This window comes from Gracilinanus agilis, chromosome 6 (genome assembly GCF_016433145.1).
Source record: "Gracilinanus agilis isolate LMUSP501 chromosome 6, AgileGrace, whole genome shotgun sequence".
NCBI lineage: Eukaryota > Metazoa > Chordata > Mammalia > Didelphimorphia > Didelphidae > Gracilinanus > Gracilinanus agilis.
The window spans coordinates 244,997,751-245,118,215 of NC_058135.1; the positions used below are offsets into that span (position 1 = coordinate 244,997,751).

Here is a 120,465-nt window from a genome sequence, read left to right on the forward strand (position 1 = left end):
GAGAGAGAGAGAAAGAGAGAGAGAGAGAGAGAGAGAGAGAGAGAGAGAGAGAGAGAGAGAGAGAGAGATGGGGGAAGGAAGAGGGAGGGAGGAAAAGGGAGAAGGAAATGGGGAGGGGGAGAGAAAGGTCCACAAAATTAAAGTTGAATAGCATATGTGACATGTAGTCTTAGATCAGGGGTTATTAACTTAGGGGCCATAAACTTGTTTTTTTTAATTAATATTTGTATTTTGATATCATTTGTTTTCTTTGAAATTGTATTTCATTGTATGAATTTTAGCATGTGATTCTGAGAAAGGGACCACAGGCTTCATCAGACTGCCCAAAGGGTTCATGACTCAAAAGTTTAGGAACCTCTTATTACCTAAAGTATAGAGAAAAGAAATGAGCTGTCCAGGGTCATGAAAAATAGGCAAAGGAGGCAGTAGTTGAATTTGGAGCTTTCTGACTCCAAGCTCAAACCTCTACCAACAATGCCTGACTGACATCTGTACAATGGGGGTAATAACTGCTGCAATGTTTGCCTCACTGGATTGTTATGAGGGTCAGATGAGCTTTGCAAAGCTTAGAGTACAATGCAAATGTCAGTTATTATAATTCCCTTCCCTGAAGATTCAGAGACGCATTCATTGCTTTCGGCTAAAGCATCCTAACATGTTTTTCCCCTTCGTTTCTTTTGCCAGAGCCTGTAACCCAGAGACTGCACAGCAGGCACTCCATGCCTTTGCTTGCCTGGCACCTGGGAAAACAACTCTCCTGAAGCACAGCGGGCGCCTGCTGTTCTCTTTTCCTCTCACCTCCAGCAGTCGGGCTTTGTCTGCAACACGGCAATCATTTCTATTGCCCACGCTTCCTCTGTCATAAACAGGAGATTATGGCTTGGAGAATGTTGTAAACAGTTGGAGTCAACAAACTGTTAAGCCCGCTGTCTCTGCCCCAGAATCCTCTCTCGCATCAAATCTAATTGCTAAGGTATTTGCTGTCTGGCAGTCCTCATCTACCTTCTGAGCATCCTCTCTCCCTTCCCTGATGCCTACGGTGATGTTACAGTTCATTACCGCCCTGGCTATTGTGAGAGAGCTGTCACTGGCTTGTGATATCCACTAGGGAAAGAGCCCGGTCCAATGAGGAGGAGGGCTGTAAAGGCCAGAGTGTGTTAGATAATGATGTGCCTGCTTAAGGCTATCATTTGGTTTCCCAGCAGTTAGAGGTAGGCAATGGGCTAGAAAATGTCACTGTCTAGCACTGGCCATGGGAGCTCCATTCATCAGGGTACACCAGGGTCTTAATGTGAGTGCCCAGCTTTTCCACAGAACTAGGCACTCTTGAATTCCCAGCAACAGTGGGGAAAGGAGCACAGGGATAAGAAGTCTGGACTGTGCCAAAGTAAAGTGGGATTTGGAAAGAGATGCACTTTTTGGAATGGGGCATAGAGGCACTGTGCAACAGTGGAAAGGTCTTTCAGAACTTTCAGCTATAAGACTTAAATTCACACATATTTTGGCTCTGCTGCTGATGAACTGTGTGACTGTGGGTGAGTCACTTAACTTCTATATGTCTAAGTCTTCCCATCTGTAAAATGGGCAGGTACAATTCAATGACCTAACAGGTCTCTTTCTGTATCATCTACAATGCTGTCAATGTTAAATGTTTGTACAAAAGATCAAGGTTCTTCCAACCCTTCCCTTCCTGAGTCATGGTTTCAAGAGAACTGACTTACAGTTAAAAAAAAGTGGACACACAGTATTTTATGGTTATCTGTGGTCATGTCTTCTCTCCTCTATACTCCTGAGCACCTGGATTGGGACTGGGTCTTACTTTAGTTTGTATCCTGAGTATCCTGACCTAGAACCTTACATAGGGAGGTAAACACTTGTCTAATTGAATTGAATTATTTGGGTAAGTAGATGGAGTAGTGGATAGAGTGCTGGGAGTCAGGAAGACCTGATTTCAGACACTTGCTAGCTGTGTGACCTGGGCCTCAGTTTCCTCCCCTGTAAAATCAGCTGGAGAAGGAAATGACAAACCACTCCAGTATCCCTCCCCCCCCAAAAAAAACAAAACCCCAAATAGGAGCCATGAATAAACCATATATGTCTGAAAAATGACTGAACAATAGCAACAAATTTGATACTCACCATAGCCCTGGGTTTTTAGATGGGAACAATGTTTCAGAATAATATAGGATCATTTTTAATTGAATTGAATTATTTGATACATCAGTTCTGGGCTTAAACAGCAGCTATGTTTCACAACAATGTAAGATCATAGAGAGATAGAATGGATTGGGGGGGGGCAACTAGTGTACATTTTGTGCAGAAACTGGGATTTAGATTAGGTGATTTATTTACAGATTGTAAACATCAGAGGGCTTATCGGCTCCTCTCTAGAACCAATTCTCTCCCATTGCACTATACACCTGAGATAGGAAGTTCAAATATTATTATTCCCATTTACCAGATGAAAAAGCTGACACTCAGAAGCAAGTGGAAGCATTAGGGTCCAGAACATAAATCTTCTGACTCCCAAACTGGTCCTCTCTCCTTTACCTGATCAGTTTACCTCTTGCCCTTTGCATCCTCCTGTACTCTGGGGTAGTCACTCTCTGTGACTTGCACAAGGAACAAAATGCAGAACTCTGGATATTTCATTTGACTCCCACTTCCTTCGGGGCTCCTAAGAGGAGCAGCATTTTTTTTTTCTCCCACAGCAGGCTGGGAGCAGCCGGGGGAGCATGTGGCAGCACCTGGAGGGGTTCTGCAGGGACAGCGGCCCAGGTCTCAGGAGAGGCCAGCTGTGGAACATTGTAGCTCTGCAGCTGCCACATTCTCTCTCCTCTGTTCTCTTCCTTCCTCGGGCCATAGACTGCCGTTGTTTGTCATGGCTCAGTGGAGGACTATGAATACCAAAGTCCATTTTCAAATAAATGTCTGCAGTGTTTTTTTCTTTTTTTTTTGGTAGTGATGGTGGGGGCTGGGAGGCTGTGGGGTTGATGCCTTGCCTCTTTAGAGACTGAGCTAATTGCATTCATTTTGGTGTGAGAAAAAGAAATCCAAATGTTTAAAAACCAAGGTGAATGCCATTGCTTTAATTAGCAAAGCAAACACCCGATTCAGAACTGGCACATTATTCAGAGGAGATATGTAGTGAAACACACACACACACACACCACACACACACACACACCACACACACACACACACACAGAGAGAGAGAGAGAGAGAGAGAGAGAGAGAGAGAGAGAGAGAGAGAGAGAGAGAGAGGACAGAGTTTTCTGGATTGCTCCAGCTGCATGATATAACTCATATAAATCTAGTTAAGATTCAGAAAATAATCCTCTTTCTTTCATTGTGCCTTAAAGTCTTCCTAAAAGCAGAACTACAGTCCTAGAAACTTGCTTGGGTTTTAAAGCGGACCTTTCTGAAGTTATGGGATAGGAATGGCAATCTTGGAATATTACTGGAGGGAGATTGGCTGTAGTGGGCAGAGAACTGAACCTACAATTGTATGATCCAGGTTCAAATCCTTGGGCAAGATCTCAGTCTCCTCAACTGTAAAAAGAGGGACTGCAAGGGGCAGCTGGGTAGCTCAGTGGATTGAGAGCCAGGCCTAGAGAAGGGAAGTCCTAGGTTCAAATCTGGCCTCAGACACTTCCCAGCTGTGTGACCCTGGGCAAGTCACTTGACCCCCATTGCCTACCCTTACCACTCCTGCCTTGGAGCCAATACACAGTATTGATTCCATGACAGAAGGTAAGGGTTAAAAAAAAAAGAGGGACTGCCACTTGGAAAGGAACAGGGAAGGGAATAATTACATATAAAGCACTTACTTTATGCCAGATATTGCTCTAAGCACTTTACAAATATTCTTTCATTTGTTGACTTCTATTATTTCTTTCAGCTATGCTTTCTATGATTTCAATAGATTTATGATTTTTAAAATCTATGATTTAAAAAAACCCACTAGCATATGCTTCATATATATTATCTCATCTGATCCTCACCACAAGTAGAGGATATTCTTATTTCCATTTTATAAATGAGGAAAGTGGGACACAAAGGTTATGTGACTTACTTGCCCAAGATCAGACAGCTAGAGGTAGAATTTGAACTCAGGTCTTCTTCATTCGGATCTTGCTTTGTTATCCACAGTGCCACCTAGCTTCCCTGTAACATTTCTACAATTTATAACACAAGTTGGTTAAATAGTGCAGCTCTGCATCCAATCTAGGAATCTCTTGTGCAATGGAGAATCACTTAATCTGAGTTGGAAGGAACCTCAGAGATCATCTTGTCTAACTTAGATACAGATCAGAAGCGAAAATCTTTGTCACTCACTTGCCCTACTTCCTAAGTCCTCATAAGAAGTTCCTAAAATAATGCCTCCTGGAATTTTTCCAGTAATCTACCTCCAGGTCACTAGTCTATAGTTTAAAGAATCTAGCTTATTCCCCTTTTGAAAAAAGTTTTACCTAGGATTTTATCTAGTCCTATGGAATCTCCCTCATCTGCCAAGGTTTTTCAAAAATAACCAGGACTCAGCAATCACATTTGGAGTTTCTTCAGTGATCTTTAATCTAGACTGGGTGAGTTGACCCCATTGAGGGTATCCAGGTCCAATTCCCTGCTAACTTTTTTTGTTGTTGTTCTGCCTAGAGAAAATTCTTCTTAGGAAAGAAAACTGAAATAAAATAAGACAACTCTGTCTTCTCTCCATTTCCTTTTATCATAGCTTTATCCTTACCAAGCAAGGATCCTATACTGTTGGGGATCCATAGGTGAGGAGGATTTGCAGAACTGGGAATGGAAATAGTGTTGCCTTCTAAGAACAGTTCATAGATAATACAAATACTGAGTTCATGAATTAATCCACCAACCCCAACACCCTTCATTTTGAAACCTGCGTTGATTCTAGCATTCATAGGGTACTGGTATTTTGTATTTGTTCTCTCGTTTGTTCTTTATGATAACTGAGAAGTAGGTGGTATTATTGTCCCCATTTTGACTTGTCTATGACAACACAGCCAGGAAGTATCTGAGGCAAGATTTGAATTCAGGTCTTCCTGTCTGAGTCTAGCATTCTCTGTACTGCCCTCTATATTAAATCTTGCTTTCTTGATCCATGGTCCTCTTTCCATTTTCTAGATCTCTCACTCTAATTAATTTTATCCTCACTGCATTTCCTACTATGACTGATTCCTTTGTGTCTGGATTCCATGATTCTTATTTACCACATTTAATCTTTTAGTGACACACTCCCCCTACTAGGGGCTAGCATAATGCTTTGCTTGGTGCTTAATAGTTGTTGAATAAAGAAATTAGGTTTCTTGCCCCCTAATCCTTGTGACTACACTACTCTGGAAATGCTCCTGTTTGTCCATTTTCCCCCAGAGTGCCCATTATTGAATAAAGTATGATGATGTTGAACCTTGTGGAGCTTTTCCTTCTTTTGGACACTGTACTTCTATTAATGGCATCTTACACTGTTAGAGACAGAACATAAGCTCCTTCAGGGCAGGGACTTTCATTTTTTGAAATTTTGTATCCCCACTTCCTAATAAAGTCCATAAATACTTGCTGATTGATTGATTAGCCCAGTGATGGAGGAAGGATATCTGAGCTGTGGAAATAGAGTGGCCACAGCTGCTAATGATAGCTTTAATGAAAGCATCAACCTCACCCCTGTTCTGGGAGGATCTGTAGGCAGTGTACAAAAGGAGAGAATTGGTGACTTTTAGATTACGGTTGGAACAGAAGAAGAAGAGAAAGAGAATCGAGTAAGACCTCTTTATGGCAAAATATTGCATGGCTAGGAACACCGAGTGTGTCTTTGTTCTCTGCTATTGTGTGGGGCTCAGGCAAAGCCTCAGACGTAGAGCTGAGCTGTAAGTTTCCTGACATCTCAGGAACAGAGCAAACCAAAGGACTGGTGAAGGCATTGCAGTGTCATCAGCCTGGTTGCTGCTTTGACCATTTCTGAATCCTCTCCAATCTTTTGGGCTTCCTTGTAGGAACAGCTGTAGAAGTCTGGGAGACAGAAGCCATGAGACCTTGAAAATTGCACCCTCTTTTCTATATCTTCCCTTCTTTTACCTCTACAATGTGTGATGGGGAGTTGTTAACATATTGGTCTGATATAGTGGCTTGGAAGCCAACTAACATGGGCCAGACCACGATTCTGCCACTGCCGCTACTTTAACGGTATGATCATGGGCAAATGATCTCAACTCTCAAGACATTAGTTTCCTTGTTTGTAAAACAACAAAAAAAGTTGGACTAGATGATGTCTGAGGTCAGTTCTAGCTCAAAAAATTATGATCCTCTGATTTTACCCACACATACAGTAGCCAAGTAGAAGAAAATAAGCTAGATTGGAATCAGGGTTTGATTCCAATCTAGGGTTTGAACTGAACTCTAATACTAGCTTTGACCCTGAATAAGTCTCTAAGCCTCAGGTTGCAATTTGGAGACAGTAACACTGTCATTATCTATCTCAGGGGGTTGTGAGGAAAGGACTTAGAGCATTAAAGATATGTCAGTACCATTATTTTAGACATATATAAATATGTACGTTGCAGGAGGCCAATGACGTCCAATGTAATGGAATTCTCTAGTAGTTTAGCTACAGAAATCAGTTCATGGGTTATGGGAAAGTGTATTGTTATCCTGGGAACGTGCAAGTCATTGAAATAAAACTATGGAGTTTGTGGGCTTGATGGATAAAGGGAAGGGAATATTTGGGTCTGCAATGTGATTGGTTCCCAGCTTAAAACCAGGGCTCCCCAGGTTCAGTTCATCAAGAACTTATTGAATACCTACTGTATCCTATGCACTGGAGCTAGAAAAGCAAAAATGAAACGGTTCTCACCGTAAGGAGTTTATGTTCTATTGGGAAGACAATATGTACATATAAGGATATGTGTATATGTGCAATATCTGTATAATGTAATATATGTGCATATGTATACATACACACATAAACAGTTATATCTATCTCTTCCGCAAAGAGGTCATTGTAGACATTACTAATCCTGTGCCTTAGATATAACAAAATAAAGATGAGTGGAGGATGGATTGGAGAGGGGAAAGATTGGCAGTTAAGTCCAGGCCATATAGGATGAAGGCCTGAAATTATTAATTAAAAAACCCATCATGTTTTAGCTCCACTTGGCTTTTCTAGACTTATTTCTCATTGTTCTCCTTCATCTTCTATTCTATATTCCAGTCCAAAAGCTAATTTGGTGGTATTAAAACTTAACCATTTATCTCTAGCCTCCATGCCTTTGAAAAAACTGTCTGCCATGCTTGGACTACATTCTTTTCTTGGCCTTAGAAATTTATTTCTTTTCAAGGTACGTTTAAGGTACCACCACTGAGAGTAAAGCCTTTCCTGATTCCTTCTTCAAATAGTCTATATTTTACTTATTTCTTTCTACCTCCCTTCCCATTATCAGATGTTCTCCTTGAAGTCAGAGAACAGATTTTTTTGTTTTGTCTTTGAATCCCTAATAGGTAATTAAATGCTCCTTGAATCAAATCTGTTTCCCAACTCTCCAGCCTCTCATTTGGCTATGAACTCCTTGATCTGAAGAATCTGAGATGAGCAGCATCCCCAGACAACCATGTCAGGGGAAAGTGATGCTTATCACCTCCCTCCTTGCTGAGCATTTATTTTTAACACCTAGGACATAAAGATTCTTCTCTCAGGAGATACTTGCCCACTATTCTTTAAAATATATACTGTTCCCAAACCAGGTCGTCTTTTTCTTTCTTCTGGAAACCTCAGGTAATGAGCCCCAATTTAGGGGTAGATAGAATAGCAATTAAAATGGAAGCAGCTGGGGGGCAGCTGGGTCGCTCAGTGGATTGAGAGCCAGGCCTAGAGACGGGAGGTCCTAGATTCAAATCTGGCCTCAGACACTTCCCAGCTGTGTGACCCTGGGCAAGTCACTTGACCCCCATTGCCTACCCTTACCACTCTTCTGCCTCAGAGCCAATACACAGTATTGACTCCAAGATGGAAGGGAAGGGTTTTAAAAAAAATGGAAGCAGGTTTCTCTCTGTTTTGTAGCTTCCCTGGCAACTTGGTGGTTTTCTTTTACTCCATATTTGTTGGAAGAAATTACTCAAAACTTTGCCTTCTAAATAAGTCTTTTTTTCTGAGAGTAAAAGAGGACATGGAGGTGGGGCATGCCAGATAGAGTTCAATGGGGTACACTTTTTTTTGCCAAGACAATTCTCCTTGCATAGACTGCAAGAGGCAGTTGAGGGAATATTCTTTAAGGGGCGTCTGTAATTTTAACCACTTGACACCCATTAGTGATAATAAGAACTTCTTAATTCCACTCCTCATCCACCTCTGGATTGCTTTCTGAAGCTAGTGTCATCAAGAACACTCCATTCCAAGAACACCAGTTACCAATTTTTTTGAATATACTAAAAAAAAAAAGCCCAACAGGCAGTGGCAACCACCATCTTTATATTTCATTGGTTACTAGATGTTATCATGCCTAGATCCTGAATATTAATAGGAGAAGAGGACAAGCATCACTTTTCAGAACAGACTGGGATTCTACTCCATTTATCTCTCCTCTGTTATGACCACCAATGAAGACTAATTACTTAGTTCCTGAGACCTGCTTTCATTAGGGATTTTTTTAGGATGTGATTGCCTACTAAGGAAAAAAAAGCTTAAAATAAAATACTTTATTAGGAGCTTTAAACTCCAATGGAGTCCTTGCTTAGCAGTCCATATTGCAAATATAAGATAAGATCATTGGTTTAGAGCTGGGGGAGACCTCAGAGGACATTATACAGATGAGAGAATTAGGGATGAGAAAGGTTAAGTGATGTGTCCAACGCCACACACTAGGAAATGTCTTAAGCATCCTTTCAACTTATCTTCCTGACAACTCCAGTCTGAATGTTCCCAGTACTCAGAGTATGTCTAAATGGATGCAAAGTGGATAATTACTACTATAAGCAATTAAAATATTAACCAATCACATTTGTTGCTCCACCCCCAAATCACTGGGGTGATAGAGGCTTGGAGAGATCTCTGTGTGCTCTGAATGTGGGTACTATTTTGGGTGGTGCAGATAGGAACCCATTAATTCCCTCTCACTCTGTGTAACTCTTGTCTATTCTCCATAAGGAATTGGTTCAACATGTCTGGAAAGTCTAAAGTCCTTCCTTCAGTTCTCCTGACATTGTGTCAGTACCATTGCAGCATGTGACCCATACACTGGTTTGTCTCTCAGTCTCATCACATGGCATGTCTTTGTGTGTGTGTGTGTGTGTGTGTGATTTATATATACATGATTTACTTCAGGCCACTTGTCTTGGCCAGTCCTTTGTTGGCTATGTGTTACAACCTCCTTGTGACAAGTATTTCTCCATTGTACGTTTGGTGACATTCAGTTTTTCATCTTTACCACCTATGGGGAATCCCATGACTCCCATAGATTTCCACTCTCATAGATCACCATTAAGAGAATAACTTTATTAAAAATAATGAATCTAGGGGGCAGCTGGGTAGCTCAGTGGATTGAGAGTCCTAGGTTCCCTAGATGGGAGGTCCTGGGTTCAAAGCCTGCCTCAGACACTTCCCAGCTGTGTGACCCTGGGCAAGTCACTTGACCCCCATTGCCCACCCTTACTACTCTTCCACCTATGAGCCAATACACAGAAGTTAAGGGTTTAAACAAACAAACACAAAAAAAAACATTAAAAAAATAATGAACCTAAACAAATTAATAAAAAATGTCCAGTGAAGCCTTTTCTCCCTCTCTGATGTTGGGAGGAGAGGGATGAATACATCTGGGAATTCTGGTGCAGCCAACAAATAAATTAATTTAAAAAAAAGAAAAAGAATGAACCTTTGTTTCAGAGAGAGAAATTGGGGTCATTAAAAGCACTATGAGGTATCCCCCCAAAAAGTCAATCCAGGTTTCTCTCCACGTCTTGTTCAAGTACAGGTCCAGTTTGTTGTTTCAAAAATATATGTGTTTAGAAGACTCATTTGCCTTTAGGGTGACTATATGGCCCCAAATCTTAAACAACATCACCAACTGGGTCCATTCACAAAGTCAGCATCTGACCTTTTGAATATCAGTCTTAGAGAAGTAATGTATGGACATTTCACCATTTTATTTTTCTCAGTTGTTGGAGTTGTTAATAAAAGCTAGTCTGGGGGAAATAGCCATAAATCAGAGCTCAGCTCCAGGAGATAACCATCTTCCAATAGCTTTCTAGTTTTTACCTCTCTAGTTCTAACTTGATGGTCTAGTATAACTCATCCTTTCCCTTTATCCTCATCTCCCACCAGATAAGAATTTTATTTGGGGAGTTCAGAGGAGTAATGAAGTCTGAGAAGTGTTGGAAAATTTAGAAAAATGTATGTACTTGGTACTTTTTGGTTATGTTGCTATAAACACAGTATATAACTTTGTTTCCCACTTGTCTGACAGGTGAAACTTTACTCTGCAGAAAGTTTTGTGCAATTGATCTCTGTGATATTCCAGCTTATCTACACCTATCTCTTCTATTTATAGATAATGCCATTTTTTCTAGCAATCTCTTAACAACTGTGGAATATTACCTTCTGAATCTGAGAGAGCTTTTTTTTTCTTTCTGAGAAACTAGGAGAAAGAACAAATTTTTGTAACATACATTGCATTTCTGATCTAGAAACAAGTTTAGTCCTCTAGGAAAATAATGAAATAGCATGGCACAGTGGACAGAAAGATGGTTTTGGAGTCAGGAAGACCTGGTTCAAATCCTGGCCTTCTCGCATACTGTCTGTGAATGACTTTAGGTAAGTCATCCAACCTCTCAGTGTCCCCAGACAACACTTAGGACTGAAAAAAGTTGCCTGGTGGTTGCTGATGTACATTGGTAAAGGAGTCCCCTAATTAAGGGTTTTCTACATCAGTGAAACCACAGGTCAGGGGAAAAAAGCATAAGATTAGAGCCGTCTAGTGAAAAAATTTCTTAGACATAAAATCACCAGTTTTATCACCTGAATGCCTGGCCCTAAATGTCACACTTAGCTAGTCACTAGCTTCAGTGACATGGAGAGAATTTACCTTAAATTTGAGAGTATGTGCTCTAGCACACTTGACTTCTGACTTCAGAGACAAAAGAAAATAGAGACCTTGATGTACTGAATAAAGAAAATGGATCCAGCCTATTTCTCCCCATTGCTATGGAGGAGGGCTAAAATGGAATTTTTCTTCTTTTTTTCTCAATTACATGTAAAAATAAAAAAATTAAAGCCCTTACTTTCTGTCTTAGTAACTGAGGAATATTCAAACAGTTAGTGACTTGCCCAGAGTCACATGTCTAGGAAGTGTCTGAGGTCAGATTTGAATTCAAGTCCTCTTGACTCCAGGCCTGGTAGCCTATCTACTGTCCACCTAGTTGCCCCTCAATTACATGTAAAAATAATTTTTAGCATTAAAAATTTTTTGGAATTCTAAATTATCTCCTTTCTTCTGTCTTTCCCCCCTCCTTGAGAAGGAATGCCATTCGATTTTAGTCATGTCTGATCCTTCTTTACCCCATTTGGGGTTTTCTTGGCAAGAACACTAGAGTGGCTTATCATTTCCTTCTCTAGCTCATTTTACAGATGAAGAAAAATGAGGCAAACAGGGTTAATTGACTTACCCTGTGAAACCACTGTATCATCTAGCTGCCCAGTGATTATAAATGTGTAGTCATGCAAAACATTTCTATATTAGCCACGTTGCAAAAGAAAATGCAGACCAAAAATTTTTTTAAAAAGAGTAAAAAATATGATTCAATTTGCACTCAGACTCCATCAGTTCTTTCACTGGAGATGGACAAGCATTTTTCATCATGAATCCTTTGGAATTGCCTTGGATTATTGTATTATTGAGAATTAGTAAGTCATTCTTAGTTGATTATCATAAAATCTTTTTTTTTTGGTACAGCATACAATGTTTTCCTGATTCTACTCACTTCACTTTTCATCAGTTCATATAAGTCTTCCCAGGTTTTTCTAAAAGCACCCTGCTCATCATTTATGATGGAATTATTGAAGCAACATTTCTCCAGCCATATGAGAGTTAGACTGAAGGGTTTCACAAATGTGATTTATGTTAGAAGCTGGATCTCCCTGAGGGCCATGTGCTTATTGTTCAAATGACTGCTATTTCTCAACAGCAAGAGGGTGGGGAAAGAAATGCAGAAGCATAGACTGCCACATGCTAATGAAAACCTAATTATTGTCCATCTGGCCATACCTCAAATTTAGTATAAAGTATTTTAAGGTTTGTAAAGTACTTTTATAATTCATTTTTGCCTGTGAAGGCTCTCTAGAAGAGATGATTGCTTCATTGCAATTATCAGTATTTGTAACAACCAATCATATCTCCAAAAGACCTATATTAAAGCATGTCAGAGTGAAAGAGTGGTAATGGACATATTTTATGAAAGAGTAGTAATGGACATAAGTTACAGAGACATACACTTTTGGACATGGCCACTGTGTGGATTGATGTTTCTTGATTTGCGTATTCATTTGAAGTTCCTGCTCTCTTTCCTTTGGTCAATTTAGGAGGGAGTAGTTAAGAAAGATGATAGCCCCAGAGAGAGGCTCATTCTATCACTTGTAAAAATTCACAGAGGACAATAGAAGAAAATTCAGAAGGAAATAGACAAGCAGGATAGTTTTGAAAGTAATGTGGAACATTAACTATATAATTTTTTAAAAAATAAGTAGTATGAAATGAAGAACATGGTTTCATAGAGCATTTTCTTTTTTTTTTTATTCTACTATGCATATAGAAAGGACAGCTAAATGGCATAGTGGATAGAATGCTACGCCTGGAGTCAGGAAAACTCATCTTCCTGAGTTCAAATCTGGCCTCAGATACTTAGCTGTGGGACCCTGGCATGCTTTAATTCATTGTCTGTAAATGAGCCAGAGAAGAAAATGGCAAACTAACTACTCCAGTACCTTTTGCCAAGAAAACCTTAAGTGAGGTCATGAAGAGTTGGAAATGACTGAGAAATAACCCAACAACAAAAATATGTATGGAAACGCTTGCTTTTTGATGTTTGTGTTCAAAATGAAAATACAAAAAACCCCAATACTTTTTGCCTCACCCTGAGGGACAGACAGTCTGACAGAATCTGAGAACTAGAAGTTCTGGAATTATCTACCCAACTCCTACCCTAAGAGAAGCCCTATTATAATATAGCCAACAAATAGTTGCTAGGCAGGTTTAATATTGATCATCTAATAGCAAGACTCAAAGAGTGGTCATTAATGAGTTGATATGAAAGTGGAAGGAGATACTTAGTGAAGTACTCCTATGGATCTGTCCTTGTCCCAGTCATACTGAAATTCCTTATGGATGACTTAGAAAAAGGAATAGTTTGGAATATTTTTTAGATCTCTAGGTAACATAGAACTGGGATGGATGGATAGCATGTTAGATGACAGGTGGATCGAAAAAGATCTTGACAAGCCAAAATGGTGAGAAATCTACATTTATCCTTATGAAATCTCATCTTAAAGTCCAACTTTTGAGTTCACAAAATTAATTCGTACAGGCAGAAGATAGAGAAAGCATGATGATGGCAATTTGCCTAAAATGATGCAATATACAAGAGCAATAGCAAAAGAAGTTCATGCATATTCATATGTATAAAAAGGTTTAATATGTAGTGTGATAATGTTCTTGCTGTACTCTTTTTAAAATATTTTTATTGTCATGCAAAACACACTTCCATATTGATCATTGTTATAAAAGCATATTCATGCATACCCCAAATCTCCAAATAAAACCATAAATACAATGATGTGAAAGATGATTCCAACAGTTCTTCCTCTGGAGGTGGATAGCATTCCCCATCATAGTTTTTTAGGATTGGAGCAGATCATTGCATTATCGAAAGTAGCCATGTTTTCACAAATATTCTTCCTATGATTTTGCTGTTATTGTGTATGATGTTCTCCCAGTTCTGCTTTTTTTTTACTCTCTTTGCATCAATTCCTGCAGATCTTTCTTGCTGTAGTCTTATAGTTAGATCACATCTGGGGTATTGTCCAGTTCATCATTCCTTTCAACAGCACAATAGTATTCCATCACCATCAGATACAACAATTTGTTCAGCCATTCCCCAATCAATGGACACCCTTTCATTTTCCAATTTTTTGTTACTACAAAGAGCATGGCTATAAATATTTTTTGTATAAGTATTTTTTTCTATTATCTCTTTGGGGGTATAAACCCAACAGTGGTATTGCTGGATCAAAGGGAAAATATTCTTTTAAAGCCCTTTAGGCATAATTCCAATTTGCTTCCAGAATGGTTGGATCAATTCACAACTCCACCAGCAATGCATTAGTGTCCCAATTCTGCCACATCCCCCCCAACATTTATCACTTTCTTTTGCTGCCATATTGGCCAATCTTCTAGGTATCAGGTACCTCATAGTTGTTTTTATTTGCATTTCTCAAATCAAGAGGGATTTAGAACACCTTTTCATGTGCTTATAGATAGTTTTGATCTCTTCATCTGAGAACTGCTCATTCCTATCCCTTGACCATTTCTCAATTGGGGAATGGCTTGATTTTTTTGTAAATTTGACTTAGTTCTTCATATATTTGGGAAATTAAACCTTTGTCAGAGTCTTGCTATAAAAATTTCCCCCCAGTTTGTTGCTTTCCTTCTAATTTTGGTTGCATTGGTTTTGTTTCATTATATCAAATTAAAAAGGCTTTGTACATAGTCATTCATTTTACATTTTTCCATATTTTCTATCTCTTGCTTGGTCTTAAATTCCTTGCTTTCCCATGGATCTGACTGGTATACTATTCTATGTTCATCTAATTTATTTATGATTTCACTCTTTATATTTAAGTCATTTACCCATTTTGAATTTATTATGGTATAGGGTGTAAGATGTTGATCTAAACCTAATTTTTCCCACACTGCTTTCCAATTTTTACAGAAGTTTTTGTCAAATAGTGAGAACTGTTGTGAGGAAGATTAGTTAGTATCTTCCTCACAACAGTTTCACAACAGTTCTTATTCCAAAAGCTGGGATCTTTGAGTTTATGGAACACTAGCTTGCTGAGGCCATTTACATTGGTCCACCCTTCTGTCTCTTAGCCAGTACCATATTGCTTTGATGACCACTGCTTTATAGTACAGTTTAAGATCTGGTATTGTTAGGCCCTCATCCTTCACACTGTATTTCATTATTTCACTTGATATTCTTGATCTTTTGTTCTTCCAGATGAACTTTGTTATAATTTTTCTAATACTATAAAAAAGTTTTTTTGGTAGTTTGATAGGTATGGCATGGAATAAGTAGATTAATTTGGGTAGGATTCTAATTTTTATTATATTAACTCATCCTACCCATGAGCAATTAATATTTTTCCAATTATTTAGATCCAGTTTTAATTGTGTGAAAAGTGTTTTGTAGTTGTGTTCATGTAATTCCTGTGTCTGTCTTGGCAGATAGATTCCTAAATATTTTATGTTGTCTAGAGTGATTTCAAATGGAGTTTCTTTTTCTAACTCCTGCTACTGAATTTTGTTGGAAATGTTGATGATTTATGTGGTTTATTTTTTACCCTGTAACTTTGTTAAAGTTTTAAATTATTTCCACTAGCCTTTTAGTTGATTTAGTTGATTTTCTAGGATTCTTTAAGTAGACTATCATATCATCTGTGAAGGGTGATAGTTTAGTTTTTTCATTGTCTACTTTAATCCCTTCAATTTCTATTTCTTCTCTAATTGCTACAGCTAGTGTTTCTAGAACAATATGGGCATCCTTGCTTCACTCCTGATCTTCCTTTTCCTTTATCGAGATCACTTCTTATAAACCTATTCCGAGAATATATTCTAACCAGCTTAAAGGACAGGTGCTGCTGTCCTGTTAGCATTAGCAGTTATACCCTCTGTTTCTCTACTTTATTGATTGGTTCATGTGTCCTACTTTATGAGACTCCTTTTCCTTTTCCTCCTATGATTTGCTCCATATTTATTTCTTTTTGCTTGGCTGTGATTCTGACCCATGCAGATCTCTAAATGTAAATCACAGTCTTGCTTATCGCTCCTGTTAATATCAGACATGTGGATGCTAGTCTCCAGTCTGAATATGCCTACTGTACTTAAAGCTCTGTAGTTAAACATTTTCATAGAACTAAATTTGACTTGCAAAACTTTCCTATAGAAAGCCACAGTAGAAGAATAAAATATCGGATGCAGAAAAGTGAATCAGTTTGAGAATGATTGTAAACCTCTTGAGGGCAGGGACTATTTTTTGCCTCTTTTTTAAAAAATCCCCAGCACTTAGCACAGTCCCAGGTACATAGTAGGTGCTTAATAAATGTTTATTGAATGAAAGTCAAAGAGATCTCCATTCGGACCTATTAATCATTGTGTTATTTCACCCCATTTGGGTTCCCAGATTCCTTATAATCCTTTTTCCTTTTGCAAAAGCAGAACCTTTCCACAAAACCCTCCACTTTCCACAAAAACTTTCCACAAAAACTTTCCACAAAAACTTTCCACTAAAACTCAGTGATGTTAAGGTGTTAGTGATTAGTGATATTCTTTGCCATAGTCTAAGGGCTTTGATACAGAAGACAGTCTCCTATGACAATGAGGTAACTCATGCTATGGGACCATTATCAGGTGGTGCAGGAGATTTTGTTCCATTTCAGCTTGAGTTGAGAGGCAAATTATACTAAAAACAAAGGGAATTGGCTTTAAGGGGAAAGACAAGAGGCATATCTGTAGATGAGGTGTATGTAGCATCAAGAGAGCAATAGGATTCAAAGGACTTAAGCTAGGGTCAATAAAAACTAGATAGCAGCAGATTCAAAGAACAGAATTTGAGCTCAGGCAAGAGATCACATGATTTGTTATGGAACTCATCTTTTCCTGTAACCTGCCCTCCCTCATTACTGTGAAGACTAACACTGTCCTCCCAGGCCCTCATGTTTATAAACTCATATTGTACTAATTCCTCACTATTTCTCATCCCCAATATCCAATCTGTGACCAAGACCTGTTCATTTCACAGTCACAACATCTCCTGAATATGCTTGTTTCTCTCCTCTGACATCACCACACTGGTAAAGGCCCTTATTTATTATTTCACTATTGGACTATTTCAGTAACCTGCTGGTGGGTCTGCTTGCCTCAAGTCTCAGTCCATTCCTATCTGTCTTCCATGTAGCTATTATATTGACTTTTCCTAAAGCATGTTCTGACCATGCTCTCCCTCCTCTCTCACTCAATAAACAACTTCATTAGTTCCCTTTAGCTTTCAGGATCAAATAAAAAAAATTCTGTTTGGCATTCAAAACCCTTCATTAACATACTCCCCTCCTATCTTTTTTTGGTACTCCCCACCATGTACCAGCAACACTGGATTCTTCAATGTTCCATGAACTAGATGGCTCTAGGTTTTATCTCTGGCTGTTCCACATGGAATTATTTCCTTCTTCATCTCTACTTACTAGCTTCTTTGGCTTCCTATAAGTCCCAACTAAAATCCCAGCTTGAACAGGAAACCTTTCCCAATACTTTTTAATTTTAGGATCTTCCCTCAGTTAATTATTTCCTATTTATCCTATATTTGGATTGTATATATTTTTTGTTGTCTCCCCACTGCATTATGAACTTCTCCAGGGTGGAGACCATACTTTCCTATTTTTGTTGCCCCCAATACTTGGTACGATGTCTGACACTTAATATATGTTTATTGGTTAGTTGATTGATTGCTACACTTATGAGCTGAGTATACCTGAATAATTTTACGCTAAAATATGCTTACTCCTTACTTGTGAAAAGGTGAAATCAATAGGACTTGGCCACAGATTAGATATAAGGGATGAAAGATAGTGAGGAATCAGTATGACCAATGCTTACTCCTAGGATCAAGGTTCTTAATTTGCATTCCATGGTTAGAGTTCAACATGGCCAGAAACATAGAAGGGAATAAAAGACATCTTTATTTTTACTAATTTCTAACTGAAAATTATAATTTCCTTCAATTATTTAAAAATATTATCCTAAGGATGGGTCTATAACACTTCACCAAACTGCCCAAAGGGGCTGTGACACACAAAAAAGCATTAAAACCTCTTCCTGGATGGATTTTAGCAATTACCAACTCCCACCTACGATCTCTTCCCTCAGAATGGAAGGTACCCGTGTGAGGTGACTTTAGATTTTCATAATTCTAAGGGTACTTATAACACCAGTAGTATCAATGACTTGAACTAAAGAAAGGAATCTTTAAAGGTTTTTGAAGTGAGGAAAATTTAGGGACAGGATTATTTAGACTGCTTGCTCCCTAGATAAAGGATGTGTAAAAAAGTCAGGCTGAATAGAAAGAATGAAATGAGAACACAATGAAGGAAAAAGACTGTGATTTGTTTTCTCACTTGCATCTCCAAAGTATGTTCTCTTTCTCTCAAGTGACCTCCATGTACAGAACTGGCAGAGGAAATGGCTTCCTAGAAAAATGGCTCCTCAGTTTTGAAGTAAATCACGGTGATGTACAATCCTCAAGCTTGCTGACATAGAAACTGCCTGAGATTTGTTAAGATTTTTTTTTCATCCTTAAAGAGGCAGTTCTAGACAAATAAAGAAAACTACTTTTTAAACTGAGTTTATTGGGGGAAAGTTGCAGACCAGATTCTCCTCTTTGTCTTGTTGAGTGGGAGAACTTGGAGCAAGACATGGTCTAATCATCGTCAGTGAAAAAAAAAAGGAAGAGACTTAATTCACTTGGAGAACTAGAACCATTGGATTGAAGTTATGGGGAGGTAGATTTTGGCTTAATATTAGGAAAAAAACCTATGTCTTGTAAACATTGATTCCCTGATGTTACTTCTGTCTTGGAGGATGTCTCAAAGGCATCAGTATGCCTCCCTCTTTTGTAATTCCCATATCAATAATCTTCTCTACATCTAGAATTCATCAACTGGTCAACTCAGCATGAGGTAGGTCATCAAAAGAGTCTTAGAAAACTCTCATGAACTCTTCAACGTAAATTCAACAGTGTGCTACCAGATTGAGCCACCCCTTTCCTGCGCTACCGGTTTGAAGACTATAAGGAAAACTTCCTTGATGGGATTAGTGTGGATCCCTTGGCATGGAAGATGGGGCTTGGGAAGTGGGTGACATTCATGAACAGCTCAGTGGAGCCTGAGAAGGCATCGCCCAGCTGGCAAAACTCACTAACCATTTTACTGAGCTGCTAGTTAAAGCCAGAGGAGGGTCCAGCTGGCCCCATAGTCAGGCAGTTTCCTTTTACAAGGTAGCAACCCATCCCCCAAGAGTTTCCTATTTGGTTCTTGTCTCTCTCAAATGTTACCGGAGCATGTCTGTGCTTCCCTTATGGTCCCTTTTTCGCCTCCCCAAGCCAGGGAACATGAATTTGCTTGGAGCATGATAGTCCTGCCCAAAAGCAGCATGAGAGGGAAATGAACAATGAAAAGACCAAAAGACACAGGCTGCAAGAGGGGTAATGAGCCTTATAAGGTAAAAAGCCTCATGCAGTTCCTAAACTGGATAGTCCTGGAAGCTGACTATATCATTTTTGAAAAAATGGGGAACCATATTCCCTTCAGCATTTGATACCATTAAAAAATGTGTGGGTTTTCCCCTAGTTTTCTACTTCATTGCTTTAAATGGCTCCATACTTGGGAAGATGTCGATATTTCCAGGACCTTCTAGGACTAATTGCTTTGGTCCTCATTTTCTTCTTTTGTAAAATGAAAGGTTTACTTGTTATTATCTCAGGTTCTGTTCCAGCTCTGACCTTTTATGGGGGCAACTGAATGGCTTTTAATGGTTTCTACTTTGCCTTTTCATTGTCAGTATCAAAATTCTCTCTCACTGTAAGAGCCCTTCTAACATTATTTTCTTCCTCTGAGTAGTAATCACTTCTTTCAGGTGCTCTTCTTCCATCACTTCTGATGCCCAGATCCTCCAGGGAGAGGCCATATTGCCATGCCCAGGGGTTGGAAAGATTGAAGAGAGGGGAGACTGGGGTTTTCATACTAGGTTACTAAATTTAGAGAGCTACAACAGTACTTATTGTTCTTATGCATCATAGAACCTAGGGTTAGCTCTTAGCAAGATAACCTGCTAAAATAGGATGCTATAAAATGGTAGTCTGGGATGAGTTCATGCTCCCCTTACCTGGCTCTCTCAGAAATAGCTAGACTCTAATATTCCTGAGTCTTTTTCCTTCCTATATATACTTCTGCTCATTCAACTGTGTACTCTGTTCTGCTTATCCCAAAGCAAAGATACCGAAGTGGCTTGCCATTTCCTTTTCTAGTGGGTTAAAGCATATAGAGGCTAAAATGACTGGCTCAGGGTCACACAGCTAGTAAGTATCTAAGGCTTGATTTGAACTCAGGTCATCCTGACTCCAAACCCAGTGGTCTATTCATTGGGCCATCTAGATACCTACTTATGGCTCTTATTTCTCTCCTATCAAAACCTTCTCTCAATTATCTTTCAGTTGAGATACATCTCTTGTGACAGTGTTGCCTTACACCTACCATTTTCTGTTTCCTGTAATTCAAAAGGCAACTAGTAAAATGTCAGGCTGATGTATAGAAAATAGGCTTGGATTGGGATGGAGGGAGAGGAAAAAGGAAGAAAAATTCAAGTTTAGTAACAAAAATTTATTAAGCACCTACTATGTTCCAGGCATTATACTAAACAGCGAAGTACAATTAAAGTAAAAGATAGCTCCTGCTCCTCAAAGCTCACAGTCTAATAGAGGAAACAACATGCAAAAAACTATGTACAAACAAGATACATACAGGGTAAATTGGAAACAATTCACAGAAGGAAGGTGCTAGCTTTAAGGGAGAAGAGGAAATGCTCCTCGCAGGAGGCAGAATTGACTAGGACTTGAATGAAGCCAGAGAAGCTAGAAGACAGAGATGATACAGTTCTAGGAATGGTAGACAGTCAATGAAAGTGTTTATAGTTGTGAACTGGAGTATCTTGCCTAAAGAACCATAAGGAAACCAATGCTGATGGATAATAGAGTATGTTTGTGTGTGTGTGTGTGTGTGTGTGTGTGTGTGTGTGTGTGAATGCATGTGTATAGAAAGTATAAGAAGAAAAGAAAGATAGGATGAAGCCAGGTTAGGAAGGGGTTTAAAAGCTAAACAGAGGACCTCCTATTGATTCTGTAGGTAATAAGGAACTACAGAAATTTACTGTGTTGTAGATAACATTGTCAGTTCTAAGCTATAAGAAAATCACTTTGGTGACAGTGAAGGATGGATTGAAGTAGAGAGAGAAATGAGAAATGGAGATGGCCCAAAAGGCTATTGTAGTAGCCCAAGTGTGATTTGATAAGGACCTGCACTGTCAGTGGAGAGGAAGGGGGAAATATACAAAAGAATTTTATTTTATTTTTTAATTAAGTTTATTTGAGTAATTAATTTAGAATATTTTCCCATGGTTACATGATTCATGTTCTTTCCCTCCCCTCTTCCCACCCCCCTCCTGTAGCCATTAAGCAATTCCACTGGGATTTACATGTTTCATTGATCAAGACCTTATTTCCATATTACTAATATTTGCACTAGGGTGATCATTTAGAGTCTACATTCCCAATCATATTCCCATTGAACCATGTGATCAAGCAATTGTTTTCTTCTGTGTTTCTGCTCCCACAGTTCTTTATCTGGATGTGGATATTGTTCTTCCTCATAAGTCCCTCAGAATTGTCCTGGATCATTGCATTGCTGCTAGTAGAGGAGTCCATTACATTTGATTGTACCACAGTGTATCCCTCTCTGTGTACAATGTTCTCCTGGTTCTGCTCCTTTCACTCTGCATCAATTCCTGGAGGTCATTACAGTTCACATGGAATTCCTCCAGTTCATTATTCCTTTTAGCAGAAGAATATTCCATCACCAACAGATACCACAACTTGTTCAGTCATTCCCCAATCAAAGGGCATCCCCTCATTTTCCAATTTTTTGCCACCTCAAAGAGTATGGCACAAGAGTATTTTAATAGATAGAATAGACCAGTCTTGGCAACAGATTTGATATTGGGGAGTGGGGTTTTTGAGACAGAGTGAAGAGTTGATGATGACATCTAGGTTGTAAGCCTGGGTGGCTGGGAAAATGCTGATGACCTTGGCAGTAATAGGAAAGTTAGAACATGGGATTAGTGGAGGGGGGGGGAAGGACAATGAGTCCAATTTTGGCATGTTGCGCTTTAGAAGTCTATGGGACATCCATTTTATATGTTGGTTAGGGGAGACTGAATATTAGGAGAGAGGTTAGGGTTGAATAAATGGTTCTGAAAATTATCTGCATAAAAATGATGATTAAATCCATGGGAGCAGATAATGTCAACCATCCAAATAGCATAGAGAGAGAAGAGGAGAGGGTCAGAGACATAGCCATGGGAGTCACCCATCATTAGTAGGTATGAGCTAAATAAGGATCCAGCAAAGAAGACTGAGGAGTGGTCCAACAGGAGGAAAGCTGGGAGAGATACTAGGCAACCAGATGATATACTGAATAGAGCCCTGAACCTGAAGTCAGAAAGACTTGAGTTTAAATATGGCTGTGGACACCTACTAGCTGCGTGACCTTGGGCAATTCACTTAACCTATTTCTGCCTCAATTTTCTCATCTATAAAATAGGACCCATAATAGCGCCTCACACCCAGAATTGTGAGGATAAAATTGGATAATATTTGTAAATTGTTTCATATACCTTAAAGCTCTTTATAAATGCTATCTATTACTATCATGAAAGCCTAGATAAAAGAGAATATAAAAGAAAAGAGAGTGATCAACAGTATAAAAGGCTTCAGAGAGGTCAAGAAAGATGAGGGAGGACTGAGAAAAGATCATTAGATTTGGTGATTAAAAGGACATTGGTAACACTGGAGAGAGCAATTTCAGTTGGATGATGAGATCACAAATCATCCTGTGGAGTTAACTAGAGAGAGAGAAGAAATGAAACAGAAGAACCAATTGTAGATGGTCTTCTGAAGATTAGCCACAAAGGAAGGGGAATCCAAAAGAAAAAGAAAAAGAAAGAAATTTCAGCAGAGGTATTTCAAAGAATCTCCAGAGATGAATATAAGTAATCAAATAGCTTCTTGACTGCTGTACCAATCTAGTTTTTGATTTCATGTAATTTGGTATGCATAGTAGCTACTTTCCTTTATTCATACTAATAAGAACAATTAGTAGCTATAAAAATCTAGGTGGTACAGTGGGTAGAGCTCTGAGTATGGAGTCAAGAGGAACTGAGTTCAAATGCAGCCTCTAATACTTCCTGGTTCTGTGACTCTTGGAAAGTCACTTAACCTTCGTCTCAATTTCTTCATATGTAAAATGGGAATTATCATCGCACTTACCTTCTGGAATTGTTGCGAAGATCAGATGAAATAATATTTGTGAATCTCTTTGCAAATATTAAAACTCTGTATAAATGCCACCTAATGATAATATCATTTTTTCAAGGAGAATCCAGGTTCTCTCATTTCCTGCAAAATTCGAAAGGCTTTGAATATAGTGATGTACTGTTTCTAATTTGTGTGGACCAGACTAATTTGTGTGTAGAGAGGGTCATCATCATGAGGCTGGCTACAGGGAGCTGAATATTTTAGTCACAGCAGCTCTGGAAAATTATCTACAAACGAGCAGATGAGTTGGTAGAGTAAAAAAAATCACCCAGTTTGAAGTATGGTTGCAGGGACAACTTTAACTGGGCCCATAAGTTTTGTGCCTGGTATTAAATACTAGCTCACACTATGCCAGGAAGGCCAATATTTCTTGAGATAGTGGGAAGCAATTAAAGCCTTGGGAAGGAGCAAGGTGTCCCAGACAGGGGTGCTGTTAGAGTTGGAAAAATCCCTGGTCGGTACCATTGTCATAAGCTGAACTACTCTCTCCCTATATTTTTGTAGCTGGCTTATCATACCCTTGTTAGAGCCTGAGAGATATACAATAGCATCCTTTGTGTTGTTGTTATTGATAGGAATCTATAAACTCTTAAACAGGCCTATTTGGGAGAACAGAAAAAGTTGTCAAAGATGCTATTGTCACTGACTTTGTGTCAAAACTTGTGGCCCAGCTCTTGAGTCAACCTTTTCTCCCCTAAGATCTCAAGCACAGCCTAGTACAAGAAACCTTTCCTACTTTCACACATAAGTGGGAGGAACCTAAACAAAAAACCATGGGGAAAGCCAACCCAGAAATTCAAACTCTAGATGATATCTTGCATGGTTTCCTTATTCTTTCTCCTTCCAATGAATGAATGAATAAAGCATTTCATATTCTCTTACTATCTGTAAGTATAATATTAAGTACTAGGCATAGTTAATCAAAAAGTTAGATTCTAATCTCAAAGAGCTCACACTATAATGAAGGAGATAACACCTGGAGAAGGTGTAGATATGCTTCAAGTCAGATGAAATGATCCCATGATCTTTTGGGTACAGCATCAAAATGAATGATAATCAATCTTCTTTAATGTCATTTCTACTAGAAGAATCATATCTGATTTGGATGTTGAACCATTTGATAGTGGTAAGTACTTTGGTGGCAACAACTTCCTTTTCTGGATCTTCAGTAATTGTGGCTGTAGGTCTAGAAAGATCTATTGCCAGGTTGTATCTCCTTGCTTCTTAGGATGATGGCTGAGAACAGTAGGCTGGAAACATGGATATTCCCAAGGTGTCTTGGGTTCAGAGTCCCAGGCTTTCCTAGGCAGGGTCTGAGGGGAGCTGGTGGTCAAGGTGGTGTTGGTCATAGTTTGATTTGTCTGACGTGTATTGCTTCTTAGCTCTCCTTCAGGGAGTTTTTACTACTGTTCAAGATAAGGTGGCTTGCCTGCCCTGTGTATGGTGGTTGTTTGGCTGTTAGTAGAGATGGCTGGCCCTTTCTTCACAGGAGTTATTTCTCCTCATGATGTCTAGAAGAAGAACTGGTGGTCTGGAAGGGGCTCCTATGCCATCTATTCATTAATGACAGTGGCCAGCAGTTGTTGTTAGCAATGATGAAGAGGGCTCTTCCTTTATATTGATTTCTTCTCTCAGTGATGGCAGTGAGGACAAGGGCTTAGAAGTAGGTTTAGTGGTTTATGGGGCAAAGCTATTCCCAAAGGTCTTAAGTTCAGAGTTGCCTGTTATCTTCAGTCTGAAAGGAGAAGGTGATTAAAGGTAGTGGTGGTTTTGACTTTCCTGGTACATGCTTTACAACACAAGCATCTTGATAGCCTCAGTATAAAAACCATTTTGGAGGCAGTTAGGGGGTAAAGTAGATAGAGTGCCAGACCTGAAGTCAGGAATATTTATATTTATGAGTTAAAATATGGCCTCAGAAACTTACTAGCAGTGCAATCCTGGGCAGCTCATTTGACCCTGCTTTCCTTAATTTCCTCATCTATAAAATGAACTGGAGAAGGAAATGGCAAACTGCTCCTGTATCTTTGCTAAAAAAAACCCCAAATGGGGTCATGAAGAGTTGGACGTGACTGAACAACAAATAAGGGCCAATTTAGAGAGCAAAAACTGAGAGCCTGGACAATTGCTTCTATATTCAGCCTCTAGCTAGCACTGAAGGAAGAGAAAGGCTGATGCCCTCATTAAAGCCATTGGCAGCAGCTGCTGTCTTCTTGCTCTCACAGCTCAACAGCTCTGCCTCCTCGATTTTGGTAACAACCGACTGCACCCAACACACTGTAACTGTTCCTTAGGGAGGTCTCCTAATTACACAACCTCCTTTTACAGATCAGATTAGAATGGGGCCCTGAATTTGTGTCTCATTTTTTTTGTCTACTCTGTTCACTAACTTTCAGGTTAAAATTCATTTCTCTTATTGCTTTTCTTCAATGATCTGATGGCCAGTTGCCAAGAACTTACCAAACACTGTGGCACATTTGGTCATGAATATGGCTTCCCATGGTGAAATTTGCTATGATAAAGGTATGTATTCCCTTCATTGAACAAGCTTTACATGAAAACCATGTTTTCATCTTAACTCTTTTTCTATACTCACAATCTCTACCATTGTACTAAAGATAGATGACTTCCTGGCAGAACTAGAAGTGGCCAAGGCAGAGCTACAGAGAATATAACAAGTTGTCAATGACACATGGAAACAGAAGGATGACAACCATAGAACCTTGTGGGGGCCCCTACTCAGAGCAGATCAGATATGGTTCAACATGCAGAAACCACACATAGACCCTGGAGGATACTAGCAGACTGAGTCATAGGTCATTTCCCTACTCTCCAGATGGTAAGTCTCGTGGTCTGTTGACTCCTAGTCTCACTACAAATGCATCTGGTCTCCCACCCAGTTCTTGAAAGATCTGGACTTGTATCCCCCTACTATTTCCTCTCCCTATCTCCCTTCCTCCCTCTCTTGCCCTGATACTTATGAAAAGGGAGGAAGATTTTCTTAGCAAAAAAATTTTAAACTCTAAAGACACTGGGGTCCTGGGGCTATCTCCTGATATTCTTTGTAGGATGGCAATAGTTTAACTGAAGGAAAGCTTCTGGAAGTTGTCTACTATTTTCATGCCTCCTCTTGTTGGAAGTGTTACATTGGCACTGTTTCTCCAGATCTATTCCTCACAGTAGTCCTGGGATGAGAGGAGGGAAAATATTCCCATCCTCAAGTACAACTACTCTTCATGCTCAAAGTGCTGAGTGTCTGGGAGCTGTCCAGAGCTGAAGCCCCTTGAGAAACATGAAGACCAGAATAGTGCCATACATTAGACAGAGTAAGGGAAGGGAGGTAAAATTGGAAGTAATTGAGTTAATTTCTTGTTGGTATATCTGGTAAAGTTTAAAGCTTGTATAAAGGACTGAATTTAGATGAAACTGTCTTTATTTGGGATGGTTCTGGCTTACAATCTCTAGTAATCCCTTATTACTTACTGTCCTCTGGTGACCTGTATTCCCTGGTGTGTTCTGGAAAGGCAAATACCACCCTAATTATTACCAAAGTCAATATTCTCAAGAATATGTTTGCTATTTTAAAAATTTACCCACAATGTTTTGAATATTGGGAAAATGAAAATATATGTTTGGAGGTCAATGGATAAAACATTCCTGTTTATTTTCTTTATTTTCAGGTGCCATGCTTAGAGAATCAATGATTACCTGAGAGAGAAGAGAAAGAGACAAGAGACAGATAAAGAGACAGAGAGATTAGCCTAGGATTTTAAAATAGGTGAATGGGCTCCATCCACTGCATCCATTCCATGTCTAGTGAAAAGATATTCTGAGTTTTAAATTCATTTTTGGTTCAGATATAGCAAAATTAAATATTCTTTTAAAAAACCCTTATCTTCCATCTTGGAATCAATACTGTGCATTGATCCAAGGTAGAAGAGTGGTAAGGGTGGGCAATGGGGGTCAAGTGACTTGCTCAGGGTCACACAGCTGGGAAGTGTCTGAGACCAGATTTGAACCTTGGACCTCCTGTCTCTAGGCCTGGCTCTCAATCCACTGAGCCACCCACTTGCCCCCAAAATTAAATCTTCTTAAGGGTTAGCCATCCATTCTCTGTTTACAGATACCACTATATGCATTTATAAATGCTCATAACTCTATGGTCATATTTTATTATTATTCTTTCCTCAGAAATCAAACTCTAAAAAAAATACATTTAGCTTGGATAACATATAGCTGAAAGGTAGATGCAAGAGTCAGGAATTCAGATGTAATAGTAGTGGTGGTGGATGATTTAAAACCCCAGCAATAATAGTGCCCTCCCTTAGAGCCAATGTTCAAGGAAGCAAATCTTGTGCAGGTTTGGCCTAACAGCTGCCTCTTCAGGGTCTGCATCTCCTGCCTCCACCACAGTTACTGAAGACTGGCAATTTTCATTGCCAAAGTCTAAGGGACCAACAAATGCTTTGACACTTTGTGGTTTTATTAACAGAAGCAACAATAAAGAAGAAGTGTTATCATCTGCTTTGTCACTGCACCCAAAGGACCACTGGGCCTTTCTATCTGATTTGCTGCCAAAAGCTACTATGTAGGTTGGCTTCCACATTGGAATGTGAGCTCCTTGAGAAAAAGAACTTCTCTATTTGTATCCATAGATGAAAAAGTGTAGAGAGCCATAAACAAGCAATTTGATCTGTAATTCTTATCAGATCCAACTATAACTGATGATTATAACCAATTTTAACTTCTTTCATTATTCAAAGTTTTCCTGTCTAAAAAAATCATGTTATTTTGAAGAGAAGGGGCATATGTCGGGAGCTATTAAGAGAAATTAGAATCTCAAGTAGATATTTTTATCTGGACCCCCTCAAAAGATCAATACAGACCGGCAGAGCTGTGTATTATCTTTCCGCTCTATTTACGGGACGAGACAGGTGTGGGATATCTAAGATAAAAATCTGAGATTCCTCTTTTGATTCCTTTCATAATTCTCACCTTCCTTCAAAATACGTTATAGTCTTATTGAAAAAGCTTTGGGCTCTCAACACTCCAGCAGGAGCGGGGCTAACTCTGTTCCCCTTTGCCCAAGAACACAGATGGCTGGTACAGCCAAGGCCAAACCCTTGGCAAGGCATTTTGCCCAGAATTAAAGTAAAATAATGAGGCTCAAAAATTGTTTAATACCATCAAGGCTGAGAAACTGACGGGGCTTTCCAACCTAACGGAGATGTCCCAGTCTCCACTTAAAGATAACACATGTAGTTGATAGTTTAGCATAGGTTTTTGTCTACGCCTGAAGGCTTCTAAGGCTTTTGTTTTGACTATAGTAAAAATCTTGCTCTCTGTAACTGTGGGAAACTTTCTTGGCTTTTGGGGAAAGGGGATCTTTAATTTCCTTTATAATAAAGTGGCTACTTCAATATTTCTTGAAGTACAATGAGCTAACAAGCCGTGCTTCCAATCTGTTTCATTCTTTGCGTCCGACGACCACCCAGGCCACTCAGATTAGTCTCTGGTTATAGAGTATTGATCTCTATAAAAAAGTATTTTCATTAATGTACTCATTGCCAGAGCTTAAAATGTAAGGATAATTTTGAGTGTGTTCCTGCTTGGAGGTTAGGTGAGTGGAAGATTCAGAATCCTGAGCTAGTACTCAAAAAATCTTGACCTTAACAGGTTCAGAAACCCCTGTCTCCAGCCCAATTTCTTCTTTAGAATTTGTAAATAATTGACACCTTGGGTCTAGAGCATTCTTTATATCTGGTCTTTTCCAGATACCAAGTAGAGTAAGGGAGAAGAACTATGGTTTCATCATTATAGAAGATTCCTGGTATGGAAACTGATACAAATAAGCAGATTATAATTTATAAACTTAGCTAATTTCTTGAGGTATTGAGATGAATTAAATGACTTATCAGTGGTCTTACAATTAGTATATCCCAGAGACAGCCCTTAAACTTGGGGCTTGCTTAGGGTGGAGGCTTGGAATACTATCTACTATACAGTCCAAGTTCCCCATAGCCTGTAGTGCTCTTTCTTACCAAGAATACCAGCTCTCTCAAGTAGGCAAATTTCAGATGGGTGTTAAGGAAAAAGCTAGCCATATAAAATAATTCACATTAAGGTATGAATGATAGCAAACTCTTCTTTTGGTTGAATACCTAATGAATCTCTAATTGGAAGAATCTCTGTGTGTCTTTGGAAAACAGATCTCTCCTTAAATTGTGTAAGTAATCACTTACTCCACCTGTTAGTAAACCTGCTCTATTAGTGGCTAAAATGAAGCCTAGAGGGGTTCTATACTCATTTTCCTTTCTCATTTGGGGACATAAGATCATAGATTCATAGTTATGGGGCCAAAGTTTCATTTAAGGTCATCAAAAATAATCTCCTATTTTACAGATGAGAAACCAAGGCCCAATGAAGTTAAATGACTTGTCCAAGGTCATATAAACATGTCAGAAGCCATATTTAAATTCGGGTCTTCTGACTCTAGAGACAGTGCTTTTCCACTGTACTACTGTACTTTTATCCTTTATTTCTCTCTGATAAAATAAAAAGTCACTTGAAATGAACATATGCAGCAACTATTACTTACCAAATTATTTCAATGCAAGAGCCAATAGGAATGCTCACCATCAATCTCTATCCCACTTCCTTTACCCTGCAACAGTTTGGAAATAGCTTTTCATTTTATCCATGAGTAGTTCCTAAACTATGATACTAAATTGTTCTTCCCTGGTTCCTAAGGTTAATTGATCATGAATACAGTTCATTTCAACATAATTTGGATTCATTTTTTTTCTGACTGATTAACTGAATACTACATTAACAGAAGGGTTTGTTTGAATCTAGTTATTATATAATGTGGGAGATTTATACACTAATCACTTGGACATTTGGATAAACCAAGTGATATCCTCTTGATAAAAAAACTTTTCTGTTTTGCTAAGGAGGAAGCTATTCTATTCTTGAGAAAAGACTAAGACACTAGCCTTGAGCTGATCACTAACTAGCTGTGAAACCTAAATTCTTCTGACCACAATTTCCCTTCTAGGAAAAAAGAGAGTTGGACTGGATGATCTCTAAATTTCCACCCAGTTCTGAAATGTTATGTTCTTATGTTTTCTCCTAAGAACATTTTTTCCAGATATGCTAATCATCATGCCAACGTAAAAGTTCCCATTGTCCAGAAAGGCACATAGAACTGCATCTCTCATTAAGCTGGAGTTGGGAAGGGAGGAAGAGGAAAGGAAAGTAATATTTTGCTATTAGTTGTTTGGCTAAATAGTCACTTTTAGGTCTTTCTGCAAATGTTTTAACCACTGATAATTTCAGATCTTTCCTTTACGTGTCCCATGCCTTGCCAGATATTCTAATGAACTTCTTGAAAATCATTCAGAGATCCCACTGAGCCATCTATGACAGATCATGATTATTGCAAATAAAGTAATAATAATAGTAAACACCTAGCATTTATATAATGCTTTAGATTTCAAAATACTTTATATATATATGTATATATATTGTCTCATTTAATCCTTACCAACCTGGGAGGTAGGTGCTATTACGAGCCCCATTTTATGAAGAAATAGAGGTAAAGTGCTTAGTCTGATTTGAACCCAGTCAGGAATTCAGTCTATAATAATGTCATCAAAAGTTATCCAGTCACCATTTGAACATTTTCTATCTTTTTTGGACATTGCTATCTCCTGAGGGGAGACCTTTCTCCTTCAAGACAACTCTGTTATTTTTATGTCTATGAGGCTCCTTATCAGTAATTTCTCTAGGGTTTATACCTACTAGTGGAATCTCTGAATTGAAGGGTATGGGGATTGTGTAATAGTGCATAGAGGGCTAGATTTGGGGTCAGATATTCCTGAATTTAAATGCTGCCTCAAATAGCTCACTAATGCCCTTTTAAAACCTTATTATCCCTCTCTAAGTGGGATATCTCTAGAAGACACCATTCACAGAGATACCTTCATGTTTTTCACAATCTAACTAGAACCTTGGTACTGATATCATTTATTCTCTCTCCTTGGTACACTCCTGTCCTAGAGCTTTCGTATTTCTGTGATTCAAAATTGATGTCTCCTAAAACAAAACTCACTTGACCTTTTACCCTCCCTGCTTTCTCATACCCTATCTTTCCTCACTTCCTATCTTACTTGTCTCTTCCATTGTACCTATCTGAAACCATTGGTTTATTCTGTTTTTTTCCCCTACATCTCTTCCTCTCACTCTTTCTATCTTCTAACACTCATGAGACCCCATTCTTCATGGAAGGTACCTCATCTCTCACTATCTTCTCTAGAGCTAACCTCTTTTTTTCATATCTCTTGACACATTAGACAAGGAGAAGTAGTTGACATAGTCTTTGCTCCTAACTGCCTCTAACAAACATCCTTGCCACAATGATGCATCTACTTCATATTTGAAATACACATCGTCCAATTTATCACTATCTAGATTATTGTTGCTGTCATCTCTCAACCTCCATATCACTTCTCTTTCTTTTCTAAGAAGTTCAGTACCTGATTCATAGTCTTCCTCTTTATTCAACCTGTTTCAATATTTGTGACTTTACTCTTCATACCAATGTACCATTGACCATCTTGCGCTCTTAGTTTAACTTCCTTAATTCTTAAGGTTTCCATCTGGAACTGGAATAGCCACTCACAAGGGCAATCACTCATTTTAGGTATCACTATCACCCTAAACTATTATGTTTCCTTGATCTTTAGTTGAAAAATACTTTCTTAATCATAAGCTCCTTATCTTTTGCCCACTAGACTTTCTCTTTATTCTCACTAGGACTTTCATCCCCTTCATTTCTTCCTGTTCTCCCAATTCATCACACATAGTCTTGTCCATAGAGTTAACAAGGTTCACCTTTGAGCCCCTTGCCCTTGTTCCATCATCCATACCTTGTCAATGTTGAGCACCAAATTGCTCCCACATCTTTCCTTCTTTGCTATAACAGTAGATAAAAGGTCCTATTATAAACAAATTAGAGGGGAATGGAAGGAAATCCCTTTTGTAACTATGGATATAGGAAAAATTCTTGACCAAATGAGGGTTAGAAAGGATTAAAGAAGAATAAAAAGATAGTTTTTTTTAAACCCTTGTACTTCGGTGTATTGTCTCATAGGTGGAAGATTGGTAAGGGTGGGCAATGGGGGTCAAGTGACTTGCCCAGGGTCACACAGCTGGGAAGTGACTGAGGCCGGGTTTGAACCCAGGACCTCCTGTCTCTAGGCCTGACTCTCACTCCACTGAGCTACCCAGCTGCCCCTAAAAAGATAGTTTTTATTACAAAAAATTAGGAAAAAATTTTTTTTCACAAATAAAAGCAATGTTGTTAGAATTAGAAGGAAATAACCATCACCTGGAAAAAATATTTGATATCTAATAGTTAGGAAATGGATGCAAAAGTATAAGAACAAGTACCTATTCCCCATAGATAGATGATGAAGGAACACCCATATAGAAAAAATAATTTCCAAATCACTAATAAAAGCAATTAGATTAAAGAAGGCCTGAAATTTTACCTTGTATTCACCAGATAGATGACAATAATGATAAAGAAAATGACAATTGTGGAGAAACATGTACATAAATGCATTGCTGGCAGAACTGTGTATTGGTCCAGCAATTTGGGAAAGCATTTTGGAACTATACTTAAAAAGTCACTAAATTGGGTATAAGTTCTGACCCAGAAATGTCACTACTAGGCATATATATCTTAAAGCAATACAAAAAGAAAGAAAGAACATATCAGGTTCAGAAATATTTACTGCAACATTTTTTGTTGTTGCAAAGAATTGGAAACAAAGTGAATGTCCATCCATTTCAGACTGGCTGAACTATCATGGTATATAATTGTAATGGGATAGTTTTGCAATTTAAAAAATGATAAAAGAGATAAATTCAGATAAATATGGCAAGAATCCTGTGAACTGAGGCTGAGTGAAGTGAATAGAACCAGGAAAACAATTTATACAATGATTGGCATTATTGTAAAGGAAAACAACTTTGAAAGACTTAAGAAGTCTGATCACTGCAATGAATTATCAAGCCCAGAAAACTACTGAGGAAGCATTAAGCCTCCCACCTATTTTCAGAGAGATGATAGACTGTAGGAACAGAATGAGAAACAGTTCCAGACATCTCTCACAAATTTCTTTTGCTTGATTGTGTATTTATTACAAGAGAGGTCATTTATATGTAGGAAGTGGGGTTAATGATACTGATTTTAAAAACAGATGAAAGAGGAAAAGAAAGAGCATTAATGAAACATTTAGAAATTACACAGAGGAGACCTGAGGGTGGTTAAGAAGAAACAGATGAGCTGTGTGACCCTGGGCAACTCACTTGACCCCCATTGCCCACCCTTACCACTCTTCCACCAAGGAGCCAATTCACAGAAGTTAAAGGCTAAAAAAAAAAATAGAGGAAACAGATAAGTAGGGCAATATTGGCACTAACAAGTTAAATGTAATGTATAGTAAAAGGAACAAAGTGTTTGTAATGGATTATCATGTCATATACAATTACCATTTTTTGGCCTTTGTGTATAGAAATGTTGTTTGGTGATTTTCTAGTTTCTAATGCCAAAAAGAAAGAAAATTATAATGTCTGATTCTCTATGACTTGCTCCCATTGATCCTAGTTTTGGCCTCTGAGACCAAGAAGTACAAATTTAATCTACTTTCTACAAGACAATCCTTATGCATGACAGCATTAAATTCTTATTTGAAAACAAGCAGCCCATCCTTCCCTAAGTTTTTCTTCTCTTCTGAGAAGTAAATTAATATTGCAGAAAGGACACTGGACAAACCAGGTTTTGAAACTTGGCTTTGAAAGTCATGTTATCATGAGAACTAACTTAACCTTTGAGTCTGTTTCCTCATTTGTAAAAGAGAAATAAGTCTTATTATGAGGAAATTGCTTTGTAAATCTTAAATTGCTATGTAAATATTAATTATTATTATGATGTACTGAAACAAAGTAGCATATAGTTCACTGGACATAGTTAGGAAGACTTGGCTTCAACTCTGGCCTGTAACATTAGCTTTTTGATCCTGGGCAAGTTATTTAATTTCCCTGTGCCTGTTTCCTCACTATAAAATGAAGGAATTAGAATCAGTAGACTCTCTTAAGGATATTTACAACTTCAAATCAATGATTAATTGATCACAAGATACTTCAAATCATCTTAATATGGTTTAGTTTTGAGCCACTTCTGCATCTTGATTTTTTCCTTTGGACAGGTTAAAGACCTTTCACTCCAGTATGTAGAAAAAAAACGTAGAAACATCTTTCATGTAAGATTATTTGGGAATTTTCAATTAAGCTCTTAACTTTTTATTTTATTTTTTAATTTTAATTTATTTTAAATTCTTTTCATCCTCTTTGGACAAGGAGAAAGAGAAAGAAATATCAAGAGCTTCCAGGGTGATGTGTCCATACTCATATATGCTGTGATATTTGGGCTATTTGTCCATTTTAAATCTCTTTTGGAACAAGGTGCTTTGATTTGTGAGTTCAAAAGATCCTGAAATGAATTATGCATCTAAACTGAAGTAACTAAAAAGGGTGGCACTAAAGAAACTGGGACACAAAGAACCAAATGCCCATCTGACACTGCCATATCGCTTTGACATGTCTCCTAAGAGGTACAGCCATCATTGCTAAGGTAGCATATATATGTGTGTATATATATATATATATACATATACATATATGTTTACTTTTCCTAAAAATAAAATTGCTGTCTGCATGTTCACCTGCATGCACAAGCTTAGAGACCACAAATGCTTACCTAAATAAGATAATAAATGCTTTATAAACCTTAAAGCACCCTAAATAGATATTAGGAATTCATTCATTATCTTTTCTAAACAGTACAGTCTAGGTTAATGATTTAGGCCCAAAATGTTTTCCTCTCAATATTTTCTTCTCTTCAAATTGGAGGCCAGAGTGTATGTCAGCCTTCTTGAAATGTTCTTTCAATTGCATGGGCCTACATACTAATTCAGTCTATCTCTATGACTTCAAAAAAAGCTTCATTTACTCACACTTCCAAGTGGACATGGGTTTAAAAAAACCAGTTTTTATTTGCTTATCAGCATGAAGGGAGCCCTAGAAAACAAAGTGATCAGGGACAAAATCAATTACTATTTTTCATCTTTGACAAAGTAATTAAGACTGTAGTGACTTGTTAATTCAGACTGAATGGTTGTTGCAGTGATGGATGCAGATTTCTAGTCACTCCTGCTTCAGTGTTGGGAAGCGGTTATCACTCCAAACAGACTGCAATAGACTGAACAATATCTCTAGGAAGACGTGTTTTCTTTTTTAAAGCCCACACAGATTCATTCTGCCTCTTTCTCTCCTCAACCCTGCCCCCCCCCCCCCCAATTCCATCCCCTGTTTCATACAAGCACACATTCTCTGGCATGATGATAGCCCTAAATCAATGCCACACACTAACCTACACACCACCTGCACCAAATCCCCCTGTAGTATATTCTCTCTCTCACACGTCTCCCCATTTCCGTCTCCCCCTTTTACTTCTCTCCCCCTCCCTCCTTCCCTCCATCCCTCTCTGTCTCTGTCTCAACCCCCTTTCCCCACCTCTCCCTTCCTCCACCCAAGTCCTGCTTCACTTCATTGCCACATCAACCACACAAGAAAAGGGCTAGACACATTTAGTCCCATCCCCTCCCCCAGGTCTGAGACTCCTCTTCACCTCTTGCTCTCTCCTGTTAGGGTCCCCACAAAGCCAGGGAGAAAGCCAGAGCTGCCAGCCTCCCTTTCATATCTTTGATATGGGTTGCCTTTTTCTGTCTCTTTCCTGTCTGATTGATGGGGCTCCAGGGAAACAGTGAGCTGTGGGCTGGGGTGATAGGAACTAGGACAAGAGAGGGGAGGGAGGAAAATTTTGCTCCCAGGGTTGCTTAGCCTACGGACTTGTTCTGTGCTTCCTCAACTCCTTAGGAGACTGACGTGCAGAATATACGCGGGAAACTCAAGGACGCGTTTGAGGAGGAATGCGACAAGGGAAGGACCACGTCAGACCCTTTGGCCTAATGGGAAGCTCTGGCGTCACTATGGTGTTTGACTAGCTTTGGGTTTGGGGAAAGGAGGAGGGTGAAAAGGGTGATTGTGTTGCTATTTTTACTTCTCTATGAGGAACATTAGCTAGGACTGGTGCTGGACTTGACGCAGGGCGCCCACTCAGCAATTCCACTCAAATGTCCATCAAAAAAAAAAAAAATCCTGACCAGGGATTTAAAATAAACCCGTGTGTAACTCTTCCCTTCCCGGGGTGTTAGGGACTAGGTGGGCCAGCAGAGCCTGGACTCTAGCCGCCCCTGTGTGGTCGAGACTAGGTGGTGTTAAAATGTGTCAGGGGAGGAGGACATGAGAAGTAATCAAGGGACTGGAAAGAGGACCACCAAACTTCTTTGTCGTGTAGAAGCAAGCGTGAACTAAGATTCCCTCCTCGTAAAACTTCTGGGTGGGTGGGGTGGGGGGGCTCTTCGATACTTTTAAGTGTACCCTGACCCAAGGGCCTGTTGTATATTTGAGGCAGTGGCCCAGTAGAAACTTCGCCTCTGAAGTCACAGGATCTTGATTCGCTGCAATTGCATTCAATTTCCCCACGAATAAAAAAACAACAAAAAACCCGACCTGGTTTTTGTTTGCTTGCTTATTTAACCCATGCGGACCCCTTTGGTCTCCCCAAGGCTTTGGGTACTAGGTGTTCGAAATGAGTCGAGGCCCTAAACAGAGAGGGTCCCAGTTGTGTGACCTTGGGCAAATCCTTCCCTTCTTTAAAGATTCAGTTTCATTTGCATAATGAAGTGGGACCTGGTGATCGCCAAGATCCTTCCAGCTCTAAGTCCAGTGGTTCTTAGGGCTCCAGGTTCCCTCCCAAATAAATTTCGTTTCTCTTCTAATGATCTTCTTATTGTTTGGAACCAAAATCCGAAGGATTTGGGTAGTCTGGTTTCTCATTACTGTAGGCTTATCCGACATTCTATAAAGAAGAAAATAAAAAGAATCCTTATGCTATCCCTAGGATGGGGGCAGGGGGCCGGCCAAGCAAAGAAAGTCGAGTTAAACCAATAGTTCTTTAGACATTTCTTTCTCTTTTTGGGGGGGCCTCTTTTCCTTGATACCAGAAAAATGAAAGGAGTTTTGGGGTAGTCTAGAACTTGATAGACGCTAAATAAATACTTGAGAGTGCTAAAAACGGGGACGTTTTAGAACAGGACAGTCCAGAAGGCCGAGGGCAGCTAATCTCACCAAAGGAGGGATTGGCACTTCAGCCTGCAAATGCCTCTTCCCCAGCACAGACCTCAAGGTAGTCGGATGAACTCAAGGTATCACCCCTATCTGGGCCTCACGAAGAAAACATAATCGTGATGTTTTTCTCCCCCATCTCTCATTCTCTGCATCCTGGCTAACTTGGAGTTCTGGCTTCCAGCGTGCCTCTGAGGCGGAAAGGGCGAGTGAACTCTATTACTATTGTCTCTCCACAGTAGTTCTTTCCTGGCCCTGCAATGTAAAACATTAGACTGACAAAGGCAATCCACCTCCTCTACGTGCTCCCTTCTTTCGTAGGTGGAAGAGGGAGGGGAGTCTGCGGATAGAGGCTTTCTGCGGAAGAACCTTTTTTTTTTTTTTTTTTTTTTTTTTTTTTTTTTTTTTTTTTAAATCTGTCCAGGCAGAATGCAGCTCAGGGTGTACTTGTGTGAAGCTGAGAGGTGGGAGGGAGGCAGAAATGGGAGGGGGGATAGCCGCAGTCTGCATAGCTTCTGCAGGAAGACTTTGGTCGGCTGCCCTTCCCCCAGTCTCCATTGGCGCAAAGAAATCACCCAATACTATGTGGGTTAGTGGCAGTGTCTGCATTGTTCTTCCACTGCGTGGGGGACCCCGGGAATCGTAGTTACTGAGACAAAAGCTTTGGATCCCCAAATAAGGAGTTGGCTCAGTGGGGGTTGGGTAGGGGGAGTGAGCAGGAACTACCTGAGACATACCTGAGATGAGGGCAAATAACAATAGCTCTTTTCACTCTCTTCAGAACTCCCCTATTCCCTTCTCTCCACTTCTCCACCCCCCAACCCATTCCCTAGGAGAGAGGTTGGAAGGTCTGCTGATAAAAGCAACAGTACCTTAATTTATGGCTTTTTCTTGTCCTCCCAATGACACTTTTCCTGGGAAAGGGTTTTTTATTTTTTATTTTTATTTTTTATGTAAGAGCTGAATTTAATTCTCATCCTCTCTGACCCTGCCTCTCCCTGCATCTTGCAGTAGTCCAGCACTACAAAGTATGACTTTCTCTGCTCCAAAGAAGGGGTTTTTTTTAATTTATTTTTTTGTGAAAGGGGCAAAGAAGGAGAGAAGTGGTGCATTTCCCTCCCCCTCCCTACAAATAGTACTAAAAGTCATCTTAGGCTTTCCCTATTCTTGGGGTTAAAAGAACTCTAGGCCTGTTTCCCAGTAAGGGGGAGGAAAGAAGGTCATCATCATTCCTCCCAGAGTCCTTGCTTGTGTTAAAGAAAATTGAACATAAAAAAGGTAAATATAAATAGGATCCATGAATTTTATTTAGAAATAAAATTTAAATGGATCTATATATATACACCCCCAGATTTTATACATAGATCTAGGCAGCCCTCCATATATGTACACCTGAGAAATACCTTCAATCGTAACTCAGCACTGAGTGCTGCTCCTCAAAAAAGATGGGGGTATCATTTTAGTTTTTGACACCAAATTTACAGGGTCTGAGGAGATACCAGAAGGGCTTTAATGAAGAAGAGAAAGAAACAGAAGCAACAATGACAACAACGAAAAAATAATCGGCCCAACTGCTTCATTCTGGAGCTATTATTCCTTAGGCTTTGGGTGCAGTGGGACGTGTTCCTCACATGTTTCCTTTAATTAGAAGGAAGCAAACTTCTGTCTTCTCCTCTAGCTGGGCTCGCTTTAGTAATCAGACCCCTATGAGTCACGCTGAACACGCAAACCCCCTCCCGCCTGAGTGACAACCGGCCGGCGCACTCTCGGCTGTTGTTGTCCCTTTAAAATCGGAATCCAAGGGGTAATGATTTATCAAACTCTTATTATCAAGAAAATGTCAAACGAAGGGCACCTTGCTATGCACTGACGCAAACCCAGTCTTTCCCAGGGAGATATAGAAAGCTTTGCTCTGGACTGAACAAAATCCAGTCCACAGTTGGCTTGTACTGCAGGATCTTGTCTTCTACAATTCAAACTGTTGCTTATTTAAGACAACAATGGTAAGTGTTTGTTTCTGTTCCTTCTGGAGATGAAGAGGGCTGAGGAAAGAGAGAGATTCGCTTTAGAAATCAATGTTTAAAAAATAAAACTGTTTCGTGTATTTTCGGGAGGTGATTTGGGGGAGGAGAGTCTCAGTACCTAGGGTATTTTTATTTGTAAGTTTCCGGGTAGCTCCTGGGTGATGTCGGTCTGTTCAAGGTTGGAGGTCTCTTTAAACAGACTAGCCTGCGAGCGCTGTCCGTGGTGCTGAACAGCTAGATTCCTGAATACAAGGCGGAGTAGCCTATGGATATAGAAGCAACTGTGAAGGGACTCTAGACAGAACCGCAGGTAATTGAGATTAATGCAAATTGAAACCTTATATCGATGCATTTTTAAGGTTGGAAGGGACCTGTGTAGAGACAGATTTATTTTTTTGGTGGTAAGATTTAAGATGCCATGAAAAGGAAGCAAAAAAAAGGATTCGGTAGGGGTGATTTTCATTCCTTTTTTGGGGGGGTGAGGGTGGCGAGGCAATTAGGAAAATAAAAGATAATTAGCAACTTGTTTGGAAGTCGTCATATCAGATTAACTCTGGAAGGAGATTAGATTTCTGGAAACAGGCGTTCTCGAAAAACTTATAAAATTCCTCTAAACCTTTAGCAAATTTCGAGGAATTTGAACACGAGTATATAGTAACCAATGCACGAATTTTATCACTGCTTGTCACCCTCCCCCATTTTAAACACCCTCTTTCTTTGGTCGTGGGGTTCTCTTCTTCATCTCTTTTTGATGGTTAATTAGGTGGCTTTTTGAGAGCTCAAAATGGAGTAAACGGTTTGGGGAGGGGAGGGATTTTGGCGGGTGCTAAAGTACTGGCTCTGCAGACTTTGCTGCTTGAGCAGAACGAAACAGCAGCTTGTCCATACAGGGAAAAAAAAAAGACAGTGTGCATTGTTGAATGACAAAGGAAATGGGGCGGAAAATTAAAGAATCTTTCTACACTGGTGATGGGGGTAGCAGGCACCCTACAGTCGTGATGTGAAACCCAAAGAGGCTGGGAGCACACAGCTGTAGAGATATTTTGCTCCGGCCTCTCTTCACTTCTCTTACCTACCCCTCCCCCTTCTCTCCAAAATCATCCTTTAGGCTCTGCTTCTCTCAATTCACCCTTGAACTAGGAAGGCATATTAGCCTATTCATGAGATATAGTCATTGAAGAGATAGGCTAATTGAAAAATGTTGGCTTGTAAGCCCTTGTCTAAATAGGCTTATATATGGTTGTAAAATTACTGGAACATTCTTATGTATTTGTACATATACATGTATCAAAAGTATTGTAATTTTCTTTTTACTCGAAAGTGACATTGTGTTCTCAGGATTACTCAGGTCCAAAGGATATGAACAAGCAACTTGCAAATAGTTTGGAGGCTCCAGGAAACCCAGAAGGCTCTTCAGTGACAAGGACCAGTCCGGAGCCTGAGCCTTCCCCTGCCACCCCTTCCCAACTGCCTAGGATTGCCAAGTCAGCTTCCAATGGCATTCAAACTTTCCTTTCGGAAGAAGCCAAAAGCTACGAATCAGAGCGGACCAAAGTAGGGATCTGCAGCGCTAGGGCACCACTAGATGCTGCCTCCTGTCAGGATTCTATTGAGGCCCATGCCCTGCAGACCATTCCCCCTACTGGAGACCCAGGACCCGGCCCAGGCAATGCTCAGCACTGCAGGATTCCAGCCCTTCGAGGTGCCAGTGTTGGAGGGGAAGAGAGTGGGAGCTCCGGTAAGGGCACTCTGGAGAGGAACAGTACCCAGGCTGCAGGTTGGATAAACATGAGCCAGAGCACTGTGGTGCTGGGCACAGACGGCATCACTTCAGTTCTACCAGGCAGTGTTATGACTACTTCTACCCCTGCGGTAAGTTTGGTTCTTGCATCTCCCTCCCCAATACCCTTAGGCTGGCAAGACTTCTTCAGGCTTCACTGCCTTCAGCTCCTCATTTCCTCGCTTCTGCTAATTGGGCAGAGAGCCAGGGCAATAAGTATTTGCCAAATGTCAAGCTGATACCAGAGTAAGAAGAGTTTTGACCTATGGTAAATGGGTGGGTGCAGTCAGGGGCAGTTTGGGGGCTTCTCATGCTCCTGGGTCTCCAGGTCAGTGAAAGGGACCAGAGGAGGGGAGTATGGGGTAGCTCTGCTGAATCAAACTGCTACTATGCAAAGGTATATCCTCCAGCTCAATTGGGGAAGGGGAGGGGAGGGAACAGAGCTGACCCCAAAATATTAGAGTAGCCCCAATAGGCTTTTTGATCAGGGCAGAGCCACTTCCTTTAATAGGTATAGCCCCTCCCATTTGCAATTAATTTTGTTCCCTTACTACCATTGTCTGGATTCTACAAAAGAAAAAGCAGGATCTGATACCTATGGGAATTATTTGTGACTTAATTAAATGAATTGAAAATCCCAAGGTAGTGAAGTGCTAGCATTATCCAACCCTCCCCTCCACCCCCCAGATGCCTATTCCCAGAAAAGGGTAGGTAAAAATGGAAGAGCCAGGAGTGGCAATTGAAACAATTTTGGGAAATATGATTGATTGTTCGTCCCTTCTCTGTGGTAAATAAATTCTTTCTTCATTTAGTTCCTTCCTCTCCCTCTTTCCTTCTTATTGTTTTCCCTCTCTGTCTATTGCTTGACCTCTTTTCCTGCTTATGCCCTAAAAATGTCCATGGTTCCCAGGGCTATTGAACAATCTTCTTGGGATGGGGGCGGGTGTCCTTTTGGATAGAGGCATTGGGGAACTGAGAATTGTAGAACTAGTTTCTCTTTTTGGAGTCAACTGATCCTATCTGCAGGATCAAAAATTCTCTTAAATTTCCTTCCTTCCCTGAATTCCTAGTCCTTCATTTAAGAATTCCATTTCCCTCCTTTCCCTCCCTGGATCTTTTGTCCTCTCCTCTCTTTCCCCTATCTCTGATTCAGATAATTAAAAACATATTGCTGGGATCTACCTCTCTGACTGGAGCTGGGATGTACTGAGATAAAGAGAATAAAAACAGAGGCCACATTCACTCCACCTGCCTTAAAAAACAAACAAATTCCTAAGGGAGAAAGATGTTTTATGATTCTCTTAGGGCCTGCCCACTGCAGAATCTAGGGCAGTGAGTCTGTCTGTCCAAAGTGGAAATTGGACTCATATAGTGTAGATGAACAGAAAGACTGCCTTTTAAAACTTGCCTTCTATCTCTTAATTTGTCCTAGCTTTGCTAGATGAATAGGGTAAAGCTTCAATTCCATTCTACTCCTTTTCTCTTTGTTTCCACCCCAGAGAGATCTTGTCTTTATTTTGCCTGATTTAAACCCAGCATCTCCACCCTTGCTTGTCCATTCTTTCGAATTTCTTTCCTTATTCCTCAGAACTTTCCTTTGTAAATTAGCCCATTTGCTGGAAGATCGAGTTGACTGGGTCTCTTTTCAAACACACTTACTGGAAAGGTCTTAGAAGGCAAGGCTGGTGACTTCTGGGATATTCTGAAGTTCTGAAGGGGAAGGGAAAGGATTTGTTGTGACCCGAGGCCCTTAAATCTCCGTCTAGTTATCTGCCTTTATTTTGTTGTTTTTGTTTTTGTTTTTGTTTTGTTTTGTTTTAGTTAGTCAGGCTGGCCAACTGGAAGCCTTCCTTGTTCATGTTCATTATCTTAGTTGTTAGTGAGGTATTTGTGCAAAAGGATTCTTTTCAGATATCCATTTCCAAAGATTCAGATTCAAGGAAAAGCCTGAAGTTTTAGATGCCAATTGGGATAGTACTTCTCTGCTTTTCTCTTGTCAGGAAAATACCCTGGAGGTTGTTCCCCTAGTCTCTAAACCCTCACTTTTCCCATCACCCTTCCTAATTTATTCCTTCCTCCCTCCCCCGCCCCCAATCAGTCACTTCTTGACAAAAGCTAGCTTCTTCTTAGCTAAGAGTACCCTTTTCCCACACCACCTGGGAGCTGTACATTTAACATCCCTAGGTTACCCGGGAGGAAGAGGTTCAGTGAAAGAAGGCTGCTTCCAGATTTTGCTTTAGCACAGGTGTCAAAGTAAAGAGTTTGGTCAAGAGTTGGGGACTGGAGTGGGGGGTAAGAAATGGGCTTGGAGGGTGAGGGGTGAAAGGGGAATTATGGGGAGATTGCTTGCTGTTATGGGACCGACCAATGTGCTTTTCCACCCTCAGGAGGACGATGAAGGGGATGAGAATAAAGCTCGAGGGAACTGGTCTAGCAAACTGGACTTCATCCTGTCCATGGTTGGGTACGCAGTGGGGCTGGGCAATGTCTGGAGGTTTCCGTACCTGGCCTTTCAGAATGGGGGAGGTAGGATTTTCTGCTCTGTTTATGCCGGGAGGGGCTGCTGATTGAGTTATACTGGGCTGTGGGAGGGACAGCAACTCCCCCTGGCAAGGTGTTCTGAGCTGCTCCCTCAGTCCTTGAGGGCTCTCACCTTCATTCTGTCTCCTGCTAGTTTCTTAAACGGGAAATCTAAGAACACTGAATGACTGGATCCATTTAGATGCCCAAATCAAGAAAGATCTACCACTAAAACAAACAAACCAACAAAACGCATAAAACAAAACACTAGGAAGTAGATGGGAGGGGAGGGGGTTACGCTGAGTTATGACCATTTGCTTCAATCTCAACCCTTGCCAAGGATCAAAGGAGTCTTTTGTCACATTTCCTCTTACACACACAAAGCTTTTACCTCTTTCACTATGCATTTACTGAATCAAAAACCATTTGATTAAGTCTAGTTTAGTCGCCTTGACTCTTAAAAGGAGACAGATTCTTAAATAAACCAATCCCACCAGAAGAATACACTTAAACCAAAATGTTATATAACCCAGTGATCCCCACTCCCAAAGAGAAATTGTTAACAGTGTACTTAATTATTGATTTACTGATCTGAATTGGTTCCTTACTGTCTTGTTTGAGTACTATATTAATAAATCTGATGTTAATACTTGTTAAAAATAATTAAATTATGGGAAAGTGAAAGGACAAAGGCTGGTAGGTAATATCTCCAAACACATGTGACTGCACACACAAACATACATTGACAGGACACACTTTTCAAACAAAACTCTGAGCAATTTTCCTTGTTATTTCTGGACTCTTTTGAAAGGGGAAGCCTTTATTGAATGGAGTAGATGCCATCCCACAGTAATTACAATTTTCTTGGCCCTTCAGTTCTCTCTTAACCCTCTCCTTTCCCCCCCCCCTCCCCCCCACAATGAGATGGTCCTAGTTCCTTCCAAGCTTGACTGGAAAACTTGGTAAATTTAGAGGTCACCCTTACCCTTCCGACTCTAGTACAGAATTTCATGGTTTTCTTTAGGATTTCCATTGTTCTAATCTCTGAGTCCTAGGGCTAATAGGAATCATTTCAAGCCCCCAGCACAGCTACACCTCCCTCTGCCCAAGTAGAAATGTTCATAGTGTTGAATAGGGGGAAAGCGGCTTTCAAATTCAATTGCAGTTCCTAACTCTAGGAACGAAGGACTCGGAGTTAGGATTTCTCCAGAGGATGAAGGTGAGCTCTAGGGCAACAAAAGGATGGAATTTGGAGTTCGATAGGCCAATATCCCTGCCTGGAAAATCCAAGAACCTGGCAGAATTGTGAAAAGTTCGAGAGAGCTGTCTGAATAGTGAATAGTCCGTAAGAGCTAGGTTCAGGGATCACCACCATCACATACTAGCTGTGTGACCTTCGACGAATCATTTACCCTCTCATTTCCCTAAATATCGAATCAGGACTGAATTATAGAATTATGAACTTCATTTCTGAAGGATTTTCTACCTTGGGAATTCTTTACAACATTAAAATCTCAAGTTAAGATGAAAAAACAAACAAACAGATAAATAACACCCCAAAGAACTCAAGAACACAATTTTTCCCGTGTACTCAGTATCTAGAAGAATACGGTGGTGTTAATAACTAAAGTTCTTTTTTCCTCAAGGATAGTTTATGTGTAATGCTATGGATCAGGGGCTGGGGTCTTTGAACATGGATGTCCAAGAACATTACATCCCCCCTCCCCACTACTTTCTAACTGAATTTTTTTGAATTATTTTAAAACATTAATCTAAGAAAAGATCTTATTAAACTGCCAAAGTTTATGACACTAAAAATTTGTCCATTGCCACGACTGAATTTTTATGCTTCTATTTGGCTTGCTTAGTTTCCTCACTGTGGTAAGATGGCCATGATTTCGTTCTTGTTTCTTAAATCAAGTACCTTGCAGATTTGCTTAAATCCACCTTCTTTACTAACTCGCCCTTTGGGCTTTCAAGGTTCCTCCCTTTTCTATCACCTCCAGCCCTAGGTCTAGGGTTCTAAGATTTTCCCTGCTGTGGTCCTTCCCTTTCCAGGGAGCCCAGCACCCTATTGGGTCGAATCCTGGTGGCCTCAGACAGAATATCTCTCACTGTTTGGGGTAATTGGGGGCACTTAAATCCTAGTCCAAAGGAGAACACCTCTGAAAGCAAGTAAGCACAACGAATTCCAAGCTGAAAAACTCTGGGCAGTTGTCCTGGCTGTTTTCCCGCGCCCCTTGGTTGAACCAATCAGTTGCTGTCTTTCTTAGGCGAGGGCGGGGGCGGGGACAGGGACAGGGACAGGCAGGAGAAGAAGCCCCTGGAATAAAGCTACCTCAGCCGTTTTTCCGCACTGCGGCTCTTGAAAGCCATGTTCTGAGCTCGCCTTTGGTTGGAGCTTGGTTTGGTGAGGGGGAGGGATGCAGACCTTGGAGTGGGTGTTTCTAGAAAAGCTAAAGGGAAAAGATAGATCTCCACAGCCAGGGCTGGAGTTGGGAAAAGGATGTAGGCGCTCTACTTAGTACTCACTGCAGGGTTTGCAGAATCCCTCAAACTGGAATTGCTCAATTGATCCTTTCCGACTGCTCCCCTTCCTCCGCCCCTTTCTGGACAAAATAGGGCAACCCAATCTGTGACTGGACTATCCACCCGGAAGCCAAATCTGTGCCTGGGCTACCCACCCAGAAGCCAAGGATCTAGGAGCTCATGTTAGAGGAGAATAATCTTCCCTCCACAATCTCCTAATCTCAGTGCCCTCTGGACAAGAGTCCAAAATTAGTGCTTAATATGTGCCCCACACAGAGCCAGACCCTGGAATTACAAAGAAAAACAAAAAGATCTGAAAGCTGGGGCATTTAGGAGTTTTGACTTGGCTTTCATTTGCAGAAGAAACCGAAATCTCCCGGGCTCTAAAATTTTAGAATGAGATAGGACCTTTGAGATCACCTCGGAGCCCTACCTAAAGCCAAGATCTTCTGGCTTAAGATGCCAGTCTGACTTTGGTGTTTCCTTTGACTACAGACTCCTACATCAGCTCTTGTCCTGGCACTTAATTGCATTGCCCTCACCAGTGGCCTTGGGATCAAAACCAACCAAGTAACCGATATAGCCTTCCACTTGCAATGAATCCCTCTTCATAATACTCATGGCTATTTGCTCATTCTTCATTCTTGCAGAAATGTGGTAGGTTCACGATTAGAGAAGGTAAAGGGAAAATTTTAGCAACCAAGCACCCTGCTTTGCAGACATAAGGCTGTTCTCCCATACAAGACTGTTCTTATGTAAGCTAAAGCAAAACTCCAAATCAACAGGCAGCATGAAACAGTGGAATGACTGCTGGCTGGGTTCAAATCTTTCCTCTGACATTACCTTAGTGACATTGGGCAAGCCATTTAAATTCCCAAGACTTTATTCATTAACTATAAAGTAAAGAGGTAGGACTAAGCATCCTTTGAGGCCCTTTCTACCTTGGAATCTGTTATCCTTCGATATTTCAAAACTTCATTAAAAAATAATTGAACATACATATAATAAATTAGTTCAAGCCGGATATGTTTTATGAAAGAGTTGGGGCTGGGGCATGAAAATATTATGGATGAGGGATATGAACCCAGGAATCTGCTATCTCATGCTGAGTCTCTGACTCAAGCCATCTAAATGGTACTCCAAGGGTAAGGTGTAAGAGTGAAGGATGGGCAGGTACTCTTCTTCCTCCTGCCCTAATCTTGATACACTTTCTTATTTTCTCTTCTCTTTTCTTTCCTCTCTAATATCCTAAGGTGCTTTTCTCATCCCCTATCTGATGATGCTGGCCCTAGCTGGGCTGCCCATCTTTTTTCTGGAAGTGTCACTGGGGCAGTTTGCTAGCCAGGGCCCTGTGTCCGTCTGGAAAGCGATCCCTGCTTTACAAGGTGAGCTACTCTGCCCTCTTCCCTAAACTTAGCCTTTGTTTTGTTTCTCTTCCCTCCTCCCCAGGACCTCTCAGTCTCCCTCCAAGCTTCTTCTTTGGGAAAGCCAGCATCTAACTTGGTGTGGGACACATATTGTACCTCTGGAATCTGGGACTATATAATAGTGGCCTTGGTATACCAAGTGGCAGGAAGGGAGAGGCAGTCGCTAGTCTACTAACTCCTGCCCATGGTGACATGTCTGTTCCCAGCTAGCTCCACTGCTTTCCAAAGTCAGCATGGCTAACTAACCCCTAGAAAGACTACCTCACTCCCAGTTTTGCTTAATCCCCATCTTCAAAGGCAGGTGATTTAATGTTGAACCCACACCTTAGAGATTCTAGCCAGTCTAGTAGCTTGACTTTCTTTGTTCCACAATTAATAATCTGGCTGCAAAAGATTCCTTCTTCTATGCCCCTCCTTGATTTTCTCTCCTCCCACCCCAGTGGTTCATGTGGAAACTATCTGGCAGGGCTGGGCTGGGCTGGGCTTTGTATTTGAGAACACTAACCTGTGCTGTTTGCCTCCTTAGGCTGTGGCATCGCTATGCTCATCATCTCAGTCCTAATAGCCATATACTACAATGTGATTATATGCTATACACTTTTCTACCTGTTTGCCTCCTTTGTGTCTGTGCTACCCTGGGCCTCTTGCAACAACCCATGGAACACACCAGACTGCAAAGACAAAACCAAACTTTTATTAGGTAAGTTTGGATCAGTCCATGCTTGATTTTTCCTTATTTTTAAAGATCTTCATGTGGAAATCCATTTTGGATGGGAAGTCATTGAGTCTGGAAGAAAACTATCATTGTTTAAGATTTGTAGCAAAAAAAAATGAAGAAAAGGAATATTTTTAAAGTCTAGGGTTAGAAAACAAAGGAAGAGAGTTGTCTTTAAAGTGTAGGGTTAGAAACTGAAGTCTTGGGGCCATTATCTTGATTCATTTTCTGTCTTTGATTTTTTTACTTGAAAGACTTTGGGCAAGTTATTCAGGTCTCAAGTCACTGGAGCTTTAGTTTCCTCATTTGTAAAATATGGGATTCATTCAGTTCAGCACTCTTATTTTACAGGTTAGGAAACTGAAGTTCAGGGAAATTAAATGCTTTGCCCAACATTACATAGCTATTAAGTAACGAGGTCAGGATTTGAACCCATTTCCTCTGACTCTAATTCCTAAATTCTTTTTACCAAGGCTTGCTGCCTTTGGAAGGAAGGAAGAAGGGTGTACGTGTATGTGTGTGTGTGTGTGTGTGTGTGTGTGTGTGTGTGTGTGTGTGTGTNCTGGACCAGAGTGTGTGTGTGTGTGTGTGTGTGTGTGTGTGTGTGTGTGTGTGTGTGAGAGACAGAGAGAGAGAGAGAGAGAGAGAGAGAGATAGAGAGACAGAGAGAGAGAGAAAGTGTGCAAGCGAGAGAGCGAGAGAGATTTTCTAACAACTGTGATGTTTTTCAACATGTTTTTCCTAGCATGATACCTGATTGCTACTCAATAACTATGTGATGTTAGATTAGTCAAGTGACTGATTTCTATTTGTTTTGTGAAGTTAATATGAGATGGTGGAGGGAAAATTGCTTTTAATATGTAAACTGTTATATGTTCATCATGGGAATATAATTATTAATGTGAATAATTATTAGTATCAATAACAGTTTTATTTATATTTTTTAAATTTCATGAACATTCCCTGACTTCTTAGATAGTCAAACATCTCATCATCCATAGGCTACTTCTTCTGTATGTGTGATGAGGAAGTCATGAGGACCACTTTGAATTGCTTTTCCCTACCCCACCTAGGGGTTGAGGTATTATTTATACTTTTGAGTGGTTTGGAAGGGACAGATGAATCTCCCACTTCTCTCAATAGATATGTAGGTACATAATTACACAGTTTGGCACCAGTATGGTTAAGCCAAAAGAGCACTAGGTTTACAGTCCAGAAATATGGGTTTCTCTCTTAGTTTTGCCATTTACCAGCCAAGGGACTTGGGGCAAGTCACATAACCTTTTAAAATTTTATTTTTTTCACCTGTGAAACAGATAATGTCAACTGCAAAACCTTAGAATTGTTTGAAGGAAGAGCTATATAAATGTCGCATTTTTAAACATTTCTCAAGGCAGTTTTTACTTTGAAAGTTTAAAAAGAGAGGTCAAACTCATGACTTCATTGCCCAATAAAATGCTTACAATCCTAGATTTAGAAGGCAACTTAGAAGTCATCTAGGCCAATTCACTCATTTTACACATAAGGAAACCGAGACTCAAGGGGGTTAAATGGTTTAGTGGTTCTAGGTCATGTGGATAGTGGTCATCAGAAGTTTCATTTAAATCTGGGTCCAGAGATTGAATTCTTTCTACTATAAAATGACACTTTCTTATTTTGTGGTTCTGCCCTCAAGCTACTATTAGGTCTTGGCACTTCTAGGGATTTTGTGTTCAGTCTTCTGTTTAGTCACAGAGTTGAGAAATCTCCTTGCTATAATTGCTGGCCAGAAAATACCCTGATCTATAGTTATTCTTCCACTCCCACCATGCCATCTGCCTTTGGCATGGGAGCCTGGATATTTGTTTTCCATATTTGTTGGCTGCAGGAATCAAAGCGAACAAGAGACTTTGCATCTTCAGATTTAAAGGAAATACCAGTTAGCCTGGAATCTTGCCCTGCAGGCTTTTGAGACTGTTTCATAAGCAAGGTTATACCTTGGCAGCCAGAGGGCTTCCAAGGAAATGCCAGTTTGGAGCAGCGAGTTTTGGTCCTGATTCAGCAGTCGGAGGATGATTTCTTCCTAGACACTGCAAAACTTGGGCCCTGTTGGGGCCCAGTGTGAACCTAAAGGCTAAATCCAGAGCCTAAGTACTTTTAGTATAAAAAATTCCCAGAGTATTTTCTCCTAGGAAAGAATGTGATTCTCACTGTATAGTTTAATTTGGAGGTAGAAATGGTGTCACCTTCCTTCTTTCCCACCTTGGAAGCTGTTGGCTATCAGGGAAACAGTTGAGGGGCAACTAGGTAGCACAGTGGACAAGTGACAGTCCTGGAATTAGGAAGACCCATCATCCTGAGTTTAAATCTAGCCTCAGATACTTCCTAGCTGTGTGACTCTGGGCTAGTCACTTAGCCCCACTTGTTTAGCCCTCACCACTCTTCTGCCTTAGGAATGATCATTAATATCAATTTTAAGACAGAAGGTAAAGGTCAAAAAAGGAAAAAGAAGAAGCAGTTGGTTTCAGGAGTTTCTGTAGTCTTGTAAATGAAGTAAAGTTATTCTTGGGGGATGTCATATTCAATGTTTGTAGTTCTGGGGTCAAAAAAATATCTAGGCATACTGGTAAGTACCTAGTAAGCCCCTAACTGTTCTGAGAAAAGGGGATTTAGATGATATTGTCAGTGTTTGAAAATGAAGGATCCTGTGTTTTGTTGTCCAATGGATATGTAGAGTCTTTACCATATGTGGCTTGAAATATCTATATAACCATGGAGAGTGGGATTTTTCTGGTAATAATTCTTTAACATTTCTAATAAATCATATTTTAAAAATAGATCTCATTTTGCACCCTCCTGAGGTATAGCATCTTAGTCCACTGCCTGCCTTGCCTATCCCCCCTTCCCCTAGTCTTGATTCTATGCAAGAGTGAAAAGACAAAAAGAAATAAAGGACTTATCCTTGCCTTTAAGGAGTTTATAGTCTAGGTGGGAAGACAAGCAGAAAATGGCTAATACAATCAAGAGACCAGTTCAGAGCCTGGATAGGGCTTTAGTTTCCTCTCCTGTAAAATGAGGGAATTGGATTTATGTCTTCTAAGGTCACTTCCAGCTCTAAAGTTATGATTTCATGAACCAACACTTGGGTATTTTTTTATAGATGAGGACTGTCCTTGGTGTTGAGAACAGGAATATCAAGGTGATTTAAAACACAAGGATCCTTCCTTAAAGGGCTCAATAATTTAGCAGCTTTGACAAATAAATTGTGTTGTTCAGAGTATGAATTATGGGAAATGGGGTGAAACTGTTCATTCTGATTATGTCCTTAGGGACTGTAAACTCCCCAAGGCAGAAACTTGGGTAGTGTTAAGTGCTAGATTTGAGGTAGGTGACCTGGGTCCAAATCTTAGTTCTGTTTCTTACTACCTGTGTTAATGAGGGAAAATAATTTTGAATTCTCTGGGTCTCAGTTCCCTTATTTGTAGAATGAATAGATTGGACCAGATGTTCCTTGAGCCCCCTTTCAGCTCTAAATCTGATGAGTTATTTCTTTTCCCAACTTTATATGCATGTATGTATATTTGTCTAGATCCTACTGGTGTACTTAGTAGGTCTTTGATAAGCAGAACTTAGGTATGGTATAACTGCTCTGGGATGGTCTAGCTAACATTTGCTGTTTGATATGAAGGACCTAATTAAACTGTTCAATGCTCAAAAATCTTCAGTGACTCTCCATTGTCTCCTGAAGAAAGATCAAGCTCCGTAGTTTGCCAGTCAATGTTCTTCCAATTTATAATTTCATGATATCTTACTTTTGTAGCTTTATTCCATATAAATCTCTTCCATGCATCAGATATTTCAGGCTAACTGGTCTAGTTTCTGTCTCCTGAATTCTGTGGAAATGTGTGTGTGTGTGTGTGTGTTAGTGCTTTTGTTTAATTTTTTCTCTCTGCCTAGAATGCTTTTATTCCCTCACTTGTTGAATATTGACCTATCCTTTAAAATTCAATTCAAATGCCACCTCCTCCAGGAAGCCTTTCCTGATATCTCTTTCCCATTGGCCCTGGCACTTGGTCTTGCCCTTCTGTAATGCACTCATCATGTATAGAGATCTTGGGACTGGGGAGTTTCCAAACTCTGCATCTCTCTAGGAATATGCGACACAAAACCGAAGCTTCATCAATACTTATTGAATTGAAAATAAAGGCTAATTTCCCTGTAATATAAGTCCTGTTGACCTTTTGGAAGGATGGGAGCTAAATTCCTTGCCCCCAAAAGATTAACAGAGACACCACCTCATTTAAATATATATCTTCATTTTAATTGGAATTTTAATTAAATGCTTCTTTCCCTCCCTGATCTTAAGAAAGAATAAGCTTTCATTTATTAAAAATTGCCCCAGTAAACATAATTCCATCCTCATAATTAATGTGATCATTGTTTCTTCTCTTTGTTCAGGGCTGCTGAGCTGCAGAAAACAAATCTGAGAAGTTCTTTCTCTGTAGGGAGATGGCTGGGTTTAGGGACTGGAAAGCACGCTTTTGCCCCCTGGTGGTAGAAGGGATATGCTGCAGAAAGGAAAGAGACTGGTACTGCATAGTGCTGCAGTGCAGCAGAATCAGTGACCTTGCCTTCCTCCTAGCACTCTGAGATATTATCTAGTGAGTGACTTGGAGTCACATGGCTTTACATCGCCTCCTCCTTTCCCCCTGCTTCAGCGTAGAAGGGATTTTCTGTGTGCTCATTCCCCAGACTCCCACGTTAGGTAACCCTTCTCACGAGATGCTCTAGAATGAGAAATGACTCTTGCTGATTACCGAGATGCCTGTTTGTTGGACCTTAGTGGTTTGCCTCTAAATCTGGGTGCTAGTGAATACATGTTTTCTGGGTAAATAGCTAAATGGTTCTTAGATCAGTTCCACCTGGAATTCCTTGTCATTCCGTTAGGCAGAACCCTGGCGATGCTGCCTGGAAAGCAGCAGGTAATTACTACATGATGACCAATATGAGGAAATCTTGATTCATGGCTTGAAAAGTAGAACTACGAGGAGACATGAGGGCAAGAAAAGGAGGCATTGAGCCATGCCAGAAGAGAGCTGTTTAAGACAGGCTTTATTTTTGTTTCATGCTGAAAAATGGCAGTTTGGGGAGATTGTACTAAGGTAGGAGATAAGTACCAGATCGAAAAGCAATAGATCAAGTCTCAGACCCAACTCTGCAATTAATTAAATGGGTCATCTTCCAGATTGTAGATTTAGAGCTGGAAAGGACCTCAGTTATTATCCATCCTGGGTGGTGTTGCATAGAGGATTGAATACTGGGTTTGGTGTCAGAAAGATCTTAATTTGAATCTTTCCTGTGACCCCTGGGCAAGACTTTGAGCCTCTATTTCATTTGTTGTAAAATTGGGATAATGATAGCCCTTATCATAACGACTGGCTAGAAAAGCCCTCTTTCTACCCAGCCAAGTGCTATCAGTTGTTGTGAGGAACAAATGAGATCGTGCATATAAAACACTGAAAATCTTAAAGCACTATACAAATACAAAAAAAAATTATAGATAAGGAAATTGAGGCTGAATCTGGAGGTAAATGTTTTGTCCGACACTACAAAGGTAGATAAGTAGCAGAACTGAATTCATACTCTGGTCCTATGACTAAAATTAGTCTTCTTTTTTACTGGACCATACAGTGCTTTGGGTAGTCAAATTTTAAATATCTATTATGTGCTAGGAACTTAGTAGGTAAATGGATATACAAAGGCAAAAGCAGACTAGCTCTTGCTCTCAAGGAGCTCAGAATCTAATAGGGGAAACCATATACACACAAATTAGTATATACAAAATATATATAGAAAACAGAATAAAAGTGAATAATGAAGATATTAGCATCTGAAGAGATCACGAGTGGCCTCTTGCAGAAGCTATGAGCTGTGTCTTGAAAGGATCCAGGGATTCTAAGAGACAGAGGGAAGGAGAGAGGGAATTCTAGGTATATGGGATGACCAAAACAAAGGCATGGTGACAAGAAATGGAGGGTTGTATGGAAGGAGAGGCTAGATTAGGCTGGGAAGAGAGTGTGATGCCAGGTTGTGAAGAGTTTTAAATGCCAGGCAGGAAGGTTTGTGTTTGGTCTTTGAGTTAATAGAGAGCCACTAGAATTTGTTGAATAAGGAAGTGACGTGGTTAAAATGGAACTTAAAATCACTTTGGTGGCTGTATGGTGGTTGGACTGGAGTGTGAAGGGACATGAGGGAGGTTATAGCAATAATTCAGGCACGTGGTAAAGGGCCTGAACTAGACTAGCAGCTGGATGGGGAGAAAGGAAGAGACAAATTCAAGACTGTGGAGCTAGAAATAGCTGTATTTCTATAGGTTTATCTGAAATGGCTCTTCTCTACCCATCATGTTCTAGCCAAATTAAAACCATTTTCTATCCACAAAACATAGTCTTCATGCCTTCAAGTTTTTCCTCACTCAATGTCCTGGACCTAGACTATTCTCTTGCTTTCTTCCTGCCTATGGAATTCCTGGCCATCTTTTAAAGTCCAAAGAAAATGCCACATCCTAAATGAATTCTTTCCTATTTTTCCTCATCAGGGATGTGCTAAAACAAGTTTAAACCATATGTTGAGGGCAAATTGTTCAATTAAAAGTGTGAGCATTTATATTGTGGAAATCTGCAAACACACAAATCAGGTCTTGACTTTTTTGTTGTTGTTGATTGTCTAGATTTAAGAAAGTGATGGAGTACATGTTAATTTGAGTTAAAAGCAAAAATGTTATGAGTACATTCTCCACTCCCAGTAAATTTTTAAACATTTACCAGCACATATCCCTTCTTATTGGTAGTAGTCACCATCTTTGGCTCTGATATATCACATTGCTTTACACTTTTCTAATATATGTCTCATATACTATGTATTGTAATTTTTGGTGTAGGTTTCCATGCCTTATATAATTTTTATGTCTCTCAGTGTTGGGCACAGGGATCTATATAAAGCAGGTACTCAATAAACGTTTGTTAAATTGTTTTTCTCAATGATTCAAAATCCAATGGTCTGAAATTTTTTTGATTATTACTTTCAAAAGATTTAACTTATCTAATTCTAGAAAACATAGCTCATCATTTTTCCAAAATCACTGTCTTTGGGAACTATATTTTATTTCCCTGTTTAGAATTCCTGAAGATATACAGATATTTCCTTCCTTTAAATGTTTAAATTTTGCATTCTTAGTGCCTGATATTATTCTTGGCATATGGCAGGTGTTTCATAAATGTTTGTTGATTGATTTTCCTTCTTCATCTCCTAAACAGATTCCTGTTTTGTTGGTGATCATCCCAAAATACAAATTAAGAATTCAACTTTCTGTATGACTGCCTATCCAAACTTGACAATGGTTAACTTCACCAGCCAAGCCAACAAGACATTCGTCAGTGGGAGTGAAGAGTATTTCAAGTAAGGAGGAAGTTTCTCAGAGAATTTCAATTGCTTTCCCCAAAGAAAGTATGTGAAATCAATTGGTGAACATGTAGCAGTTCCACATCAAAGTCAGCCAGGGTCCTCAATCTGCAGATCAGCAGCTAGGGTGGCACCACCAATTTGTTTCATCTCCCATATCTTCCTTCTGAAGTTGAAAATTCTGTTTTTTTATTTTTTTATTTTTTATCTCTGGCATACAGCCTGGAGACTACCTTGCTAAAATGCCCAAGGGAATTAGAAATGGAGAGTCAGGCTGAATGATGATTAATGAGTAAAACCATGTATTCTTCACCCCAACCCCCAACCTCCTACTATACGTAGAAATCTAGTTTAGATTTAAGTTACCTGGTGGTTCAACATCCAACCAAAACCTTAGCTCAGAAACTTCTTCTATTGATGTATTTATCTTTGCTGAGACAACCAGGAAAGATAATTAATTCAAAGCTAAAGACAAATCAAACAGGATAGCAAATTGGATATCGAGAAAATATTCTCTCCATACTCACTGAGGTCCACTTTCCTACCAGTGTAGGGAGTACATTTATGCAGAACCCACGGAAGAGGGTACATGCAGGGGCATATACCCCCAGGAAGAAGTGGAAAGGGGTCTCACACATTTTTTGGGGCACACTGTGTGGCTAAGGCAATTTATATCTCTGATGCTACAGAGCAATGTTGTTCATTGGTGATATCATCATACTGCTCTCTGCCGAGTACTGGGTAGAATCTGCTGGTGTTGGACTGCAGTGTTCTCTAAATTGCTCTCTGCTACCATCTGCTGGGTGGCAGCGACTGTTACATTTTCCCTTTACTATATGGAGCTTAAGATTTATACCACACAAGCCATGGCTGTTAACAGCTCAGTCCCAGAATCAATTCTAAATCAGTAGAAGCCCTCAGGTCAGGACTGTCCATTTTTTAGTCCACCCTTTTCCCCAGGTTACTGTATCTGGTGCTATCTAGTCAACAATATGATACGGGGTTGGGAAATTCCTTTTAAACTCTCCTCGAATCTCAGATGGCCACTCTGGATCCTCTTAAACCAAATAATTATTTATATGGCCCATATGATGAAGGTTCTTCTGGTGAGTGTGGAAATAATGCTTCTGGTTAAATTGTAAATAATTTGGAGGACTGGAATAAAATGACTATGGAAGACCAGAGAAAATCTTCAGTGGTGTGCTGGTATATGTTTAATAAGCTATGTTTTTATAATATCATATAATATAAAAATGTTTAATAACCCTCCAAATTGTAGGCAGGGTGCAATAAGTTTAACCCACGTTGATATTTTCTCCAACACTTTTTTAAGTCAAGAAACAATTAACAGAGCAATAAATTAAGCCTTGATTTGTAGTTTTGCAGATTTTCAAGTTATAAAGCTTTAGCTAGTCAGTTTTAGCACATCTTTGGCTATTGGCTGCCTCTTTAGAAACTTTGATTTCACTTCTTGCCTTTATTACCTCAAATCTGCTTATGACAAACCTTACTAGTCTCTCAATAGCTGCAACCACTGATAATACACTACTATTAATCACAATGATGATAAAAATATTACTAGAGAAAGATCTTGATTTACTCAGCCAGAGCTTTCAATCCATTGGAATTTTTGTCTCATAAAATAAAGGTTAATGATGGGAAAATAAGCTTTATTTCTAATATGCTTAGGTATTGACATCTTCCTGCATATATATTGGAGTCTCCACATATTTCACCTCTCTACAATTACATGCATTCGGGTCACTGGACAACATGAAGTGAGATTCACAGATTTGAATTTCTCAACCATCAAATAAAAATTAAATGATACTCTGTAGCCTATATTTATTTATTGATCGCTCTGAAAATCTTTAATTAATTAATTTAGAATATTTTTCCATGGTTACATGATTCATGTTCTTTCCCTCCCCTTCTCCTACTCCCTCCTGTAGCCAACGAGCGATTCCATTGGTTTTACATGTGTCATTGATCAAGACCTATTTCCATATTATTAATATTTGCATTATTATTATTAATATTTGCATTGGGGTGATCATTTAGAGCAGTGATTCCCAAAGTGAGCGCTACCGCCCCCTGCTGCAGCAATCCAGGGAAGCTGTGATGGCCACATTTTTTTTGTAATACATTCTATTCTGAGTTCAATAAATAGTTTCATAATTTCCAGGGGGTGCTAAGTAATATTTTTTTTCTGGAAAGGGGGCAGTGGGCCAAAAAAGTTTGGGAACCACTGATTTAGAGTCTACATCCCCAATCATATCCCCATTGAACCATGTGTTAGTTTTTCTTCTGTGTTTCTATGCCCACAGTTTTTTATCTGGATGTGGATAGCATCTTTCTCATAAGTCCCTCAGAATTGTCCTGGGTCATTGCATTGCTGCTAGTAGAAAAGTAATTTACATTCGATTGTACCACAGTGTATCAGTCTCTGTGTACAATGTTCTCTTGGTTCTGCTCCTTTCACTCTGCATCAATTCCTGGAGGTTGTTCCAGTTCATATAGAATCCCTCCAATTCATTATTTCTTATAGTACAATAGTATTCCATCACCAAAAGATACCACAACTTGTTCAGCCATTCCCCAGTTGAAGGGCATCTCCTCATTTTCCAAGTTTTTGCCACCACAAAGAGCGTGGCTATAAATATTTTTTTACAAGTATTTTTCTTTATGATCTCTTTGGGGTATAAACCCAGCAGTGGTATGTCTAGTCTATATTTATGAAGGCTTTATGTACATTTTAGAATGATTTTAAATAGATGTGGACAAAGAAAAGCTTATTTAGCTCTAGGAGGAGGTAAGGAAGAAAGGATTAACTAATCCAAGTAACATTTGTTAAATACCTACCATATCTAAAGTAGTGAAGATACAAAAACAGTTGAAAAAAGTTCTTGTCTTCAAGGAATTTCCATTCTACAGGTAATTTCACTGTTACATCCTACTGTTTTGTTCTTAGATTTGACTGTGAAAACATCCTTATTGTCTCCAACAGGGGTAAAACCAAGCCCATGGAGATGAGTCTACTTAGCAAAGGCTCAAATCACTGAATCTGATTATCCCTCAATCGAACCTAAAGTCTGTTGTCCAAGAATGTTCAGGTACTAGGGAGTGATCAGTGTAATGGTGTTATAAACCCTGTCTGCTGGTTGACTTCAATCTGATGCTACCATCACTGTCTTTTTGACTCTCAGGTATTTTGTGTTGAAGATTTCTGCAGGAATTGAATATCCTGGTGAGATCAGGTGGCCACTAGTCGTATGTCTCTTTCTGGCTTGGGTGATTGTATATGCATCTCTTGCTAAAGGCATCAAGACATCAGGCAAAGTAAGAGTTTCTCTTTATTTACTAAAACAAAATTTCTGAACCACTTTCTAGGTGGTAAAGTGTTACACTGTAGTTGTCACCAAAGGCAGTGCCCTGGGATGTGTCTGGTCACGTGGAAGTCATTGAAGGGCAAAATGGATCCTATTTTCACTCAGAAACAAGACTAGTGAAGAACTGTGAAGAAGGTGGCCCAGTCCCTCCATCCCTTCCAACTCTACTTTGGTTACACCTCTCCCTACCATTTCTTGTTTTTCGCCAAGTATTAAACTGATAGCTTTCTTGTTAGCTGATCAGAAGCAAGATCTTTCAAAGGGGATGATGTTTAGTAGGGGAGACCAAAATATATTCTTTTAAGAGACAAGGACATATAACTAGCATGATGGATTTTGAATGGCAGGATACTGAATTTTGAATGGAGAGCCTTGGCTTTCTGCTTCTAAATTCTTGCCTCTTATCCAAGGCAGGGGGTACTTAATATTTTTGTGTCATGGTTCCCCTCTCTTAGTCTTGTGAAGTCAATAGATGTCTCAAAATAATGCTTGTTGCCTATATTCACAACAAAAGAAATTGATACATTTTATTTGAAGATTAGTGTAGATATTTTTCCAAATCCACAGATCCCTTGTCATCTATTCATGAACCTTTTGGAAGACCTTGGCCCCAGGTTAAGTATCTCTGCTTTAAAAGGTGGCTATATTGAAATAAGCAAATAAGCCCTTATTAGGAGGAATAGGGCAAAATTGTGAGGTCTATTTTTGGGACTTTCTTTCTCATGGTATTCCTGGGTATTCCAGTCCATTTTTGGCTCCCTATTGCCTTGGGTCCACCTTCCTGACTTCTTCTACTAGGGGACTTGCTGCTGCCCTCTATCTATTCCATTGAAAAGACTTAATGAACCTTCCAGTGTGTTAGGGAGTTTTATCTCCTTTACCCTAGGTTTTTAGCAATAGAAGAAACCTCAGAGATTTGCCAGTTCAGTTCCTTCATTTTAGAGATAAGCAAGCTGAGGTCCAAAGGAATGAAACGACATACTGGGTCATCCAGTTAGTTATTGGCAGAACTAGGTTTAGAATCCAGGTTTCCCAATCCTCTGCCTAATTTGTTTTTGTACTTTGCATAGATGTTAGCTTCCGTGTATGAGAAGACTTGAACCCTTAGTCTTGTACTCTAGGGACAGTTCCCACAGAGAAGAGAAAATTCATTAGAGATTTTGCTCTCCCTCTTTGGATCTAAGTTTAGACTAAATGCTATCTGGACCTTGGCTTTTAGCTAAATGACTTTCCACTAAAAATATATGAACCCTTTGCTCAGTGGTAATTATTTTAAAAAATTTAGGAAAACTGTGAGAATGATCATGGAAGGTACAGAGGAAAGGTTGGTTGGCTTAAAGATGGTGTAAATAGAGGAGAGGAGTTTCTAGGTCATGATTGTTTGACTGATAGTAAAAATATAATTAGGGTGTGCCAAATGATTCATAAACTAAAAGACACTGATTTATCTAGAAAGTGCTGGGTTTTGGTGGTGGAAAATAATACATTTGAAATGGATAAAAAAATAGAAATTTGCCAAATTTGCCTATAAGCCAAAAGAATGCTAGACTTGGAGATTCTTGTCCTTGCTCTGTCACTAACCAATTGTTTGATCATGGCCAAGTTCCATAATTCTTTGTGGTTCTAAGTTTGCTCATATGTAAAATATAGGAGTTAGACTTGATGATGTTAAAGGATCCTCTGTCTCTGACTTCTTATGATTTGATCTAGCATCGTATTGTGCTCACTTATTCAAACCAGTCTGGAAAACAGTTAGGGCTCTTGGATTTTATGTAGTTTCTAAGATTAGCTCATCAGGAGCTATAGTTAACAAAATTGGGCAGACAGGTGTTTTATTTCATAGCAGTTAACTTGTGTCTCTGCCTTTCTGGGAAGGATTTCCAAACAGGGATCAATAATCAATTACTTTAATGGGAAATATTTAAAAGAAATGACAAATCACCATCTATTATCCTACAAAAACCCAAATCATGATGCAGAACCCAGGGGTGGAGGTGAATGCCCTGCTTAACTTTGCTGGAATATTTGGTGATTGAAATTCCATGAACAATGTCACTGCAAAATGATAGAGATATCTGAGTTTTTTCTTTTCTGCTTGAAGATGAGTTGTTTCCTCCTGAAAGTCTTTAACGAGATTTAGAATACTCGATTACTATTCTTTGTATAATAGCTCTACAATTGAAAAAACTATCTTGGATTAAAAAAGACATATATATATATATATATATATATATATATATATATATATATATATATATATACTTCAAATTTTTATTGATGCTCTTTGGTCTTAAAACAGTTATTTCCCAATATGCCCTCCAACATTTCAACTCTTTTTTATCCCAAATAAAAACATGGGGAAAGGAAAAGAGTATTGAATTTGGAGTCAAAGGACTTTAGTTGAAATCTTGGCTTTATTATTTATTACCAATTTGACTATGACCTTGGGTAAATCACATGCCCTCTCTTGGCTTCAGTTTTCTTGTCTGTAAAATGAGTAAGTTGGACTAGATGACCTTTCATATCCATCTAGCTCTAAATCAATAATCTTAAAACCAATTGATAAAGTAACCACTTTGCAACATAGAACAACTCTAGCCCACTACTCTTCTGAAAGGAGAAGACTTCATATAGACTTGCATATAAAGGTTGGTCATCTCAAAATCAGAGGTCTACAACTGTTTTTATTTACATTATAGAAGTCATTCCATGCATTGTTTTCCCAATTCTCCTTATTTTAATCTGTATCGGTCTAAAAACTCATGGAATCCTAAATCTAGAGATTGATGGAACCTCTGAAGGCAGCTTATCTAGTCCATCTCCCTCATTTTACAGATGAAGAAATGGAAAACTAAGTATATTAAGGGACTTGAGCATGATCACATAAATTCAGAGTGGTGCAAGGAATCTGAAACTAGCTCCTTTGACTCCAGAGTTAGTATTCTTTCCATTATACCAAGCTGCCTCTTCTGGCTTTAGGCAAATAGTAAATTAGTAAGATTATTTGGAGTATAACCAGGCTTTAGCCCTTTTGCTCCCATTTCTTCCCTCCATGTGAACTGCTATGTGCCAAGAATCTCTCTTTCAGCCCTTGTCCAAATTTGCTCTCAGATCAGTAATATTGAACTATCATAAAGAGTTACTTCTCCCAGTGGGCAGTGGTGCAATTTGCATTTTAGCAAGTACCAGGAACTGAAAGGATTAAGTAGTAATGGTTGAATTTCAGGCTTCAGAGGGAACATTTGGAAACTGGGTCCTTTTCTACCTTGTCTATTAGGGAAAGTTGATCTTGATAAAATCTCAACCTTCCCTTTTCTAGACTTGATCATCACAGTTGTTAGGTTTTTACTTTCTAGCTCTTTAATAATTTTTGGTGTTTTGTTGACCCTTCTCTTCCTCATGTCTCTATCAAGTTGTCCAGTCCTGAGTCAGATGTAATTCAATGGTGAAGGACTGATGGGATATACTGAGAAGTTCATCTAATCATTTCCACCTGATCTAATCCCATTTATCCTTCCTAAAAACATGTTTACACTGAAGTAAATAAATAAAGCTTTGTTACTTCTTTGCTGATTCATGGTCTATCTTCTGGACATTATTTTTTCCTTCTGTACTTGGATATAATTATATTCCTCCCAAGTTTATATTTATTAAGAAATCAGAATGAGATTGGTAAACTATTGGCTGACTCTTCAGTTTTCAAAGCATCATCATCTTTTTAATCAGATTGACAAAGAAAGATTCTTCTTTATTTCAGCACCACAAGAAAAAAAGATTCTTTGTTCTTTGTTGTAAATAGAGTCCCTAACGCTTGGTGATGAATGTAACTAAAAAGCCTGCTGCCTTTTCTAAAAGCCAATACAGACACCAAATGCATATTTATTCTTTTATTCTTTCCATTTCGCCATCTATTTTCTCAACCCCAAACCTGCTGCTATTTAGAGTTGCAGGGAGTGTAAATGAGAATGGAGAGTGCCTACTGGAGGGTAGGCTGGTATCTGAGGTCTTTAGGTGCCACAGTTCTGAAGCTCTTCTCTTTCGAGGTGGAAATTACTTCCATTGTTGGTAGGTACTATTAGGGTGACACCACCCATATTTCTTACATATCTGTCTTCAGGATCACTGCTGGACTGTAGGTTGAATGTCTATTCCCCTTTACTGGATGTGCACAACAAAGATAAGTTTCCTCTCATCCCCAATAATTTGAACATAAGCAAAAATTATTTTCTCTAAAATAGGAATTTTTACATTTTGATGTCATGGACCCCTTTGGCAGCCTGCTGAAGACTGTGGACTCCTTCTCAAAATTGTATTTTTAAATCCACAAAATAAAATGCAGAAGATTACAAAAGAAACTAAAAGTTAGTCAAAATTAATATGTCTTTATTCCCATCCAAGTTCACTGACTCCTTTGCATTCTTTCCTATCGATACCTTTGGGTTTGGTAGACTTTTAAGTTAAGAACCCATTTTCCAGAGTTTTTGAACAGTCCAGATCTCCTCTTCTTTCCAATGCCAGCTCTAGCAGTATCTGGGAATAGTAGACCTGCTATCTCGATAGCTTGGGGACCTGTGGGTATGATAGACCATTCTTGGTTGCATCAAAGTATGAGCTCCCATGAGCACTAAAAGGCTGGACACATTGCATTCAAATAAGATTGTTTATTGGTCTTTCCAGGTGGTGTACTTTACTGCTACATTCCCTTATGTTGTGCTTGTGATCCTACTCATCCGAGGAGTTACCTTGCCAGGAGCTGGAGCAGGAATTTGGTACTTCATTACACCTAAGTGGGAGAAACTTACTGATGCCACAGTAAGCTCATTATTTCACTTACAATGCTCTAGTTAAAAGTACTGTAGGACAGTGGACAATATACTGGGCTTGAACTCAGGAAGAGCTGGATTCAGATTCTGCCTTTCCCACTTACTAGGCATGTAATCCTGAGGCACCTCTAGGTGAAAATCAATAATACTAATCTCTCACGTTGTTATAGTGAAAGAGTTGCTATCATTGTTGGTAGAGGTTATAATTTAGTTGGGATAAATAATAAGCTAGATGGTGCAGTGGGTAAGTGTGCTAGACTTAGAGTCAAGAGGATTTGAGTTCAAATCCCAACTCAGACACTTAGTTATGTAACCTTGGGCAAGTCACAACTTTTTTTCTGTTTGCTCTTTCCTCAACTGTTAAATGTTGATGGGCAGTGAGGTAGGGTGGTGGAGAGAATGCCCCACCTGGAGTCAGATGGACTTCTCTTCTTGAGTTCAAATCCAGCCTCAGACACTCTCTAGCTGTGTGACCCTGGCCAAGTCATTCAACCCTGTTTGCTTCAGTTTCTTCATCTATAAAGTGAGTTAGAGAAGAAAATGGCAATCCATTCCAGTATGTTTGTCAAGAAAATTCCAAATGAGGTCATGAAGAATTGGACACAACTACAAAATGACTGAACAGAAAACAACAATAAAAGTGGTGATAATAATAGCACTTCCATCCAGGGTTGTTGAGAAGATTAAACGAGATAATATGTGCAATACTTTTCAAATCTGAAAGAGTCATGTAAATTTTATTTAGCTATTCAGATCTACTGGGTGGATGTGTAGGAAGAAACAACTTCACAATAGCTCATCAATAACACTTTCTTTTCCATCACAATTTGGGAAATCTCTTGGGGTTCATCTGCTGGGTGTATGATGGAATGTGGACAACCCTTCTTGAGAGCAAGGATGGTTTCCTTCCTAGCATTATAACTAGTGAACAGAATAGTTCCTAGTGCATAACTGGTGCTTAATTAATGTTGGTTGATTACTTGCACTTTTAAATTTAGGAAACTTTAAAAAAGAATTAAAAAAAAGAAGTGCATATTTAGTGTTTTCCAGATTTCCTAGAACAGTTGTCCAAATCTCATACTTCATTTGTGGTCATGGGATAGTGTTAAAATGAAAAACAGAATTCCCTTGATAATATTCAGATTATCTCATGATGACAGTCTGGTAATAATGATTATGTCTATGAAGCCAAGTTACACAGGTTGGAAATTAACTGTACTCAGCAAGCCATGAAGCAATTATATTTTCAAAGGGACCAGACACACTAATTACTCCCAGTGCACAGAATGCACAGTCATTTTTTTCTGTCCTAACATCTCTCATGCTTCATCACTGTGTTCCTACCTTTAGAACGTCTAGTATACAAAAAACCCCAACAATTTTGCAAAAAAATTTGAGGGTTTGATTGTTTAAGTAGCAGGAGTTTCTTTGCTTTGGAAAAAGTATTAATCTTGTGTTTCATTTATACACTATGAGCTGGCACCATGCATCTACTTGGTGGGTTGCTCTCATTGACGTTGAAAGGGCTTTTGTAGAGTGTTATTGTTTAGCACGACTCCATGATCCAAAGGACACTGTCCCCATAAGACCACTTTCTAGTGCTTCCTTTGTTGTGAATTTCTGGCACTCTGCCTAGGGTCAGGGGGTTCAGTCATTGAATGAGTACAGGATTATCTTGGCCATGTCCCTGGAGTTTGGGGTTTTATTGTGCTATACCTCTGGAATATCAATATCCTTGTCATATATAACAAGAAGGATCAGGCACTGGACAAGTCCCATTCCCAACCTGGTAGATATGTAGTCCAGACTTCATTGAAATTCTGGAAATTGGTTTTCAGAGTGGACAGGACAATCTATTCCCAAGTTTCACCTCTTTGTAATGAATGAAAAATAATTTATTAAGAATTTACTGTGTGCCAAACCCTCTCTAAAGGCTAGGGAACAAGAAGACAAGTCTCTGCTTTCAAGGAGCCCTACATTGAAATTGGGGAAAAATTCATATAGGAGAACACAGTTGCAGCATCAGAGGAAGGACTCAGTAGAGTTAGGGTTCAGTGGTAGTGCAGATGGTAATAGTTAGGGATCTTTCAGGTACATTAGCAGAACAATTCCAGGAATGATTAAAGTGAGTGACTCACTGATCATCCAAACAGGGTGGGTTGTGCCCTCTTGTTAGCTCAAGAGATGTGCCTTTGATATCATAGCATCTTATATTTAAAATTGGCAGGAACTTCATCCATTTATTTATTTATTTACAACCTGGAAATTGCCAATTAATTAATTAATTAAGAATATTTTTCCATGGCTACAAGATTTATGATCTTTCCCTCCCTTCTCTCCACCCCTCTCCCATAGCCAATGTACAATTCCACTGGGTTTTACCTGTGTCATTGATCAAGACCTATTATTGATATTTGTACTAGGGTGATCATTTAGAGCCAATATCCCCAATCATATCCTCATCAACCCATACGATCAAGCAGTTGTTTTTCTTCTGTGTTTCTACTCCCACAGTTCTTCCTCTGAATGTGGATTGTGTTCTTTTTCATTAGTCCCTCAGAAATGTCCTGGATCATTGCATTGCTGCTGGTAGAGAAGTCCATTACATTCAATTTTACCATAGTATATCAGTCTCTGTATACAATGTTCTCCTGGTTCTTCTCCTTTCACTCTGTATCACTTCCTGGAGGTCTTTCCAGTTCACATGGGATTCCTCCAGTTCATTATTTGGAAGGAACTTTAGAAGTCATCTGGTTCAAACTTAATTTTGCCCATTATTAATCACATACCCTTGCTGAGGAAAAATAGTTTAAGGTCCTCTCTTCACTTGTTAATGGACAAACAAAATAATGATTGCAATATGCATGGAAGTTTACTTACTGCTATGACTTAATACTAACAATTTTATAAAGATTTGTTTTTGAAAAGCTGAATATATGTAAAGCAAAGTCCCCCTGTATTTTTGTCCATCTATAGAGTTCACTCATTGCTATCCTTCCGATGCTTTATGAGGATGATCAAAAATGAATACATTAGGGGGCAAGAGATTTTGTTAGCCACATTATGGTGAGATGGAGGACATAAAATGATCATTAAGGAGAGCTATACATATATGAGAAAGATCTGTGATATCCACTATATAGGAAACCCCTAGTATGGACACTGTTACTAATATAATTTGCAACTAGTCTACAATTTAGTAGATAAGCCCTAGGGATTTGTTGGAGGCATAGTAATTTTTCATTCATTCATTCATTCACTCATTCATTCATTCATTCATTCATGTTGGTTAGGTGATTCCTAGCCTGGGCCACTTAGCTAGTATATGTAAAAGGCACTGTTTGAAGCTCAGGTCTTTGACTCTAATCCATTGTCTTATCCACCACATAGTAATGTCTATCTGCAAGGCAGAAATAAGAACAATTGTTACTGATGACCAAACTCTTTTAGTGAGACCATTGAGTGGAAAGGAAACCATGCAAGAAATAAAGAATTTGTCTATTTTGGGCCTTATTATATGGCATATTTGATGAATTTATGTATTCCAGATAACAGAACAAAACAAAAATGGGGTGCTTATTTATAGCCCAACTGAGGAACTGAACTTTGTTCGTTGCCGAGAGTGGGCTGAAGCATGTGTTCTTTTAGATGAGTTAGTCCAATCCTCTAACAAGTTTTAAGCAGGAGAAATTGGTTAGGAGTTAATTGTTGTTCAGTTGTTTCCAGTCATGCCCAACTCTTATGATCCCATCTGGGGCTTTCTTGGCAAAAATTCTGGAGCAGTTTGCTTTTTTTCCTTTTCCAGCTTACAGATGAGGAAATTGAGGCAAATAAGGTTAAATTTACTAAATTATATTTCATCCCAAAAATTTTGGGAAAAAACTAGCAAGGACGGCTAACAAGTTCTTTATTATCAGATTTCATCTGATATGTCTTAGTCTCCTGGGAGTCATTCTCTGTACGGAATTTAGTTATTATTTCCTAGTTCAACTTCTGTTTCATTGGATTCAATTGTAAACCAATATATTTGAGTCCTTTATGTTTTTGAGATGGTGTACATGTTGAATTTCTCCAACTTTGCATGGCACTGGGTACAATTCTTTTGGGATTTTTATGAAATTGGAAAAAATACCTTCATTAATTCCACAGAAGTTTGCCCTTTATGCTAACCTGACATTGCTTTTCCTTTGCTTCACAGGTATGGAAAGATGCTGCAACCCAGATTTTCTTCTCTTTGTCTGCTGCCTGGGGAGGTCTGATTACTCTTTCCTCTTACAACAAATTTCACAATAACTGCTACAGGTAGGTTGGCTATGCTTGAGGTGGCAGTGGAAAGATGAGGAAGAGGAGGGGATGGAGCCCTTGGTTGGTGAATCTATCCCTGAATCTTAACCTGTTTGAAGAGGTAGAGGCTTTCCTAGAGCCAGGGAATCATTGGTGGGTCAAGATTACTAGACTGTAAATTTCTGGAGGCTTTCTTATATAAATTCTATTCTCTCCAGTCACACAACAGTTATCTGATGTAGGTCTTCATCACCTTACATGTCGTAATTTTCTGCCTCGATATGTCACTACCAGATATAACCATTGGCTCCCAACATGTAAGAAAGAAAAATATTTAAGCCAAGTCAGCACACATGACTATGTCTGATATTGTATACAATATTCTATATTCATAGTCCACCAGCTCTCCAACCAAAAGACGAAGGACTGTTTTGGAGAAATCATTCAACAACATCTAATGGCAGTCTATTATAGGTTGAGTTCTGTGCTAGACGCTATAGGGAAATACCAAGAATTTAGTATATGGTCTTTGTACTGGAAAAGTTAATAATCTGAGAAAAGGAGAAAAGACCTGTCTACCTGAAAAGGATCTGAGAATCCCAAGCATTGCTATCTGTGAAAGTCTCCAAATGAGTGGTATGGAGAATGATCTCAGAGAAAGAAAATATTTTTGAGCTGAGGTCTTTGTTAAAGTTTTCCTGAAAGAGACAGGATTATTTCTAGATTTTGAAGATTTCAGGGGTTGAAAAGAATGGTTAGAATATTCCAAATTGGAAAAATGTTATTTGCAAAAATTCTAAGGCAGGAAAGCCTATGAAATATTTGGAAAACAATAAATAAATCCATCAGATAGAAGCAGAAGTATTTATAGGGGAGAAGAGAGGAAATGGATTAGAAAAATAAATTGGGGCTTTGTTAAAGAAGGCCTTAAATACCTAGCCAAAGTGTTTGGATGAATAATGTTATAATTCTTGCTAATGGAAGATTTGAAAATTTGTAGGCACATAAAAATGCAAACTCTTAACTTCTGTCTTAAAATTGATACTAAGTACAAGTTCCAAGACAGAAGAGTGGTAAGGGCTAGGCAATGGGATTTAACAAAAGACTTTCAACGTGTGCAGGTTGGACAAACCTAATCACTTGGGGAAACAGTGGACTTCTGGAAGGATGATGATGTTTGTACAGTAGGTAGAATTTCCCTTCAGCTCCTTCTAATTCCTCTCTTGGGTTCTTCTACCTTTCAGTACCCTGATTCCCTAAGCTGAGGTTGACTGTTCAGGTCCTAGGGCAGTGCCCCAACCAAACTTGTTATCTCCAGCACTACTTATGCTCCAAACCTTTGCTGCCATCTCTTTCCCACAAGAGGCTATATCCCTTCCCCTCAGGGTCTTGTTCTGGTTTCTGCTGATAAATGAATCCTGGCAAATGCCATACTGGATGATAAAATATTGCTCTATTATCCATCCCAGGGAACTCATTCACATTTAAACTGATTTTCCAGTGACAGTGTCTTAACACAAAGGTACTGGGGCAGATTTTTGGGTTAGAATGCCCTTTCTTTTCCCTCATATCCCACACTGGGATTGTATATAGTCCCTACTAATATAAGTAGGCTATAGAAAAGAAACTTAGGTATAAGGATGGATTAATGTCCAATAATTGGTCAACAACTGACCAATATCCAAAAATATTTATTAAGTGCCTATTCTTCGTGAGACACCATGCGAGGTACTGGGGATGAAGGTAAAATGAATGGCAGAGTCTTTACTTGCAAGTCTCAGCAGTATCCTTGAAGCCATGGGCCACCCATATGATAAGTATAACATGATGGTTCTTGTATCTTCTCTCCAGGGACACACTCATCGTCACCTGCACCAACAGTGCTACGAGCATCTTTGCAGGTTTTGTCATCTTCTCTGTCATTGGCTTCATGGCAAATGAGCGCAAAGTAAACATCGAGAACGTGGCTGACCAAGGTGATGTACCCAAACTACATTTGGACAGTGCTTTAAGGCTGACACACTCATGCCACTCCAAAACAACTGCATCCTCCCTGGATCATGCTCACTTCCCTACTCTGCCCTTGCCTGGCACATAGGTCCTCAACACATGATTGATTCCTCTTAGAAATGAGGGGTGAGAAAACAATGAATAGACTCATGGACCGGACAGTGGGAGATGGTTTCCTTGGTGTTTCCTTGGTCTTAGGGGTTTGCAGACTAACAAAGGGGATGTTTTAAAAGATCCTTTTTCTCCACCACCATTCTTATTTTTCTTTATTAATTTCAAAGCAGATAAATAAGAGATCTACTTCATTCTTTTTTCTTTTTTTAGTTTGAAAATTTCTAATTAATTAATTAATTAAGAATATTTTTCCATGGTTATATGATTCATGTTCTTTTCCTCCCCTCCTCCTCCCTTCTCCCATAGCCAATGAACAATTCCATTGGGTTTTAAGTGTGTCACTGATCAAGACCTATTTCCATATTATTAATATTTGTGTTAGGGTGATGAGATCTACTTTAGTAGTAGGGGAATTATTTATTAGACTAAATTGATGATTATGAAAACAATGTCAGGCACTACCAGTTGGGTAATGACATTACTTACTTATGGAGAATTTTGTGAAACTTTAATAATAACATGAATGCAAATACCTTACTTTTAAAAATCATATTTATTTACAAAGCACTTCTTTATGAATTTTACTTCAAATCTATACTCAGTGAAATATAACCGTTTCTTTTCTTGGGGTGGGAGGAGAGTTAGGAAAAAAGAAGAGATGGTATGATAACCAGAGCTCCAAACCATATACTCAAGTTCTTATTTTAGCTCTGTCACTATTGGTGATTTGTGGGAAAAATAATTTGATCTCCCTGAGCCTCAGTTTCCTCTTTTATAAAAGAGGCACATAACCTGTTTTTGAATCATTTAAACCCAGGTCTCTCTGACTCCAGGTCCTGTGCTCTTTCTACTATCCCAAGGTCTTTCTCTGCTTGCAGTCAATTAATCAATGTTAGTAACTGATTAATGATGGGCAACCATGTGGTGCAGTGCCTGAAGTCAGGAAGACTCTTCCTTGAATCTGGCCTTATACACCGATTAGCTATATGACCCTGAGCAAGTCATTTAACCCTGTTTGCTTCAGTTTCTTCACCTATAAAGTGAACTGGAAAAGGAAACTGCAAATAATCCAGCATCCTTGCTAAGAAAACCCCAAATGGGGTCACCGAGAGTCAGACACAACTGAAAAACAAACTAATGAACCTAGGGAGTTGGTTTTTCCCATAAATGAAAATTTAACAGATAACAATAAAGAAGCAACACCTTTTGTTATTGGTTTTCCTCCACTACCAGTACCTAACTCTTCAGGCTAGCAAAGGGGATGCTTTTAAATTTTTTTCTTCATTTCTAACCCTAAATCTGTCTTCATTAAAATGGTTGTTTGTCTAGGGATGTGCCTTAGCTAAATGAATCAGCTTGAGAAAACAGATTGTTATAATTTCAATGTGAACATTTGCTCCTTGGAAAAATTGGCAAACACTACAAATCAGGTCCTGATTTATTATTTTGTTTATTATCTAAACTTAAAGAAAATGTCAACAATTCAGATCAAACTTTACATTGTTTAACAGGTACATTTTTCTCTCCTTGGAGATTTGGTTGTTAAACATTTACTAGCAAACTCCCAGTCTGTGTTATAATAATTGGAGTAATAGACTTAGAATCGAAAGGGGCTTTAGAGATTACTTAATCCCAACTCTTTCATTTTACATGTGGGAAAACTTCAGCAGGACCAGTGACTTCCCCAAGGTCACATAAGAAGTAAGTAGTCAGCAAAGCTAGAATTTGGATGCAGCTAATTGGATAATAGATCCTTCAATGTGAGTACTATAAAATGGAAGGAACCTGTAGGAGCATAAGAAGTTTCCAGGTAATAACAAGTTAACTGTGGATAAGGATTCAAGTGTTAATGACACTTACAGGATTTCAGATGGACTGAAAATTTCAAGGTCCTTTCCTGGAGAAACACTTGGGAATGGCAGAAGGAAAAATGTGGGAACTTTCTTTGAAAAAAGGAGAAAGGATAACTGGGAATGTTTATATCTGGAAAAATCCTTAGATACAGATAGCTTAAGAAATTCTAATGAATACCTAGAAAATCACAGGCATTGTGGGAGATATTGCCAGGCTTCTTGGGCATTAATTCTAATCTGATTTGTTTGACTGATAGGGAGAGGAGAGATTAGGTTAATGCTGTGGGCTCCAGTATAGATAGGAAGAGAGAAATGAAAGCTTTATTCTCCAAAAATAAATAACAAGTCTGGGCTAAAAGTAGGTGTTTAGCAAAAATGTTATTAAACCCTGGACCGGATAACTAATGGAATAGAAGGAAAATGGAATTGCCATCTGCTTAGGCTGTTTTGGCTGCTACCCAGCCTGGGAGAAAGAATTCAGAGTTGGATTATACCAGAAAGCAAGTGCCCAGTAGCCTATGACATAAACTGTGCTTTTCATCCTTATATTAATTAGAGAAATCATCAGTAAATAGCCAGAACTGGGAATGGATCCCAGAGAGTCTGATTCCTAGGTCTATACTTTCTATATATGTTGCACAAGATATTTTAGTCTCTAAGGAGAAAGTGAGACAGCTGTAGGCACAGGGTTTGTTTCATGTGTATGGGGTCCTTCCCTCATTGAGCTCTTGATTGGGGCTCCCCAGAGAAGAAGCAATGGGAAATGTGTCCAGAAGTCATTTTCTGCCATTTTCATAAGCCTTTTGGAAGTAGCAGGTACATTTTTGTCACGATCAGTGATACATCTGGTCATGCTGACTGGATTGCATTGCTGCCAAGCTTTGTTCATCTGGAGTGCCTTGTCTGAGCCCAGCTCAGAGGGTAGTCTTCTGGAACCAGGCTGATGGCAGGACACTTCATGGCCAATGCCCTGGTGAATGACACCCTCAGAATTTCCATCACAGTAACGATTCTCTTTCAGTTCATTGAGCATGAGCAATAGTGCATGCTGGAAGAGAAGCAATATTTCAAAGACGATGTGGCAAGAATTGGGAAGTAGCAAGTTCATATTTAAGAATGTGATAGTCCTAGACCTTACTCAGTATCTTATTGGTTAAAACACTTATTTCAAAATGCTGGCACAAGGCTGGCCCTTAATAAATCCTTGTCGACTTAACTGATTTGAGTTAGGACTTTAAGTTACTAGAACCCAAGTTTCTGGCTCCTAGATCAGTGCTCCACATGATACCATCCTATTTACTTCTCCTCAAAGTGAAAAAAAGACTAATGAAATCATTGTACATATTCCATCCATTGATAAAATATGTATTTATTAAGTGCCTACCATATCCCTAGTATTGGGCTAAGTGTTGGCAACACAGTCAAAATGACACAGTTCCTACTTAAGGAATTTATATTCTAGTAGGGCAACGGTGGTGACATTAGCCTGATTAGATTGGAAGGTCCTTCTGAAGTCATAGGATTGCAAGGGTGTAGACTTTGAGATGGAGCCTCAAAGGCTTTCTAGTCACTTTACCATTCAATAAGTTAATTTAGAAAAGGCTTATTATGTGTCAGACTCTGTGTTTAGTACTGGGGAGAAAAAGAAAGTTGTCCTCAAGGAGCTCACATGGGAAAGTGAGAGAAAACATGGAAATAACTTGTTGTAAAAGGTATGTGCATTATGAAAGGAACCACAAGGAATAGTGGGGACTGAGAAAGGCATCTTTCAGGTGAATCTGAGCTAAGTGTTGAAGGAATCCAGGGAAGCCAAGAGGCAGGGATGAGGAGGGACAGCCTTCCAGGTATGGGGAATACGGAGTGAAAAGATACAGAGATCAGAAATGGAGTGTAAAAAGGTCAACATGACTGGAATCCAGTCCTTTAATTTTACAAATGAGACCACTGGGGTCCTGGAAGTTTAATTGGTATTCTCAAGTGACACAGGTGACATCAGTGATAGGATTTGAACCAAGGTCTTCTGATTTCTGACCCGGTACTCTTTCTCCTAAACTATCTCAGATTCTAATCTGCCCAAAGCAGAGTAAGTAGATAAATTTCCTGGTTGTAGGCAACATGGCATCTGATCACCTCTAACTATTAGGATCCCATTCCCTCAGCTCAGTAACCTTGCTTCATTGCCGTGAGAAGGAGTAGAATTTCTAGTGATTCAGGCCATTTTTTTGCTAGCTTCCCCATCTGTAAGGATAGGGATTTGATCTGTGATTTCAATTGGTGAGGAATGTAGGTCAATACCTTCTCTGCATCTTTGAGTCTTAGAGAATTGCCTAGAATGCTGAGAGATTAAAGGACTTCCCTAGAGTCACACAGTCAGTCTTTTTTTCAGAAGAGGGAATTGAACATAGGTCTTCCTAGAACTCTAAGGTCAGTTTGCTATTATCTCTGCCATGTTTCCTCTCTTGAGCATAACTATGGTTTAGCATTTTCATCTTGGGGAAAACTATGATTTTTCCAATTTAAGAATTGAAAATCTGAATTGTAGAACTGGGCTATTTTAATAAAGCCATGGGTTCTGGGGAAGAGAGACATATATTGTTACTTAGTATCTAATGCTAAAAATACATATTTTTCCCCCAAAATGGTAGAAATAGAGCTCATAGAAGTAGAATGAATGAGTGATTTAAGAGTTTTGGAAAGCAGGCTCTTAAAAAGCGTTTGCTGACTGTGTTTTCTATGCTGAACGTTGAGAATGGATAGGTACAATGATAAACCTGAGGCCATATAAGAGTCTCAGTCATCAAACATTCAATTATGACCACCAAATTCTACAGAATTTAGCAGTTTTTAGACTTTGCAAAAAAGATGTTCCAACAATAATCCTGAAATACAAATTTTCTTGGTAGTTCCCAATGAAATCAATTCATGGGAGTAGTTTGAAAGAGGCAAATTTTGGTTTGACATCAGGAAGAATTTCCTAAACAACTGGAGCTATCCCAAAATTGGATGGCTGACTTGAGAAAATAGTGGATTACCTCTCAATGAAGATCTTCAATGACCACTTGTTTGAGATATTGTCCAGGGGATTCATGGTAAAGTATTAACTAGATGACCCCTTCCAAATCTGAGATTCCAGAATTGACATTAGTCCTAGCCACCATTCTTTAAGCCATTCCTCCCATTCCTTGTACTTGAAACAAAGGGTAAAGGAGACCTTTCATGATTGTGACATTCATGGGTAAGATTTGAATCATCACATTTCTGACAGTGAAACTCTAAATGAACAAATTCTTCCAATTATGACTCTAGAATTGAGTTTCCACTGTTTAAACCAGCTATTATAAGAATTTTTCTTAATTCGTGTCTTTCATCAATATTCCTAATTGGTCAATTAATAGCTTTTCTGAATCTATGCTTCCAGGGAGTCTTTACTATTCTCCTGGGGTAAAGCGATATAATTAAAAAAAAGTAGGTGATAAATATCATGATTAAAGAAATACTTTGTGTACTTTGAGAGTTTTATGGATTTAGATCTGGAGGGACCTTAAGAAGCCATGTAATATAAACTTTACTTTTACAAATAAGGAAGTAAGCCCTGGAGAAGTTAAATGATTTAACTTATCACTTAGGCAGTGAGTAACAGAGCTGAAATTGCATCACAAGTCTTCTGACTTGAAAATCCAAAATCCTAATTATTTTATTGTAGATATCAAGTTGGAGTGCATACTCCCTTTACTCTTGCAGATTATAATTTATAATTGACTTCTAATGTTTCATGATTCTTATCCATGTCCTTTCACATATTTTCCAAATGTCCTAAAGGCTTACCTCTGAGTTTTGCTTTTTAATTTTTTGTGGATATCATTGCACTAAATAGGCTGTCTGTATATTCTCTCAACCTGGGACTCCATAAATGGTCTGCATCCTTTTATAGTTGGTGTTCAGTCATTTTCAGTTGCTTCTGATTCTTTGTGACCCCACTGAGAATTTTCTTAGCAAAGATACTGTGGGGAGGGTTTCCATTTCCTTCACCAAATCATTTTAAAAATCAGGAAACTGAGATCAACTGACTTAGCCAGAGTCTCTTAGCTAGGAAGTATCTGAGGTCAGATTTGAACTCAAAAGATAAGCCTTCCTGACTCTAGGCTGGGCACTTCTTCCACTGTGCCACCTATCTTTTTTCATCAGGAATACTGAAGTAATATTTAGTATTATGCTGCAGTATACTTATATCTGTCTTCCCAGTGACTTGTCTACAGTTTTGATTCTTCTAAGACACAAAATGGCTCTTGATCCTCTGAAATGTTCTGATTTCATCTAAAAGTGGAATAATTAAGTATTTTCTGAATTCCAGAAAATAGAAAAAAATCAGTAAAGGGGAGAGTGGCTCCCTTGGCAAGAGAGTCAACTAAGTTAGATCATCTTGAGAGTATTTATAGATGACAATGGAGGGCAGAGAGCAGATAAATGTGAACTGTAACAGATCTGCTGGTGTTTTTATAGCAGCCTGTTTTCATAATTGATGAAAGTAAGACCACCACATTTGAATCTCAGCACTTAATATGCTGTATGAGTAAGTGGAAAAGGCATTTAAGAAAATGAAGTAGGTAAGAGCAGCTGCATCTGGCCAGATACCAAGTTAATCTCTGCCAAAGGTGACCCAATTTTGAAGATACTGCATAAAATTTTCAAGAGATTGCAAAGAAAGGAATAGTTAAGAGCCACTCCTCAAACTATTTTAATAGTTTAATCCTCTAAAGTAGGCAGAAAAAGATCCATTTACCGGTAAAAGTCAAGAACAAATATTTGGGAAGTTCAGTAAAGTATCTTCTTTATTAATAGATAGAGAGATAGATGGGCCATGCATTGGACCATTCAGAACTGGCAGTGCTTAGCATAGTTTGGTGAATCAGCCTGCATATGGAGAATCTAATATAAAAGACTATTTACAGCTAATGTTAGGGAACCAAGTATAGAGAGAAACTTGGGCTACAGCACAACCTTTTCATCTTAGCTTTCTCCCTTTGCCCATAATGAGTCATAAACAATACAAAGATACAAATTCCATCTTATAGGGATTCAGAATGAAGATTACCTGGAAAAAGGACCACTGTCCAATTTATTCACATTCATCCATCACAAAATATTTTTTTAGTGCCTATTAAGTGCAAGGCTCTTGGGAGGGATACAAAAGTGGGGACCCTCAAGTGGAATGAAAAAACCCAAAGACACTTATCAAAGAGGTCAGGATCAGATATTGTTTGACACTCTTCTAGGTGAGAGAGCCAAACTTCAGAAATTTGATTCCTCTAGGATTGAATTAACTCCTCTAGGCTACCCAGGGTTTATTAATTCCTGCCCTAGTGCATTAATAGCACTCTGTTTAGCTCCAAAGTGTTAAGGAACCAATTGGTCCTTAGGGCTTAGTTATTCCTCCCTGAGAGCAAGTTCAATCAAAATTGTTGCAGCAGAACAGTATTTTAGATAGGGCTCTAGGGAGCCCTTCTCCTTGGGAATTCATAGACTCTTGGGGAAAAGCTAAGTTTCCCTTTAGGGGAGTTTATCTTTCTGGGTACCCACAATGTCTCCAAAGGATCATTTAATCACTGGGCAGGATTGAGTTTACCATCCAATGAACCTTCCCATCCCAAAAGAGTAGCTGGGCAAATTTATGAGGAGACCTACTTTTTAGTTGAAGTGGGAATGCTTTACTTTTTAAGCACCTTTTCAAAGCTGATGAGTTGCTGATGGAGATATAGGGAGAAGGTAATTCCTCAGACCAGAAGGGTTACATTAGCCCAAGTGCAGAGTCCTTCCCTAGTCATATCCTTTAAAGAAATTTCTAGATTATCCTATAACTCTCAAATAGTTTTGCACCTACAGGAGGCTTACTTATAAATAGGGAAATCTATATGGTAGTGTATCAATAATCTATGAAGGGGGAATCATAGGATTATGAGTAATATGTTTCTATAGAATGATCATTTAGTTTAATCTCCTCATCTTTCAAATGAGCAACTTGAGGACCTACAGGTTTAACCAAATAATCTGGGTAAGAAAGTAGAAGAGCTGGAATATATGGTTCTTCAGGATGCAATGGTGTCTTTGACAACATTTGAACTCAGGACTCCTTAACTCCAATAATCTCCATCATACTATTTAGTTGCCCTATGTAGATTGGAGCCAGATTGTAGAAGGTGCCCCAAATTTCTAGAATACAGTTTAGCTGTGTATTTACAATGTCATAGGATTATGTATTTAAAACTAGAAGGAAACTAAGAGGCTATCAGATCTAACCTCATTTTAGATATGAGGAACTAGGTATAGAGAGATAAAATGCCATGCTGAGGGTAATATAGTAAGCAGCATCTGAGGCAAATAGGAACTTAAGTTTTCCTGACACTCTAATCTAACACTCTATCCACTGAGCTGCCTAGCTACCTTGCATCTCCAGTTTGTCTAGTACTTCACACTTCAGTTCTCCAATCTACAAAGGAGAGAGGAAGGCACATTTTACTAGTTTTTCCTTTGACTTTTTGAGTTTTGCCAAGCCATCCTTTTCCAAAGCCTTTTCATCGTTTTTAAAAAAGTGAAAGCTGACTTGTACTGAAATCATAGGTCCAGTCCTTATCTTTTTAAATAAATACAGCTTCATTAATGATGCATCCCTAGCACCTGGATGAGTAATTTTTTTGTCAATTAATATAGGATTAATTTTGAGATAACAGGCTAAATTAATTTGGAAATTCCTTGGGAATGACTTGGTAAAATTCCATTTAGTTTCAAATCCTAAATGATATCTAAACTTCTGGGGAAGAGGTATTGCTGGTCAAAAAAATATAAGAGCCTCTTGAAATTTCCATTTTCCTGGAATTTTAACCAATAAAACTGATATAGACAGATTTTTTCTACTCTTCCCTATACTCCAATTTTACCACCTTCTTTTATAAGACACAAACAAATAAGTGCCAGTGGTTCAAAAACAACTTGTAGACGATGCCCTAGAGTCAATATGCATCGATCATAACCTTCTATGACCTCACTCCCGTATGTCAATCTGGTGTTCAGAATTGTGACTTGGGGGCAACATCTATCATCAAACAAAGAATCAGTTATGTTCTGTACAGTTTTAGTCCTTAATATCCTTTCAGTGATGCTTTTTCTTTGCTGAGAATCATGAAGCACAGTTATTTCAATAGAATCAAAGTGGTAGGTGACCCTGAGATGAGTGGTAATATTTGTGGTCAGCTACAACATATTTGTGTCTAAGTGGTGGCAAAGAAGACATTGGAGACATAAGTGACCAGAAAAGGAGTTGGATTGGCTGTCACAAGTCTTAAGGGTAACCAGTGAGCAATGTGAGTGCTGGCTTCCTTGAATATTTAAAGAACCAGATGAAGTTTTCCCCGTGTATTGGGTAGATCTCTGTGAGATAAGGGACTCTCATTTTTATATTTTTAGCTTTAGTTCCAAGCACAGAGCCTGGCCTGTAATAGGTACTTAAATGATTATTGAATTGGAGGAAGGGATGATAACCTTCCAGGAAGGCAGGGTACCATTGGATGATTAGGGGAGGAAATACCTATACAGATGAGATCAAGGATCCACTTAAGGATATGAATGGTTTTTATTCTGACATGTATATTTTATTATATTTTATATCTTAGAACCTTTGTCAATATCTGTGGGATATAGATTTGCTTCAGCTGTTCACATTTAAATACTTATTATATGTCTATTATGTGCAAAGCATCCTGCTAAGTGTTAGGGATGAAAAGATACATGAAAAATTTAGATCATCCTCAAAGAGCTGACATTTTATTGGAGGATAATCCTCAACTAGCCAGACTAATTATAATCAGAGCACTTTATTCTCTAGCAATTCTGGATGAGTGAAGTTTACCATAATATAATTTTTTTTTTAAAGAGAGATAGCTTTGTATAGAGGTTAGAGAGCCAACTTCAGAACCAGTCCTACCTCTGATACATATTGAGTATGTATCCTCCATTCAAGTTTGAAACTAAAGTGTCATCTTCAAATTCATACTTTCTTTTACCCCTTATATCTCATTAGATCTTGTTTCTGCCTTTATGACATCTCTTATATATACTCCTTTGCTCCTCCAACACTGCTGCCATTTTGATATAGATCCTTATCTCCGCATGTCTCTACCATTTAAACATTTTTTATTTATTTAATTAATTTAGAATATTTTCCCATGGTTATAGGATTCATGTTCTATCCCTTCCCTTCTCCCACCCTCTCCCATAGCCAATGCACAGTTCTACTGGGTTTTACAAATGCAATTTATCAAGATTTATTTCCATATTATTGATATTTGTGCTAGGGTGCTAATTTTGAGTCAATAACTCAACAGCACAGTCAATAACACAGAAGAAAAACAACATCCTTTCATGTGATCAGGCAGTTGTTTTTCTTCTGTGTTTCCACTCCCACAGTTCTTTCTCTGGATGTGGATAGCATTCTTTCTTATAAGTCCCTTATAGTTGTCCTGAATCATTGCATTGTTGCTAGTAGAGAAGTCCATTATGTTCGATTTTCCCACAGTGTATCTGTCTCTGTGTACAATATTCTCCTGGTTCTGTTCCTTTCACTCTGCATCAATTCCTGGAAGTTATTCCAGTTCACATGAAATTCCTCCAGTTCATCATTCCTTTGTGCACAATAGTATTCTATCACCAACAGATACCACAGTTTGTTCAGCCATTCCCCAATTGAAGGGCATATCCTCATTTTCCAGTTTTTTTTGCCACCACAAGAAGCGTGGCTATAAATATTTTTGTACAAGTCTTTTTCCTTATGATCTCTTTGGTGTATAAACCCAGCTGTGGTATGGCTGGATCAAAGGGCAGGCAGTCTTTTAGTGCTCTTTGGGCATAGTTCCAAATTGCCATCCAGAATGGTTGGATCAATTCACAACTCCACCAGCAATGCATTAATGTCCCAATTTTGCCACATTCCCTCCAACATTTATTACTTTCCTTTGCTGTTATTTTAGTCAATCTGCTAGGTGTGAGGTGATACCTCAGAGTTGTTTTGATTTGCATTTCTCTAAATATTAGAGATTTAGAGCACTTTTTCATGTACTTATTGATAGTTTTGATTTCTTTATCTGAAGATCACCTATTCATGTCCCTTGCCCATTTATCAGTTGGGGAATGGTTTGATTTTTTGTATAATTGATTTAGTTCCTTATAAATTTGAGTAATTAGACCTTTGTAAGAGATTTGTGTTATATTTTTTCCCAATTTGTTGCTTCCCTTCTAATTTTGGTTGCATTGGTTTTGTTTGCACAAAACCTTCTTAATTTAATATAATCAAAATTATTTCTTGAACATCATGCCTTTACTAATGCAAAAACCTTTTCCTTGATCTACCTGTTTCAATTCTGTCCTCATTCCAGTACTTCCTTTACTTATCTGTGAGCAAGACTTTCCTAAATCATGACTGTCCATAATCCCCATGCTCTTATTCAATAAACTTCTGTGGTTCCCAATTACCACAGGATCAAATATAAAAATCCTCTGTTTGGCCTTTAAACCTTTTTGAAATCTGGTCCTTTCTCACTTTTCCAGATTTTTCAACTCAACTCTCATCCTTATCCAATCCAGTGACACTGACCTCCTAGAAGTTGCCTACACAATGCTGTATCTTCAGACTCCAGATAGTTTCACCCTCTGTCTCCTATGCCTGTTTTTTCTCTCTCCTCTTAGCTTCCCTGGTTTCCTTTGGGACTTCTCAGAAAAAGTTTTACTTTTTTTTAACCCCTTACCTTCTGTCTTAAAATGGATACTAAGTACAAGTTCCAAGACAGAAGAGTGGTGAGGGCTAAGCAATAGCGTTTAAGTGAAGATCACACAGCTAAGAAGTATCTGAGGCTAGATTTGAACCTAGGTCATCCTGAACCCAAGCCTGGTACTCTGTCCACTGTGCTACCTAGCTTCTGCTCTAATTACATTTTAATCTGGTTCAGACCTCATTTGCAAGGGTTGCTATAGAGCTGCATTGGGTTTCATTTCTACTCTAAACAACCCTTTAAGACCACAAGTGTTTGAGTGAAATCACAGGTCCAGTTTCTGTCCTTATCTGGGTGGGAGATGGAAAATGAACAGAGCTTAAGTTTTTAAAAACAAATATTCTGCCCCAGTCTTACTCTTCCCCTGAATATTCATGAACTTAGAAAACCAAGTTGTGCTTAAATTGTATAATTCTCTTAAAATTGCTATACTTAGATCCTTGGGAAATGAATGTTGGAAGGTGTACAGTTTGGCTTTAGAGATTCATCTATTCTGAGTACTGAACAGCCTTCTAATCATGACTGTCTTGTTTTTATGCATTCTGAGCCATACTTTAATTCAGACTTTTCCTTTATGTTTCACACTGGGAGTATTTAAAAGTTCGGTTATAGTCTTCTCAATACATAGATAAAGCGGCAGTGTCGTAGCCATTCAAGTCTTTATTTTTTAAATACCCCAAGGCCCTAGGCAGCATTAAGATCCAACAGCCTGAAAAATTTCATTTTTAAAAAGTGCTGTTATGTTTGAATTATAAACTCCAGATGCTGTGATTCCTATTTCACAATCTTCAGTGTAGATCCCCCAGCACAGGACATTAACTTGTTTCTATCAGTTCTAAGGAACTAATTCTTTAGTATTTAAGAAGGAAATTTATATTCACCCCTTACCCTTCTGTCTTAGAGTTTTTACTAAGAAAAAAATAAGGATTAAAAAAAAAACACCAAATAATATGGATAGGTTTATCAGTTTTAGCTAATTGGGTATAAAGGAGATCTTTTTTTCACCTAAGGAGATGGAAATGATTAGAAAGTCTTGATTGATCACACATGTTAAAGCCAGTGGAATTGTGAGTTGGATATGGGGGGATAGTTGGAGGGGGGGGTGAAGGAGAAAGTAAAAACAAGAATCATGTAACCATGGAAAATGTTTCTTTTCTTTTTTTTGGAAAATGTTTCTTAAAAAATAAAATATTAAAGAAATTTAAAAAAGAAAAGAATCTATAGTTGTCTAATAAACAGAGAAAAGTTTCCAAAGTCCTGAAGGATGAAGGATTGGAGTTTGTATGTGTGTGTGTGTATATGTAGGAGGGAGAGTTTTAAGAAATCAAACTATTATTGTTCTCTTTGAACATAATGAAAACCCAGTAGGTTCTTTTGGGTTATTAAAGAAAAGCCCTTAACAGGAATTATCTCTTCAATGGTTTAAGATCTTGCTGTAAGACTGGGTATCAGGCTGGATCTGTCACTCCCATTTCAAAGAAAAGGAAACTAAGTCTCATAGCTCTTTAACTGTTGTCTATGATTTACCTTTGGAAGGATGTAGCTTCTCTGAGTGGAATGATGGAATCACTGTTCTGCCCAGACTAATTTTGCAGATAAGAACATTGAAGGCTAGATGGGTTAGTTAAGTGGCTTCCCTGAGGTCATAAAGGTAATAAATTGAATAGAATCATATTATAGGTTCAGAGATTTAGCCTTGGAAGGGACCTTATAAATCATACAGGTAATAAATTGAATAGAATCAGTGATTTAGACCTTAAAGGGACTTTACAGGCCACCTTCCCATTTTAGAGAAGAAGGAACTAAGGTCCAGAGAATGCAGGTGTCTTGTCTATGGTCACTCAGGTAGTAAATGGGAAAAGCCAAGGTTTTAAACTCCTATTCTCTGACTGCCAATCCATCCTGCTTTCTACTGTATCATTCTGAAAGTTGGAAAGTGAAGATCTGAACCCAGGTTCTGGGACTCCAAATCCAACAGACTTCCCACTAGTACTGCATTGCTTCTCCAAGTCCAATCCTCTCATTTTATCAGTGAAAGAGTTGAGATCCAGAGAAGATGACTGATTTGCTTATGGTCACACACAGGGCACATTTTTGGTCTAATACGATACAGTTCAATATAATACACATTTATTAAGTGCCTATTAAGTGCCAATCACTGTGCTTAGCGCTGAATATATAAATCAGCACCATGCCATGATCTTGGGAGAAGACTGCAGGCCATAGTAATTGGAGAAGACTTTGTGAAAGTCGTGCCTACCACTTGAGCTGGGTTTGATGCTCGAATGTTTCCTGGCTTATCCTTTGATGTTCTGCATGCTAAGAGGTAGTTAGTCCTTAATCATTTCTATTTTGATTTTTTCAGGACCTGGCATTGCCTTTGTGGTTTATCCTGAAGCCTTAACCAGGCTTCCCCTCTCTCCATTCTGGGCCATCATTTTCTTCTTGATGCTCCTGACTCTTGGGTTGGACACCATGGTGAGTAGCTTTGATTTTTTTTTGCTTCCTTTACTTTTCCCAAAGTACGACTTCTCAAAGTATGTGTGGGTGAACGGTGTGACACAATTGTCTTTTCTTACATTAGGCCTGGTGATGGAAGTACTCAAAACAGTTGAAGAAGAATGAGGACAATTAGGGACTTTATGATTTTTCTGGGGAAGGTGAAGAGGTGGGGGAGATTTCTGAAATTTTGAGGGGAATCTATATTTCCAAAAAGCATACCGGTATCTATTCTGTTTTTTTTCAACTGTCACTATCATTTCTCACTGAAAATTACTGGAGGGTAGGAGAGAAGAAAAAGTTGGTTCAGGAAGAAGAAAATGATGAATTATTTTAGGAAAAATTATTTTAACAAATAATACGGATAAGGGGCAGGTAGGCAGCTCAGTGCCATGCTTAGAGTTGAAAGGAACTGGGTTCAAATTTGGCCTTAGATACTTCCTTTGTGACCCTGGACAAATCATTTAATCCTGTTTGCCTAGCCTTTACCCTTCTGTCTTACAGGTGTTACTAAGATATAAAGTAAGGATTAAAACATAAAAGCAATAATGTGAACAGGTTTATCAATTCTAGATAATTGGGTATAAAGAAGGTCTTTTTTCCCTATGTAGAAAGTCAAAGAAGATGTAATGATAAGAACAGAATCTATAAGTATCTAATAAACAGAGAAAAGTTTCCAATGTCCTGATGGATGAAGTGTGTGGGGATGGGTGGGAGGGAGAATTCTAAGAAATCAAATTTATTGTTCTCTTTGTACATAAGTGATAATGAGACCCCAGTAAGTTCTTTTGGGCTATTAAAGACAATAGTTTCTTTTCTTTTTTCCTTTATAGAATGAAAAATAGCTTTTTTGTCATGTTTGTTTAGGCTGCATAACTAATATTTTCCTTTACTATTTATTACCTTCACAGTTTGCCACCATTGAGACTATAGTGACATCCATTTCAGATGAGTTTCCAAAGTATTTGCGCACTCACAAACCTGTCTTTACTCTTGGATGCTGTGTTTGTTTCTTCATTATGGGCTTTCCTATGATCACTCAGGTAAGTTGTTTGCTGGGAGTCTTCTGGGGAAAGGAAGGAAGAGGAGGACATGATTCTTTCTACTTCATTTGTTCATTGCCTCATTCATTATTCATTTATTGATGCAGTTGTTATGGACTTAGTATTTACATGGCACTTTGAAAAACAAATATTGCTGTCACAAAAATAGGGTTTATACAAATTAATTAGGAATTCACAAGGCAGAATGAATTCTGCCTCCATTTTGGCCAACAGCAATGAATTGATGTATCTTTCTTTGCCCAGATAGACAGTCACATAATGGATGTGCCTAAGAAAACCCCAAACAAAGAAGCTTGAATTTGCAAAATAGAAAAGTTTCTGGATGATTATTTGCTTTAATTTAAGATCCGCCACAAGATTCCTTTAGAGGTCTACATTCCTCAAACACATTTGAGTAGTTGTGTTTTTTTTTTAACAGGTTGAAAATTTTTTTGTCATAATGCTTTGGGAAGAGAATTCAACAATTAAATTCAACAATTATTCAGCAATTATATACTATGTATAAAACAGCATGTTAGTTTTTGAGGATTCAAAGATAAAGGAGACAAAGCCCTTGTCCTTGTGGAAATGATAGTATAATTTGGGCCTTGAGACAGACTTCTTGATATAAATTAAAATTTAAGTAATATAAATACATTAGATAGGGGGTTAGGAAGAAAGAATGAATATCCAAGAGACAGGAGTCATTGGACAATCAAAGAGTCAACATAAATACAGATATTATAGATTTAAATAACTAAAGAATTGTGGCATAGTAGAGATGGAGGGGACCTCAGAATCTCCCTAGTCCAATCAATACCTGAATAAAAATTCCCTCTAAAGGTTACCTCCTTATATAGTCTATGCTTGAAGATCTTAGTGAAGGGAAATCTACTCTCTCCTGCATCATTTCTTTTTGCTTCGGGGATATAGTTCTAATAATTTGGATATCTTTCCTTTACCAAACACAGAAGAGTTGGAATAATTTATCTCTCAGCTATTTTCACCCACTGTCTCTTTGGAGTGAGAGAGGACAATTCTGACTTCTGTCCCCAAACAATAACCTTTCAAGTACTTGCAGATAGCTATTATAGTACTCATAAGCTTTCTTTTCTCCAGTTTGAATATTCCCAATTTCTTCAACTGATTCTCATATGGAATGTTCTTGACATCCTTCAAAATACTGGTCATGTTGCTATGGATAATCTCTAGTTATTCAATGTCTATCCAAAAATGTGACATACAGAATTAAGTTCAATATTCCAAGTATAGTATAATCAGGTCAGAGGATAAAGGGACTATCATCTCTATTTCCAGACATTCTATTTCATAGCATCACAGAATTTGAAAGTTGGAAGGGACCTCATTGACCATCTAATCCAATCCATACATGAATGGAATAGTCAAGATAATATGCCAAGCATTTATTAATGCAACCAATGATTGTATCAACATTTTCCCACTGTCTTTGCTTAAAGTGCAAAGGATCTATTATTTAAAATGATACATACTTGTAAAGAGAAGCATTGATAACACTAATATGGCTTCCTTCATATTGGACCTTGATCCTTTCCATTTAAGAATTTAGATCTCTGTCTGTTCTCATTCTGTTGATCTGTTGATGTTGTAGAATGTTTTCTGAGATGGATTTGATAACATGACCAGATTCCCTGTTTTTTAAACTGAAGTGAGGCATACCCAATGGTCACAGGTTATCTCCAACTTGGAGTAGTTTATTGGTCCTCTCTGTGGAATCTACAGTATTGAGTTGCAATGTATGCTAGTAGGAAGATCTCAAGATTTATAGTCAATTAATCAGGGTTTAAATTCTAACTCTTCTGCCTACTACCACCCATGGGGTCTTCTGGGAAGTTCACTTAACTTCACTGTGCCTCAGTTTCCTCATCTGAAAAGATACTAATTCAGGTAATTGTAGGAACAAAAAATTGGAGCTGTCCCAAGTGGAATGAACTGCTGCAGGGAGTTATGGTTTCAGAAGCTGGATATTCACTTTTAGGAACTCACAAAGGGAATTCTTCTTCAGGTATAGATTGAACTAAAGGAGTTCTGAGGTAACATAAAGCCCTGAGATTATATGATTCTTTTACTGAATGACATCCAGCATACCTTCTCACCTGAAGCTCAGCTATCTCTACAAAGTAAACCTTAGAGTATATGATGCATAGAAAAAGAGAGATGATATCGAGGGGGCACATAACTGTTGAATTTTCTTCATTTCCATTAGGGTGGAATTTACATGTTTCAACTTGTGGACACATATGCAGCTTCATATGCATTGGTCATTATCGCAATCTTTGAGCTTGTTGGAATTTCCTACGTATATGGTAAGAAGTAATCAAGCATTATTTGGAATAGCTTCTTGGATGCAAGAGTATGGCTCTATATCCTATGTCTGAGAAAAGAACAAGAAGATATAGGTACTACCTTGGGGCCATAAGAGAAGGGGGAAATGTAAGCAAATCCGTGTGCATATTGGGGAAGAGAGAAGGGACTAGAATCTTAGAGTTTCATAAATCTAGAGATGGATGGCCCTTAGAGGACATCTACTCTAAACTTCTAATATTATAGATTAAGGAAACTGGTTTGTAAGTCCAATTTATCTTGGAGTTTTTAAGGGATATAAGATGAGTGGCCCCTTTGGAAAAAATCTTCTCTGGAGAGATCTTCTCAGAGGCATTGTGGGCCAGTGAAAAGAAAATACTAAGTCTAGGGTCAGAGGACCTAGTTTTGAATTCTACCTCTGATGCTGAGTTCCTCTGTAACTTTGGGCCAACTTCTTGGGACCTTAGTTTCAATAACCATGAAATGATTGCATTAGAGACGGTCAGGAGTATGCTGGAGTCAGCTTGAACTGTCTCTAAAGATCCAATTATTAATTTGAGTGTGAGCATTTACATCTCAGAAACTGGCAAAAACTGCAAATCATGTCTTGATTTATTGTTTCATTCATTGTTGAAACTTGAAAAAAAGATGGAGGAAATGTTAATGCACATGAAACTTCAAAGCATATCATACATGCATCTTTTTTTTTCAGAGAGCTGATTGATAAACATTTATGAACATACTCTGGGATTAGATAGTCTTTGAAAACTGTTCTAGCATCAGGTCTAGATCCTCTAGTGATGAGAGCAGCATCACAGAGCAGATGAGGTCTATAGTCTATGGTCACGGGAAGGCTAGGAAGCAGATATGCTGCCTTGGAAGATTTAACGTTATCCTCAGGAGTGTGTAGTTGGAAGTCCCAATGGAAATGCCATTTTAGGTGGCATTTAATTGGACTATTCAATATTAAGAGCTGCATGGCTGGCATTCTTTGAGATGAGATAAATGGCAACTTGGAATCTCTACTAGCTCTGGCATTTCTATACTAGAAGTGGCATGGAGTTACTCTTCTAGACACCTTGCTCACTATTCAGGGGCTTTTTTTGTTTTTGCCTAAAAAACTTGAAATGGAAAACATGAAAATAAAAAAAAAACAGTCTCCATGAAAAGTAGGAAACATTAGTTGGTTTCTAAGTCATGATGGAAAGACTGCCCTAGGCTTAGACTCCTGGGAGTTTTAGAAAGGAAACGTGTTCTCTAGCCAGAAAGTACAAGGTAGATCTCTTGGAAAGACTGCCTCCTTTGAAAAAAAGTGAATATAGAGATCCTAGTGGAATTGGAGGTCTGGTATTTGAACAAGTTAGGCTGATAAGATAGCACTGTGTCTCATATTGATTTTGTATAAATGAAGAGCAAGCGATAAAGCATTTATTAATCATTTACTATGTACCAAAGACATACAAACATAACACTGAGACAGTGCCTTTCCTCAAGGAGTTTGTATTTTAAAAAGAGGAGATAGCATATATGAAGGAGTGATGGCCAGGGAAAAGAATTTTGTTCTGGGCATTTACAGGGATGGTGAGTTGGTCCACAGGGAAGTTGGCATACCTACACTCTCCAGAAATGGTTATAACAATAGTTTAATTGCCATGCTTAGAAGAGGTGGAAATTGGGGAGGGCAAGTAACCTATATGGATGTCAGGATGGACCATTAAGTGGCTTAAGGTGATGACTGGATGAGCTTTGAAGCAGAATCTCATCTAAGATTGGCCAGATAAGGTACACTAAGTGAATTTGCCCTCACTCACTTGCCAATCAAGTCAGCTCTACCCCAGAATGAAAGGGCCAAAGCTGAGTGGTCCTGTAATGATCCTGAAATTGAAGAAATGTTCACAATCCTAAAAAACCATTTTCTGCTTTGAGCAGAGAATGACAAAAGTAACTATAAGATTGAGTTAGCTATAAATTTATGCCTAGATATCAAAATTCCTAGTTCTCTGCCATGGGAATTTATATAGGCTCTCCAGGCTGAAAGGGAATTTCAGAGGTGTTTTCATCCAACACATCATTTCCCAAAGTAACCGGATGGCCAAGTAAAATACTTTACTTGATATTCCAACCCAGTGAAAGGTAACGATCTAATTTACCTCTGTCGATATCTGTATCCTCATTGACAATATTCACAAAAGACACATTTACATAGTTCTCTTTGCTAAAACATGGTTATTTAAGAGCTTAAAAGCATCATTAAACAAAAAGCTTTTTCTACTTCAATTTTAAAGAGTGAGAATGTGAGATAGCTTTTTGCATATAAAACTGAAAGTAGATTCCCTATGTCCCAAAGGAATACATCTCTCTTTTTTAAAAAAATGAAAACCCCTTATCTTTTGTCTTAGAATTGGTTCTAAGTATTGGTCTAAATATTCTCTAAGTTTTGATTTCAAGGCAGAAGAGCAGAAAGGGCTAAGCAAAGTGAATTGCCCAGGGTCACAGCTAGGATGTGTCTGAGATCAGGTTTGAACCTAGGACCTTCTGTCTGTGGACTTGGCTTTCAATCCACTGAACTACCTAGTTGCCCCAGAATAAATCTATTTTGAAAGTTTTGGTTCTTGTATCCTGAGTGCTCTGCAATTTTTGGATATCTTTGTGGATCAGTGATTTAATGGGAGTGGGTACTTGCTCTCTTTGTGAAGTTCATACTATAGAAAGAAATCCTCAAATGACAACTCCCAGGAATAGAATAACTAAATTAAAGATCATAACTCCAATAGGCTACTTCCCACAATAACTATCTATTTGTTTAGATGCAAATTTCAGATTGAACTTTAAATATATTGTTAATCCACTGATAGGAAAGGATTGTTTCTGGACAAAGCCCATAGAATCATAGGATCATAGACTAAGAGGTAAAATGGATCTCAGAGGACATCTATCCAAATCCACTTATTTTACAGATGAGAAAATCGAGTCCCAGAGAGGTTAAGTTACTTATCTGAAGTCAAACATTCAGTAAACATCAAGGGTAGGATTTGAACCCAGGTCTTCAAATTATAGATTCCGTATTCTTTTCACTGTATCCCACTGTAGTTAGGACTTGTATTTTAATACTTGTCAAGGAGAAACATCTGAATAGATTGTGATAGTTGAATTTTAAAGATTATATTATGTTGTAAGAAATGACATATTGAAAACATAAAGAAAATGAGGGAAATATATTAAGAAACAAAAAAAGAATAAGAATAATATATACTGTGATTACACTAAAAAAAGTAACAGTCATAAAACCAAGAGAAAAAAGTATCCAAGTAAAGCAAATCTGAAGGGAACTCAAAAGCAGAGGATGTTTATATTGCCATGCACACATAATTTACATATTTTTAAACAAATTGTAAACAATGTGGAGTTTGTGGTTTGTACATAATTTAAAAATGTATTTCTTCATTTAAACATTTTTATTGCTAGTTATAGTTACTAATTATATGATGAAAATAAATAATGAAAAAATACTTATCAAGCAGGAAAATGCTGCATTTTGGCATTCCACTCCAATAAGATGAGGTCAAATAAACATGCCAAGTCAGTAGAAGTCAGGACGAAAATGAAACATATTAGGAAAGACATTGTACCAATAAGTATGATTTGCTTGTTGCATAGTTAAAAAAATACTGAGTGACTCAATGAAGCCAAAGGCATCACACTGAAGTGAAAACTTTGGATGAGAAGTCAGTACTGACTTTGCCACACTTACTTATAACATATGTTGTTTAGGGCAGTCTCTGGGCTTAGGTTTCCTCATTTGTTGAATGAAGAAGCTGAATTAGATAATATTGGAGGTTTCTTATTGGAGATTTGTAGTCCCTTAACAGAAGGGATGCCATTTTTACTGATTTTTAAACTATTCAGGGATGTGAGAAGCATCTTTGGTTTTTAGTCACATTGGAGTTTCTGAGCATAGAAACTTCTGCCAGTAATGCAGATCCAGATGCCAAACTCTATGACTTAGGTTCATGGAAGAAGAGTTGGAAGAGACCTCAGGAGCCCTCTAATTCAACTTTCAAATTTTACAAATGAGGAAACTGATACTCCAAGAGGATAAATACCTTGCCCAAAGTAGTGGATTTGAACCCAGACCATCTGACTCCAGAGTGAGTGCTTTCCCTGAGATATCTGAGGCAAAGGTTAAATGATTTACCCAGGGGCATCCAGCTATTATGGATTAGAGGGGAGGATTTGGACACAGGTTTTCTTAGTTTGAAGATAGCATTCTATCTTCTATATCATGCTATCTCTATTTTTAAAACTCTTTAATATACTGAGTGATCAGTTCTGTGCTTGGTATCAATACCGATCTTGGTTCAATATTCCTAAAGGTCTGGGTCCTTTAGCACTCCAGTATAGGGTGGGAAGCCTGGCTCTTTGAATTCAATTCAGGCATTATGCCTTTAAGCACCTTCTAAATGAGCAAAATCACTTTTAAAATTTCATTGAATTTCACTAAGAGCCAACACACAGACCTTATGGCTAGAAAAATAGGATATCAGATAAGTGACATGGAGTTTTGTAGAGGAAGAATAGATTGGTTCCACACCAGAGCTGAAATTCTTAATTTAATCTGCACATTTCCCTAGATCACAATGCTTTAAATTGGTGTGATTTATTTTCCACCTCCAACAATTGCTTGTTTTACACCCCCTGGAACATCGACTTCCACATCCTTGTACTTTTCATAATAAGGATGTTGGCACCACACCAGGCAGTGGCTTTTATGATGGAATAAATCTGTCTTCAGCTCTTGTTACTCGTTCTGCTTGCTGAGCTCATCAAGATTTTTAATTAAAAAAAAAGCCCTCTAATCTGGACTTATTTTTTTCTTTCCCTGATGTTGCTGGCTTCCCACCCAATGCCTTTATTTATATTTTAGTTCTTTCAACTCTCAAATTTCAGAATAAAACTATATGTAGCATGCAAATCTTCCTTGCTTTGTTTGATGGGGGGACAATGGGCAGAGGGCAAAAGGGGTTTTCCATTAATTGTTGAACCAATGAAAAAAGCCTTTGATGAGTATTTTCTGTGAGCCCTTCACTATACCAGGTAGTGTAGAGAACAGTGCAGAAGTAGAATTGGTAAAGACGCCCCAAACATTTATCTAATGCGAGCTTTGGGCACAGCACTGAATGATACCAAGCTTAGAGAAGATACAGTCCCTACCCTTAATGGATGTAGAGTACCTTATAAACTAAAGCTTTATATGAAGACCAGTTACTGCTTGATCTCACTTAATACCTTCCCAGGGATTTTTAGGAGAGGGACACACAGAGTTGGAAATGGGGAGGTGGAAGGTATAGAGGTGAGAGAATAAGTTGAAGATGAGATTCAACTGATACCCTCAATTTTCCCCATAGGGAACACTCTGTACATGTTAATAACACTTTTGGCTTTGGGAACAAATGGTCAATTAATTGACAAGCATTTATTAAGCACCCACTATGTGTGAAGCACTGCATAAGGTGTTGGGAATGCAGAGAGAAGTGAAATTGTTTCTTCCCTCCAAAGGAAAATAATATGTACATATAAAATACATACAAAGGAAAGGCATGGTAATTATTTTTGAGAAGACCAGAGTTGTTGGGACATAGGATGGAGAAGAGAAGAATCAGTAAAGGTTTCATGTAGAAGAAGATTGTTCTTGAGCTGAGTTTGGAAGAAAATCAGTGATTCTAAAAAGCAGTGGGGAGGGAATGCATCCCAGGCATAGAGGTCATCCAAATAGAAAATGGCAGAGATAGAAGATGGAATGCCACATGCGAGGACCATAGAGTGCATAAAAGGGATTAATGTATCATAAGGCTAGAAAGGTAGATTATAATCAGGTTGCAAAAGACTTTAAATGTCATACATAGAAAACATGTATTGTAGTTACTGAAATTAACTTCTAATTGAATTTATAGGAAGCTAATTAATGAGTTAATTTTTTTAAAATTAGGAACTAGTTTCTATGTCATATTCTTCATAGAGTGATGTGTTTCTTTGATGTTTTTCTTCCCATAACCCTTCCAGTTCCTGTTGGCTCCAAAAGAACATTCATTTGACTAGAAATTCTCATAAGGTGCTTTCCACCTCTAGTATTTCATGATTCAAAATGTGTTTGGTGTTGTTCAAAAGTGAAATAGACCTTCTTTCCTCTGATATTGCTGCCACTCTAGTGAAGGCTTTTTTTTTTCTTTTTTAATTTTTCCCATGGTTACATGATTCTTGTTGTCTCCCTCCACCCTCTTGGAGTTGACAAACTATTTCTTTAGTGAAGGCTTTTATCACCGCATGCCTTGATTATTGCATTAGTCTTCTTGTGAGTCTTCCTGTTTCTAGTCTGACTGCTCTTCAATTCATTCTCCATCTAGCCACTAAAGTGATTTAAAGTGAAACAATTTCACTTCCATCTCTGCATTCCCAACACCTTATGCAGTGCTTCACACATAGTGGGTGCTTAATAAATATTTATTGATTGAGAATGCTCAGGGAATCACTGATTTTCAGAGTTGGAAGAGGACCTCTATAGCCATCTCATCCAAGTGATAGATGACTCCCCTCCCACCCCAAGTGTAACACTCAACCTCTGCTTGAAGACCTCCAAAGAGAAGGGGTACCCTCTCTCTTGAGGAGAGTTATTCCACTTCAGGACAGCAAAGCATGTAATTAGATCTAAAGCATGCCATTTTTAGTGTATCCACAAAGAAGCACTTGGACAATTTTAAAAATAGAATGACTTCAAAGTTTTTCTTAAAGAATCCGTGGCCATTCAATGCTAGTCATAAAATCATACAGTGTAAAATAAAATGAAAGCTATTCTTTGATTTCTGCCTATATTCTCTGGTTGTCAAGGGCTAATTTAGTGATGGGAGCAGTTTTCTATTATGAATTAGGCCCATGGTTCACTGGTGTCTTCTTTTGGATCCTGCTGCCTCCACCTTACCTCTTGGTGAGTTTTTAGCTCCTGCCTTTCAGATTTGCTAGTGGGAAAGGAGCCTGGCTTTTTTCTTTCTCATCTTGTTCCTTGGAAACAGCATGCAACTCATTGATTTCTTTTGAAAAAGAGTTTACTACTAATACCTACCTTCAGGGAGGCATGCAATAGGATAAAGCAAGAAAGAAATGGAAAATTCATAAGTATACAGATGCTTTATCAGCTAATTCTGATGCTATTGCCAGGAACAGTGCTTGTCTTTTCCTACTTCCTCCTCTTTCCACTGGCTTCTTGCCCTCTGTCTATAATTCTAATCCTAGAAAAGTCTTCCCTTGGAATTTCTTTCCCATAAAGCTAACATTCCATCTCTCCTTTTCTCTGCTTCACTTCTTGAAATAATTGTCTCTAATGAATGCTCCATTTGCTTACTACCCACTCTCTTCTTGAACTCTTGTATTTCTCTTCCTTCTCCACCATTCCACTGGCACTGCTCCCTCAAAGGTCACCAATCACTCCATAGTTACCAAACTAACAGACGTTTTTCCTTCCATGATCTCTTTACATCCTTTGGTCCTGATGAAACTCTCCTGCCTCAGCTTTAGAAATACTCCCTACTCCTTCTACTTCTACAGCTGCTTCTTTTTCTGTGTCCTCCATTGGCTCCTTCCCTTCTTCCTAACCCTCAAATATGGGTGCTCCCCAAAGGTCTGTTTTTGGTCCTTGCCTCTTTTCACATTCTCTCCATCAGAAATCTCATTCACTCCTAACGTTTCAAATAGTGCTCCTATTGTCAGTAATTCTTAAATGTTTTTTTTTTCTAGTCCTGACCCTCTGAGTTCCAGATAAACTCCAACAATCTGTGGGATATCTCTAGTCCTGTGTCCAACAGGCACCTCAAACTCAGCATTTCTAAAATTGAGCTAATTATCTTTCTCTCAAAGCCCATTCATCTTTTCGATTTTATTGTTTTTTGTCATAGGCATTCCCAGAAACTCACTTCACCATGATTAGAACTTTGGGCTTCTCTTTAACTCCTCTCTCTCTTATCCTTCATATCTTTATATCCAGTCAATGACCAGAACTTGTAGTTTCTATCTCTGAAGCATCTCACATCTGTCCCCTTCTTTATTACTACTGCAACCACCCTAGAAAAAGCTCCCATTCCTGGCATAATATTCAGGTCTTCTCATCTCCATTCTCTTTCTCCCTTCAATTTATCCCACATATTGGTGTCAGAATAATCTTTTTTTTTATGTATCCATCTGTTCATATTATTCCTCTGTTCAAAAAAACCTTCAGCAGCACTTTATTGCCTAATGAGTAAAGTACACATTACTTTTTTCCTGACACTCAAGGCTCTCTATAATCTACCATTGACTTACTATTCCATCTTTAACTTTTATTGTTCCCTTCTGTGCATGCAAAACCTTGCCCTTTCCTTGTAGAGTAATTCAGTGAATGAATAAGCACATATTAAGCAGCTACTCTATGCCAGCCATGGTCATTCTAATACATAAGAGAGCCTGATCTTGCCTTCAAGGAGCTTACATTTTGATGGGGTATATAATACAGAGAGGGGCATAATGGCCAGTGAAGAAAGTTTTGGTCTGGGCCACATAGAAGGTAATTGACACAATTTTTAAGATAATAATTATTTGATTGCCTTTATTAGAGCAAAAACAAGAAAAAAATGGAAGACCCTGCCTCCCCAACCTATGGCAGACATGTTCACCAGCTATCTCCCTGCCTCCTTGGTCCTATAAGGAATATTCTAGAACTTAAGAGACAGATAACAAGAAATGATTAGACCTCTCAGACTATGCTTAGTTATAACTCCAGGGATTGCTGTTTTAGTGGACTTTTATATTAAGCCTTCCCTTGCTTCAGGAAAGATCATAGTTACAGCAGTTTGACTCCTAGGATTTTAACAATATGGATTCTATCCATGAAATGTGGGTGAATGAATGCTTGGTAAATTGGAGATTATCTTTCTTGCAAGAATTACCAGGATAATTAATAAATAAAGGAAGGACTGACCGCATACTTCTAGGAATAGGTGCTTTTGGGGGAATTAGATCATTTTTTTTTTTTACTATTTTTTAGATGTAAAGACAAGGACACTGAGAAACCTTTCGTTAATCAGAAATGACCTCTCATTGACTTCTCAGCCAAAGCTAATCATTTTAATAGCACTGAAAGGATGTAGTGGGAAGGACACTGTACTTTGAGTCCAGAGATACTGGATAGGAATTCTGCCTCTGATTCTTACTTGTGGTGGCTCCATTGGCTATTAATCCTTTTACCTCTCTGAATCTCAATGTCCTCATCTGTAAAATGGAGTTTAATAAAGTCTGAAGCACATACTTCACAGGGTTATTGTGGGGTTGTGAGATGACAATAAGGACATCTAACATTTATTTACTACCTTAAAGTTTGTAAAACTTTACATATATTATCCCTCTTGATCCTACAACCACCCATATGAGGTAGGTGACATTATTATCTCTGTTTTTACAGATGAGGAAACTATGGCTGAAAGGCTAAGTGATTTATCTAGGATCTCACAGTTAGTAAGTGTCTAAGGAAGGATTTAGATTCACTTATTCTTCACTTCAAGTCCAACAGTCCATCCATGAGATTTGATGGAAAGGGAGGACTTTATTGAGGAAGGAGTCAGGTAGTGGTGTAGACATTGTAGGGGGGGTGCTTCACTGAAATACTCTTGGTCATCAATGGGAAGCATGAAGGACTTAGACAGGGATGGGGATTTCCACAATCCCTTGTTGAAATAGAGCTAAAGAATATGAAAAAGGAAAACTAGGGATAAACATTCTCTTCTTCCTAATTTTAGAAAGCCTTAGGGGATCTAGGAAACTCAGATAGGAAAAACATTACTGGAAACCTGGGCATAGGCAAAGGTCTAGAGTGGACAGTTGGGAAGGAAGATGAAATTTTAAAGTGGCTGCTATGTTCCTGGCACTTGTACTAAGTACAGTGTAATTAGAGATCTTCATCCCTTGCACTTCATTTCCCAGAATCCTTTTCCCTTTGTCCAAGTAGTATCCTCATCGTAAATAAGTTTGCTGTGACCCTGCCCTCTCTTCTCTTGCTACTGTGGCTGGAATTAGCTCCCTCTTTACTCTAGCTTTTTATTTTCCTTTACTTCAAGTTATTATTAACAAATATTATTAAATATAATTCTTGGAGATATTATTTATTAATTTTAAGCTTACAGTACTTTACAAATATTCTCTCATTTGATCCTCACAACAACATTGGGAAGTAAATGTTATTATTAATCAAATTTATACCTGAAGAAACTAATCTTAAATGATTTTCCCAGGGTCACACAGGGAAGGGTCTGACACTGGATTTGAACTCAGGTCTTCCTGAGTCCAAGTTCTAGTGATAAAGAAGGATTCAAATGTAGGTCCCATGACATTTTCTGCTTTGCCATCCTTTCTCCTTTAACCTATCAATTAGATTTAAGTCTGTGACTAGAATGACAATAAGCCTTGCTGCACCAAGAAGGGAAGCCAACGAGGACCCAGTGATTTTTACAGCGGATGACTTGCTTCTGACAGCTCTACAACTAGCTCCACAAATATGCTAAGCAAAAAATGTATCTTAGAGAACTATAAAAGTTTCATCAGTTTGACTAATGGAGAGGGCAGAAAACCACAGTAAGTAGGGTGAATTTTGAACTATGTCTGTGTTTCATCATCTACTGTGTCCAGTGGATGAGCATTTCATAGGTTTTGCTCGATGAGTGGCATGGGGATAGAAGGAATTTTAAAAATAGGATTTGGGATCTTTAGGTCTCAGCCACTTGCTCCTTGGGAGAACTTGGGTAAGCCATTTCCTCTTTCTGAGACTTATTTTGATTTATAAAATGAAGGCATTGGATTAGATGACCTTCACTATCCTTTCCAGCTCCAAGTTTCTGATCCTATGAATTTATGAGGCTGTCAAAGACAATGGGATAAGCATATTTGCATGTCTGAGCCAGCTGTAGATGGCTTTGATGTGGTTCAAGTGGTACTTGTGACCTGAAGAGCTTTTAGGTGTCACTAGAGGATAAAATCCTTGAACCACACTCCTGTAGGTACTTAATAACTATGTAAAGTTTCAATTAGCCATTTTCTTATGGACAGTGAGATTCATGCATCAGATGGTCTCCTGCACAAGTGGTATGACCTTTGTATCAGACAGGTGCCATCCTGGACCAAAGAGTTTTAGTTGTTTTTTTTCCTGTGATAAAGCCCAGTCTTCCTACATTTCCAGCTGCCCTGACTGTCTGTGCTTGTCTGTTTGCAGGTCTGCAAAGATTCTGTGAAGATATAGAAATGATGATTGGATTCCAGCCAAACATTTTCTGGAAAGTCTGCTGGGCATTTGTAACACCTACTATTCTTACAGTAAGGATCCTATCTTTTCAGGGGGTAGTCCAAATCATGAATTAGATTTTTCTGGATAAATTTGATTTATTTATATTTTTCTCTTCTAAAAAGCAGAGCGTGGTGGCTTTGGGTAATTAATCTAAAATATGAGAGCATTTTGTATACTCCTCCCAGTAACTATATGCATACTTACAGAGTGAGTCATTCTTCTTTCATTGTACAAAAGACTATTTGCTGTATTTCTTAAAGAACTCCAAATAGAGACAAGCCCCTGGATTTGAAATGTATATAATCTCAAACTGATCTCTAGGTCAGGAGTGGTTCAGTGGAAAGAGAACTGGCTCTGTAGTTAAAAGATCTGGATTGAAATCCCATCGCTAATAAGAACTACTTGTGCATCTTTGCCAGGTCGTTTAATCTCCCCAGTCCCAGGCTTCCTCGGACTTCGGAAGTCCCTTTCAGCTCCAAATTGATCTCTGCATCTCCATCAATGAACACTTGTTTTTAATGCTCTCTGGAAAGTCGTGGGTGCTCCCAAACTCCAATTTCCCAGCAGGTGGCGCTAGAAGCCAGACTAAGAATGATTACTCAGCCAAAGATTGAGTACAAGACTTTTTTGAAAGCTATGGGACCGGGGAAAAGACACTCGTGAAGGAAATTTGCATTTTCTTTTCTTTTGCTGTCATGGAGAATATAATCATACCATTTCAAAGTCTTTTTGAGAGACTGAAACAAGAAGAGGAAAAAAAAAAACCCTACGAGATGGATTTGTCTCAGTCTAGATAGAATGTGATTAGTATGGTTTGGGGGTGCATCTTCCCTCTCTCCTGTCCCCACGATTCCAAAAAAAGCCTTTTTGCTTGAAGGGTTTAGGTGCGAGATTTTAAAGGGTATGAGCTATATTTGCTTTCTTTTAAAACCAGAACCAATCTACTATACAGAAGTCTAGAATTACCTATCTATTTGATGGGAAGGAAATGGCTCTATTGCCTGCCATTGGCAGAAATGGCTCTGGCTCTCCATCTCCCAACTTTAAAAAAATTTTTTTTGACTCACTAAGCTTTATTGACGGAGTGAGAACTTGCCCCTCAGTTGCTGCCAATGGTGTTTTTTTTTTTTTATTGGCTTAAATAAAAATTGGAATCCTTATGGGATTCTGTCTGCCTGCTTTCACTTTTTGCCCTAGGGGAATAGTGGAGACATTTGAGCTGGAGAGATGCTTGTTGGATTCTGAGAAAGTGTAGTATATACATTTACATGTGCCATATCAGTCTCTGGGATGGAAGTAAATTATAGATCCCTATCTCTTTGATGAGAAGCACAGAGCCAAAGGCATATTTGATTAATCTATCATCTCTAAAGCATGCTTTCCATTCCCATACAGAGATAGTACAGTAAAGAGGATTGTTCTGCTTCCCTACCAGACTGACACTGGGGGCAATTATATCCCTGACTTCCACCCTCAGGGTCCCTTTTAGGTGCAACTGAATTTAGGTTGTTGATTTATTTTTATTACTCCTGTTTCAGATTATAGACTGTTGAAATAAAAGCACCACATTGCTTCTGTTTCTTCTTCTTCTTTTTTTTCATTTTCTTTCTTCTTTTCCCTTATGTTCATAAGAGATTTTAGAATTGTGGCATTAGAAGATACCTTTAGCCTGTGCATATCTACTGAAATTTAGTTTTTGCTTTTGTTTCCTCATCCCCACCCACTTTTTACACACTACACGAACAATAGTTATATTTTCACCCAATTTTGTAGTTCTTTTTGGTGGCATTTAGAAGCAAATTGAACTCAATAATAGGCTCAGATGAAGACTTTGAGCCACCTCCTACCCTACCTCTCATTTAGCATTGACATAAATCTTTGACTCTGCTGAGTTTAAGATACTGAGATTCCTCCCTTAACTCTCCATTTCTTCCCCAAGAGAATCTACCATTGTTCAAGCATTAGCTAATAATGACAGATTGCTCTCCCTTATAGGGAAACCTTTTTTTTTTTTTTTGGTCTGTTTTTTTTCTTCTTGTGGTCCTAGCCTACAGAACAGAATAATAAGGGGAGGTGGATTCTACCCTCAATCTCTCTAAGGACTTTATGTATTTCTCATATAAGTAACACACAAGCCACTTGGCTCTTTGTTAAAGGAATAACCTGCAATAATTCACCCTTGAAAGAGATGAGGAGGACGATGAGAGAATTTGTTTTGCTTAATGATGAAAAATTGTTAACGAAAGTTTTGTTTTTATTTTTCATCGAGGGTAGCTTGTGGGAAAGAGATAAAATTAAATTTATTTTAAAAAAAAGAAAAGAAAAGCAGGTGTAATTCCAAAAAGAACATAAAAAGAAACAAAGAAAGAAATGATGAAAGCAAAGGAAAAACCAAACCATCTCCTTTCAGTGAGATTTAAACTCTGAGGACTCTGACCTCAAATGGTGCCACGATTTGGAAACAATTTCCGAAGGTGTAAGTAAATACAAAATGTCTTTACCAATGGGCCATTTTCTGGGAAGCAAATTCAGACTTGGCCAGTGCTGAGTGAATCTGACTCAATAACTTAGCACCACATTGTCACTGGATGGCCAATAGGTAAGAATTTATTGAAAATAAATCCTGAGAAAGGGATTTAGCATGAGAAATAATCTTACATTGATCAACGTGATGTGATATTTGGGCAACTAGATACAGAAGCAAAAAGAACTTGTCAGACACTGTTGTATATTCTTGAGTTCTACTTCAAATCTGGGATTGGTAGTGAGCTAGAAAAGGCTAATATTATGGCTTAAATGACTTTGCAACCCTAGAAATAAATTGATCACTTTTATACATGCCTCCTTGGATTTATAGGGCTATAAATATTCTCCATGCAATTACTGTATACGTAGTCAGATCACGTTACTGAATTATGCACAAACACAAGCAGATGTATTGCTATTTATATAGTAAATGAAATGGAGCAACTTAACATAATTACATTAGGCCATAGTGCCAATAGAGTGTGTAATAAAGCTTATAACTCTAGGGGCAAATGTTTAAAAGGAACTTTGAGTAGAGCTCTTTCTTTGTAGGAGCATTAAAAATAGTTGTCTACGGGTCAAAGTTGTTTAGAATTTCTTTGTTGAAGTCTTATTACATAGGAATGACTGCTTAGACTAGTCGGTTGTGCCTGCCAGTAATGATACTAAGAATAGAAGTAACAGAAATGAAGACAAAGATGGTATATAGATGTCTTTTTTTAATTCATTAAAATTTTTTAAAAAGTTTATTTATTTAATTATTTGATTTAGAATATTTTTCCATGGTTACATGAATCGTGTTCTTTCCCATCCTTTCCTCCCACCCCCCTCCTGTAGCCAACAAGCAATTCCACAGGGTTTTTCATGTGTCATTGTGTATAGATGTCTTACATGTGTATGTGCCTTTATGTTTTTTGAAGCACTTTCATAAGCCATATTTATTATAATTATTTTCCACACCCTACTTTGAACATTGATTCATTTTAGAGGAATAGGAAGACCAATCATGGCACCAAGCTGCTCCACACCACTGTTCTTAAAGATATAATAAAGCCAGTAAGGCTAGCCTTACAGCCTTTGGGAAATGACTCTGAGGGCTTAATGAGAGCAGGATACACCTGTTTAAATTTCCTATTTCCATTTTCATCAGTAAATAGGATTATTTATATTATTTCCTGACCAAATCTTCAGAACATCTTTTGCTGCACTTTTGAGGGGGATTATTATTGTTAAAATAAATTTAATATATAATATATAAATAAATATAATAATTAATAATATTAATATTAATAATTATTAGTATTATTACTATTTACCATCATTCCTGAAAAGTAATTAGGAGAGCAGTTATTCCTGTTTTGCATAGGAAAGATCTGAGACATATGGAGTGACTCAATTAGTGAAGGAGAGATCCAGGATTACCAATCCAAGCTCCTGGTTTATTTTGTTACCCACCACGTTGCCTCCACCCAACTGTAAAGGCAGAGAACTATACCAACAGGCTTTTCACCCCTGCTTGTTAAAAGAACCATAGATGGATTAGTCTTTATAGCTGTACTTGTGCCAAATCATTTCCCTAGTAGCATTCTAGGTCTAACTTTGGAAGGAGCTATTTGCTTGAAATGAGTAGTTTGGGCTGCACAAATCAAAAGGAAGGTCAATTTAATTCCTTTATGTGTGGGATGACATACTCGAAGTCATTTCTGATGAATCTGCATTAACCATTTGTTCTTTTTTCTCTTCCCCTACTTCCCAGTTTATTCTTTGCTTCAGTTTTTATCAGTGGGAGCCCATGACCTATGGCTCTTACCGCTACCCCAATTGGTCGATGGTGCTTGGATGGTTGATGCTGGCCTGCTCAGTTATTTGGATCCCCATTATGTTTGTGATAAAAATGCACCTCGCTCCAGGCAAATTTATCGAGGTAATTCTATGGATTTCTATTCCCCTACCATCCCCTCCCAAGGGAAAGCCAGGAAAATCTATGCAAGGAAAAAAAAAAACAACAAAAGATTCAGTAAACTTATTCAAGAGGTAGACCTGGTGATTAAGTGATTACAATTGCCACCGTTTTCTATTAAATCCATTTTTATTATGTATTATTCTACTAATGGAGGTTTTCAGCCAATCCAAATGCAGAGCTATTATTATGCTATTCCTCAACCTGGTGACAGCTCTGTTGAATAAATGATCATAGCTTCTGCTCCTTTCCCTGGAGTTTCCTTCTTCTCTTCCTTCATCCGCATTTTAAATCCCAGTATTTAGTTTTTAACTACACATCAAATTCCTTTTTTCTTACTAGTTTTCCCTCTCCACCCCAGTCTTCTCCCCAAACTCTCCCATCATTTCTGATGTTAGAAATACATTTAATATAATTAGTTTGCAACGGTTCTTTTTTCTTCTTGCTGTCTGTTGTTTGACTAAGGTTAACAATGATGGGATTGGCACTATCCTTGTTGGAAAGTGATGAGCGTCACTGGTCAATAAATTGACTTTGAGAACAGATGACATGGGGTGTATTCCATGTAGTGGCTCTTAAGCATTTTTTGGATCCATGAATCACTTTGGTTAGGCAGATGAACCTACAAACCATCTATCTTCAGACTTAGTGATAATTTATATCTCTGAGCTTTGATTTCCTCATTTATAAGATGAGAGGACTAGATTCTGCAGCACATATGCACCTTTATCAGTGCAAAAAACACCTCTTCAGAATGAATAAGAAAAATTGTGCTGCTTTATATAAGCTACTACTAAGGTAAAATCTAGATTTAATCACTGTCGGAATAAAATTTATTCATATTGCATTATGCTAGTAAGAGAAAAACCTGGCTACCATCTAAAAGACCCTTGAGGATGGCCACTGTCCATGGAGCCCAAGGAAGAATATGGGCTACTAGAGGGCAGAGAAATAACTGGCAATGGGTAGCTTGCATCCTTGGGGGCCTCCTTGCCCTTTCAGTCAACTAGAACTAGGAATAAAGAAGTCCCTTTGAATCTGGGATACAAGAAGTAGAACAAGTTAATGTCAATCACAGGGCAATATTAGAAAATGCACAAAAGACCAGGGGAATGGAAGTTGAAATTCATTAATTTAAAATGATCTGCCTAGAATGTGATTGTTATCCCTGGTAGATATAGGAGGGAGAATTGTTCTTACTGTCAGTAACCCAGTTTTCATCAATAGAAATGTTTCATCTCCTGTTTTTAGATCACTGTTACCTAATGAAACCTAGTGACTGTGCAATTTTGTTCCAGCAGTTCACCTTAACACATTGCTCTGAAACCCTGCTCAATTTGAATAAACACAGTATTAGTCATAGGTATTTCCATCTTAGCCTGCAATGTCCTAACCTGATGAGTAGGCTATATACATTTATTACAGTTGATTTGGGATATAAAGGTTGCAAACTGATAATTAAAGTGGAGATTAAAGTAACTGATAGAGGAGCTGGATTCATTTTAATAGGTAATAAACATATAATTGCTCCCTCTCCGTAGCCAGAGGTAGATTTTCTTTCTTTTTTCAATACAAAATCCTCCATTCAAATTAAGTTTTCAATAAAGATTTTGGTGAGAGAGTTAGAATAATTCCCATTATTTTTAGTTTGACTTCAGGAACCCACATTTTTGAACCAAAGAGGGAAGAATTTTTTTTTATGAGATAATTAACATCTTTGCTCACTCTTGACAATATATCTTTTGGGCTTAGATTAGGGCTTTTATTTGGTCATTTATATACTTTGGGGAAATATGTTAAAGAAAACATTGTCATTTTGATGCCACCACTACATACTATTGAGGCTTCAGAGCTGAAGTAATCGAGCATTTGTCCTCTGAAGAACATATTTAGTGGTTGGGAGAAAATTTTTACAAATTTTCTTCATTTGGAGGAAAAAATGTCTAATTAAAATCTGTGGTCTTTATCCTTTATTAATCTTGCAAATTTGTGTGCAAAACAAACCCTAAGCGTCAGTGCACGATAGTATTGCTTGCAGGGCAATGTAAATAATTTCAAATAAACCAAAGTAAATCTCCTTAACTTTCCTGGCCCAATTAATTACTGGCCCTGATCTTGAGGAACAACTTCTTGCTGTAGGAAATTTCTCTTTCCCAGGGAGAGTCACAAGCTAGATGGGTTTACTAATAAAAGCCTTTCTGTGTCTGTTTAAATGATTGGAGAAGAGTCTTTGGCTCCTTGATCTATGACTTGTGACCAATGTATTTTTGATTCTCTTGCAGAGGCTCAAGTTGGTCTGTTCTCCACAGCCAGATTGGGGACCATTTTTAGCCCGGCACCGTGGAGAGCGTTATAAGAACATGATCGACCCATTGGGAACATCATCCCTGGGACTGAAGCTGCCAGTGAAGGATTTTGAACTGGGAACTCAGTGCTAGTCTTATGGCAGCAACAGCCCAGCCTTGATTTTGATTTTTTTCTTATTTCCCTCCCATATCCTTGTTTTGCTTCCCACCTACCACATCTCCCTTCACTTTTGTGCATGAGAGAGAGTTAGAAAAGTAGGACTTTTTTGTCGCATGCTATAGTGAAGAGCTAGACAGACCACTTGAAGCAGTATTGACTTTGAGTTAGTGGTGTCCTATATGTTGGGTTTTCCCCTTGTGTAGCATTTGGTTGTTCACCTTTTGGGAGTGGATTGGAAAAGTGGTTTCCATTAGTCATTAGGGCCACAAGGAGGAATGGTTTGGTCACTGCAAGTTTCCTTTTGGTGGCCTAAGTAGAGTTGAAGAGGAGTGGTAAGGTGTTGGGACCTCAACCGTGAGGACACCAATAATTTGGAAGGTATTTGCATGGAGAGTCGAATGAATGATTTCAGTGAGTTTTTTTTTCCCAAAGAATTAGACATAATGCATTTAGAATGAATTGAAAAGGCAATGATCAGAAAGTATGTTCTGCATGGGGCCAGGTGAATACATCTGGACACCACTGAGTTGGTTGATTTCATGAGTTTTCATGAATAATTTGAGTTTTGTCTCTTTTATTTAGACCAAAGGTCTCATAGACTGCAGCCCCTAATTTTTCATTCTCTATATAGAACCTTAAAAATTAATTCTATTCCTTCCACTTAAGTCTTTCTTTCTGAAGCCACATCTGTGGGTTTTTGGGTAATTTTTCTTTCTTTTGGGTCATTCTTTCTTTCTTCAATCTCTTCTCAAGAAGCCATCATATAATTTGTGCCTGATTTTGTATTCTCCCAGTAGATCTGTGTTCTAGTTTCAACATAACATTTAGCTGTGTGGTTCAATGTAGTACTCTCTTATTTCCTCTCTTCTAAACGCTTTTCTATAAGCTGTAGAAATATTGTTCTCTTTCGACCTCTGGGAAAACAAGACTTACCCCAACTCTGTCTATATATTTTATATATATAGGACATAAACTCCTAAAGACAGACTGATAACTTCTTAATTTTTACTCTCAACTTTTTTCACTCACAGTAACTGCCAACTGTGGTCATAAAGATATAGAGAAATAGAGAGTTTAGTAGAAGGCAATCATGCTGTCCCTGGACTGGTAGAACATTTCTAGGTCACTGCGTTTACAGAATTTTCTGATAAGTACAGCTTAGGTAAGTAGTGATCAAGCCAATTAAGACTCTAGCTTTTAAGAATACATTTAGCCAATCCAATTTTAAGAATTCCCCATTTATAGCACTTATTGTAATTGCATTATAATGAGAGAGAAAAATATGTCTACCAAGATGAGCAAAACTGTAACCTTTATTATCTCCTTATATCCTATACATACATAGATGAGCTTTTTAAAAGAATGATCTGTGTTCATGTAGTATGCATCAGTAGTGCTGTTTTATGTCCCTATAAATATCTTATGAAATAATGTAGAAATGGTGATTTTAGAGTAATGTAGTTTGAGGTGTTTTTTTTTTTTTGGCCCATGATATCAAATCTAAATTTGATTCCTTTTGAGGGACTATTTCAATCATTTTCTTATATGTCTCTGTGTCTTTACATTACAGGGTCTCAGGTAAATATTCAGTTAAACACATGTCTATTGATGTGATGTTTTCATCCCTTTAAACAAAAAAATCCCAAACCAGACCTTAATGTCACATTTTCCAAAAGAACCTATTTCTTTTGTATGAAATACTGACTCATTTTGCTGAACTTTCTCTTTTCTAGGGCAAATAGTGTTGCCATTTGCTGACATGGGTGTGGAACTTTAAAATCTGCCTAAGCAGTGTGTGAAAAAATGAAATGAAAATAGTTTGGGAGATTTGTCTCCCCCCCTCCCACTCCCCATAGTCTGCAAGGTCCCTTCCACCCCTACTTTATGGTAGAGTTTGTTGTCAATCACAGAGGCAGAATAATGCTCTTTGTACAGAGACTTTACCAAAATCAGCACTCACAACTTAGCCTTACAGAGCTATGCTGTTGATTCACCTATGCCAGTGGGTTTCATAGGGGCATGGTGTGCTCACTTTCTGGAAAAAGCCATATTGATAAGAAGCTATCACTGGTTTGGCAGAGCAATTTGATCAATGGGTACAGAGAATGGGCCCTACCAAATGGCTGTAGTGGTTAACTGTGGTAGGGGAGGGCAAGTGGGAGAATCTGTTTGGTGTTAGAATGTCTTACCTTTCCAAATCAGAGAAGCCTTTCCTTTTTGATGGTCAGAGAAAAGACCACAAATTAATTAACCCCATGTAGCAGATAATGATGATGATTCTTTCTTCTCTCCGTTTCTCTCTCTCTGTCTCTGTTTTTTCTCTTTCTATTCTATCTCTACCTTTTCCTCCCCTGTTTTTCTGTCTCTGTGTGTCTCTGTTCTTGGTTCTTTCTCTGTTTTTTTTTTCCTCACCTTTCTCTTCCTCTTTCTGGCTAAAAACTTAATTTGGTTTTTAGAAGCCAAGGTGATTTCTTCTAATTATTTTTTGGGGGATCAAAAGAGAAAAAATCTTTCTAAAGTTGCCAGGTTCATTTTATCTAAACCATAAGTTAACCTAATAGCTGGTTAAACTTTTTTTTTTTTTAAGCTGGATAGTGTTAAAAACCATGTAGTTGGAAGTGACTGCCTTTCTATTGATTAGGATTTATCTACTCAAGAAGATAAAACACAGGTATCTATTCTTTGGCCATCTGTTGTTTTCTTGCTGTTTTGAAATCTTGGGTGAAAATTATTTAAAGAGACAAGTGCCAGAGGGAAAGATTCCTAACTTTTCTTGAGGGATGTAAATCTGAAGATTTCTAATTTTTAAATTTAATTTCTTTCATTTTGACATTCATTTCCAACTTCCAGACTTTTATGTTCAGAGGTGTTAAATAAGACAGTTCTCTTTCCAGGCACTGTAGTCCTGTGCATTTCAAGCACGTGATCAGTATTATATCAATGATTATGTACACAGCTCTGACAGATATTTCTATGGTATTTAAATGCTTACACCCAACTCAAGGATGAAAAATATATGAATTTAAAAAATAACATTATTTCCATAAACTGCATGTGGGGCCTCCGCTACCTGATGATTCTCCATTTTTTTAAAGAACATTGGAGAAACTGTTCATTTATTGTTGTGCAAAAGAGTTTAGTAATTTTTCATTGGTGAAATTATTATTTTGGTGACACCAACAGATGCCAGAAACCCATTCCAAAACAAAAAGCCATATGTGAAAAACCAGTGACCCTGTAAGGTCCTCCAAGGAAAATAATTGTATATTTCTTAATGTATTGATGTTGTGGCTTTCTATGCAGATATTAGCCTTGCAAGTTAGTAGCTTTCAATCTGTTCAGAATTGTGTTTGCCACATGTTTATGTACTCAAAAGTGGTGAAATTCTGGGACCAGTTAAAATGTCCTACTTTTTGTTCTGTGCATGAAAACTACACTCAATGCAAAATCCTGGATGGTCTCCACTAGTTTGGGGTCTTCCAAGTATTTTTAATATGCAAGAAATGTATCCAACTTGTGTTTCAGCAAGAAGCAACAGCACTTTATGCTTCAAAAAGAAGGGTTGAACAAAATGACTCTTAATTGAACCAGACTTGGGCTGTCCTTATATCAGTGTTTCATTTGAGTTGAGCTAACCTTGAATTAGGTTCTACTTCATGGGTCATCTAGAGTTGCCTCAGCGCTCAGTATCCCCTTCTATCTATCTACCAGTTAGCTTGACTTGTCCATGCCAAAGGTCAGGATTTTCTTTATGCTCCATTTCATTGTTCACCAATCATCTTCCCCTTCCTGGAGACCTGTAGAATCCTATTGCTTTGAATGAACACGGATAGCAACATCATCCTGGTGTATTTGTTGATGGGGATTTGGCCTCGTGTTATTCCCTTTTTCAGGGCTTATGTTTTGGCAGCGTAAATGCTAGAAACAAAGATTGAGGGCACTTTAAAGAGTAAGTTGTCCAGCAATGACAAATAGGATGAGCCATGTAGGAAGGGATTTCTCCACTTGCCCAATCATAGTTTGTGTGGGAAGCTTCCTGCTTGGAAGAAACAGATTGGGAAATTGGGCTTCGATTCCTAATTTTTGCAAAGAGAATATCCGGTGCTCATGAAATATTGGAACTTCTGTCCTTCTGAGATTTGGCTCTCGAGGTCCACAGAAGGATCATGCTATCTCATGGTCCCAGCCTTTGCCATCTCAAAGCTGCCTGCAACCAAAGAAAGAGTGCATTTTGGATCTGGGGTTTAACTTGTCACCGGAGAGCAAGCAGAATCTTATGACTTCAATAGTTTGATTTTCCTGCCATGTTTTCAATACATCTTCAGGTTACCATTTGCCTTATAGGTGTATTTCATCATTAAGATAAGAATTAGTGTTGAACTAGAGTCTGTTGTCTGTCATGCATATTGTCTTGTGTCCTTTGTGTATTTTTTGGCACTTTATTACAGACCTATCATCGAATAGGTTAATTGGAAATTACGTTCTTACGTAATGTCGTGAATACAGGCATTCCATATGGAAACTATTGCCTGCGAATAAAGATATGCTCCCTAATCAGGTCGTTATATTTTTTCATTAGCTATACATGGAGAAAATATATTATGTTATAAATGATACATCATATATATCTTATATAGTGCATATTATATACGTTCATTTAAAAAGTCATTATTCTTGAGGCCCTACCTCAAATTTTGTATTTATGTGTACAAATGCAATTTATTGTATTATATATATTTGCCTATTATATAATGATGTTATAAATTAGAATTTATCCTATAATGTATGAGTTCTAAAAACACTAAATAAATGTCAGTGGTTAAAACACAATGGTTACTGTGTTGTGTTTGCTGAACACCCATCACCCAACATCATTCTTCCTAAAATAATGGCCTTTGGGTGTCTGCAAGATTGATCCATTTTACTGTTGGAAACCTCAAGCAGTCAGGGAAAACTACCCCCATGGGAAAATAAAATATCAGCCTACTGTAGAAACAAATATCAATTAAACGGTTATATTCTTAACCATCAGAATGCTTTGTTGCTTGCTAAATTATTAATTACTTCCTCAGAGTACTGTGTTTGTGTGTAGGAGGGTGTGTGTGTATGTAGGAATATTGGAGAAGAGTAGTAAAAAAAAAGGGTAGATTAACTATCACTTTACCATCCTTTCTCATGATTTAGGTGGGAGGGCTGGAAGTAAGACTTACTCGTATGGAGTACCAAAATTTAGCCCAACTCATCTTAGAATAAAACTGCCATAATGACATGACTTTTGGCCAAGAATCCAATATTAAACCAATAAGAGTGTCCAGATATAATCAAAATAGGAAAACAATCCTCCCCTATTCCTCATCAGCTTGTGCTAAAATACAGCTACTGAAATACAAAGTGTTATCACTGTTATTCTGACTGGGCATGGGAATGACATCTAGTGACTAGCCCCACATACACCAACAAGGTACACATCTATGACACTGGAAGAGAAAACTAGTTCAGCAAACTCCAATCTTAGCATGGTACTTTATTTTCCTAGGTAAAGTATCCTCCAATGAGTAGAGAAAGCTATCTCTGGGATGGGAGGCAAGGGTTGAAAAAAAGATGTGTTCAGCAGTTCTTAGGTCTTTCGCTTATCCAGCATTTCCCCAACATATTTCTCAGCCTTAATTTTTGTAACCCTTTTAAATATGGTCGAGAGCTGGAGATGGGGTCTGGATCTGTTATATCATTGATATAGAAGATTCCTGAATTGGAGAAACTCCTACCAGTAAAGTCAGTACTTTCTCTGCAACTTTTAGTATTATCTAAAGAATTTAGTATTGCATAAGATTTGTCTGAAGCCCTGAGAAATTGTGACTTGCCTGGGCTCACACAGTCTGTACATGTCAGAGTCAGGACTTGAAATGAGTTCTCTCTGATTCCAAGGAGAGCTCTTTATCCATTATGCCCTCCTGTTTCTCCCTCCATTTAATTAGTCTTTACTATCCTTTTTTTTGTGGAAATGTTAACCAGGAAAATTTACTGCACGTGGGAGAAGTAAGGTGAAGCTATTCTGATCTTATGTCTAAAAGGGAATAATTTTGGTCTATCCATAGATCATAACTTTAAAGCAGGAAGGAATCTTAGAGATCATTTAGATCAGAGCTTATCTAAGTCAATCCTAGGCCAATCTTCACCTCTTCTATTTCTCTTGCTCTGTCTCTGATTCTGCTAATTTACCACTCTAGATAATTTGGTGGTCCCACACTCCCAGGGACACACTATACTGTTACCAGACTTAATGTGGATACTCCATTGCCTTTAGCATTATTATAGCTCAGAATTCCTGAGCCTCAAGCATTTTGCCAGCCTCAGCTTCCCTGATAGGTAGGAATATAGGTATATTGGCTGCCATTGACTTTTTTTAACCCTTAACTTCTGTGTATTGGCTCCTAGGTGGCATAGTGGTAAGGGTGGGCAATGGGGGTCAAGTGACTTGCCCAGGGTCACACAGCTGGGAAGTGTCTGAGGCCAGATTTGAACTTAGGACCTCCCATCTCTAGGCCTGAAACTCAAATCCACTGAGCTACCCAGCTGCCCCTGCCATTGACTTTTAATGGAGGGAGGAAAGGGGGTCAATTTTGGAGCCAGGGTTGTGCCTTGGGTAAGGCAGGACTGAATGGAGAAAACTTAATGGGTGATTTGGGCAGTATAAAGGCAGCATAATTTGGGCAGTATTCTTGCTTAGTGAGGAAAAAGAGTCCCAGAACTTGTATGAGAAAGAAGACATGGGAAAATATAACTTATTCACAGTAAAAATGTGAATAGAGATAGTACTGGACAGGGAATCAAGAAACCTGGGTACTTGACTTGAATTCTGCCATACAACTAAGTCCCTTCACCTCTCTGGACCTTTTTCCTTACCTATAGGACAAAAGGATTCAAATAGTTGCATTATAAGGTCCCTTGAATCTCCAAACATTCATACTTTTTTTTGAGGGTTATTGCTGTGGATAGGTATGTGTCACCATCTGTAGAACCATTTCTTGCCCATCAATATTGATCAATATTAATAAAACTCAGCAAAACTGGTAAAGTTCAAATTATCTTGCAGCACATTTGATTCTAAGTGGCTTTAATTACAATGCCTCTGCATAAAGGGCTAAAATTTATGTGATAAAAACATGGATATTACTAATATTGGAGTTACTTGAGCTGGTTCTATAATGGGGGCATAGTGACTAGGTCTCATCCAGAGAATTGATTGATGATGGCTCAAACTGGCTCCATTGAGAGGAAATAAGCTTTATTATAAGAGAGTATAATAACAGAATAGCTAGTATAGTTAGTAAGTAAGGTAAGGTAAGGGGATTTGATAAGTAAAGGAAGAGAGGGAGAGTAAAATGTGGCTAGGGGTTCTCAGGAATGCTTTTTATCTAGAGTAGTTAAGGAAGGGGCCATTTGTTTGGGCAGTTTTTGCCCCATGTCTTCAAGGAGCTGATGTCACTTTACCCATGGTCCACTTTGGTCTGAGTGGCTTTACCCATGGTTCATTCTGTTTGTCCACTCAGGGGGAGCAAACTTCAATATAAACGGGGCACTAATGATACATTAAATACCCTGGAGCAACCTTAGGTCAATTTTGCCTTATTCTGAGTAAACTCTAAGACAGGCAATGAGTGTGGAAATTGAGCAGTGTTTGAACCTAGTCCTGTGTGACTGGGAAATTGAACCACCTGTACTTGCTGTCCAGAGACTGAATCCCAACCGAGGACCTATGTTTTGTCTAAAGACTGATGTGAGGAGTTTTCTCATAATTGTGACTCCAAACAACTCATATGCCTTATATGAAAGATAAACCTCATCAACTAATTATTGTCTTGATGTTCTTTCGATTATGTACAATTACTTGGCAGGGTTTGTGGGATATGTTAGCCTACATTGTTATCAAATGGGCCTCAGAATTTAGGCTATTCAAACACATACTATTTATGCTTATTCTATAGATGGATATCAGCAAATCAAAAAAGTTTCCTCAGACTAGGATTGGATAAATCAGTTGACAATTTGTCTGAAGGTCAAAATGGGGCAAACATTTTCTTTTTGCACTTTTCCACTTGCGAAGAATCAGAGATCATTAGTGATCTACCATTGTTGGAAACTTGCACACCAATGTTTTCTCCATTTTCCCACTGTCTGTGGAATGAACAAGGTGACAATGATGTGTTTCCAGAAATCACGGTGGGAGATTCATTGAATTTTTGAGTTGGAAGGGGACTCAGATAATTTAGTGTAATCCTTTTTTACATATGAGAAAACTAAAGCCTAGAGAGTTTAAAGGTCATAACCAGTGTCATATAGCTAGTAGTGGCAGAGTCAGAACTAGAAAATAGTAAAGTCTGTACACTATGCCTAGAATGTTCTTTCTCACCTCACCCTTTTGGAATACTTAAGTTCCCTTCAAGTTTCAACTAACGTGCTTCCTACCCAGCTAGAGTTTCCTGATTCCCCCAGTTTTGATGCCTCTCCCTAATTGTTTGTCCTCACTATATATATGTATATATGTATATATACACTTATTTATTTATTTACATACATGTTTCTTTCTCTCTGTAGAATATAAACTCATTGAGGGCAGGGATTATTCTCTTTTTGTCTTATATTTGTCAGTGCCTAGCACAATGCCTGGCACTTCATTGTGATATCGTGGATAGATCATTGGATCCAGAGCTAGGAATCAATCAACCAATTAATCAATAAACATTTATTAAGCATCTACAATATGCAAGGCAGTGTGCAAAGTTCTGGGGATATAAAAAGAGAAAAAAGAGTCCCAGACTTCAAGGAGCTTATAATCTAATGGAGAGACAACATATAAACAAATATATACAAAGCAAGCTATATATAAGTAGGAAATAATTAACACCTGAGATTGAATTTTGCTTTGGACACTTACACCTTGTATAATTCTGGACAAGTCACTTGCCCTCTCTAGCCTTCAGTCTCATCTACAAAATGAACTCAGTGTCTCAATTGAACTCAACTCAATGCATCTGCCCCTATAGCTGGAGATAGACTCTGCTGAAGTTATTGTGGAATCCCCAGCACAAGGTGGACTGGTTGCCCAGCTCCTTGGGCATAGACTGTACAGAGCACAATTTTTCTAGCAGAAATGTTATTGAGTAATCATTTACTATTACTGCCACCATCCCAAAAGACTGTGACACATAGCACCTCTTTCCTTGCATCCCCATTCCTGACCCCTCCATCCAATAAAGGGTGTTGTTTTGGACTAAAAAAAAACCCAACAACTCAATGAATTTAATGTCATTGGAGAGTCCTTATAGCTCTATATCTAGGATTATGTGAAATGTTTATTAAATTGAATTGAACTGAACTCAGTTCTCTTATATTGTGTTGTGTTATAGATTTGCATCATCTCCTATGTATAGGATATATATTGTTGCTAAAAGATAGAACAAAGGAAATGTACAGTAGATCAGCCACCATTTGCATTCTTTACATCTATACTTGGGCTCATGCTGAAAGAAGTCATTTAACTATGTGATACAACCTTAACTGAGTGTTCATCATGGTATAGCAAGACTTTTAATCATCTTTGATTGAATCCCAATTGTATTTCCAACTGACACAGTTCCAAATCTCTCTTCTCAAAAAAGACCTCAACTTCCCTTTAATCTTCTCAGATGACCTCACTTCCTACATCATTGACAAAATAGGAATCATCAAATGTGCTCTCTCATTTCCTTCCTCTGTACATCAAAAACTCTTGACTTACTCTCTTCTTTTGCCTCAGTCTCAGAGTATAAAGCAACCTTCCTTGACAAAACCAATACTTCTATTTGGTCTTTGCTCCTATTCTCTCTGGCCTCCTCCAAAACCTCTTTACATTGATCCTTCTCTGATATCTGTGTTCTTCCATCCCTGGGCCAAACAAAATTGGCACTGAAGATGCTATAGATCAGCATTGGTGAAGTATTGGCATGCCTGCTTCCCTCAGCATGAGGGAGCTGCTCTGGTCCTCCTCTTCCCTGCACCTGAGGGCATTTTCCAGGGTTTGTACCATTGAAGCCTGACTCTTACAAATACCTACACTCAAAAACTCTCCCCAGGAATCAGTCTTTCTAGAAATAATGAAGTGCCCAGTTATCTAGGAAATATTTATAACCAATTAATTCCCAATTTAAAGAAAAAAATTCCTTTAAATTCTGACTTGGAATCTATGGGTTCCAAGGCAGAAGAGCAGTAAGTGACTTGCCTAGGATCATGCAGCTAGAGAGTGTCTGAGGCTAGATTTGAACCCAGGCCCTCCTATTTCCTAGCCTGGTTTTCTATTTACTGAGCCATCTAGCTGCTTCTATTAACTAATATTATTATTAAAGATGCAATGCTACATTGTTATAACAAAACAAATATTTTATTTTCAGTGGAACAATGTATAAGTCTAGTTTCACAGAATTATTGATTACAGAGACTTTTAGATGCATCAGCCCAGTTGTTTCACCCAGTCCTTGCCTCTTGTTTGGTGCTGAGTAGCAAAGTCTCAGAGGAGACAAGATAATTAGCCATCTTAAAGTATTTGGAGGGCTGATTGGTATGTGCAGTTAGGTGGCATAATAGATAGAGTGCCAGGCCTGGAGTCAGAAAGATTCCTCTTTTTGAGTTCAAATCCATCCTCAGACACTTGCTATGTGACCCTGAGCAAGTCACTTCACTCTGTTTGCCTCAGTTTCCACATCTGCAAAATTAGCTGGAGAAGGAAATAGAAAGTACCCCAGTATCTTTGCTAAGAAAATCCCAAATGGAGTTATGAAATGGAGATAAGACTGAAAAATGATTTAACAACAAAACAAGGGCTGATTTGAGCAGAACACATTAGACTTGTTCTGTTTGATAGCAGAGAATTGCGGCTGCTTCCAGCCAAAACTGGGAGTAATGAATAGAGAAGGAAAAGAAGTTTGGGAGCAGAAAAAACTTCCTAACATTAAAAGTTATTCCATAGTGGAATGGGCTACCTTAAGAAGTGGATTTCCCCCTCTTTGCAGGTTTTAAAGCAGAAGTTGGAAGACCAGTTGTGGTGTGTGTTAGAGTGGAGTTTTCCTCTTTGGTTTGGGTGACCTAACTGGTATCTGAGGGAGACCCTTCCAGCTCTCAAATTCTATGATTCTTTGCCTCCTTCATTGCAGATTTCAAGATACCTTGGGATTTTGAAGTTTTCTAAGAGGCCACTGCAATGATTAGAGGTGTTGGCAGCCATCCTAGCCAAGTTCTATTTGAAAAGTATGAGAAGAGAGGAAACATAGCTCACACAATATTATAGACTGTCTAGCGTTCTACTCCAGAAGACTTAACTGGACCTGGGGAATTCTTTTTAGTTTCTGCAAGGTGTTATTTTAATGTTAGACTTACAAATACAACCTCCAGGCAGAAAGAAAAAGTCCTGGCTCTGTAATGAAAACAGTAAGGCTGCTCTCCCCTGAGGCCAGAGTCAAATCCCCTTGGAGATGGAAGGAGAATTGGTTGAAATGAGATTAGGTCTGAGTCTTGACATCAGTTTACTTCTTCATCTTCCAGCTTCGGTTTGGGAATGCACTGGGCCCTGTGATTTGTGTGTTCACTTTTCTTTCCTTTACTAGGGCTGTCAGGATGCAGTGTTAACCTGTTTGCTCACTCTCCTTTTTGCCTGCCAAGGGACCCAAATGTGGGGCACAAAGTGGGACAAAGACCCAGAAGGAAGAATGATGAGGAAAATAGGGCAAGGACCAAAAAACAATGTAGTCAAAAAAATTTTTAAAGCATCTTATAGTCTGGCAACCTTGAACAAAACTATTTCTCAGAATACAAATGAAACAAAGGAAAGTGGAATGAGAACAAAGAAAATCAAATAGTTGACCCTTTGTAGTGAAGGGGACTGTGGATAGAAGTCTCAGTAGAAGGGATTTTAAAGGATGGAAATAAGGGACAGCTTATGGGAAAACATTACTTTCCACATTCTAAGGTCCAGGGAGAAGACTAGAGGAAAACTGCCGCATCAGGAGCTTTAAATCATGTGGGACTAATTTGGTGTAAATCATATTTTCTGTGGTTTCAGTTTTCATGACTCTGCATTCAGTCAAATAATATATGAAAATGAAAATAAAGATAAACAGTAGGTAGGAGACACAAGGGAATATCAAAGGTCAAAGATCTCTATGGAGAAGGATTAGAGGCTGTATTATTATATGGGGAGCAAGATACTTTTGTCTCCTCTGAGAAGCATGGACTTTCTCAGGAAAGGGTTCAGAAATTCTGTCCACTACAGAAAAAGTCATAAAGTTTCTGAGAAGTAGGCAGGGATCTAGATCTGGGGACTCTTGATAAAACCACCCCAAATGTCAGTATATGGATGGATCCATGATCTCCTTAATATGGATACTCACACATTTCATTTGTATCTACTTATTCTGGACTGTGCTTGGCCACAGCCTTCTATAGAGCAAGGATCTCTCCAAGGTGCTGGAGGCTTTACTCTGAGTCTTTTAAATATATGTAGAAACCAATAGGATGCTCTCCCAGAGTCTTTCCTCATTCCCAGCTATATTTCTTGAGCTCTTTTCTCTTCCAACCCACTTTTCTTGGATCATCGCTGCACCCCATTTCTTTTGTTCAGGTCATTTTGGTGTAATATACTTTAGGCCTACCATCCACCTTTTCATAGCCCTTTGTTATTCTTTCAGTTTTGAGTCTTAAGATATTACTTTGACCAGTGATATAAAACTCAAATAGGAAAGGGAGGGGTGACATTTAACATTGTACTTAAGGATCCTAGCAGGTTACAAATTTCCTTAGTTTTAAAAGTAATGTTACCTATGATTTATTGTATTTTTATTTATTTTGTTACATATTTCTCAGTTATATTTTTGTGTGGTTCAGGCCATATTGTGGATTGTTATGTGTTCCTGTGCTGGGGCTGAATGTTTGACAGTTCTGCTTTAGACAGAACCAAAAAGTAGTGGGTACAGTAAGTGGTATTTGGCTTGGAGGAAGGGAGGAGTTCATACAGACTTCCAGATGTCTCAGATCCCAACTCCAGTACTGCTTACTGAATTTTCTTCTCCTCCTTGACATCTTTTCTGAAAGAGACCTTCTCCATATCCCTTCCACTTCTTTCCCTCAATGCCAAACTAATCAAACTTAAGTCTTCAGGAGATTTAACTGAGAAAGTTGCCCAGAGATGAGTGGAGGAGACAGGAGGTGGTGGGAAGAGGTAGGAGGAGGACAGAGATTCAGTGCCCAGTCGTCTCTCTCTCTTCCCCGCGTTCCCCACCTCCCTCCCCAGTCAGCTGCCAGGGCGAATCCTCGGTTTCAGAAAGCCAGTGTTCGCAGTGGTGTTCTTTGGGGAGGGGCCCTGCTGGCTGGCTCGGCGGCTGTTCTAGATTACTGCTTTCCGTGTAATGAACCTAGACTCTAGTGCTCTGCAGGCTCCTGGAATACGGTAGGATGAACTGTAACAACTTCCACAATCTCCAGAGCAGCTCCGCAGTGGCAGGGACGAACCTGGCACCTCGGGACGCCAGAGCTTAAACAGGAGAGGGACTCTTAACCAGCATCGGAGAGACGGCGTGCTTTTATCTATTTATTTTCTCCCCTGCTCGGACCCGTTGTTCGATGAGTACAGCACAAGCAGCCGTAGCAGTGGCAGTAGCCCAGAAAGAGAAGCAGTAGCAGTAGCAGCAGCACCTCTCTTTCCCGCCCTCCTCCTCCTCCTCCTCCTCCTCCTCCTCCTCC

General features: G+C 38.6%; 2 protein-coding genes across 2 annotated transcripts in view; both read left to right on the forward strand.

Annotated features, from left to right (window-relative positions):
• Window positions 1-5,600: 5,600 nt before the first annotated feature.
• On the forward strand, window positions 5,601-106,670 carry SLC6A5 (solute carrier family 6 member 5). Its single transcript, XM_044681835.1, has 16 exons — window positions 5,601-5,699; window positions 41,148-41,681; window positions 43,977-44,115; window positions 47,892-48,023; window positions 48,592-48,765; window positions 56,076-56,217; window positions 59,427-59,559; window positions 64,287-64,421; window positions 68,631-68,734; window positions 70,568-70,692; window positions 84,874-84,986; window positions 85,919-86,050; window positions 88,296-88,395; window positions 99,675-99,775; window positions 104,029-104,196; window positions 106,515-106,670. Exons 1-16 carry the CDS (start codon window positions 5,601-5,603, stop codon window positions 106,668-106,670), a joined length of 2,487 nt encoding a protein of 828 aa, XP_044537770.1.
• A 13,241-nt stretch (window positions 106,671-119,911) lies between these two features.
• NELL1 (neural EGFL like 1) overlaps window positions 119,912-120,465 on the forward strand; it is an 883,145-nt gene continuing 882,591 nt past the window's right edge. Inside the window, exon 1 of the mRNA XM_044681836.1 lies at window positions 119,912-120,128. Within this exon, the coding sequence (XP_044537771.1) occupies window positions 119,912-120,128 (217 nt within the window). The remainder of the gene's footprint in view (window positions 120,129-120,465) is intronic.

Bases quoted from the DNA above. Each gene is read 5' to 3' on its own strand.
- SLC6A5 (XM_044681835.1), top strand. From the start codon at position 5,601: ATGGAGGAAGGATATCTGAGCTGTGGAAATAGAGTGGCCACAGCTGCT. The intron at 68,735-70,567 runs GTAGGTTGGCTA...TCTTCTCTCCAG, and splicing joins TTTCACAATAACTGCTACAG to GGACACACTCATCGTCACCT. The intron at 88,396-99,674 runs GTAAGAAGTAAT...GTCTGTTTGCAG, and splicing joins TGGAATTTCCTACGTATATG to GTCTGCAAAGATTCTGTGAA.